Source organism: Grus americana, chromosome 4, assembly GCF_028858705.1.
Source record: "Grus americana isolate bGruAme1 chromosome 4, bGruAme1.mat, whole genome shotgun sequence".
NCBI classification, from domain to species: Eukaryota; Metazoa; Chordata; class Aves; order Gruiformes; family Gruidae; genus Grus; species Grus americana.
The window spans coordinates 6,139,438-6,283,004 of NC_072855.1; the positions used below are offsets into that span (position 1 = coordinate 6,139,438).

Sequence of the window (143,567 nt, forward strand, 5' to 3'; positions counted from 1 at the left end):
GAGGATTCTCTCTGGAGGGATTAGCCACGCTTGTGCTTTAACCCACTTTATTTTTTCCCTACAGCCTGTGATTTTGCAGTAACAGAGCAAATGGCTGAGAGCATCTGCTAGGAATTAGTTAGAAATTGGCTTACTGGGACTTGTGGTGTAAGTCCAGGTAGCAGAGATAAGGAGTGGGGAGGGAAAGGCGGGTGGTGGTGGTGTCCTCTCTCTTGCTCCTTTTCCGTACAATCCCCGTACTGCTTTCAGCAAACAAATTTTATATTATATTCTCTGCTTCTGAAACATCATCCAAACTTTTGTGGTATTGCTATTAGTATATTTCTTTTTTTTTTTTCCTGTGTTAGTAGTGCCAAATTAAAAATAAATAAGCACTCAAACACTTCTCCACTCTTCCCCAAGCAGTGCCATGACTCGATGTTTCTAAAGTGCCTGACATTTCTACGGTGCTTCACACACAGGGGGTCACTTTTCAGCTTGGCACCAATCGGGGTCGCAACACCAACATCAGAAGCACTTTAGGGGGACGTCCCCGAGGATGGACAATGAACCGGTACCTGCAGCCCCCCAGCCCCAGACTGACCCTTTCAGGTCCATCACAGCTTGGATTTCTCCAGGAAGGAAGATGCTGCTGAAGAACTGTGGCCATCTTCATCTAAATACAATTCTTCTTTTCCCCTTTGCTGTATGATCTGAAGCAAGTCTGGCTCCGTCACGTATCAGGGGCTTATCGAAGCTTACTCATTTTACTCAGTAAATTTTGCCAGAAATGCTTCAGCAACTCCAGGTCATAAAGAAAAGCTTGACATTTGATGGGCTTTTGTAGCAGTTCACTGGGCTGCAGCCGGAGCAGCCAGACACGTCCCACTGCCTTTCTCCCTCCTGGAGACCGGGCAGCCGAGCACAACGATCTGGTTTATTAAAAACACAGGTGTCAGACCTGGGGCTGCCCCACGGTGCTGGGAAGTGTTCATGTCTTTGAAACCTGCTCTTCCGGATGATCAGGTTGCCCTGCTGGTCAGGAGGAGTGGAGCAGATGTGAGGATGGGAGGGGTTCACTAAAGGAAAACAGCAATTTGGGGTAAATTCTGCTCTCAAGGACCCTGCATGGGGTTCTCCTGGTGCTGGAGCAGGATAACTCTATTTCCCTGGAGGCCAAGCTGGTTTTTAAGGCTTCAGGAGTGTGGCGTGCAGCTCAGCATGAGCTAAGTTGAAAGCTGATGCGATGCTGATGTCGAAAGGCCAGAGCTTCAGCGGTTGGGATCAGCACCTCCCCTTTGACCTCAGCAGCCCTGAAACACTTTGGTTCCTCTGTCTCTGCGCAATTAGACATGGAGCAGTTTTATCTTATTTTTTTTTATCCCTGTGGGGCTTAAGAAAGCCATACTTCTGAAAATCAGCATCAGAAAACAAGAGAGTGGTGAGGAGTGGGAGCCACCTCCCTCTGCACACCCAAAAAGCCCCCTCAAAGAAGAAGCTCTTAACCTAGTTAAATCTGGCATGACCTATAACAGATCCGTCTGGTCCTGTGTCCCCAGAGGTTGCAAGACACATGGAACAAGCTCCTTCACCACGCAAAGCAGCAGATCCAGCTACTTCCATCTTCTCTTGTTCCCTTGTGTTGGGTTTGCGTGGCAAGGTTTTGGTAGCGGGGGGGCTACAGGGGTGGCTTCTGTGAGAAGCTGCTAGAAGCTCCCCCTGTGTCTGATAGAGCCAATGCCAGCCGGCTCTAAGACGGGCCCGCCGCTGGCCAAGGCCAAGCCAATCAGCGCCTCTGTGATAACATATTTAAGAAGTAGAAAAACACTTAGAGAGAGAGCTTTTGCAGCCAGAGAGAGGGGTGAGAAGATGTAAGAAACTCTGCAGACACCAAGGTCAGTGCAGATGGAGGGGGAGGAGGCGCTCCAGGCGCCGGAGCAGAGATCCCCCTGCAGCCCGTGGTGAAGGCCATGGTGAAGCAGGCTGTCCCCCTGCAGCCCATGGAGGAAGGATGAGGGGGTGTAGAGATTCCACCTGCAGCCCGTGGAGGACCCCACGCCGGAGCAGGTGGAGGCACCTGAAGGAGGCTGTGGCCCGTGGGAAGCCCACGCTGGAGCAAGTTCCAGGCTGGACTGGTGGACCCGTGAAGAGGGGAGCCCACACCAGGGCAGGTTTGCTGGCAGGACTTGTGACCCTGTGGGAGAGACCCCACGCTGGAGCAGTTTGCTCCTGAAGGTCTGCACCCCGTGAGGGGGACTCCATGCTGGAGCAGGGGAACGATGAGAGGAGTCCTCCCCCTGAGGATGAAGAAGCGGCAGAAACACCGTGAGATGAACTGACCGTAACCCCCATTCCCCGTCCCCCTGTGCCGCTGAGGGGGGGGAAGGTTGAAGCCGGGAGTGAAGTTGAGCCCAGGAAGATGGGAGGGGTGGGGGGAGGTGTTTTAAGAGTTGATTTTATTTCTCATTCCTCTACTCTGTTTTGCTTGGTAATAAATTAGATGAATGCCCTCTCTAAGTTTGGTCTGTTTTGCTCGTGACAACAACTAGTGAGTGATCTCTCCCTGTCCTTATCTCGACCCACAAGCATTTCGTTATGCCTTTTCTCCCCTGTTTAGTGAATGAGGGGAATGAGAGAGCGGCTCTGGTGGGCACCTGGCCTTCAGCCAGGGTCAACCCACCACATCCCTCATCATTTTCATCATCTGCTATTTCATGGGGGTGTCACTAGGACAAACTCAGATGACCACTTGGCTGGGCTGTGTGGTGCCGGAGCAGGAACTGGTGGTTTTTATTAACGCTGGCTGATAAATCTCTGAGCAGTCTCATGGGGATATTCCTTTAGTTTCAGTGACGTTCACCTACCTCCCCTGGAGACAGATTTCCGGCATGAAAGCACAAAGCAAAGCTCAGTTGGAACTCTTATTTAATTCTGAATATAAGCTGAAGCCTTAAGAAATGCTGAGGTGACCAATTACACCTTTTTATTATCATTTATTGGATGCCATCAGATCGTTTGCAGTAGTCGGACAGGTCACCTACACAGTCTACAGCAGCTCCACAAATGCATCTGTTGAACTTTTTCCTACTAAAACTGGTTTTGTTTTCAGGCATTGTGGAATTGTGAAGAGTAGAAGTTCTGTCCACCAATTTTCTGGTGGCTTAACAATCCCAGACTAAAATATAAATATAGATTTATCCCCTAGCAGGATCTGTCTTGCACCTCAAGAAAAAAGTATTTTGCTCAAATTGGAGTTTTTGTGTGCTGAAGTCACCTTTGTCCTTGCAAAAATGACTGACAACATAAAAAGTAACCAACTTCTTTGTAAAGTGAAGATTTTTGTTTGAGGTTTTTCCTTTCGCTTAAATCTTGAAGACTCAGCAATTCCACTGTGCAGACCTCTGCAGCACCAAGTTAATGTTCTACTGAAATTCTTTGCTTCAGGATTAGTTGTTAAAATTGAATGTCTACAAAAAATGTAGACATATTGCTAAAGTAAATACACAGGAGGTAATCCTCGTTTCACATACTTGCGGTTACACTTTGGAGCAGCAGCGGTGAAGGCACTCCAGTTGCAGCACTTAAGACCTTGAGGTCTCTTTGAGATCCCTCTGGCTGTATGAAAAGCTGCAGACACATCTTCCTCTGTTATATCACACACACACACAAAATCAGCTTTCACTAAATACGCCTATTCACGCATTCTTAACATTGTTTAATATATATTTTTCTAGTCATCCCTAAAGCTGCCTTGGCACGGGTGAAAACCCACAGAATAAATGAAATTCAAATCTCTCTTTTAAAGCAGTTTCTTCTGTTCTCATATTTTGAGAAACCCTCCCAAGCCAGTTGCAGCAGAGCAATGGCTGGCTGACCATCCTCACTCCTCCATGGGAAGTATAGTCACCACATGCCTAAAATGATGAACTGTTTGTTTTTCTCTGCAGCCCCATCATAGAGGAAAAGTGCAGGTTGGTCACAAAGGCTTGTCCTTTTGATCATGGGGTGGTGTATTGGGTTTGTGTGGCCAGGTTTTGGTAGCGGCAGGGGGGGGTGCTACAGGGGTGGCTTCTGTGAGAAGCTGCCAGAAGCTTCCTGTGTCTGACAGAGCCAATGCCAGCCAGCTCCAAGATGGACCCGCCGCTGGCCAAGGCCGAGCCCATCAGCGATGGTGGCAGCGCCTCTGGGGTAGCAGAGTTAAGGAGGAAAAAAATTCCACTGAGATGAATTGCAGCCAGAGAGAGGAGTGAGAAAATGTGAGAGAACAACTCTGCAGACACCCAGGTCAGTGCAGAAGGAGGGGGAGGAGGTGCTCCAGGCACTGGAGCAGACCATGGTGAAGCAGGCTGTCCCCCTGCAGCCCATGGAGGAAGGATGAGGGGGTGTAGAGATTCCACCTGCAGCCCGTGGAGGACCCCATGCCGGAGCAGGTGGAGGCACCTGAAGGAGGCTGTGGCCCGTGGGAAGCCCACGCTGGAGCGGGCTCCTGGCAGGACCTGTGGCCCCATGGAGAGAGGAGCCCACACCAGAGCAGGTTTGCTGGCAGGACTTGTGACCCCGTGGGGGACCCCACGCTGGAGCAGTTCATGAAGAACTGGAGCCCACGGGAAGGACTCACGTTAGAGAAGGCCGTGGAGGACTGTCTCCCATGAGAGGGACCCCACAGTGGAGCAGGGGAGGAGTGTGAGGAGTCCTCCCGCTGAGGAGGAAGGAGCAGCAGAGACACCATGTGATGAACTGACCACAACCCCCATTCCCCATCCCCCTGTGCCACTGCGGGGAGGAGGGAGAGAAATGGGGAGTGAAGTTGAGGGGTGGGGGGAACGGGGTTTAAGATTTGGTTTTATTTCTTATTACTTGACTTGATTGGTAATAAATGAAACTAATTTTCCCGAGCTGAGTCTGTTTTGCCCATGACAGTAATTGCTGAGTGATCTCCCCGTCCTTATCTCGACCCACGAGCCTGTCGTTATATTTTCTGTCCCCTGTGCAGCTGAGGATGGACAGTGATGGAGCGGCTTTGGGGGTTGCCTGGTGTCCAGCCAGGGTCAGCCCACCACAGGTGGTCATATAGAGATATGGTTCCATTTGCGGTTTCTCTGTGCTGCAATAGCCACAAGCACCACCAGATGTCATGGCTGCTCCACTGTTGGACTTTTCTCCCAGGGCTGTTTGACCCAACAGCTTTGGCTGGAGAAGGGCTTTGCAGGTTTAACTGAAGAGCAAAAAACCAAGAACCATACAACTAAGCAAAACCAGGTTTTTGTCCTCAGGAAGTGCAAGATGCCTTAGGACAGATTTTTGCTGAGCAAACAATTCATGCGCATCTGCAATCTTCTGGTGTCAGGCACAAAAAGACTCCGCAGTTTGTTCAATCTGAAGGAAACTGTTAAACCTGTGGGACCTCCCTGACTGTCTGAAGCTACAGCAGAAAATCAGGAAGGAGAAGAGGTTTGAAGAGGAACACAAAACACTTTGCTGAAGGCAGGAAGGCAAAGTGACCACAAGGATATTATTTTCTCCTTTATCCTGATTATTTTAGTGTTGGAAGTAAGTTTTCTGTACTTTAGTTAGCACATGGCATTTGCATTGTAGCTGCGGTTATTGGTGCTTGCTGGTCCTGGAGCACCCACCACCTCCTACTGAAATAGTTAAGAAATAACAATAACATCAACTGAACATAATTTAGCCAAACTCGGGGCATTTTTATTGTCAAAGGCAGCTAATTATAGTGCCACACTGCTCCAGAGCTTGGCTGTATCTCTGGCCTGTTTCAGCAACTCGTGACGGAGAGGCAAATGGTTGCAAGGCAAAGGAGCGACCACGGTTCCTTTAGTCCATGTGAAGGTCGGGGGAAGAATATTCTTCCTCCCTTCCCAGGATATTCTTATTTCTGTCTCCTCTGGGGTCATCTGAAGGAACCTGTTCATCCTCCAGACTGAACACTGAGGTTACCACAAGAGGAAAATACACTTTCTTGGAGGGAGGTTCAAGCTAATTATCTCCCACAGGCTTTCGGAGAATTTTTCTTCCTCCTCTGAACAGGCTGTAGTCAGTGCACCAGCCTGTGTCATCATTATGCACATGAAGATAATAACAAAGCTGAAGATAATTAATTCATTTATTCACTCTGTCACGACCAGTAATTGCTCCTGTGGATTCCTTTTTCGCTCCAATGACAACACTTATTACAAACAAAACAAAAACTGAATTCCTGTGAAATTGCTATTAAAGCATTCCCTGAAGGTTAAAAAAAAAAAAAAAAGTCTGAAACCAATATAAAATAAAAAGAGAAAAAGAAGGCGCGAGTGATCGTCAGAACGACCGCTCCTTACAAAAAGCAGTGGCTGTGTTTGGGGAGGGTCTTCTCGCTGTGCTGAATTTGTACAATATACACCAGCCTTGCGCAGCTTCAACTTTCCATCGTGTCGCTTCACCGCAGCGACCGCCTGCTGTTTAGCGAGTTCGTTTCGACAGCCCGGGGCTGAGGAGCGTTAATTCCCGTTGCTGTTTCCATGCAGAGCAGGGAAGCTCCCACATATCCACCGGGATAACGCACAGGCATCTCTTTTCCAGCCCGTTGCTGATGAATTTTTGTGCGAACCAGAGGTGTACAGCTCAGACCCGCGCGGTGCCACGCTGGCACCCATGTAGACCTGCCATAAGCTTTCCGCATTGCTTCTCGCGCACCGTCCATCAGCATCCAGCCTAGTGCACACACCGGGATGGTCTTTCAGGTTCGACTCATCCATCTGCTGCTATTCTGCATCCGAGGCAAGGATTAAACCAAGAAAAAACCTGATTTAATTTCATCCCTAAATTGGAAATGAAATGGAAAAGTCCAGGAACTTTGTGTCCCACCACTTAAATTCTTCAGCTAAATTCATTCGTATCCCAAGTGGCCTTTTCTAAAAGCTGAGTGCATTTAACAGGAAATGGATTAAAAATCCCACCAAAATAAATGGCACTTTTACTTCAAATGAGCTTTGGATCAGACCTCCAGCAGGTAACAGAGGAATCCCACTGGAGCCTCTCCCACCCACGGCTCTCCCCCCTCTCTGCGAGATGTCCCGCCGCGGGACACGAGGACCACGCAGGTGCAGAGTGCTTTTCCTGAGCAAGGGGCATTTTTCGGCTCAGTGGCGTTTCCGCGTGGTTACCCCACTTCAGTAGGTACCGCAGAGGATTATTAGCTGTCTGCTCTCACCCTTCACTGAAACACCCAGAGACGTTTACTGTCCAACAGAAATATTTTCAATATGGAATTCAGTTGAAAATCGCGGGGATCATTCACAGGTTTAGAATTACAAGAGCCCAAGTCCCAAAGAAAGCCGCAGTGAAATGCTGCTCATCGTACATCTTCAGGAGATAAAATAGGATTTTAATTAGACATACTTCGTGCAGTAATACGAAAATTGCACCTTCTGCGATGATACACACAAAGACATTCAGAAGATAAGTTCTAAAATGGCCAGTTTCTCTGTTATTTACATCATACTTATGACCAAACAAATTAAGGAAATATTGTATAACGGAAGCTGGGGCTGTAATCTGATCTCAGATAGTCATCATCTTAAAAGTCTTAATTAGTCAAAGATGACAAGTAAATGATTACATGTGAAAAGGCACGCATGTAGCCACAGAGGAGACCTTGAACGCCTCACCTGGGCGTGCAGGAGGGGCAAAGCCACCAAGGTTCCTAGCTGCAGGGACAGAGCCGTGCGCTCCCTGGATACCCATCCAACACCTCTATCCCCACAAGCTGGAGCAACGCCCCTGTATTCCCCTTGTCTCTGGTTCCCCACGTCCATCTCCTGTGCGCTTGCCCGTTGCCTCCCAGGTCAGCCCGGAGTCCCCTGCTCGTCCACGCCAGCCTTCTGCCACATCGGCTCTGCGTCCTCCATGTTGGGGTGGACCGTGGGGGAAGAGGTGGACCACAGGGTAGAAGATGGACCACGGCTCTCCATTTCAGAGTGTAATGGGAACCCAGAGTGGCACGACGGTGTCTGAACTGCCTCATCCATCTCGAAGCTTGGCCAAGTGGTTCACACCCTGTTCGTCTACATTCACCTAATTTGCATGACTTGCCTGTCACGAAATTATTTATTACAGCAGCTTTAGTCAAATTCCTCTTCTGCGCTTTAAAGCAATTCTTTTTGTGTCTGTCTGACTTCAGACACAGACTAAAACCAACCGAGGCCAATAGGTCTGCTCATGCCTACACACTTTGCTAAATGAGCGTTTTAGTTACGCTCAGTGACACTTTCTTTTGAGATAATACCAAATCACAGCTCACCCAAACCTGGTGCCAACTGCCCTTCATGGCCGGAGGGCAAAGAAACTCACACCATAATTTATCCCAGGTAGGATATAGGGAAGGGAAGGGAAGGGAAGGGAAGGGAAGGGAAGGGAAGGGAAGGGAAGGGAAGGGAAGGGAAGGGAAGGGAAGGGAAGGGAAGGGAAGGGAAGGGAAGGGAAGGGAAGGGAAGGGAAGGGAAGGGAAGGGAAGGGAAGGGAAGGGAGGTTTTTTCCCCCACCTATCCTCAATATGTAGCTCAACTTTTCCTCAGTCAATCCAGCAATTCCTAGATGAAAACATGAATAGTCATAGCTACAGATATAGCCCATCTTCTCCATGTCAGCCTGGAGAAGCACCATGTGAGACCCAGGGAGGCTTCCTCCCTCCTGCGGACTGCCCAAACGGTGCCACTTGGACCAACCTGTCCTCAGGGCATGGAGGGATGGAGCTGTATCAGAGGTGCCCTAGGTGATCATCTTCAAAACGCCAAAGGTTCGTTGTGTATTTTGCCTCCACTGTGTGGACTGGCCTCCCCAAGCACTGCATATATTTGTCTGGGGAGTCCTTGCCCGTTTTCAGAAAAACAGAATGGTTTCAAACCATCTGTTTATCAACAGGGGTGACAACTATATTGCCAGGTGAAAACTGAGAGCCCTCGTCTCTTCTGTCTTCTTGGAACTGTTTCGCAAAAAACCAACCCCACGGCTGGTCAGGTGTGGTCATGACCCAGCAATGCTCTTCAGCAACCTGGCTGCTGGCATCCGAGTGCATCAAGTCAGACCTTCAGGGGTGGTGAAGGCGATGGCAGGACCGATACGGTGGCACAGGCTGGATGCAGGGAGTGACTGGCTGCCTGGCAAGCAGCCCCATCCGCAGCGCAGCCACGTTTCACCATCCATCTGATGGGAGGGAAAACAACATAAATTTGAGTGTTTGGCCCTCTGTCTTACTCCACAGAAATCAACTGTCGCGTTTCTGCCATGCTCTGGCTGATCCTGGGAAGCATCCCCTGCTCCTGCCCAGGTTCTGTGAGAGCTCCATATCCTCCCCTTGAGCACACCTGGGTGTAGAACAAACCCGGTAAATGTGTCACATGAGGGGTTTTCCTATGAATCACCTAGATTTTTAAAACCACATCTCACTCAAAATTTCAAAACATCTCCCTTCTCCAGCTTTGGATCCATCTGCAGCTAACACTGATTTCTTGTTCATTAGCTTCACCCGTCTCACTGGAGTTGTTCCTGCTTTGCGTGGAGGTGAGGAACTGTGGGTCATCACCCTCTGATCAGTATAAACCTTTTACTAGATCGTGCTTTCCTAGCAAGTAAACAGCAGCTTGGACTGACAAGAAGTACCCTGCGTATTTTCTGGAACAGATCTGAAAAAAATCTCTCTGCATCCTCCATTGAATATTCTGAGTTTGGGAAAATTTTGTATCCATCCTTTTCTCTTTGACCCATCTCTACTGAAATTGCATTTTCTGCTTGAAGTAACGCAATACTTCGCTAAAGCGTTGTCATGGTTTGCCGAAGGTGAGAGACTGGGAGGCAGGAGAGGATGTGGGTTGTATTTATCTGGGGTAGGCGCTGCCGGGAGGTGATGGGTCCTGCCTAAAATAGATGGGTAGGGCTCCACGTTTGCTCAAGCTAACTGCTCACGTAGCTTTTGAGTGGGAAGTTATGTGAGACAAATCCTATTACTGATGCGGTAAAACTAGGAATAAGTTGCTCCTGGTCCTGCTATAGCTGTCTGTTTGATCAGCAAAACGGGTGCCGAGATAGATCGATAGATGGATAAATGTATTATAGCAGACAATATTTGTCCGTGCTTGGCCAGCCACCTGGCTAAATAGCAATATTGATCCTGTAAATAATGACATCCCTAAAATATCTAACTTACTCCTCAAGCAGTAAACACAGGCCTTAGGGCATGAATTTCTCTGCTGAATTTTTCTTGGGAAAGGCAGCCATCCACCGCAGAGTAGCCATATAATGTGGGCTCTCTCTCACACTGATCATATCTTATATATTTCTCTTAAATTAGTCAAAGGAAGACTAAAAAGGTATCAGGTTTCTATTCTCTCTCATTTACTGAATATTCAGTTTGGAACTTCGAGTATTATTTGATGCAGAAATGTTCGAGTTCCTTTATAACCAAAATGTTCCCAAACTGGAAAACTGAAATAAGCTACAAGAACTCGCATTAAGCACATCGTGAGCACATCACTTTTATGAAGGCAAGTATGAGAGCTGTGTTAAAAACACGAAACATATAGAAATGGCATATGATCCTCCATGTGAAATGCTGCCTGCCTGGGAGCTTAGAAACATGTCCATCTGACTCCCAGGAAAGAAACATCATATCTTTGCTATCTTTTTTACAGGACCCAAAACTAATTTAGTCAAAAAACAGGAAAGGGAATAAATTTTCCAGGCAGGATAGGTTAAAAAATACCAAAGCCATGAAAAATGTTTTGATGCGATTTTGACTAACACATGTGGCAAAACATTGCTGGCATCTCCAGCTGTACAATCCTGCGAGCGGAGAAGATTTTTCTAATGATTCTTCTACAACTGAAGGTGTTCAATCTGCTAAAAGTTTCGTGCTGACTCGCTTCAAAAGCGATAAAAAGGGGACAGCCCTTGGCCAGCCTACCTGCTGCCGAGGCAACGGCGTCGCTCGGGCAGAGCGTCCGAGGAACTGGAAATGGAGGAACAGGCGCCTGTGGGCATTGGAGGTCCCAACACGTCAACCCAAGCTGTCCCATGAGCTGGTGTCCCTCCGGACACGGTGAAGGAGCCGGGCTGGGGAGCACACAGCTTCCTGCTCTCCCAGGAGAACCAGGATGGGGAAAAGCTGTGCTGGAATACACCCCCCGCCATACTACAAACCTACAGATTAAAAGTCAGGTTTTTTAACAGTCTTCAGCAATTTCTCCATCCTGGAGGAAAGGAGTGCTGCGGGGGGGTGGAGGAGGGAGGAGATCCTTCGTGGGGTCCCGGTTCTGTAGTTACCAGGGATGCACACGGAAAATGCTGCTGCAGGGGTTTCACACCGGAGTGTGAATTGCAGCAGTGGCTATCACAGAGAAACACGGTAATAAGGGGGATCTAGTTCCTCTGAAACGCTCATTTCTATCCAAGTTGAAAAACAAACTTTATTAGTAAAAAAGCCATCTCTCCAGCCCCACGTAAAACTGTCTGATCCCCTTCCACTTCTGATACCCAAGAGATATGGCTAAGCGAAGAAGGGATTAGTCAGTTTTATAACACAACATTCAAAACAAAATAATTTGTGAAGCATCTTTTGCCCTGACTGTACTGCTCTGCTTTCCCAGCCAGTACAAACGCCCAAATCCCATCTTGAGTTTCAAATATTCCAGCAAAGTAAAATTCAAGTGGATTCTCTGCAGATACCTACCGACATTACTCCTTCCTTAAAAGTATTTCTTAATCGATTAAGTAATAACTACAGAGACAATTCTCTATATTCCCAATTAATATTCCCCAATTTGTTTTCCAGTATAACCTTTTCTTCATTTAAAACCCAGATAGAAAGCTCACTGTTGATATTAATAACTCTAAAGGACCTGTAGGTGCTGTTCACTCCTTTAATCCATCCGTTGCCCTCCGATAGGAATGGGCTCCATCCCTGGCAGAATGACCAATGCCCTGTTCCAAACTTAGTACACGGAGCTGGACCTATCTGTGGCATCCAGATGTATGTGGCCAAAATCCTGGATCGGGGCAATGATTTTGTTGAAGATCCTGCCCTGGACTCCTAGGATGAGTCCCTGCATCCAAGGATACAATTGTAGGCTCGGCTGACCACAGCCATGCTTGTTTTCCTCCAGCTGCTGCTAGTCACCGTGCTGAAGGCACACTGGGCTGGCTTACGGAAGACTAACCCAAATACAAAACCCCATCCTTGGGGACCTTCTGCTCTTTATGGGGAACCTGGTGCCATTTTGACTTCACTGCCATGTATAGAGAAACACTGTTAAGTACGGGCTATACAACAGAAGCCACTGGAGAGGTTTGTGCCACCAGTTCCCTGGTGGATGTTTGTCCAGGTCATTGCAGGAGAGCACAGAAGGGGGAGGTAGTTCAGGGGTGATTCCTTCCAGCCCGGGTATCTCTCCCAAACCTTGGGAGATCTGTGGGACACATGGATCTCTGTGCAGTAATATCTCCTGCCCCACAGCGACTCCTTGACAAGCTTCCAAAGACCAGGTGAGGGAGCAATAGAGCTGCTGGGGAGTGTCCTGCCCAGGGGGGTCTGGGGAGGGGGCTTGAGTGATGGCGTGCTTGAAAAGGCTGTAGATAGATAGCCAGGGCTAGTCACATCAGCAAATCCTCAGCAAAAACATGCAGTGTAGACCTCAAAACCCTGCCCGGAGTCAACACGTGTGGCTTGAGCTCTCCAAGAAGGATGGAAGGAACTTCGTAAATGATAAACCACCACCACCACGGGAGCCTTCTGCACATACTGATCTGCAGAGAAGCCTGCAAGTAACCTGTCAAAAAGGTAAGTGGTGCTCTACAGCAAAGTGGCTGAATTTTCCCAAGATGCTCACACACAGTGGATCATGTCCTGAAGCCACGTGACCACCTCAGTAGAGAGGAACGGTCAATATCTGTTTGCTCTTCAATTCCACAAGATTTTGGTACATTAGTTACGAGCTGTTGGATTTGACTCTTCACTGATCTGGTCCAGCCCTCGCTAAACTATATATAAAAGTAAAGAAGAGAATAATAATCTCCCCTTTGAAAAACAACACTCATGTAAGGATTAGAGGAAGGCAAGACTGGCTTTTTTTTCCAGCAAGGAATTAAGATAGCAAGAAAAGCATCACAGTGTACCGGCTAGATTTACAGCGGGGTTTTTCAATTTCATTTGTCATTGCCAAATACATTACGTTGGGATTAAACTGCACAGGTTATTAAAAACTGATTACAAGACGACGGTGCACTGTGGCAGGCGAATAACTTACAAGTTACTGAAATTAAGGCTTTGAAAATGTTTTAAGGGAATTAATGTTTAATTAATGATTCTGATCTATAAGGCATTCCAGTAATAGCTTCAGTAAGAGATTACACAAACCTGTGAGACATTCGTAAGTGGAAAGGATACTTGATGTTAGGTTTGGGTTTTTTAATTAACCTTGCACTGGGAGACCGCCACGAGGGAATTTGGAGTTTGGTGTACAGTAAAAGAACTGTTCCAGTTAGCGGGCTCTTCACCTTCTGTGATTTTTTTTTTTTATGATCAAATTTATATGCACATATTTTTAACAATACAGCATGAGATGAAATTTGAATTTAGCAGGATTAAGAATATTCCTACTTCAACAGCCCAAGTGAACTTGGATATTAAGGCGCAGGGAGGTTTACAGACGGTTGGCTTAACGGTCGCTTTTTTTCTTCCACTGAATTTCATCTTTCTGCTACTGTCTGCCAGAAACACCATAAATCAGCAGCAGCATTTAACTTTCCAACACGACTGATGATTTATGTTAGGCAAGTTATCTTACACATAGACATTCCTGTGCAAAGTCTTTTCTTTTTTTCACTAAAAAAAGTATTTTATGTAATTCCTTATAGTCAAAGCCAAGTCACTGATCCTTCTCTGTTCTGCTCACTACATTTACCTCCATGATCTGACATTATTTAGGGTGTAATTTAGGGGGGTTAAAAGATGTTTGTGTCAGTAGCTGTAAAAATACAAACGGGAAAGTCTACTGACCTGAAAGCAATAAATATCTGGTATCAGTTTTCCTACAGAGATGATATTACAAAGGCTCTTCTACAGAAACATTTTCATTAGGGAATTTCATGGTAATTTATTGTGCCCTGTCAGGAGATAAATCCCACACAAGATTCAAGATATCTAAAACAGCGGATCTGCCAAGTTCTGTAATTATACAGGGGCTGTTTAACTCTTCCGATCCTGATGGGTTATGGGGATACGGGGATGACATAATTCCCATTAAAGTCACTGGAAGGGGAAATGAATAAACTTTAGAAGTTTAAGGTACAAAAAAATGGCAGTTTATAGGTCTTTAAGTTCACCTTCAAGCTGAAACGCATCACCTTTTTGCTGATGTACTGAGTAAAATAAAACTGCAAAGAAGTTCTGGAGGATTCACAAGGCTTGATAAATTTGAAGAATCACTTTGCAAGCGAGAACTACTTTCCTTTTCCTCCTCCCCTCCTGGTGCAGCTGGACCAAAGCCAGCGTCACGACACAATTTTTGGTTAAATCCGCCTGGTTACAAAATAGACCTGGCTTTATGTTTAAAAGATATTAATACTCGTTACAGCTTATTAATAATCATCACAGCTAATTTTTCTCGCTGGTTATAATCACTTTGGTTACGATTGTTTGGTTTAATACACAGAGCATACATCCTCTATGCTGCCTGCTTTAATATTTTCATCTCTTTTTATGTCACATTTCTCAGCATAATAATTATGTCAGATCATAAATCCCATCCTACAGCAACAATAATAAGAACCTGACAGACACTAATACTTGCTTTATAACGTAGAACAAGGTGATTCACTTTAACTAAACAATTTCTTTCTACTTAATTAATTCATCTTAATTATTTAACCTATTAATGAAAGGTTAATTAAATTGAATCTGAAGCACTCTCTTACTATATTTACATTGCTTATTTTTTTTGAATGGGATTAGTATTTCATTATCTCTCTCGCTCATTAATTTTAGTGCTGCTCTTGCTCTTTCTTGAAACATTTGTTTTCTCCAGGGCCGAGTTAACCCATAATTCAGCGCTAATGGTAAATCAGTTGTGCATTACCCGCTGCGCACGGTGCAAAAGGCGACGCCAGGGTTTGTGTGCCAGGATGGACTGCGTCGTTCCCCATGGATAGCCACAACCATCCTGCCTTGGATTTTAAAAAGACACCTCCTTCCACCTGCTTTTGATTTACTTTTTCCTTCTAAAAGTACGTCCCTGCTCTTCTTCCCAAGCTGCAAGGGAGCAGGGTGGGACAGAGGTGGCAGCCGCGTTTCAAAAGGCTCTCTTGAAGAGCACCTTGAAAAATAGATGTCCAAAGCAAATGCCACAGTAGAAACCAACCAAGGTGTTAAAATCAAATTCAACAAACTCGAGCCCAAGAGCTGTTGGGAGCAGCCCACCGGTGTGGCCACAGCTGAACTGCCCCTACCCGGGGAAGTCGTGGGCATCTGCAGTGCCCTTATCTGATGGTCTACCATGGCATGCTCACCTAGAAACCGTTCTCTCTCCAAAAAACATGCACAGTGATAATGGTGATAGTCTAGAAAAGCAAGGGTCAGGGACTAGAAATAACTCTGCTCCCTGTACACTTAATTTTCATCAAACGTGCTCACGGCTAGACAGCCAAGCGTCAGCGTAAACAGGCTGGGTGGGTAAACAGGCAGAGCCACCCCAGGAGGGGACAGACTCCCTGCACCACATCTAAATGCCCCCCACGTGTGCTGGCAGACGAAGATGTGGATGGTGACGACAGGTTGGGGAGGCTGGCAGCCCCCGAGGGAAGGGACCAGACCACTCTTAGGAGCTCCTTAACTCAAAAATCCTTCTACTGACTCTACAAATCGAGCTGGAGGAGTTTGCACAAGGGAAATCTGCACAAAGCCTCCAGAACTGGTTCAGACACTGAATTTTCTCCAGCACTTCAGAGATTTTAATTCCACCCCTAGTACAGTAAACTCTGTAACCCACAGCCCAAGACCCACCCCAAGTCCCACCCCGGCAGGAGCAGCTGTCACACAGCACCCACCAGTGCTACCTGCAGCCCGAGCACCCAGGGAAGCTCCAGAATCAGTCAGACCTGTCGCGCGTTCAGGCTCAGATTTAACAAGTCCTCACTAAGCACAAAGCTGAATGAGATCACATCTGGTCCAGTGCCAGAAAGTAATGGTGCAGTGATGGTTTTATTGGCTTTTTGAGAAGGAGCTGTTTGATTTCAGAGAGAGAGGAGAGTCAACAGCAACGTTCGCTCCTGCTAATCTCATTTCCAGAAGCATGCTGAGTGAGAAGGCGCTTGGGCGCAAAGCTTTGCTCGATTGCTCTGTTTATCTAGGATTACATTAGGAGCCCAAGACGCAGCTGAAAACAGCCCATAGCAAGAACTAGGGCTTTGCAATCGGCTTCTGCAGCATCAGGTTTGCGGGAAGAGATATTCCAGTGTTTCCAGCAAGTTGTTGGATGGATGGCAGCCAGTTTGCTCAGTACAGGTGCTTCAGAAGTAACGGAACAGACATGCAGGAAGGGGAACATTTAAAGATGGAAAAATAGCTCCTTTTTGTTAAAAAAAAAAAAAAAAAAAAAAGAAAAAAAAAAAAAGAGCTGTACTTAGATGCGCAGGTTTTAGACCTGCAAATTGAGAGATGCAAATTTAAGACAGTCTCGAGGCAAGTGCTGCAGCTAACAAGTGTTGATTAGATGACCTGGTTAATTTAAAACAATGTATTTACCTTAAGCAAAAAGAAATCAAATGCAGAAGGGTGAATTTGGCCCGGGTGAAGGGCCCTTGTAAGGGGGAAGCTACAGCAGAAGTTAGTCTGATGATGATCTGCCCCGTTGTCCACAAAATAGTTACTTTAAGGACCAAACTACCACTGACTCTGGTATAACAGCTCTTTATTTCAGTGTCTACAACACAAAGAGAGGGCTTGCATTTTGACATCAGAACCATGCAAAGCACCTGAACATCAAGAACAAGATATTGAACAAGTGTCTCTCTCCTGCTACATGTGGAAAATTTCGGCAGGAAGACTCAGTTTTCCTGTGCATTCTGCTCCATCCTTCCACAAATCAACCAGCTGCGAGGGGTGATAACTAACCTTCATTCCAAATCAAATAATTTGCCACTGAACAGTATTCCATGCTGCCCTAAGCTGCTCAAATACGCTTCTGCAAACTTCATCAAGGATCCCGTTCGCTCTCAGTTGACAAGGACGAAGTCCCAAACATTTCCAGCTACAGGAGCAGACTTTAATCCGAGGTACTGAATTAAAGGAGAGCAGAATTTGGCTCAAAAGAGGAACGTCTCCTCCATAGAGAGGCCCAGAAAAGGCCCTTAGTAATGTCCCAGACAGAGGGATGTAGAGACCACCCTCGGCTCAGAGAATTGTCATGTGCACAGAGGACAACTAGACATCCTGAACGATTAAAAAATAGTGGTATAGAAAAATAAAAGGCCTAAAATACCGAACCAAAAAGGTTCCAAATAAGGCATCAGCAGGTCCCGACTGGATGCGTTCCCATTACGTACGTCACCCTCCCAGCCGGGGTGGTTAGGAACGATGCATTAGGATTGTACTTCTGACCTCAATCACTAAGCACTACGAGCAACCAGAAGGGTTCAAGTTCTCTTCAAAAAAAAAAAAAAAAAAAAAAAGAAAAAAACAAACACCCAAACACAAAACCAAGGAGTATTATTTTTGGTAAATATTTCTTAGAAAATAAAATAAAAATGTTAAATCAATTTGTTTAAATGATTCTTTAAAAAAAGACAACATTCCTGTAAAGTAAAAATATATATATATATATAGAAATAGAATATTTTTTTGTTTGTTTTTAAAAAAAGACATTCAGTATCACATCAGCGGATTCTGATCAACTTCCCGTCCGTCTTCTGCGATAACCGCTGCTCGTTAAGGCAAAACGTCAGGTTGGCACCGTTACAACAGCTGAATTAAACTGGCCGAAGGCGAAGCAGAGCAGGCAGCGTGCCGGCATCAGCGAGGCCGCTTCTCCCGCACGCTGACTGAGCCGTCCTCCATGCCGAAGTAGACTACCTCTGCCATGTCGATGAAGAGTCCTGTCTCCACCACACCTAGGAAACAAGAGTTGACGTGCCAGTTAATGCCAGAGTCACCCCACTGCTTGAATCCTCTGCTCTGACCAGGTTTTTGTTCATTAAAAGGTGCCAATGCCTCCACCAGAGCTTTGGAGAGAGGTGTCCAACCTGGGTGGTGTTGAATCAGCCACACAGGGAGCCTCCAGGAAGTCTTCTCCATGCAGCCACTCCCAGAGGGAACTCTCCAGAGTGAGAAACAACTCCCAAAGCTCCCCCCAACATTCACACACCACCAGCCACCACCGTTACACTAACACAATCACGAGCGTGGCGTTTTCTGAAGACCCACGAGAGCGAGAGGAAGCTACACAGCCACAGGCTTACTCACTTTGCCTTTACACAAATCTAAAAAATGATCCTGTTAGAGAACACCTGAGTAACACTCGCTCAAGTGTCAGGACTCAGCAGATCTGACGAGTAGGTCTCTACAATCAGTAGCCTGTTTGCAAATACGCTTTTGGTTGCATTTAATTATGAGGCGCTCCTAGCTTCGCAGCTATCACTGAGCCACAGCCGGAGGCCAGAAAATTGGAAACAAATGGAGAACAAGGGCTACCACAAGCACAAGGTGGCCACAGCCCTGCTATCAGCACTGTGTTTGGGCTTTAACAGTTCTGCTCATCCACTTCTGGGTAGGGAAGATGTTGTTCTCCTCTTAGCAGGTCCATTTCTGAGCAGCAAATGGTGCGCAGACCATCTCCACACCAACACAATGGAACAGGTCCCATCATTTACCGTTCATATCTCAACCAGAAGAGGTGCAAGGAAGAAGTCCTTGCAGAGAGACTGGTTTGTTTGCAAACAGCATAACCGGCCGCTGTTTCTCTCTTGCACAGAAACAGCTCTAACGATACAGGCATTTGTACAGCCGTGGGCAGCAATCATGTTAGGATACAGAGTGCTGCACTGGGGACAGCCCAGACCAGCTGTGGCCACCAGTTCATTTAGATGGGGCACTGGTTCATTTAGATCTGCTCCTGCCAAAGGTCTGAACCTGCCATCTACTGCTGGCTGCGAGCAAGTGCCAGGTAATTACTCAGATTGCAAAAACACGGGGACAAGCCAAGGTAGAGGCAGCATCCTAGCAGTTTGCTCCTAGAGTAGGGAAAAAGAAAACAGGTATATTTTGAATAAATCAGCCTTATCAGCAGCATCAAAGGAAGCAAAGCCACTGAACAGAAGCAACTAGAAGTTACTGGCGACTCTTCACCCTGCCTACACCCGTGGCCTCTGCCTGCTCTCGCATTATAATCATGGTGCCAGGACAATATATTGCTGCTTTCTGGGGACGTCAAGGTTCCTGCAACAGGATCCCAACCTGTTCCTGCACGCTCTGACAACACATGGTCAGTGAAGGCAGTTGTGTTACAGACTTCAGGAGCAGGCAGGTATCGGGGATAAACTCAAACATAAAAGATACAACAATATGTATTCAAAAGCTGACCAGACTCGAGCATACTTTGCCAAGATAACCAGAAAGATACAGCCGAGCCAGACTTTTATCTACTGCCTCACTGAAGTTCAGACAAGGCCAGGGCCCCTGGGCAGACCCGGATCATCCAGGAGCAGCTCTGGCCTGGGCAGCAGGTCTCATGCAAGGCAGGAGTCCTTGCAGAGAGGCTGTTCTGTTTGCAGTGTGATTGGGCACTGCCTCTCTCTTGCACAGCAATAGCTATGATACACTGCGCTCTCACAGCAAGGTGAGCCCGTAGGACTGCACAATGGTGACGGGACACAGAGCTGTAAGCAGCTTCTGGAAAATACTGTAACCCAGTGCAAACCCCCCTTCCAGAGCCCACTAGTGTTTCCATTGAAACCCCCTCTGTACACAGGCACAAGGAGAGTAAGGAAGAGCACAGGATCAGTGTGCCTAATGGAAAACAGTGTCATAAGTCACCCGGCATCGCCCCAGGTTTTCACCACCATGTGGAAATGCCACTTGGGTACAGTTGTACTAATTCAGCTGATAGATCTCTCAAGTGGAAAGAAATGTATGGACCCATAAGAGGGCAGTAAACACACACATTTCCTCCAATCCAGGGGACAGCTCCCACAGTCAGGGTTATTTCGCACTGACCAAACCTTAGCTAGCTTTTGCTTTTTTTAAAAAATCACAGACATTACCTGGTATCATTTTTATAGCAGTATTGACTTCACTCCATTCATGAACCTTGTCAAATTTCCAGTCCAGGATGAAGTTCCCGTTGTCCGTCACCACAGGGCCCTGGGAATCAAACACATTTGTCAGCACTGTGAGCTCCTTGTCCACGGAGCCCAGCCAGGGACTGTCACAGCCTCTCACCGGGACCAGCCACCCCCGCTGCAACAGTTCAGAGAGTCATCATTCAAGTAAATCAGGGCAGTAAATCAGGGCAGTCCACAATAAGCCTGTAACTAAAACCATTGCCCAAGGCACCTGCTCATTCCTCATTCTCCTGCGTACTGATAATCACACAGAAGCTGGAAACAACAATGCAATTTCATCACTGCAGCAGGAGATCCTTTTCACAAGAGTAAAGCTACATTAATGTACTAAGAAGGCTATTACAAACAATTAAAGCCAAAATAAGACCCCTCTGCCCCAGTGATAACAGCGTGCTGCTGGATGCCATGGGGAGGTTTTGGAGTTGAAGAACTGCTGGCCTTCAGCGTCCCAGACGTGCCCAGCACACTCTCAAGCCCAAGAGAAGGAGCAATTTGGTCCTTTCAACAGAGCAGTGATAGCTGGGGCTGAGGACACAGTGTTTCAGCAGCGCTGAGCAGGATGCACAACCACGCGTGCCAGGAGGGACCAGCATCCCCTCAGGACACGGCTTGTGCTGGAGCAGCACCGACACACATTCCCTGAGCGAGGCTGGTCTCAACTTCACAGAGAACGACTGGTTTACTCTTCTTCGGCACCCAAATGCAGTCCCTACAACCTCATGGGATTAGAAACATTAAAAACAAGTATTCAGCCTTCAGGCATTAACTCCAGCCATTACTGCAGCCAGCCCTCCTTTTCCCTTGCCATGCCGTATGGGCTGGCGAAGCCCTGCTGCCCAAGTGAGGAGAGGACAGCGGCAGCGGAGACAACACAGCTTCAGCTGTAATTTAGTCTGGCTCCGCGTGGTACAGAGGAGCCTGGAATGGAGTGTGAGCTGCCCCCCAACACCCTCTCTGGCAGTGCAGACTGCCCTCCAGCCCCCCACCATCCCTGCAGAGCAGGGCTGATCATGGACACATACCGCTTTGCTAACAGCCATCCGCAGCTCCGCAGCACCTCCAAAGTTTTTGGTCAGGGCTCTGGTGACAGGGACATAAGCCATGGGGATGACTTCAATAGGAATTCCCTTCTTCCATTGCTCCCCGAGGCTCTCAGATTTTTTCCTGAGGATGCAGTTTGAGGTGACATTAGCATCAGAGGTTGCATTGCTAACACCATTAACATAACGCACTTATCACATTACCTCTTGCAAACCCCTCAGCTGTAAGGCCCCAGAGGGCACAGTGGTCAGTTCATATGTGCACACGTGTAGGAAGAACCCATTTAATGCATGAGTAATGCACTCGTAAGCCCTGATTTGGCATGTTTTGGACAAGCAGGACACAAGTTCGTTTTTCTACAGCCCCACAGCTGTATGTACAGAGGAGGAAATTTATTCCGTGATGACAACCACTGAGCTAAAAAAGCAGAGCAGCCATTTCCCCACAAGCTCTGCTGACTCCTAAGCAGGCCTGCTGAGCTGAAAATTAAGAAAAAAAGCTAAACTGAATTGCTGAAGCACTGGGAGTCAGGCTCATTTCCACCTCTTCCTGCTCCCCTGACCCACTGGAAGGACAATAATGGCCTAACACAGGATAATCTGAATCTTCCCACGGAACAAAGAAGTATAATGAATAGTAATATTGTACCTGTAATCAGCAATAACGATGAAGCATTTTGCATATCCTGCAACTATCTTCTCCTGTGTCAAGCAACCACTGCAAGTGGGGAAAAAAAAATAATATAAAAATCATCAAACAGACTACCACCCAGTGTGCCTGATGGCCCTAAAGTCCAGTCCCCTCCATCACGTTCTTGCTGGTTTTGGTGCTGCTGTTATCCCACATGAGGGCTCGTTCCCCTGCCCCATCACTTTATCCTCCCTGTCCCTCGCACACGCTCTCGGTCAGGAGCCATCTCCCACTGCAGGTGCATGCACGGCCCTGCGCAGGATCCCATGGGCCTCTCCAGCCCACCTCGGAGACATCCACAGCCAGAAAAGGATGCTCAGAGGCCACCCGCCACCAGCACCACGCACAGACAGACGGACAGCAAGGCTCACCCGCCACCTTTGATAAGGTTGAGATCAGAGTCCACTTCATCTGCTCCATCGATGGCAACGTCGAGCTGTAGGAAGAGGAGAAACTTGGTGTGGGAATCCCTCCCAAGCAGCATCCAGGCGCTGCTCTTGGCACAGCTCAGGCGGGTGTCAGGCCCCAAGCAGCAGCCACAAATGCCACCAGAGCAGGGACCACCTTGATGCCAGTCTGACCAAAGATGAGCATCTGATCAGCTACCCGAGGATACCAGCCCCAGCTAAACCACAGGCATGTGAGAGCAGGAGAAAGAAAAACAAAAACCAACTGCTGGCCTGCAAGGCACATCACATTTAGCCTTTAGTGTCATTTAAAGACCAGCATGCAAGCAGGGGGCTCCCAGGAAAAATCCCAGTGACAGTTCAGCAACACAAAATCCCTGTCTCGGGTCAGCAAGCCTCAGCCTAGAAGAGATGCCAAACACCTGGAGGAAACACAACTCAGCAGCCTACTTGCCATCTAAAGGGACAAGCACTAAGACAAGACTAAGGCTTGGGGAAAAAATACACTAAACTAGTTCTTGCTCACATTCTACAGTGTGGCTGGCTGAACTTTCATCCTCAGAGGAGGACAAAGGAGCCTGATACTTTATGAAGGACCAGGTTAGAGGAAGGTCACGTGAGGTCTCACTTCCATGTCCCACTTACCTCTGGATGTCGGTCCAAGTCACTTAACGTTAAGCCGTTCTGCAGGATCAGCTGACGGGCCTGTGCATCAAGAAGACAGCAAACACCATTTACCGGCGGCAGGAAAGGAAAACAGGCTCGTGGTGTCATTCCCCGGGCTGCAGCAAGGATGGAGAATCCCTGGGAGGGCTCCACCCTGAGCTGGCAGAAAGGCTGCAGCCAGCAGCAGGAACACATGACAAGGAGAAAATGATGCTTCCAGACCAGATTATTTTAATCAAAAGAAAACCCTGCTGCTGATTTGAACTAAAATGCTCAGATGGTGCAACAGGACTCCTGGGTTCAGGTATCTCTGTATTAAAAAGCGGGAGAACCCAGAAGCTTGGTGGGAATCACTTGTATCTAAGCTTTAGAGCAGTTATGGGATTTTTGAGTCCTGTGTTGTTTCAGCTTGGATATCATTCTCCCTCGCACCCATCCAGCCCCTCTGGTTTCCTTCGGCTGAAAAATGGGAGCAAGAAAATTAAATATTTACACCATAGGAATATGGACTAATAATAAAAATATTTTTTATATTTGAAAGAAACAAAACAAAAGCAAAGATGAAAAGCACAACTCATGGTAAAAGTGTGGGAAGCGTCCTAAAACAGCTGTTTGGTGGCTCCAATCTACTTTTACTGAAGTAGCTGTGGATTTCCCTCTAGTGGCAATATGACACAGAGCACCCGGAGTTACCCTCCACTTGGTCGGTCAGTTTAAATGGAAGTTCAATCTCAGAGAACCTTGAATTGGTTGAATTTTCTGTGTTATAAATCATCACATGAAGGAGACTTCCCTCCTTGCACGGACTCTGCTTGAGTCTAAACTGCCTACCACTCTGTAGCTAGTCCAAGAAGCCCCAGTGCGATAGCCTGGATCAACTTATTCCCCTGAATTTTACCCACTAACACTAACAAAGTACACCAGTCACGCGTATTGGCATCCCAGAAACATCAAGAAGAACTAGCAGGTGGTACTCCTGCCAATGAGATATGATTTGGATCATTAATCATGGCACTTCATAGCATGCAGTTTTAACACCCCTGGGCTGCGTGCTCTTGATCTGTGCACTAGGATTCCCCTAAGGACTCACAAAATTAAAAGAATAAAAATCAGTGGGTTTCCATTCATTACATGGTGTCCATGTAAAGAGGTATCAGGGATCTGGGAATTGAAAGCATTGAAAAACACTGTGCTGCACATGCAGGCCAGATCCTGAATAGGCTCAGAGTCAGAAGTGTGGAAACGAGGTGGCTCTCTTCAGGCTCTCTGCTTGCAAGGCGATGGGAGCAGACCAGCAGGAATCAAAAGCAGAGCTCCCACAACTGGGGGAGAAGCAGCAGTAACTGCGCAGCACCTGCCAAGAAACGGTCTCACTCTGTGCTCTCAGCATACAGCCGGGTGACAAGAAGGCAAAAGCCAAGGGACAGATACTTACCCCAGCTTTAGCTTTACTGAAAGTGATGGAATAACCCAACCTGACAACAGGGAAGGGAGGAGAATAAAAGCCCAGTGAAACCAATTCTTCCTTGCCAGTAACCTCAGGCAGCCATTTACACCTGTATGTGATGAAAGCAAGATGGTGTTTTGCTGATCTGGGAATGCTTCACACTGAATTGGTTGAGGTCTAAGAGACTACAAAAGATACGAAGCAGTCCCGTGTCCAGGGGATTTTGGCTGCTGCAGGTGTACAATCTATCTCTGGCCTTTAATAGCAACTTTTTTGTTTTACTGGTAAGAAACTCTGTAGTGCCACATGAACTACCCCAACATTTCAAGGCAGGGCAGGCTCCAGCTCACGTTCACAAGAACTTAATCATGATTTTCTGTAAAATCTAATGACTGAACTCCGGAGATTTCCTAGGTTCAAATGGGACACAGTATCTCAGGATGTGGATCATTTTAGACAGATCAAAGACAGACTCTCACCACAGTCTATGTATGCAACAGAAGTACTGATATAGGTTAAAAAAATAAATCTAGTTTCTATTTTTTGCTCTTTGCAGCAGTTTGTATTGTATCCCAGTGTGCCACTGGCTGTTGCGACAACTGGGAAAAAAGAAAGCCTGTTGTCCCACACTCACATCTAAAGAACATCTACAGGGTAAGAGGATGTTAAGTTTTCATAAGATTTTAGGATAATCCAGGGGGTCTCTATCCAACCTCCAGCTCAAAGCAGGGTCAGCTATTGGGTTGCTCAGGGCTTTACCTACTGGGGTCTCGAAAACCTCAAAAGACGGACTCTGCACAGCCCCTCTGGGCAGCCTGCCTCACTGCTCGATTGTTCTCACGGTGAAAAAGTAGTCACAAAAGTACAATCTCAAGGTCCACACCAGGACCAAGGAAAGGGCACATGCCCAATTCCCAGACCAGGGCATCACTACCCAGCCTCAAAAACCCTGCAGGTGGTCCCTGTCCCCACAGACTGGTGACATCACCTCTCCCTGCAAGGAGGGGACAAGGTGACAGCTGCTCCTCTGTTCCTGCCTCAGGGAATAGATGCAGAGAGAGCAAAGCCAGATGCCTGAAGGCACAGAAGCAGCTCAGAAGCTTCCCAAGCACCTCTGCGTTTCAACACCAAGCCACGTTCTCCCTCTCCCTGCAAACCTCTCAACAGCTAGCTTGGTATGAATCAATCCCTGCAAGAGTTGCACAGCAAAGGGAAGGTTAAGCTGATTTCTCTTCTGCAATTTCTTATAAAAGCCAGTTGATGCATTCCAGGTTCCTCCTGAAAACACATGAGCTTGCTATTATTGCTTGCAGTGTGATTTTTACAGCTTTCAGGGCTAAGTGTCTCCAATGAGTTTTACATTATGAGTCTGGTTCACCACTGTCAACAGCGTTTTTCTGTCAGCGGGATCCAGAGCAAGCCACGCACCAACACTCACATAACCAGTGTTACCATGCTGGTTCAAAACATACCTCCTAGCACTACAGCATCCCTGCTGCTTTGGTCAGGGTAACACAGCACCATCACCACCAGCTTCATGAGGTCCATCTGCAGGCTGCATCACAACTGCTTTCACCAGTGCTTCTGGTTAACTCACACCGCAGTGAGCCACTCCAGAGCGCGGCATGGTTGCCTCCCACAGCCAAAGGGAAGATCCCCTGCCTGAGTGTCCGGACTAGCAGAAAGCAAAGGAGGAAAGCGCTTACCTGAAAAGATGTAGGGATGCAGACAATTGTCAGGTTCTCCTGTCTAACCCGCTCAGCTGTAAGGAAAAAACAAAACAGAAGCCTCAGTTTGTTCATTGCAGAAGGAAAAAACACACCAACTTTCACTTTAAGAAATCTCAGTTCAGAGCAGCCCCTTTGAATCACTGCAATTACTTGCTTGGCTTGCAAATAACTCAGTCATGCTCAAAACACAAACAGGTGCCACCCAGCATAGGGTAAGGCTCAGTTTCTACAGTCAGAAATGTTTAAACACCCACCCTGTCTCAGCCCAAGACACCAGGAGCCATTAACCTTTGTGTCTCCAGCAGCAGAGGAGCATCGTCAGCAAATCATCACCTGGGAAATTAGCCCCACTCCCCTCTCTCACTCCATTAGACAGGTTTTGCTGCGCTCCTTGTAAACGGAAAGCTTCAGCAGCTGTCTGAAAGGTTTTCTGGCTTGTTGCCTTGGGGACATCACATTCATTTATTATAAAACATTTAAATATATGGCAAGGAAAGGACTAATAAAATACAGTATTCCATTAAATGGAAGGAAATATTTCCTCCCCCCAGGTTAACCTCAAATTACTAAAATCTATTACTAAGATATCATTATGGACAAAATGTTATTTTAGTAATTATAATACTTAGGCATGAGCCAACAGCCCAAGAGTCAGCAACAGCTCTCACACCAGAGTGAGCACACAGACTCCATGCTTCAAGGTAATGCTGCAGCTGGAAGGACTGAAGATGCAATACTTGAGGCTGTTAAAACCCACAGCCCAGTGCTAATGCATTCAGTAGACATGAAAAGTCAGACTTTGCAGCCTAGAACAGGCAAAGCACTTTAAATACTACACCCATTTATTTAGAGACTGATTCTGTCTTCAAGTCAGGAGTGGCTGCAATAGAGCCAAACCCAGAAAGCTGAACCACAGCTCCCAAACCAGCTCTGAGACAAATAAGTGTATTGCACAGTCAGCATGGGGTGAGATAGGTGCCAAGGGGCAGGCATGAACCATCTCTGCTATTTCTCCACGAAGCAAAGCACTGCGCTGTGCTCAGACCTCAGCCCCACTCACCCACGGTGGGCTGGGGGACAGCTCTGCCCAAGGGAGCTCAGGGTCACAGGGAGACTTCCCAGCCATGCAGACACCCAGGTGGGACACATTGAGCTCTGCTTCCGAACAAGAGTCCCCCCTCTGCATCTGAGCAATACCCCCAAGAACACCAGGGCTGATCCTACACTCCTGACCCACCATGGCACCCACGGCTGCTCTGGTTTGCATCCAAGAACAGCAAAGCAGGACGAGATACAGCATCTCCACAAGCAGATCTGCCCTAGGGCTGAGAGTGCCCTGCGAAGGAAACTTTAAACCTCTGGCCCTGTGTAATGAGGCATGAAGATAATTACGCTCACATGCACTTTGCAAAAATGCGTTTGCCTCACTTGAATGTTTTGCTGAAATTTTCTGAATCACACCTTAAGCAAACTTGCACCTGGGGCAAGCAGATAAACCTAGCTGTAGGGTATACGCAGCAGGATTTCACATTCCTCATTTTCATTACACTTCATCAGGCCCCTCAGTGTGAATAACGTAGATGTGAGCAAGCAGCATCAGCTGCATACAAATGGGTTAACGGAAGCAGAGCAGCTGCATGGCCCAAAGCCACAAAGCAAGTTGGGACGAGGCAGAGCTGGAATGAAACAGAGGGGTTTAGCTCCAGTTTGTGGTGGGTGCCAGTAAAGCACTTTCCCTGGCTGTATGGGGAGAACAGGTGGCAAATCATTGCCTCCTCAGGACTCTCTAGGCAATAAATTTGGAGCACAAGACCCAGTTTTAAACTTCAGCTTCAAGGAGGACAGCAGTCCATGAACAGACCCTCTATCTCAGCTCTAAGCCAGCATCCAGATGAGTTAAGCTGTTTTTCAAGTAGTTGGGACAGCTGGACACGGGAACTTTCTGCAGCGGGAGGGACAGGAAGGGGAGCATCCTACCTAATCGATGCACCGCGTGGACAATCGTAGAACCGCTTCCAATCCCAAGAACTTGATTGTTCTGCAAATCAAAGAGAGACAGAGGAGAGCTGTTACTGGGGCCTTGGCACAAGGGCTGTCCGCTTTTCCTAGTAGACTGGACGTTATAAAAACATGCAAAAGGATGCACGCCGACACACAACGTCTTAGCGTGCTGTGCTGCAGGCAAGGAAAGGAACACACTGCACTAGCGAGGGCATGACTACTATCTGCAGCTAAGGGATTTTAAGCAACCCATCCTCTCCTTAAAGGACATGTGCTTGCTGAATACCACCACGGCCTGACTCTCGGGGTGTTCAATGCACACTCGCTGCTGGTTGCTGGCATTCCATGCATGCTCTCCTGCTGGAAAGCTTGGCGTTTCAGACAATACCACAGAGGAAGCTGAAACAACCTCAAGATAACATCTCCCAAGGAAGCCGCACAGTAAAATCATGGGTTTGCTGCCAACGGCATTGTTAGTAAACAGTATGGATGCAACAGCAGCCAAAGCTAAGAGCACAGCAGCCGCTCCTAGAGTATAATAAAAACCACCCTCCAAAACACGGTATACAACTGCCTATATGAGAGTCCAGCAACACGCTTGAAAGATGGGTGAGCCTGGCAGCGTATGCTGAAGATGATCACGTTTTAACCACAGCTCAGCCCTGGCCTTTCTCTGCTCATGGTCTGGTTTAAGAAGGATCACTACTGTCTCATCCGTAACACAGACACTTCTAAAAGTTGCTGCAGGCTGAGGGTGGATGGGTGCAACTGTGTTATCCCCACAAGAGGATGCTCTGCGATGTAAATCTGTGTTTATTATCAGCTCAGTCTCCCGCTCACTGAGAGCTACCTGCAGCCACTTGCACACTTCCAATTTTCAATGTACTTTCCCTTCTTTGTGTGGGATCCAAAGCTTAAATTGACTTAAGGAGGCCCAATATCACTACAGAGACTTCAGATGAGAAAGACTTGAAGCCAGCCAGAGATGCAGGCACAGAGCTGTTGTGTGTTATCTCTTGGACATTAGACAGGTCTCGAGTTCTTTCTCCATGTACAGCAAATCCAGAGTTCAGAAGCTGTGGAAAAAGCCACACCTGCAGCATTTCAACTAGCTAAAATCTTACTGGCACGCAAGCTTGCCTGGAAAGGTGGAGCTCAAGGCAGGTCACACTCCCCTAGGATTAATCACTTCCCTTGCTTCCGCAGGTTAAAAGCTTAAAGAAAACAAAAGTTCTCCAAAACCCAGTGCATAACCAGAGACTCAGCTTATATCCCAGCTTCACTAACCACCGTGACTCTGCAAAACATGGGGAAAGCAACAGATCGCAGCTGCGCGCCTGCAATGTTGCCAGCAGAAACCCAATAGCTCCAGAGGTTTCTCAGTTTCACCTGCCCAGTAGGCAGAGCCAAGCGCAGCCAGCCAAGGGGCAAGCAAAGCTGCGCGGAGGCTGGCAGGACACGGGCTGTCCCGGTGTTCCCAAGAGACTTGTTTCAACCTGGGAAGAGGCAGTTTCTTCTCTTTGCCCTGTTTCTGTAGGGTGGGACAGCTTCTTGGAGCAGCTGGATGCCCTAAAGGGATGGGGAAAGCCTCAGCATCAGCCACTCCACTGTAAAGAAGCTGGAAGAGCTCACAAGGGTCCCAGCCCATGCTGGTGATAAACTTGAAGGCATTTATCAGTGATGAGGGGTGAAGCACCCTCCCTTAGGCTGTGACAAGACCTTGAGCTAAGTGGGTTTCCTAGAAAAACAGTTTAAGCCAGTCTAAACTGGTGCTGTCACAACCCCTGCCTTACCACGGCTCCCACCTCTCCCTCCTCAGCTCCAACCCCAGCCAGACCAGGGGCAAAACCAGCCAAAAACCATCCACTTTTAAAAACAGGGGCAGGGCGAATGTTCGTGAGAAGCAGAGCACACAGTCAGCATACAAGAGGCAGGTCCAGCTCACAGCACCATTTCAAGGCATTTACTAAAACCCCAGCAAATACAACCAAGGCACTGAGCCACAGCACAGCTGAGGACCCACGTATGGACTCCACAAGTGGAGTTAACAGCAACCACAGCATTTTCTCAGCTAACCCAAGAGCCTAGAGATGCTGCCCGATATTACAGAGGCTGACAAGGCAGTGCACATCAAGCAGCTGTTAGCAGCACCACACGGGCTGGCCGGTCCAACCTAAGTTTCCAACACCAGGATTTACGTGGGCAAAGAGCAGGAGATAAATACAGTGCAAAGCACAAAGTTTTCCTCCTATTAATGTTCAGCCCTCTGGGGCAGCAGGACCTATGGCTCTTGGCCATCTCTTCATTTCTAACAGAGACGCCAACAGGGCCCCTGCCTTCAGAGGTGTTGTATAAACGCAAAGCCAGCTCTGCCCAAGCAGCTTATGGCTCTAAAGTCCCAAGCCCTGTGCCAGCCCCACTCCTCTGAGCAGTCATGGCACTACAGCCTGCAGCTACTGAGGTTGGTCATCTCAGTGTCTGCTCCAGTACTGGGGAACTCTGCTCCTACAGCTGCCCGGGGACAAATGCTGTGGGTAAACACATCAATCTGACTTTAATTAAAAAAAGAAAAAAGTTCTCTGCTCCTAATCCCCCCACCCACTCTCAGGTTTACATCTGCCACAGGCTGCACGAGGAGCTGCTGTGCTGGCACAAACAGGGATGGGTGTGAAGGGGGATGCCAAGCAAGGAGCCTGATCTAGTACCAGCACCAAGCCCCCAGTGCCACGGATTTACGGCACAATTAAACAGGAGAGATTTGTCCAGCATAGCCAAACCCTGAAGTCAGTGGCATCTCCCACACATCCATGCCATGCAAGGAAGGGAGTCTGCAGCTTTGCTTTCGGCGATTACATTGCTCCCTCCATTAACAGTGATAGCTCTAACAGCTGGACACAAAACTATCCGTTACAAACAGCAGCTGCACCCTGACAGTGCAAACTGAAGGGGAGACAGGTTTTCTCTGATAGCTGAGACCATCTAACTCCTTCGCGGTGACTCTAACCTGCTTATCCACCATTGCTTCAAGCCAACTTGCACGGCAAGCATTGCAACGTTACCCCAGACACTACCTATTTTACTTAATCAGCATCGCTAGCCAGGCACTGAACTTTAATTAGCTGGGACATGGCCAGAAACATTATCCTAAGTTTGCCTGACCATCAAACAGCACAAAGGCCAGTTATTTCAGTAGGAAAAATCAAAAATTAAGAGTTTACCCCAAATCAAAGGCACACCCAGCTCGTGACAACCTGCAGCAGCAGTCGTGCCTCAGCTCCAGACCTTGCGACACAAAGTCCTTCCTCCCGCAACCCCCCACTGTGCAACTTTGGGACTTGCTTTGGGTAAGAAAGGGGATTTTTATGCAACTGCTAGTCCATCCCCCACACTCCCCTACAGCTGCCAAAAAAGTGAAGCAGTTATGGGACATCAGAAAAGCCATCAGCAACTGAACATCAAGATGCCAATCCAGCAGGGGGGAGCAGGAAGGAAAAAGGAACTTTTTTCCCCCTCTGACTACTAACATCTTCCTCCTTGGCAGCAACTCTACGCCTGTTTCATCACCACCGTTGCAAAAGGGCTTACACAGCAAACATTGTGATAAACCCCTGCATGACTTTAACTATTGATCTTCCAAGCGTTCACGATCAGGCTGTGCCAAACCTCAACCAGTCCTATTTGACCTTCAAGGGGCTGATTAAAGCCCTTTGCTGTGTTTCTCATCCTACAGAGGACAAGGCACGGCCCCCTGGTGAAGGGCTGTTGCTCCTTCCTTGGGTGCTCAGAAATAGGGTGCAGCAGCAGAGCACCCCGGACTTGAAGAAAGGAGCAGAGCACAGCGTTAGCCTGAACCCCACAGCAGCCCAGCCTACAGGAGAGTACACGATGAAAGTCTAGCGGTGCAAGACTCTACCCCAAACTCGGTGTGCAATGTGCTGAGCCGGGCAAGGCATGGAGCTGCTGCCTGGAAGGTGTGCGCTGGGAGAGCGCAGATATCAGAGAGGAAAAATAGCTTTCCCTCTTCTCTCCAGGCTAAAGGAGCACAGTCCAAAGCAAAGGAGGAAGAAGCTCGTCGCCCCCCGCCCCCCCCCCGCACCCCAGGGTCCCTCCTTGCACCCCAGGACCGTCCATGCTTTGGGGGGAGCGAGGGGTCCGTGCACCCCACAACCCGTCCGTGCATCCCGGCGCTCCTCTGTGCACTGGAGGGGTCCTCTGTGCAACCCCGGAGCCCGTCCGTGCACTGGGAGGCTCCGTGCCTGGGGAGTCCCTGCAGCTCATGGCCACTCCATGCACGTGGAGGGTTCCTGCACCCCACGACCGCTCCGTGCACGGGGAGGGTCCCTGCACCCCACGACCGCTCCGTGCACGGGGAGGGTCCCTGCACCCCACGACCGCTCCGTGCACCAGGCGCTCCTTGGCCCCGTGGCCGCTCCGCGTGCCGGGGGGTCCATGCCCCCCGTGCCCCGAGCAGGGCTGGGCTCCGAGCCGTCTCACCTGGACGTGCTTGTCCACCGCCGCGCAGGCGGCCAGCCTCTTGGCCTCCTCTGCCATGGTGCCGCCGAGCCGCCCGCGGGCGAAGGCGCGCCTCCCCGCCGCCGGCCCCGCTCTGACCCTCCCCGGCGGCCGGGCAGCCAGGGGCGTGCTGCGGAGCGGGCCGAGCCGGCCGGGGAGCCGCATGCCGCCGCGGCCCGCCCCCCGGGGGGCTCTCCCACACGGGCTGGAGGCCTGGGCCGAGCCGGCTCCCTTCCTCCTCCTCCTCCTCCGGGAAGCTGGGACTTGTAGTGCTGCGAGCCGCAAACTACAGCTCCCACAATGCACGACCGGGCACGGCACGGCATGGTACGGTACGGCACAGGGTGCCGGCTCCGCCCGCCGTGCCCACCCATCCCGCAACACCAAAGCAGTATGGTTTATGGATGCTGATACACGCACATATACCGATATATCGTTTTTGTCTGGGATGGAGGAGTTGAGGCTTTCCCGTGAAGTGTAAAGGAATGGGAAATGTTCCACCTGAAAGTGCTGAGGGAGCAGAGAAGGGAGCAGAGAGGGGGCCGGGGGGGGCCCTGCTCGGCGCCAGGCAATGCAGCAAGCTCAGGGGTGTTACCTGAAATCTGCCTGGGCTTCCAGACGTGTTAAGGAAGGGCCTTGGGCTTAAATTTTGTAGCACGGTCTTGCTCTACAGTTTCTCTGTGGTGGGGGTTAAGGACTGGGGAGCTGAGGCCTGCCCCAGCTGGGTCACAGGAGTCACAAGTAGGGACACAGACAAGAGAGAAGACGCTGGCTCTCAGACCCCATCAATACCAACGAGCACTCACTGGTCCTTATCCCACCCTGCAGGAGGGTCAGGATAAAACCTGATGGGGGGGGTTCTGTCAGGGAGCACACAGAGCCTTTTTTTTTCTCCATATTTTCCCCCCTCTATCCTGGGTTGGCATCTGCTGAAACTGTTTCTGAAAAATATTAAAGAGGCAGATCAACCTTCAAGTACCTCTGCACCAGCATTTTCAGTCCTGGGAGCCATGTTAAGACCATGCACAGGCACCTCAGTTTCTCTCCAGGCTGCAATCCCACCAAGGTGGATGAGAACTGCAGGTCTTTACCCCTTACTACTCACCCCAAGGTCAGGCCACAATGTGTAGAGAATAACTTTTTTTTTTTATTTGCACAACAGAAAAGACGCTGTTGCCTTTTTTTTTTTTTTAATTCTGTACATGACTGACTTGTTTTGTTGCCAACCTCTGTGATTCTGCTGTGATTTTTTTAAGGGCTAGAAACGTTTCTTTTTGTTTTCCCTGGGTCGGCATACCAGCCTTTGAACAATGGGGTGGTATTTGAACAAAGACTCTATTATCATTACCCAGGCTTATCTCAGTGTGGTAAGGCCTTACCTTTCTGTACAGAGCAGGTGACTTGCTATTAAGAGCAGCACGTGATTGCTATACAGTCGTTCCGTGTTTTCTGCTAGCTGGCAACGATCTTTCCTGCAAATTACACATATAAAATGTAAATACGCAGATCTAGTGGGATATGTATTTCAGAAAGAATCAGACCTAAGTACTGCATTCTTCCATGATACGTTAATGTTAAAACTGAAGGAGCAGCTGACTGGGTTTGGGGTTCCTACTGTCAGTATCCTAAATGTTTGACTGCTGCCTGAAACGAAAAACAGTCATGGGGAAGCCCGTCCTTACATGTGGGTATCTCTCAAATCCCACCAGTGTAGAGAGTATCAGCCCAGAAGTTAAGTACGGGGTGAAAAGCCTGTTTGTATCCTCACAGTAACGGCTGATGGCTTTGGCTTGAAACACATCTTGCAGCGCCTGTGCCTGGAGGAATGCAAACATTTCCACTTATGGTGTTTTCTGTTAGCAATTTATCTGAACCTGCCACTAAGTTACTATTTCGGCGAATGCAGGAAAATCTTTCATTTATGGTGTACTGAGCCTTGCCTATGCACAAAAACAAGGCATTGGACATTTTAGAAATGGATTTTCTTTAAGTTTCAGTGACAACCTGCTCTGTTTGCGAACAGCTCAAAGTCTTTTTGTACAAGCCTGTGTTTGCCCTGTCTCAAAGCGTCTCCAGGAGCCAGCTCTCATCCTTTCTCAGTACAGAGGGAGGTGTTTCATCCTGCTTTGTTTGAACAGACATTTTGCCCATCAGAGTGGTAACCGCAAGGTGTTAACTCTAGCAAAATGCAATGCTGATGAATGGACTAGCTTGGGCCATCGGGCTGGTAAGGGTGGCTGCATGATTCTGGGTGCCAAATGCTGCATCTGAGGCTGAAATTACATGTTAGGAAATTACACAGTAGCTGAGATAACAGCCTGCTGTTGACAAAAAGGGAAGATCCTGCTCTTTACTCCTTGCAGCCATCTCAACCTGGGTACAGAGTTTATGCTGGCTCTGGCACTCCTCTGACCCTGTGCTGATTTACCTTGTTACGCAGGCAAAAAACACAGTTTCTTTTTGCCAGGTGAGTGAAGTTGAACTGGCTCAGCCAAACAACATATAACAGGGCGGTTTTGTAACTGGCTTAAGCTGCTCTGGTCTAAGACAGTTCCGTCCCCAAAAAGGAGCGTTCCCACCCTATGGTCCATCACTTGCCAAGTTTTCCTGCTACTTCCACGTGTTGGCAGAGAGCTGTTTGTTTTCTGAAAGGTAAAGCAAGCACCAAAATCAAGGTCAATTTTGCTTGACCTTTCCTGAGGAAGGCAGCAAGATCAATCAGTTGGGAGCGGGAAGGCTGTAGGACCATCTTCTGTGGCACTCTTAGCCAAGCTTCAACCTGTTGCAAAAGGGCAGCTAACCTGAGTGACATCCTAGTGAAGGCACAACAGTCTCTAGGTGTCAGGTGTGTTTATCCAATTAACTGTATGTCTCTCTCATTTGATAAGGCATGAAACAGCTAAAAAACATGACCTATGAAGGTAAAACTTCACCAACATACCGGAGAAACCAAGTGGAAGACCGAGCATTTCTAACTCGTATTTCCAGATGAAGTCATTTTCTGGTTGGCAGTGGCTCTCCAAGCCTGTCATGCCCCAGCAATTACATTCTTACTACCTAATTTTTTATCCTGCCAACTCCAGTTCAGTGACATTTCTTCTGAATAACACTTACTTCACTGCTTGTCTCTGGTTTGATCTGTTGGATGAAGAATTGCTTGGGTTTATTCTGCTTGTGAAAAGACATCAGCAGGGGTGCTGGTATAATTTTGCAGGGGACTAGAATGGCCCTTGGTACAGGGCAGCCACGAGGTGGCACGATGGGCTTTCGCTGCTGCGGCTCGCTACTCCAAGAGCAAGTTATTCAAGAAAAGCAGGCAGATCTCTAGCAGAGTTACGTAAAACACCATTCCTGTTAACATCCATCCATCCTGCAAGAACAGGCTCTGATTTCCACACAAATATCTGGTCAGATTTAAAGTTACTGTCATATGATTGAAATAGATCTCTTATGTCAGTCAGTCAAAACAGAATGGAGAATGTGAGTCATGCTTTGCAAAAAGCAGGAAGTTTGGTTTTGTTGGCACAAATTTTTAATACAGAGAGAAAATTATACGGCTGTATTGCCGTGTTTGTCTTAAGCATTTGTGAATAGCATTGTCCATGCCTTAGAGAAATGTTTCCAAAAGAGAAAAGAGCTTTTAGACTACAGTTGTCATTCCTTATGCCTCAGTAGACTCAGGAGGAGTCTAGAGGAAAACATGGACTCTCCTGAAAACTGTTAGAGCCCCCCTAAAATAAAAGTCTGCAATTGGAAGACTGTTGATCTGAGAGAGGGAAGTGGAAAGAAATACAAGAAAATGAGGTAATACTCACGGGTGTGATAGGGACATTTGCACAAGGCTGTTATTGTTTTGCCGTCAGCGCAATAAACCTTCATGAACCAGCACAAAGGTAGAAGTGCAAATCTACTATTTGTGAAGTATTCCAATGCTCTGAAACTTGCTGGGTGGGGTCTGTGGTTACCATCTATCTGTCTCTAAGCCCCTTGAATAACTAGTGGGACAAGAGATACGTTACTGTAAAAAGAATGGCACAGAACTAGTTTTCCTGCACAGTCTGTAAATATAATGGAGTTTCAAATGTAAATATATTAGAGTTACCCTTCAGCGTCACTGCTCAAAACATTGCTATGCAAGAAGGAATAATTGAAATGGGAACAGGTGCAGGGGAGGGCAAGTGAGATGAATGAGGGAGCAGAGAGCCAAAAGTGTAAGGAAAGAATAAAAGCCTTTGGTTTACCTAGCAAAACAGAAGGAATTTGTTACTCTTTATAATCATATGAATAGGTAGACACTCAAGAGAGTTACCTAAATAAAGAAAATATTAATGCAAGACCATATGAGTACAATAATAAAATGTCATTTAAGTTACTAAAAATGACGTGAGCTGTTTGGCATGCAGCACAAGGTCAACTCTTCTGGACTTTGTTATAATGAAGTAAGTAAAAAAACCCAAAAACCTATGGATTGCATTTCAGTGGTTGCCTGGCGAGCAGTGTTCATGACCTGACTTTGCATGCATCTGGTGCTTTAAAAGAGCTGTATTTCCAACTCATCCAAAAATAAGAGTGCAAGCAGGAAGAAAAATTTAGGTAGAAGGCTAAAAATGGCAATTACAAGCTTTTCAAAGAGAGTTCACTGAGCAATCAGAGAGCCACAATTTCAAAATCAAGAGAGAAAATACATTGACAATTCCTAATTTATTAGTGGACTGGAGAGAGTGATTAAAATTGAAAAGTAAATAGCCAAAATGGGGAAAGCGGGAAATCAAAAAGTGTTGGTATAAATGAGAAGTTATGAGAAGCAGAGTAGTTATTGGAAGTGAAGCACATCAAAGGAAATCCATAGCTGGCAAGGCTAAATCCCAGAAAACCCTAGTAATGGTACAGGCCCATTACTAGATGGGCATGATTAAAATGTCAATAATGATGCAGAAGTGTTCATTGAACATTTATGATCTATGTTTGTAAAGAAGCAGGAAGATATGTGGGTGGATTACTCAACAGCGATGTGATAAATTTAAGTCCATTAGTAACCAATGAAGCTCGTCTTCTAGAGACAACTGTGGCCCAGTAGCTCTGAAACAGCTGGCTTGTCTGTTGATGTTCATCTTTAGTAAACCTTGATATACTAGGGCAATTCCAGAAAACTAAAAAAGTGCCAGGTTGGTATCTGTCTTCAGAAAGGACAGTGTATGATATGCAGTAAATGTAGATGTAAGAACAGTTCCTGGCTAAATACCAAAAAAAGTTGGTATGTGACTCAGATTAAAGAATTAGTAATGCCAGTCAGTGGTCTAATACAAATCTTATTTCATGCTTCAAGAAAACAACAAATAATTCAATTTTCTCTGAAAGGTGTAATAAACTCTTTAAAGGATTTTTTAGAACTGCACAGTATTTTAATGAAAAAACAGGGTAATAATGCATCAGTTAAGCATATATTAAACACTGGACGCATAGATTTTTATTTTTTTTTTAAACTGGTTATAAATCATTACTGAATAAAGCTACTTCTAATGGGATCCGTCCAGGATCATGTGTGATGTACTACACATGTAAGTAATCAATATTTTCATTAGTCATTTGGAAGTAAATACAAAATCACTCCTAATTCAATTTGCAGATGCCATCCACATGAGCAGAGTGGTACGATCAGGATGACAAGGGCTGTTCAAAACATGATGAACTGGGTCAGGATAAAGGGACTGCCTCGTACGACAGTCAAATGCAAAGCCACGTATCTCTAGTATGTACACATACACAGAGGAAGAAAAGCATCGTGCTGCGTGCTAATGCCCTAGTCAGCCTTTGCCCCTGTGCAAAGGGGAGGCACGCCTAGGGATATACCAGAGCCTTTTATACCCCTGGATAAACACAGCACCCTGATCTCCGTGTTCTGAAATTCAGTGCTGAAAAAAAATGGAAAAGGGGAGGGACAAAAAACTCTAATTTAAGGACTGGAGGAGAGGCCTTACGAAGAGAATTAAAGTTTGTAACTAATTTGTTTTGTTACAAAGATGATAAAGGTGTGGCTTGATAAACTACATACCTACTTCTACAGGGATGAATATTGACATAGAAAGGCTCGTGGTAACAGCCCAAGTGATGGAAGATCCGTTGCAGGCCATTGGCAGGCAGTTGGTGTGGGCAACAGCCAGCCTCGGCCATAGAACTGAACAAGCAGCCCCTCCTGTTCCCTGAGCAGAGGTAATTTTAACTGCTGGAAGGGGCAAAAAATGCCCCCTGAAAGGTGCAGGGGTGTTACCTGCCTGATAAAGGAAATCAAAGTCTTTCAATACATGGAGGAAACATGAGTTGAACGTACCACAGATGGCTTCTGAGGCTGTTTGGCCAGCACACTGGGGCAGCCGTTCTTGGGCCTACCAGTCACCATGTTGTCACATACATACCCACCCCCTCCGCTGGAGCTGGGGCAGCCGTTAATGGGGGAACGAGCTCCTCAGGGGAGCAGCTGACCCCACTGTATCTTTTCCTGAAGGACGCAGGGCACTCAGCAGGAGAGGGTGCCTGAGGAGACCGCCGGCCTGAGGAGGGGGATGGCCGCTACGGGCACCTCAGTGGAGCCTATACGTGCTGGTGTGGGTATGGTTGCACACAGACTTACCCTCACCTCAGCCGGCCGTTACCTCAGAGCGCCCGGGGCACACTGCGGGCCCCGCGCCCTTCCCGCCCGACGAGCCCATTCCGCCCCGGGGGGGAGGGCACTTTACCCGTGTACCTCCCCCACCCCGTCCCGTGCGCACCGTGGTACGCGCCGCTGGCCCCGCCCTGCCGACACGGAGGAACAGCCACGTCTCCAGCCCGGCGGAGGGCCGGCTGGGAAGGGGTGGGGCCACGCCGCCCGGCGCTCCAGTCAGCAGCACGTGTGGCGAGCCGGATCCGCCAATCCCAGAGCAGGTCGGTGAATCATGCGCTTTCGATTGGTCGAGGAAGCAGTGGAGGGAGGGGAGAGAGCGGCGTGACTCCAATTGGTCCGGCGGCTCTGTTGACAAACACCGCTCCTTCCCGCCCTCGTCGCCGGTCGCGCCAATCAAGAGGAAGCGGCGGGCGGAGTGGCGTGACGCCGATCCAATGGTCTCCCTCTCCGCCGCGAAGGGGCGGGCGGTGCTGTCAGGGGCGGCTGCGCGCGGAGTGCCGGTACGTGGCGAGCGGGCGGGGTGGGGCGGGGCGCCGCGGGGAGGGCTGCGGCGCGCGGCGGGCGCCCATTCTGTGGCGGCGGCGTTGGCAGCGGCGGCAGCGTTCATGTCCTAACGGCCGGTGGCGGCGGGCGAGGCGGGGCCCCTCCATGCGGGGGCCGCGGTACCGCAGCGCTCTGGCCGCCTTCACGTTACTGGTGGTGTTAGGGGTGGCGGCGGGCGGCCCGGAGCCGCCGCCGGGCGATGCCTCGGCTGTGGAGGCCGCTTTTGGGTTGGGGGCGGCCGCCGCTCCCGCCGCTCTGCCGGCCGGTTCCGCTGACGTGACGGTGGAGGACGATGAGGCCGGTGTGGCCCCCGCGGCGCCCGGCGAGCAGGAGCCTGAGGAGAGCGGAGAGGCCCGGACCGGCGGCAGGTGGGCGGGCGGGTCGGTGATTGGGGTGAGGGTCAGGGCCTGGGGCTGCTGAGGGGGGTCGGCTGTTCGGGTGGGGGGGTCAGTGCCCGGAGGTGCCGGGGAGGGGGTTAGCGCCCGGTTCGGGGGTGCTTGGCGGGGGCCGGTACCCGGGGCGGGGGTCAGTGCCTCGGGTGAGAGAGGGAGCAGCGCCCGGGGTCGGTGCCTGGGGCTGCGGGGAGGGGGCGGTGGGCGGGAAAGGAGCTACGCGGTGCCGGGGGTCGTGCGGGAGCGGGCTCGGGGTAGGGGGGAGCGCTGCAGGGGAACAGCGCCTGGGGGGTCAGTAGTTTGGGGAGAGCGGAGAAGGGAGGCAGGAGAGTTGGGCTGCGGGTTGTTATTAGAGGGGCCGGGGCGCTGGGAAGGGGGTGCGTGGAGAAACAAGCTAGTGCGTGGGGTTGAAGTGTAGGGACACGCAGGGAAGTATGTGAAGGCGGGAGGAGAGGCGAAGGGGTGGAAGAGATGAGTCCTGCGATGGGGCTGGAAGGAGCGCGGCAGCGATGGACGGGCTGTGGCAGTAAGGAAAGGGTACTTCAGGACCTGACCGTCGCTGAGGGTGTTTCAGGACTTCACCATTGCTGAGATACTCCTTCTTTTTGTGGTTGTTAGTAAGAAGAAGGGGTGCCTTAATTCTTAGACAAACAAGCTGCCGGATGTCATGCTATGTGACGTCTGACCTGTCTACTTACCCTGGCAACACCAAGTCTCGGTCCTTTCCTTGACCTGTTACTGGGTGGCAGTGCTGAAGGAGACGCAAAAGCCCTGCATCTGTACTATAAGCTCCTTCCAACACCTGCAACTCATAGTTGTTCAGAGCATCGTATCCCCTTCTGTCATCTTTTCTCTTTCTTTTAAAGAAAACACGGTTCTCCTGTTTACTTAATTGTCTGTTAAACGCAGGCAGTGGTGTAGGCTCGAAGGGAAGCCAAACATGCAAGACAAATTGCTGAACAAGTTTCAGAATATAACAAGGGGAAATAAAATACTTAATAACCGTGTGTGGTAAGAAGCTCTGGCAAAAAGAAGATTTTAATGAATGACTCAAGTGCAGAAATGTTACTGAGCTGTTTCCAGTCTGTTTCTGAATTGGCTGAGAAAGATGAGGTGATAAGCCGCAGCCAGAGTTTAAAGGAAGAAGAGCATGACTAAATGCCTACTATATTTGACAACTTGTTCAAAAACTGAAAAGCCCAAAGCTTTTTCTTAGTATACCCGAGCATTCACTTCGAGCAAGAAACTGGCTGATAACTTGGTTCCTGATTTCTTTGAGGAAAATCTATTCACTTATTAGCAACGGGATCATTCTTTTGTGTGTCAGGTTATCAAAATCTGACATAGTTTATGACAATTTTACTGTATTCCATTTTTAATAAGACCTTCATTTATTTAGCCCTGAAAATATTTTAAAAGGAATTTTCTGTTTGACTACTAGAGCTAAGTGAAATGCACTAAAGATGTTCACTTTAGTAATTTAAGCCTGAGATTAAATGTAGCTGTTCTCTAATTGATTAGTGCATAGGAATAGATTTGCTGTCATCAAATAAAAATAGAATGACTGCCTGCCCATAGTATTTGCCTGCATTTCTTTATTTTTTTAATCTATATTTGTGAGATCTTTACTCACCTCAGCTAATTGTTCTTCAGCAATAAAATATCAATTCAAGATATCAGGTTAGTATAATCTTAAAAAAAAAAACACAACACAACCCTCAACCAAAAATCCAAATCCCTATTGTTTTTGCTTTAGGCAAATGAATGTAATCATCTTGGGTTTGAGGATTTTTTAATTTTCTAGAAGAAAGCGTGAGGGTTAGTGAATTACCATGCTCTTTACATACAAACATGCAGGTTTTAAAATTGGAATAGCTGTTTAGAGTTCAAGTTTGACAAACAGATGTCTTTGCAATATCCCAAATGGCTTTTGAGGGTATTGGGATGTTGGGGTTTTTTAAAATGAAACAGGAACAATGGTAAATGCCATACCAAAATAAGTTCTGCTTTGTTTTTCTAACAAAACCAACTTATTTGAATAAATACAATACAAGGTTTTTGCACAGTGAAAGGGTGTGGATGAGCTAAATAAGTGTTCCTCCTCTATCTTGTTTACATGTTCTCTTGCAATCTTAGCCCCCTTTTTTTTTTTCCACTTGGTAGGTAAATCAGGTAGCTTCATTGCTATGAAGTAGAACAGAGCTGTGCTCAGGCCACCTGATCTCAGAAAATGGGCTGTGTTCATGATGGGACATTAACAATGGGTTTAAGAACCTGGACTGGGCTTTTGTCAATGTATCTGGAAGTTTGTGGTAGGTATTTTGCATAGTTTCAAGGAGGAACATTATAATTGCACTTCAATAATAAGATTATGTCTGTGAGCAAAAGAAGATAGGAAATGGTAAGAAAACATTTTCATTTAACCGTAGGGGCTGTTTGTAGATGGTCAGGGTGGGGGAAGTGTGTCCAGATGTGTTTTCATATTCACAAAGTGCAAATAAAATCTGACTCTATAGTATAAACTTAGTCTCTGCCAGCTGCCGTGACTACAGTTATCTTCATGTGTGCTATGTTGTGCTGGCTGCTTGCTTTAGTCCTTCTGCTGGCCATCTGTAAGGGCCCAGAAGGGATTTTGTTCTCCCTCACTTGGTTCATAATACATTCTGGAGCAGCAGTGCAAGGCAAGGTGAAGTAAGTAAGTGTCTTCATCGTTTTACTGATGTTTGTTTTTCAGGTGCCTGGTTGATGGATCTTGGGTTTTAAGTAACTGCCTAGTTTGGAGTGATTCCTTTCTGTATTTCTTTTGTTTTGGTCCAGGCTTGTGGCGACTATTGCAATTCTGGTTTTGTGTTGGTGGGTTTTTTTTCCCTTCTCTGGTATGTGCGTGATGTGATTCACTCTCTAGTACAGTCCATGATTTACTTTCAATAAATGTCTTGCCGTTTCAGGAATTTGCAGCCTTGATGCTGTTTGTCTCTATCGTCCTTGCTTCCTTGGCATTACAGTTGTGACTTTTGACCTTTTTACCTTTGAAGTTGGGTAACATTTTGTGTTTTGTGTGGGATGGTATGCAGAATCGAGGTCTAGTTTGGTAGTGTTCTTAGAAAACCTGTCTGTTGTTGGAAGCTGGCTTCTTTGGTCAAGGTAGTCCTTAAGCTTTACCCCAGTCAGGAGGTGGTGTTGATAAAGCTGGTGATAAGGTATCGTTTTGCAGAGAACAACAGAGTTTTTCAGGCTTACCCAAAATAGAAGTTAATGCAGTGTGGTGGTTTACCCTCGGCTGGATGCCAAGTGTCCACCAAGCCCCTCTATCACTCCCCTCCTCAGCAAGGCAGGGAGGGGAGAAAATAAGATGGAAAAACAACCCCAAACTTGTGGGTCAAGGTAAAGGCAGTTTAATGTAGCTAAAGCTGCGTGCGGAAGCAAAGCAAAAAGTAAAAGATTATTCTCTACTTCCCATCAGCAGGTGATGTCCAGCCACTTCCTGGGAAGTAGGGCTTCAGTATGCATACTCCTTACTCTGGAAGACAAACTTTGTAAAAAAAAAAAAAAAAAAAAAAAAAAAAACAAACAAACAAAAAAACCAAACAAATGCCCCTGCCCTGTTCCTCCCCCTATCTCTCAGTTTCTAATTGCTGAGCAGACGTCATATGGTATGGAATATCCCTTTGGTCAGTTTGGGTCAGCTGTCCTGGCTGTGTCCCCTCCCAAGATCTTGCCCACCCCCAGCCTGCTGCTGAGGGGGAAAAGAAATGTTGTAGAGACAGCCTTGATGTGTGCTGGCACTGCTCAGCAGTAGCCGAAACACTGGTGTGTTATCAACACCTTGCTAGCTACCAATACACAGCACAGCACCATGAGGGCTGCTGTGGGGAGAATTAACTCCATCTCGGCCAGACCCAATGCATGCAGGAATTTCTTCTCCTTGCAACTTGTTGATTAGGTGTCCCAAAGATGCATCCAGAATATCACTATTTCAGTTTAATGTAGTGGAGTTGCAGGTACAGTCCTAACTTCTTCAGCCAGCGAAGGCTTGGAAAGCGATGGCTGCAAGGACAGCTCTTTATTCTTGAATCATGGTTATGTTCTATTGGTGCTTGTAAGAATTTGCTGTAAGAATTGAGCACAGTACACTACAGTAAACTTATGATAGCACAGTGGGGTGACAAAAAGCAAGTTGCCTGCTTGTTTTTAAGCTCTGAAATAATTTCTTGAAGTAGTTGCCTAAATTGCTTTTACCAGAATGTGTTAATCTAGTGCTTGGTTGACTACCGAAAGATGGGAAGATCTCTTGTCACCACTTCATACTCTCAGTATGCAAAGCTGCAAGCAGTGGAATCTCACAGAGTGAGGGGAGAAACTTCAGAAAAGGAAGATCTGATAGTGAGAAAGTGTAACACCAGCATGGGTCTAGAGCACATGCAGACAAATTGCAGATCTTATACCAATTAGAATTCAAGTGACAGGATTTTAACTCACTGGAGTTGGTCAGAGATGGGGAGAACAGGTATTAAGAATTTAATTTACAGAAAAATAGACTAATGAAGGATTTTATTACAAGAGAAAGGATTTTTAGCAGTTTTTTTCCTAACACAGAGGATTATTGTTGAAGAGCAAGATGAAGATGGGAAAACCATAACTATTTAGTTCAAAATGAGTCACTCTAAAAAAGCAGAGAGAAATGCATGCTTTTTTGCACCTAGTTCCAGTTCTAAAGGTAGCCACAGCAAGATTTAGGTATAGCTGAGCTGGTCCTGTCCTGTGTCTCATCAAAGTGTTTGCTCAATAGGTGGAGTTTGTGAAACAAAGTCCATGATAGAGCTGGTGGCCAAGGGGACTAATAAAGAGTACCACTGCACCCAAAAGAAGTGAGGCTTTTTAGAGTATGTAGTAGCAGTTGTTTAAACAAGTTTCTCAAAGTGTGTGCTATTGGTACAAAGGTTCCCTCCGAAGGCATGATTTTTTTTCATCCTTTTCTAATCAGCTAAACTTAAAGCATAAGAGCAGTTACATCGTGGTTTGGATGACCGGAGGTCATGATGCAGGTACAGATTCCAAACCTGCCGTCTTGGGTGGCGAGGCTTGAATAATAAAACTCTTGGGGAAGGTTGGGGTTTGCATCTGGTGGGGAAAGATGATATGGAAAGGTAAGATACAAAGACATAAAACATTTGTTACTTGAGTGAGAAGTCAAGCGGGAAGAGTTAGATAAAGGAAAACAATGGCAGTAGATGGGAAGGAAACATTTCACAGTGTGATTTTTAGGATTTTTCTTCTCTACAGTGTTACTGCCAAAATTCCCTCCATTCTAGCTCCTCTTCTACCTTTTTTATAGCCTAGTTGTCAGCTGGATCAACATAAAATTTAAATGGATCCACTTGGAATAATATTTTTATGCAATGCTAGAGGGCTTCAGATAAATTATTTTACGATAAAGAAAGCAGATTCTCTTAAATGTGTGTCCAAGGCCTTTAGTGTGTGAACACTTGTTTATGGTACTTGAGAATAAATAGTCTCCTGCAATCCAGTTTATGATTAACCTGGTCTTGTTTTCTGTACAGTTGGAATAATGATATGTACTCAGCTTATAAAAAACCATGTATTCTACTGTTCAAATATTTGCATAATTGGTGTTTTTCTAACAGTTTTTTAAACTAAGCTTTTGGAGGAATGTGATGCTTGGCCACCTTCAGAAGTAGGAGCTGCTACATTATTTTTGGTACAAGTTAAAGATATATTTAATTTTCTGTTTATTAAAAATGTAGTGCTATAGTACAATATAAGGTCTGATAAAATGTGTGGGTTACTTTCACGTGTAAAACTGCAATGTTTTACATGACCTTTGTTGTAGGTGATGTAATAAGCCCCTCTCCTTGAACATGATCCTTTTTTAAGGATTTAAAGTTTTTCCCTCTTCAAAGAAAAACGATAGCCTGCATCATTTCCTCTCTAAACTTCAGCTTGCTGCACTGGTAACTTTTAAGTGAATACATTTGACTTCAGTTCTACACAGTAATTTAGTCTCTCTTATTGTTTAAAGTAATGATTCATATACATGTCTGTGTGTGCATTACATCCCCCCCTGCCCTTTCACCCCTGCCGAAAACCAGTTAATCTGCCCATCAGGTTTATTTGCACAGTTCCTTATTCTCACTGAAATCAATGTCTGTAAAGGTCCTTCTGGGTCACTAGATCCAGCCCCCCTCAGTGCAAGCAGTCTGTAAAGTGACGGAGCTCTGCTCCCACAGCCTTTGAAGGTTAGCGAGCCTGCTGCAAGCCCAAACTGCCAGCACATCCCAGCTTTTTCAGGTCACACTGAAACAATCTTGAAGCGGAAAAAAAGGCCCTTCAAAAATGCCTTGTCAGTGTTTTGTCTCTGATGTGTTGTTTAGGTTTTTTGTTTTGTTTTTTTGGGGGGCTTTTTTTTAATGCTTGAATTCTAGCCCAATCAGAAATGCTTATTCCAATTGTACTGCTGTGTAAGAAACAAGATTAAAATTGATGAGCTTCAGGCACTGTAGAAATCAACAGCTAGCCTGCCATTACCATGTATCCCCAGACAGAGAGGCTACTTAGAGCCTGAGCTGCATAAGGCACTTTGCTCACTTTGTTGTCTGCAGATATTGGAGATTGTTTCTAGTGTCCTGTGTCCCCCTTAGGTGAGACTTGTTTTATTCCAGGACTTGTCAAATCTCCAGGATTTTGATATTTCATCCAGAGGTATTGAAAACTTAGTTGCGACTTAATATTTCTTACGTACTGGTTTGCTGGGTTAATAGTTCCAGGTTTAGGTTGCTTTGAAATGTTGTATTAAAGATCAGTGTGGAAGGGACTGGAAAAAATAGGATCTATACTGCTTGTATAAATATCTCAAAAGAAGATGATCTCATTCAGTGTAGTAGTGGTAACACCTGCATATGGGAGCAAAAAGTCAACTCTCTTCCCCTGAAACTGAATTCTGCAAGTGTCTTACAGCAGCATGTAAATTAGTTCATGACATTCAGCCAGAGATTTCAGCTTTTCTACTCTCTCTTGTTGGTCTAGGTAGAGCTACTGTGTTAAATTGCTGTTTTGCAGAATATATAGACTTAATTTCAAAGTTGGAGTTACACTCTTATTAAATATGGAAAGCAGCTAATAGATAAACTCCATACTGCTGTAGTTTTGACTGTGAATGCTTCCAACTTGCAGATCTCTAGTAATTATCAGCACTTTGGATGGACGAATTGCTGCACTGGATCCAGAAAACAGTGGGCGAAAACAGTGGGATCTGGATGTGGGATCAGGTTCTCTTGTGTCATCCAGCCTCAGTAAACCAGAGGTAAGGCTTAATCTTTTTCCTGACTAAATCTTTAAAAACAGAATTTTCTGCAATAAAGTGAATGCAACTTCCTCCATATTTGATAGACGTTAAATAATGCAGCAAACTTAGTATGGATAAAGTTTGGTAGCTATTCTCAAACTTTTTTTTTGAGTGTTTACATCATGTTGCCATTTCAAACTAGAGTGTGTCAGCATTTTAGTCTTACGATTGATGTATGTGATAACTATCAAACCAGATGATGTAACTGAGTTTGGGAATTGTATGTAATTGCTGATTGAAAACAAGTTACTTGTAATTTGAAGCAAATGAAAGGATCATCTGCTTTGTATTACTAGAGTATGTTTTGGCAAGTACTAGCTTTTTTCCCCCCTCAAGAAAAGCAAAAGTCCTTGTGACTTCATAAATGAACAAAGGATTTTTTTTTTTATACTAGATAAGCAGGCTTCCTATGAAATAGAATGTGTTAACAATGAAATAGAGCACTGAAGGTCACTCTGAAGTACTGAGTAGTAAAGGGTTGTATCACTTCTTGCTGATGAACTGTGAGAAGGAAATCTAAAGAGTTACATTTCTTCTTTGGTGCTTTTTCCACCATCAGTTTGAAAAAACTTAGGCTACAAATTAGAAGGAAGTTTCTTGGCTTATTTTTTTTTTTTTCCTGCACTGAAGAAGTGAGATCCACAAGTCATTCTCCCAGAATTAGGAGGAATCAGTATACCAACTAAGAGGTGGTTTGTGGTGGTGACAAAGTGCATGGTCCGTCACTGTCGTGGATGGTTGGATTTGACGACCAGTCCTATATTGTGCTTTTGCATGATGAGCATTGGAGAATGAAAGTTGAATTCAAGGGTATTCAGACTGTAGAGCTTCTTGCTCGTGGTTCTTTGTTGCTGTCTGTTTACACGACCTCTGTTTCAGTATAAAGAAGTCTAAGGAAAGATTTGGTCTGTTGCTGTGGTAGTGTAAGTATGAGAGCTGGCAATAAGTATCTCAGATTGCAAAAGTAATGTGAATATTAACTTGTGTTCCTTTGTTTCTGAGAGAGAATTTTATTTATGGATGCAACTTTCTGAGACTTGTTTAGATATATTTTTGTGTTTAAGAAAAAACACTGTAGGGAAGAAGAACTTTCCCTCAAAAAATATGTTCTAGAGCAGAATTGAAAAGAATACAAAAACTGTAAAGAGCTCTGTAAAAAGGAAGGTGTCAGTCATAAACTGTGGTCCTTCATAAAAGTTTAAATACTCAAAATATTGGTCTGTTATCTGTTACTGCAAATAGTTTCTGAAGACCACAGTGAAAATAGAACCACTGGTTATAAAACACACATACAAAATCTGTGCAATCTAAACTTCATTTTTCACTACAAATTAAGACATTAGCCCAGGTTTTTAAAGATGTTGAGAATGCAAGCATTTAATATTATATAGATTTTGTCACTCAACTGGTCTGTTCAGAGTTTTGATCTTTTTCCAGTGTGGTATGACTGTAGCAACTAAATGTTAGACAACAAAAATTGTAGTTTGTTCATGCAATATTTAACTCCCTTTTGTGGCTACAAGTTAGTAGGTTGTGGGAGTCATAAAAATACACTTTTACAGATTGTTTATTATACATATATAGAAGTTTTCAGATGGGCTTTCAAATTGTTTCATTTCTACAACTGTGGCCAAAGATACTGATGGATTTTGGCAGATAAGATGCAGAGCCTATGAGAGAACTAATTTTGGAAGTAAAACTTCATTCTGGCCTTTTAGAAATTGTTAAGTGTTATGAATACAGGCCTTCTTAGATTTAGTGTCATGTAAACAAATGCTGTTAAGATAAAACAGAATTTAACAATAAACAAAAGTGATAAATACTCCAAATAACCTACACTTAAACATCTAAATGTTCATTTTAAATATGTAAATATTTAAATGTTTAATCTCCTGCCAGTATCAGCTGAAAGACTTCATGCAATGAATCTAGACACTACTTGAATGAGTAATTTGCTTCATTAAAATTGTTGGGACAATTCTGTTTTGGGTCAAAATATTAAATTCATTAAAGCCTCAGAGTCTATTATCTCCCTACTCTCCGGTATTTCCTCTCTGATTGGGGCATGTGGCATGTTAAATTTTACTTTCTCAAACTAACTACTGAGAGTTTTCCTTCCTCTTCCAACATTTTTGAGGTAAAAAAAGGTCTCTGCTTGCAACAACAATATTATCTTCATCATAAAACAGTATCATTATGTGAGCTGTTAACCTACATCATCTTGCATGAAGTGGCAGATAAGAAATTTTTTGCATTTCACTTGCAGTGTTAAAGATTTGTGTTCTTTCAGAGTGAGGAAAGCGTGTGCTGCTACATCTTAATTGTTTTGATGAAGTTTTTTTTTAAACTATCTTGGGCGAAAGTGCAGTGAACTGTAGTTCCAGGTCATGGTGCGAAAGCATCAGTTTAATTTCCATGTGCCTTTTAAGAAAATACATTAGATCTTCAAACTTTCAGTGTTTAATAGAACTGCGGCAACTTCCTTTGCCTAACTGTAAAATGTCAACTTGGCTGTCTGGAGCTCATGTGTTAATTAGGAAAGTGAGGTAGTAAAATTTCAAATGTTCCAGCAGCTCTGTCAAACACTTCAGATCTTGAAACTACTGCTTAAGACACTGACAAGTGAGATGTTCATCATTTGTCATGTGAACAGATCAATTAGAAAGGAAAGGCTGCTGAACTACTAATTGCGTGTCTGGGTAACTAAAACAGTAAAATTCATTCCGTGGCTCTAAGCTACAATATAAACAGTCATGGTCAGGTATGACTGCATTTCAGTCTTGTGAATAAGAATTTAAAAACTTTTGTTTCCCTATCCATTGTGTTAAAATGAAAAGCCCTTCTCTATACAAGCTGTATGTTTACAACTCCAAGATTTCTTGTTACTTGCATATAAAGATTGCTTGCTGAAGTTCAGGGTTAAGTCAGTCAATCTCATCTTTTCTAAGAGGAAGCATACTGTTAATGAAAACACTTTAATTTACTCTTTAAAATTTAGCTTTGTAATGAATACATTGTCTGTACTTAGACAAAGGGAATACTTTTGGAAGAATCAGCCTGTTAAAATGATGATGCTTAATTGTGGTGAAAACAGAACTATTTCTCAAGCAGTGGAAATGGTTCATAGCACATCATTATGAGGCTGTTGTCATTTACTAACAAGGGTGATGTGTCCTCTTACCTGCATAGCTTTATACTAAATTGCTTAATGGGCTTCTGTCTCTTTTATGAGTATCTATTTATATGAAAGAAAGGGAAGTGTGAACTTGCCTGTATATTAAAATGACTGGCCAGTAGTGGCTCGCATGACTGATGGGACAGGGGGAGGCTGGAGAAGAGGTGGAGACAGAAAAAAGCCTCCTGTGGGATGGATAAATGGTAGAGATACTCCTGTGAAAAAACTAGTAGTTGATGTTTGAGAAAGGGGAAAATAAGTGGGATACTTGATGGTGATGATGTGAGAGTAACAGCTTGAAAATACATTTGTGACAGTGACACGATTTTTCTCTGTGCTGTCAGGAATGCTGCGGGGAGTTCAGCTCTAGTCGTAGTAGTTTCAGTGCTCTAGGCAGGGGCTACACTGGGATGTATTCGATAAAAGTAACTGCATTGGGTCATCGTTTGGCTGTTACAGACTAATCCCTAAGTAAGCATCTTATTTCCTTATTTGAGAGATTGGGGATCATGGAACAAAATGAGTTTCAGTCCACAAGGCTGACATTTATAGCAGTCATACTAAACATACCACTGTATCCTGGAAAAATTAAATAACTGGATTATGTCCTGTCACAAAATCTGTCAACATCCTTATCCCTCTAAAGGCTCTCAGAATCTTTGAATTGCATTGTATATATATTAAATTCTTGCCATTTTTTCTTGTGATAGCCACGTAAAATAAACTTTTCTACAAACTTAGACATCTGAGTGATCTTTTTTTTGGACACAAGTGCCATATTTTTGTGGAATAGCCCAGTATTATATTTTTCCCCTCCAGAGAAATGTGGAGATGTCAGCTGCAAACTAATTGCATCGTAGGCAAAGTGAAGCCTTCGATATCTTTAGCAGATTGTTCCTTTTTTGCCCTTTGGAGAGGACTGCTTAGAGCTGTGAGTTGGGAAAGGATTTTGAAATCTCCAAACCTCCACTAGGGATGGGATTTAATGTACAGTATAAATGTATCTTCTTTCTTTCTTTTCTTTCCTCTTTTTTCTTCCCTTTATCAGCATCATAAACAGTTTCAAATTTTCAGTACTTTGATTCCCCAAAAGAAATACTAATTTCTGCTGTGGAGTGTCCAGGCACCTGGGAATCACTTTAAGGTACTTGCTGCCTGCACTTTCCTGCACATTGGATAAGGAAAACTCTGTACCCAGTCAAGCCAGAGAAGAGCCAAAAGCTGTCCTGGGTTGCTTTGGGAGCATGGGAAGAAATGCAGTTATTCTCATCCTTGGGCCTGTTACACTTTGGTGCAGAAGAAATTGCAAAACTTGCACTGAAGCAGATCAGGGCAAGACAAGAGGTCAAAACGCCCTCTGAGGGGCTTGAATTGGGATTTCTGGATTCTTTTATGTGCCCTTCCAGAGGTCAGGGGAGGGTAAATAATTTAATAGTCTCTTGTGCCATCAGTTTTAGGAAAGTCACACTCACCACTTAGGGCCCTGCAGCAGCATTTTATTAGCCTGAATAAAAATGAGGTTTTTGTTTGGTCCATGGCTTTCGACTTTAGTAATTTTTCAGTTAAGTCACTGCCTGTAAATATCATCCAAGGAAAAGCTGAGATACGTTTATTTTGAGCTTGGGTGGGGAATGCTTAAGACTGTCAAACTTGTTTGAAAACTTTCACTTAAAAGGTTATTATAGCAGCTGCTGAATACAGTGCTGAATATTACGAATTCCTATTAAACCTGTATAAAACTGTTGTGACTCTGCTAACAGTCACTGAACTAAACAAAAGGAGATTCATTTCAAACTACACAAACATTCTAGGAAAATGACTTTCTGTATTCTGCTTAAAAATGAATGGCTCTGACTAGTTCACTATTGTTAATCTTCACTTTTAATGTATTTGTGCATCTTAAAACATCTGGCATGGGACACATCAGCAACAGAAGCAATCTTTCCTGCTTAGCACTTGGCAGAGTCTTTCTGCTTGCAGGAGGAAATGCTGTGCAGTGGGGTCAGACTTCCACATACAGAGAATAACAAGTTGGTTCTCTTAAGCCTTTGAGTGTGCACAAAACTTTCTAAACCAAAGTTTTACTCAACTAAGTGAAGAATAAAATTTTAAAAATTTGTATTAATACCGTAAAATTACTTTCTAGCTGTAATATGTTGTGACCAGATGTAAAGCCCCAAATTGCCACTCTGTTCAAGCAGGCAGAGTGTAAATCAATGGACTTGTTATTGACGTGACTAATCTGGGGGAAACTGATTTTCTTGCAGGTAAAGTGGTATAATTTTAGCTGTCTGGAAGAGTATTCCAGTGGAGTTCCTTGTATCCTGTAGCTGATCATTATTTCTGTGTACTACTGAGACAGATGTAGGACCACCAGGTGCTTTGATAGCTGGAGGTATTCCTGTAGAGGAAGACCAGGGCATTATACCGTTCTCCATCCTACAGATTTTCTATAATAGAAATGGAATTAAAATGTACTAAGTGCACATGTACTAAATCCCCACACCTACAAGATGTGGGTATTGATAATGATTTTGTCGAAGGCTAGAGGTGACTAGTTTAAAACTGAGAGTAGTGTGTACTAAGAGATCCTGTGACAGGTTATGAGCTGCCACATCTCGATTCCTCTGCAGGGGAAGGAAATGTGATCCTATGCTGCCTGTGGGTAGAGAGAGAGAGAGAGAGAGATATTAGTGTCTTAAATGGTCCTGGAAAAGCTCATAATGAATAAGAAGTGAGTGTCCAGAATTGTACTTCAAAGGAAGATAAATTCTAATTGCAATTGAGGCAAAGAAGGCTTATTAGGGCTATCGAGGGGAATGGAGTCTGTGTTTTGCAAGAAGAGAATAGATGTGACTGCTCTTTAACTACATAGATGTATTATGATTCCTGATGGCACAAGTGGTTCTTTTCATTTCTGTTGCTGGAAATGTGCACGGTGTGCATGGCTGTAAAGAGGTGACAAGCTGGGGAAGCTTGCTGGAGAGATCTGTGGATTTCTGAGTACAGATCCTTGCTGCTTTCTTGGTGAAACTAAAAAAATATAATTTATAATTCTCCTGAAAATAAACTTCTAATAACGCTTAGTGGAGAAGAAGTGATTGGCAAAAGACTAATTGTTTTAAAATACATGGATAGCTGGAAGTTGTACTTTTCTAGGAAATACAACCAAACTTTTTAATATGAAGTGGTAAACCTGTGGAGGAGGGGAATTGCTGATGTGCACCTGAGCTGAGTTAGTGGTTAGTATGATGCAGCATCATGATTTTTGTCAAGGTGACAAGTAGGGCTATTGCTTAGACAAGTGGTCTTATGTATTTACTGAAATTTCACATCTTCAAAGACAGTCATCTTTGTTCAATGTTTAGTTGAATTAAAAAACCAAAAAACTTCTTACAACTGCAGCTTGGTGGCTTTCTTGCTGTCACTTGATGTAGGTAGCACTGATAAAGCTCTGATAAAGTGCTGACGTGTGTCCTCTTACTCGTGCTGTAAGGATGTTTGAGGGGATGACAACTTCTGTTAGGAGACATGTGGGAAGCTACAGAACAAGATCTTGTGGCTTGTGTGATGTCAGAGCTCTCAACCCCAGTCCTCACAAGTGATGCTCTGCCTTGAATAAAGCCAGGAAAGTTTTTCCGAGTCACTCTGGGCTAATGTTTATCACTAACTTTCATCTGTCACACTCACAGACGTGGTCAAAATGCAGCGCTGCAAATCTTGGAAAGGATGTTTACCATCAGCTTGCTGTCTCTGTTTAGTTATCTTTATAGTAGCTTGTAATTTAATTACATACGGTACACTGCACGTTTTGTATTGGCTGTTGAGCAGTTCTAGTGTTTACAGATGTTAAGTGGATCAACTCTAGTAATGCTTAGACAAATACCTGTTTCAGCGCAGGGAATGGATAACTTAGATATTTGTAGTTCAGCTGCCAAAAACACAACAAAGTGATTTACTCTGCCCTAAAGCCTTTTTGAACTTTCAGCCTGTATCTTTATCAGTAAAAGAAAGTGCCTATCTCATGTGCTAAGCATTTTAGACATTTTAGCAAATCATTCCTCTCTGGCAGCGCAGCTGCTGACATCTCATTTCCGAATTTCTTCTGGACTTTGTCCTCCATAGGCAGGTAACTATTAATCTCTGTCAGAGTCACTGCATATTTTGTGCTCTCTACTTTCTTTGCATCCTTGAAAGAGGAGGCTGTGCATTTGCCATGTTCTTCTCCTGTACTGGGCTCTCCTTTCCCATAGGAGTTGCCCTGTGACTTAATTTTTCAAGACACACAGACTCTGTCCTTATCTGAAAAAACAACGTGGCCAGGCCAGAGGAAGAAACACACAAAGTCAGGCAGAGATCAGCTTAAATCCTGGACCCCCAAAGTGACATGGGGAGAGTGGGCAAGAGCAGAAGCCCGTCTCTGAAGAGAAGCATTTTGTTTAGCTCCCAGGTGGTGCTATAGGAGCCCAGGTAGTCTGCAAAAGAGGTTGGGGTGGGGGGCATGGAGGTGGAGTGAAAACATGGTCTTAAAACATCCCAATACTGGAACAATACCATTTTTGACACGATGGCTAATAAGCTTCTGTATAGGGCCTGTTTCTGTAGAGGAAAGGTTTTGGGTAAATTTTATTTTCTTCACTAATCTTCTCCCTTATGTGCTATTAGCTTTAAGGAGCTCGGTGATGGGCTCAGTAGCAGCAGCAGCACTGATTTGTCTCAGAAAGGACTACTCTTAAGTTCCAGAAGACTGTTGCAGTCTTCTCTTTTATTAATAAAACTTGCCATGTTAAAGAGGGGGATGGAATAATGTCAAAATAAAGTCTTTCTTAAAGTACTGTGCATGGTTTTTTTATTATTAAGGAGAACAGTTTTTAAAAGTCTGTTACCATGGCAGCAGAGCAGGCTGGCATCTCTGTAGTCAAAACCCCAATTCTTGTTTGACTATGATTAAAGTAACGGCGGTATTTTAGTTTGCTAATCTTCAGAAGAAGGGTCTGTTTGACTGCACAGCAAACAGTATTGGGGACCTGATCTCTTTTGAAGCTGGGGCAGTCTAGTTAACGTGCTGTGGTTCCTCTGTTTTCTTGCATGGCTGCTCAAGGGAGAGCAGAGGACAGAGTAGGACTAATTCTTTTAATGGCAAACTCAAGCTGAACAGGATACTGTGCCCCTGATGCTGAAATATAATTCTCCAGCTACTGTGCTACTGTCATCTGTTGCTTTTTACACTGTTTGTGTAAAAGACAGTTTTGTAAGGACCCTGGTAGCTCACACCCGATCGGATTTTAAGATCTGAAGTGTAGAATCGTGACAGATACCAACTATAGTTGCTTATTAAAGCTGTTGAAAGGACATTGCAGGTGTTGCTTTGAGGAGAGAGGAAAAAAAAGTTTTCAAATGAGTTCTCTAGTACTCATCCAGGCACAGGATTACAGCATCACTTCATGCGCTTATCATGCACAAAACACAGGGCCATGAAAATTACATTTATGGCTTGGCCTGTCTTCTCTAATAAAATAGAAACTACCAGCTGGTGAAGTAAGGGGGATAGTGGAAGGAGAAGAAAGATCGTAATAGATAGAAACTTCTGTCATATGGATCTTAATGTGGGCAGGAGCAGGGGACCAGGTTTGGTCACTTGACAGATCCTGTGAACTGTTACTGAGCGAGCTGTATAGCCTGATGGTAAAACTATCCTGAGGTTTGAGAAACATCTACACTCAGGGTTGCTGTGCCGAGCTGGTGTGCCCTGTTGGTGTGTCACCCCAGCTGAGATGAAACCTATTTCCATGGCTTCTCTGGTGTGCTGCTCTGGCACAGGCTGGCTCTTACCTCTTCAGAGGAGGAAGGCCACAAAATCCTGCCTCCATAAACTGTTCCATAAAATACTGATTCATCAGCTGTCCAAGTGCAGACTTTGTCATGGTCCTGAAGACGGTTTGGGCACATAACGGAAGCAGGAGGTAATCAGGAACAGGTACGCAGTTTGTAAACAAGTGTAGTGTTGAGATCAGAAGTAATAGCATTCACAAGGAGGAAAGTTTTTTTTTTCTAGACAAAACAACCACCTGTCTGTTCATATTTCCTGCTTCAGCTTCCTCATTGCCCTTGAACATGTCTCAGAAAGTCATTTTGCTGATGTAAATCATGGACTCCCCTTTGCAGTCAATTTTCTTCTTCCTGGGCTGGTTAAACAGCTGGTGTGCTCTGAAGAATACTTAGCTCTCTTACCAGTGCTTTAGGCAGTGGAATAGCTTAACTTTACAGCTTTTGTTTTTCATAAGATTGTACTAGTGCCTGAGTCTTTGTTCTCTTCTTAGGGAAGCAGTGATGTTGTGGGCCTTGCAGAAGGTTTGAAGAAAAATAGAGTCCTTAGACTCTAGCTGGCCCTTTCATCCCAGTCTACTCCTGCTTGATTAGGTTTTGCCTGTTAGTAATAGTGTGCTCTCATCCTTGTAGTACCCCTGCTTCAGGATTTCTGCAGGTAGATGAAGGGAAAACAGATAAATCAACTTCCTGAAATCCGGGCTGAAGAGGAGAAATAACCTCTTATATTGGAAGGAAGTCATAAACCAGTGCATCTGTGCAGATACCTCCCTGTGTGCATACCAAAAAAGTGCAGATAAATGGGTTCCAGACCAACTAAGACCTTGCCCCATCTGTGCGTATATATATCTCACCTGAAAAATCTGTTAACATTTATAGTTGGGATACCTGAATTACTGTATGCCTATGATATTTTTTTAAAAAATGTGGAACATACTATGATTGCTTTCTCCTTCCCAGATTTGTTTGTGCAGATTCTTGTTTATACCCTGTAGAGTGAAGCTGCCATATGTGGCTTTTAATATGTTGCCTAGATTAATTTTAAAGGGGCTTAAAAGAGAGAGTTCTCACTGAGAAGTAGCTTTCTTAAGAACATGCCTGATGTTGGCTTTGATCCTGTTTGTTACAGCGATCCTATTGTAGAGATAATCATAGACGAAAAAAAATTGGTACTCTTATCATTTAAGATCATGTAGGTTAGTCTTAGTTAATTAGTAACTGGAATGAAGCTCTCACAGTTTATCCTAAGAGTAAGGCTTGAAAACCACAAGCTGAAGTGTTAGAAAAATATAAAGACATAACACTTCCTATTCTAAGGAAAATATTTTACCTGTGCTTAGTTATTTCCTTGGAGTTATTGGAAAGTCCAGCCCATCTGAAAAGGATAATATTGACTATTTTGGCACCAGACTTGTCTCAGATGTGCCTGCACGTGAGCAGGCTTGATTTTTCCTTCTTATGATAAAGAGTGTTAAGCATGGGAAATGAATGTCACACTTACTGTTAAACAGCTCATGGAAGCTTTAGTACTTCAGCTTGTTTTGATCTCTGTTTACACGATTTTTTTTTTACTTTCTTTTTTTTTCCCCCCTCCACTGCTGTAAATCAGCAGCTTTCTTCCTGCACCGATCAACCTGCCGTGGAACCTCGCGTGCTGTGCCCTCCTTTCCAGTAAAGAGTCTAGACAGCAAATTCCCTGGTAGCGTATGCCATTTCGGATCGTTATCCCTTTTTGCTTTTTTGTGAAGGCTTTTTAGAAACTGCATTACCTCACCCGTCGGCCTGGAGATTGAGCAGCCAGCGCCGCTGATAGGGCTGCGGCACCCCGCGCTGAGCCAATGGAGAACTTCAGCTTCAAACTCTTAATGAGCAAAAGAGCAGCGTTCTCATTTAGGGCTCAGTAGTTAATGTGGGGGGGTTTTTTAAGTGTTACTTCTGAAAGACAAGCCACTTAACAATTATGTGCCATATTGCTGACCAGTGAAGCTGAACAAATAGCTATTTACATTGACAGATCAGAGGAATGTGTAAGTGCATCGTGGTAACCTACATTTTCTGTGCCAAGAGATTTGCAGCTGACTGCCTGGGTGACTCACTCCTTGGATTAGGAGATGAGGTAATGCTTTTGAGATACAGGGTGATGTCATTCCTTTACCTGAGCTGCATGCCGATGCTAGTTGCTAGTACTTTCAAGGAAAGTCCCTTTGCTGCTTCTGATGTACTAGAGAATGAGCTGCATAACTGATAGGAGTTGTTATTATTAATGTCCTTCTGAAGCCTCTGGCTAAACCACTCTTTTGAAAGATGTCAGCACAAGTGGCCATAAATGCCTTTTGTTACGTGTATATGTGGGCACCTGCAAGTATGCACATTTGCACACCTGCCCCATTCTTCAAATAAATCCTTTTCAGTAAAAGACCACCTTTGTGGTAATCAGGTACAGTCCCTTGTCAGCACCATATCATGTAGTCCCATTTATACATAGATTCATCTTAAAAGAAGGTGATTTCTTTTTCTGCTCTCTACTGTATTTCTGTTGTGAAATACCACGTTTGCGATGGTTAGTAACCAACATGTCTAGCTTGCACTTACGGTCAGTTTAACCCCATCTGCTCGTACTCGGGCATTGTCCTTCAGTGCAATATCTCTTTCCACTGCCTGTGCTCACTTTCCTGATGTGTTCGCCAACAGCAGTTGTGTCTTTTCTCAGCCTTTCTTTCCCAATGTCACGCAGGACGTGCTGCTCCCATAGGTGCCCTCAAGGTTGGGAGCACAGGCAGGTGATCAGCAGAGCTGACTGAAACAGTCTCGTCTGTCCTCTGCAGCTTATGGAGACCGAGGTTTTAACAGATGAGCAGGCAGTGACCTACTGTCAGGGAATTTTTGAAGGCATACAAGCCATGACCTGATTTGACCTATATCTTGGGAGTATACAAGCGCGTGTTGCTGAGTGAGCTTCACGCATACTGGGAATTTGGGTGTGTGGTTCCCAGAAATGACCAACGTTTTGCCTCTTGTTTGCTAGCGGAAAATTTCCTACTCAGGCCCTGGAGCAAGAGCTTCAGGACAAGGGGAACGCTGAAGGTGACGTGTGTCACGCTGTCCCCGGAGCTTGTGGAGTTACCCACCGAGAGTCTCCCTTGCTCAGCAGCGATTCCTGGCCAGTTTGCAGCACTGCCTCCTCTCTTCACAAACTGATGGGATGGCCCGCAGTCCTTGCAGTACACCGCATTACAAAGCCATTGTGGTTGTGGCTTCCAGCAAGCGTTATCTGAAAGTCTGAACTTGAAAGTGGCTGTCTGACTGCCACTGGCACATGTCAAGTTTGACTAAGCTATATGAATTTAGCTGACTGATGGCCAGTACGATTTATTCAGGATCCAATTTGAAGTGAGTTAATGGCTGGGTTTGCCAGGCTTGGGCTCGTGTGCTGAAACAGTGGTACAGGAGCTGGTTTGGCTTTTGTATATTTGGAAAGCTTCTTACAAAAGCACCTTTGCTGTTCGTCCTTATTTATATGTGGAATATCTCATATTGATGGAGGTGAGTATGGGCCTTCAAACTACTTGCAGGTATCTGGACCACATGCAGGAAGAAACCTTACAGAGGATTTATTGATGTAAAGTAACAGCTGAACAGGCTAAAAGTTGTCATCAAAATTAATATGCATTTCTGAGAGAATATATTATAAAAACATTTTATGATATTACTCTTCTGTCCTGAATGTTTCAACAAGATACTCCAGCATGGTTACAGCTGCAACTTTGGCACTGGCATCTTTTGTTTTTAAAAAGGTATTTTCAAAAATCTGCATGCCTTTGTTCCTTTAGATCACAAGGCTGCTCTTGAATATGAATGTTTATGTAAACCTTGTTTGCTTTGTTTTTCCATTGATCAGGTGATTTCTACAAATGACCCCTCCCCACACAAATTTTTGCTTTTCTGTTGGTTTATTTCTGTAAACGTGTGTGTGTGTTTCTCCTCCCCGATGGTAGGCTGCGTGCAACATTTCTTGTGCATCACTGATCTCATGTAATGTCTCTTCCAGGATATTTGGCCTTTTTTGCCGTAATGTAAATAAATATCTGGGAGGGAAAGAACATACCTCATTTTGCTTTGTAAAGAACTTCACAGCTACTCTCAGGGGTTTATTTTTATCATCTCTTCAATTACACATTGTGCTCCTGAGAGGAGTTTTTATTTTAATTGTCAGTCATCATGAGGCTTTTCAAAGCCAGAAAGCATCGATGATGGATTCTTTAGGGATCTTAAATAGAGTTACCAGCATTGTCAGGTAACTCACCTGAATTTTCTCTTTGAATGAGATGTGTCAAACAGTGTAAGAAGAGGTATTAGTCATTACAAGATTTGTCTTTCCCTCCCTGTTTAGGTGAATCCCAACTTTGCTTAATGCTGTTTGCTCGCCTGTGACCCAGTTAAGAGAAATAAGAAGTCTCATGTTAGAGAGAATTTTAATCATGCAGATCCTCACAGTGGTTCCAGGAACAATAACCAGAAACCTTCTGCATCTTCTGTATGGCTTTGTAATACAGATCTGTGCCTTGGAGTCTGAGTGGGAATATCTTGTTTGAAATGACAAGTCTTTAAATCCTAATGTGTAAAGTATCTGAATTTAATGTAATTATGTTGTAGGATACTGCCCAAATGGACAGAGGTTCTGAAAAAACATTAAAATCTTCTATGTTAATCCTCAAAAGCTAAGATTATGTGGATTACAGTTTCTCACTGTTCTTGGTGGGCACAGCCACTGTGGCTCCACAGTATTAGTTATGGTCTATCATGCTGATAATGAGTTTCTTAATAAGTCCCTTAGTACTCATTGACAATGACTCATACTTCCGAACTAGGATCTCCTTGAAAATCTCAGTGTAATGGATGAAACGCCGTATCCTGGTGAAGATTTTTTTTTTTCCCCCCACTTGTGTGTTTAAGAAAAAGCCAGGCAAGTTTTAAAGGAACAGTACACTTAAACATAAGAAATTCTGGGGAGGAGGAGTTAGATTTAACTGTCTGGAAAGGCAAAGGTGAAATGTGAGCTCTTATCTCAATGATAATTGCGCTCTCTGCTTTAAAAGAGGATAAATATTCTGGCGTAGTCATTAATTGCAAAAGAGTTCACACAGAGCCTCAGCTTTTCTTCTAAAACCAATTTCAGTCTTCTGATCTAGAGAGAATGATTAATTCTGTGTTTAGGAGTGTACTAGCTCTGGGAAAAAACCAATGAAGTAGAACTTTACCTACAACGCCACTGTCTTGAAACTATCACAAATAGTCTGCAAAACTTGCACTTTAACTAGTGACTGTCTCTTCAAGAATGCTTCTGCCCATATCCTATTTTCTACAGTTTGGATGAATACTAATCTATCAACTGATGGAGCTTTAAAATGTTTTCCTTAAAGTGGAGAAGTGTCACACACTGAACTGTTTTTTAACTAAGAGTAGTGGAATACGGATTTGATTTGAATGCCTGAAAGTTTTCTGCCTTCAGTATAACTTTGAAAAATAAGACTCTGGGATACAAAACCATACAATAGGACACTGGAATGTAATGGACTGTACTCTCTTGTACAGCATTTCTGTTTCCATTTGTGATCTTTGTGTTTTGATAAAATTGTGGTTAAATGGTAGCTAACCTTCAATTCAATTATTTTAGGTATTTGGAAATAAGATGATAATCCCTTCCTTGGATGGGGACCTTTTCCAGTGGGATCGGGATCGAGAGAGCATGGAAGCAGTTCCTTTCACAGTTGAATCTCTTCTTGAGTCATCCTACAAATTTGGCGAGGACGTTGTCTTAGTTGGGGGAAAGTCTTTGACGACCTATGGGCTGAGCTCATACTCAGGGAAGGTAAGAGCCTGAACAAGATGCCTTGTGGATGTGCACTTCGAGCACTGTCTTGCAAATAGGTTGCTCTTGAGATACAAACTGCAGCACAGCTCAAATACACAACTGCACGGTGCAAAAGAGCAGAATCTGAGCTTCTTGGGCAACAAATGCAGCGGACTGGAGTTAGGCAAACAGCTGGTGCAGTTAGATGGTATGGCTGAGCCCCTCACTGCAATTTCCTCCTGCTCGTGAGCTCCTGCTGTATCCCCTGTGCTGGCTTTAACATTTGTCTCACCCTTTGCTAAGCTGATTCAACTTGCTAACCCAACAGAAAACTGTTCTTTTTTTGTTGGATTAGTTTTGTGCTGGGTTAGCTGTAGCCAGTTCAGCAAGGGGTCAGGGAGTGCCAGAGCCAGCACAAGGGAAGAGACCAGAGGTGAGTGAGCGGGGAAAAAGAGGGATGACCCCTTTTTACCAAGCTGGGGGAAGAGTTCAGCTTTATCATATAGCTCTGCTTGAAGTAGACTTTGCTGTTCAGCTTGGTGCATATCAAAGAAGGCTTTAGGTGACACACTTTTTTCACAACTAATTTCAGATTTTTCACAACGAATGAGGGATAGCTGGGTGAAAACAGGTAAAACATTCAACATATACAAAAGTTTAAGACTTATAGTTGTTGTCAGTGAGTTTACTATCTCTTAGAAGAAGTTCTTACGTATTAAAATCATATGCAAAAATTAAGTTGAAAACTGCTTGCTATCTAACAAGTTCAGAAGGTATTTGTCTTTGAAATCCATTGGTTAAAAGTTATATATTTTGAAAAAAACACAGAAGAAAAAAGGCTAGAAAAAGCACAGGAATTAATTGCATTATTCAGAGTCCTAGAATTGACATCCCCCTCCTTAATGTCAGATATCATTAAAATGCTTGTAGATACTTTGTGTAGTGAAAAGCAGACATTTGCTAAATCAGAAACGTTGGTGCATTTCAAAACAAGTTAAAAAAACAGATTTAGTTTAAAAATTTTGAAAATTCAATGTTTGTTTTGTACAAAATCAGGTGTTTTTTTTTTTTTTCTTTTTGACCTTACATTTTAATGTAGAATACTTCTATGGCATGATGTAGAGTGATCGCTAGTGATACAGTGCATAGACCCAAAACAAGAGTTCAAGAAATTATTTTGATTTCCTCATTGATAGCGGAGGGCACTGTACACCAACAGACTGCTCCTCCCCCAGTGTTCAGGAAGTGGAAATTTTGGGTTCTGCTTTGATTCGTGGCTTACGCTCACAGTAGCAAAGGTGCTTCGTACAGGAAATAGCTCCTGACTCTTCCTCATTACGTTTGGGCAGTCTGTTGTCTGTTTGGCAGTATAATGTCAGTTGAGACTTCCTGAAAGTGTGTTCAACTCCCTTTTCAAAATACAGTTGCCTGTATAATGCACATTCTATTTGGCACTGGGACTGTTGCAAAGTCTGTGTGACTGTGAGAGTTAAATAAGATCATCTTTCCCCTTTAATAGTTACAAGGCAAAGGGGGAAGGCTCTGCGCTATTTTATATAAAACAATAGTACTTCATTTGAAGTTAATAGAGTTATGCTGAGACAAATATGGCACGAAAGCAGAATTATGCTATGGGTCTTGTAGGAATGTTCTTTTGATGCCCATAGAAATAGTGGGGAAAGAGATTGCTAAGATTTCTTTCTGTTAGAAGTAGAAATACTTGCAAAATATAGTCAAAAAGTAGTCACAATAGCCCAAACTATAGACTTATGAGAATCTTTTGAAAATTCTAGTTCTGAAAAGCCCTTATCTCTTAAACCATGCTTTTCAACATCCCTCAAGTTGAACATCTAAAACCACAGAGCTCCAAATTGCCTGCGAGCCAAAAATGTGTTGTAAGGATCATTAGCATTGAACGTTTCTGTAGATTACATTTGTTTGTCTTGAAGCTCTTCAGAACTTCGAAGCACATGCGAGTCTCTTGCCTTGTCCTTTAGGTGAAGTACATCTGCTCAGCTATGGGCTGTCGCCGGTGGGATGATGATGAAACAGAACAGGAAGAGACACTTCTATTACATCGAACCCAGAAAACAGTCCGTGCTGTTGGACCACGCAGCGGCAATGAAAAGTGAGTGTATGAGTTGTTCAGAAACAATCCGATCGAGATAAGTTCTTAATACATAATGTTTTAAGGATTTGACCTTCTTTTTACTCTCATTAGACCAGGAATTGCAGAAGGGAGTTTAGATTGTTATCCAAAGGAATGCGCCAGACTGTTGGCTAGGATCTAACCTCTTTGTTCCTCACTGCTTTTGAAAAATGTCTTGAACTTCAGTTTTATAGATGATTAGACAAAAAAAGAAATGTGCACATATTTATTCCCTCTAAATCAAATGAAAATTACTTTCCTTACCCTTGCATGCCTCCAAAGAGTTTGTCATTGCTGTACTGCACAAGGCAAATGCCACTAATGTTTGTTCCAACTGTTGATTTTTGTACAAAAGGAGACAGTTTAAAAGTCATCTTATGACCTACTGATTCACTTCTAAGTTCTTCACCTGCTCACGGTAACTGTCACTGGTTGATTGGGTTTTTTTAATACTTGAGGACTTTAGTTTTCATTTTAAGTTGATATTTTTAAAATGACTTCAGTCTTATTTTTAAAAGTCCCATTCTTAAATATACTTTGTTAATTTCATAACGTAGGTGGTCTGTTCTTTACAAGCTGTAGAAACCAGTTCAGTCTGTGACTTTCCTAATGCTGTCACATTGAAGTTTTAATATATCAAGATTTCTATAAAAATACAGACATATATTCTACTTTAAAAAAAAAACAAACCCAAAATCCACTTCATAAAATACAGGTTTAAAAGGCTGGTTGCCATACATAGGTACAATAACTGCCCAACAATTTAGTGGAGAACTAGTCATTCCCTGTTCCCCTGCTCCCTCTTCTGTTTGCAGCAGGATTTGACAGGTTGTGCATCGGTAGTGTATCAGAGGGAACCTAATTAGAACTCTGATAGATTAGCAGATCAGATGTCTGAAAAGAGAAATCTTGGGTTCCATGGTTCTTGGAGACTGATATTGGCAGGGAGAGGTATGCCATAAAACCATGCTTTTTCCTTTGTACATCTCTTTCAAAAACATACTATGACATCTTGCGCACAAAAATCCTCCTGTCTTTGTAGTCAGAAACAGAGGTGCTTTCCTGGTGACACGGTATGGATGCTATGGAGTTTACAGGATAGATCCGGGGTTTTAATCTAGAAAAAGAAAAACTTTTAATAAATCACTGAATATACAAAATATGCCAAACTTTTACCATAAGGGTGTAAATATTTTAAGGAGACACTTTGGGCTCCTGGTGGTTGCCAGATTGGTCCTAAGAAAGGACCATACTGTTCAAACATACTGTTCAAGAAATATTTTGCCCCTTTTGCTGTTCAAGACACAAACTTGCTGTACTTTCCATCTGTATCTTCTCTACAGCATTGGGCTACATCATGGAAAAAATAAAAGAATTCTTTTTTCTCTTTCTGAAAATAAATTTCAGTTTCTGCCCTAATTTGTTGATTTACCAAAATTAAAGAGCTTTTGGCTATGCAAGACAACTCTGTGTTCCTTATACAGGTGTCTTTTTTTGCTGTTAACCTATGGGACATGAGCGGCCCTGGTTTCAAGAAGAAGCCATCAGAGAGATCCTGGGTTAGGTTGTGTGTGTGATTAAAACAAACAAAACAACAAAAAAAGCATTGTCCCTCCCTCAGCTTGAAAATCTTACAGTTCATACTAAATCCGTTTTATTAGTGAAGAGAAATATTTCTTGTGTAGAATGCTGCTTCCTGAATGTTTATACTTGTTGCTGTCATCAGCTACATAATGTTTTCCTACTAAACAGACCCAGCTGTACTACTTGCTGATTTTAATTGCCCTCTCCATATACTAAACTTTTAATGCCATTGGCCCTACTTCACCAGCTATTATCTCAACTCATCCTGTTGGACAAGATTTCTTGGTTTGTCTGGTTTGTATTCTGGATTAGCACTCCCCCTCCTGGTGCAGTTGTGTTCATCTGACAATCTGAGAGTTTACTGTGAAAATATGAGCCAAATATAGGTAATTCAGTTTAAGAATCTTCTAGATGGAGGATTTGGGATTTCCCTGGAATACATAAGTTGTTTCTACAAAGTTTTTCTCTTTTTCTTTAAGGTGGAATTTCAGCGTTGGTCACTTTGAGCTGCGCTATGTCCCAGATATTGAAACTAGAGCGGGATATATTGAAAGCAATTTTAAATCAAATATGAACAAAGAAGAAACAAAAATTATTTCAGATGTGGATGAGCAGGAAGCTATGATGAAAGATACAGTGATAAAGGTCTCAGTAGCTGACTGGAAGGTGATGGCTTTTAACAAACGAGGAGGACACCTGGAATGGGAATACCAGGTAGGGGAAAAGACAAAATATTAAATGTTACAAAAGTAGAAGTTTTGCAGCATCATAGATGATGTCTTTCATCTTGGGTTTCAGATGCTGTCTTTGTAAAGAAGCACATATCTGCTTGTAATATTTTTAACTGAAGTTCTGACTTTGAGCTGCTATATCTGTTACAAAAACTAAACCAAGGAATTTAAGCAGAGTGTTTAGCATTATTCTTATATAATATTCAGTTGATACAACATTAATTTTCCAGTTACCTCTCTCTCTTTCAGTTTTGCACTCCAATTGCTTCTGCATGGCTGGTTAAGGATGGCAAAGTAATTCCAATCAGTCTGTTTGATGACACAAGTTACACTGCGAACAATGAAGTATTGGAAGATGAAGAAGATCTTGTGGAAGCTGCCAGAGGGGCCACAGAATCCAGTGTCTATTTGGGTGAGACACAGACTGCAGCATTTTGTGTAGTAAACATTATTCTTTTCTCTGTTGAGGTTGTAGTAAAGCAGATCTTTCTGTACTGGTAGATTACAGTTAAGAGGAGCTGTAACATGTCCAGTCTGATATGCTGTGTAATGAAGGCTGTTAAATTTAACCCACATTGCTTTATAAAGCCCAAAAGTTAAGGTTTCACTAACGAATGTATCCCAAAAAGGCACTTTGACTTGATTTAAAGACTTTCAAAAGGTAGAGATGTGTTCTCATCTCTTCCTAGCCTGCCCTGGTCATCTTTGTTGTTGTCATTCAAAGTCAGAGTTCTGTGTACCCATCTTAGAAATTCTGACAGTTACAGAGGGTACAGTATACCTTTGGCTCTGGCAAAATTAATATCTGTGACTGTTTAGCATAAACAGTGACAGTTAAAAGATTGATTTTTTTTTTCCTCCTTTTTTCCCTTGTTCAAACCCAAAATGTTGCAAAACCATAAATCTTTTCCATTTTGATTCTGAAATGTTCACTGCTTTGTAGTTCAGTCCATTGGAGGTGATTGAAAGTCTTGAAACTTTTAAAGATAGGTTTATAGCTAACAAGGCAGTCTTACTGCTTGGTAAGCAATAAGCAGTATCTCCCTCCAGCCCGCTAATTCGTCACATTCATTTTTTTTCCTCTACGCTGATTACAGTAACTCGCCATGAAGAAATTTCAGTTAAGGTTTTATGTGACTGAGTTTTCATCCAGCTGTCAGAATTCATTTGATGTGGTTAGTGACAATTTGAAATACAGTGGCCCCAAGTACTCCTCCTTCTCAGCTGTCTGTCTCTGGGAGGTAAACGTGCTTTGGTTTTCTAAGACTTTGCCTTAACCTTTTTATGTAAGTCTTTACACCTCGTAGCTTTCCTGTTAGTGGTTACACGGATAAAGATAACACTAGGAAGAAGCTGGATGGTTCCAGCCTTCCTGGTAATGGCTGTTGAGGAGTAATCTGTACCAGTGTTAACAAGGGTAGGAAGCTTGAAAGAAGCCTTACCTATGCAAAGCCTGAGCTGCTTTATAGCTCTTGAAAATTATTGGCTTTTTTGTCTGTAGCCCCAGCTCTCCAACAGTGAAAATGAGATGTCCTGATCTCTTGCTTTTCTAGAACAGAGGGAACATATTACTTGATTTGATCCATCCTGGCAATCAGAGTCAGTATCTCAGATTCTCAGAATATAAAGAAATATGTTCAGAAATGTTTTTTAACCATGTATTTTAACTGTGCAATTTTATTCTGGGAGTGAAGAGAACTAAATCTTAAGACTAATGTGCTCTCTGTTTTATTACTTAGGTATGTACAGGGGCCAGTTGTATCTTCAATCATCAGTTAGAATTTCTGAGAAATTCCCAACGAACCCAAAGGCTCTGGAATCCAGGAATGATAATGCAATTATTCCTCTTCCCAAAATCAAATGGAAGCCTTTAATCCGTAAGTAACAATTCAGAGTTTCATTTAACATTTTAGCTCTGAAAAGACAGGACATCTTTCTGATTTCCAGTGTTTCAAACTGGTCTAATGTTTCCAGCTGTAAACCGGTTCAGGAACTATCTCTGTGCTTTGTTAATTGTTTATTTTTTTCTAATTAAATGTTTGTTGTCTGCTTTCTTTTACTATGGTTTTGACAGGGTCATTTTTAATAATGAAATGTTGGGTCTTCTAAATCAAATTGTTCAACAATAAGAGGAAGACCTTTTTTTGCAGTGATGAATATGAGTGAAATGACTTGTCCAAAACTAGGATTTTGGCAAGGGAGAGAGGTGTTAAGTAACTGTTACCTTAAAATACCCTTCTTAATGTTTCCTTGCATTAATTTTGGTTCTCATGTTCTGGTCCGAGAGACATTTTCTAAGACTATGCCATTGGAGTTCTCATTAAATCAATACAAGAACAGAATTCTTATAACAATTCAGCTTAGAAAAATGTGTCTCTTTCTATGCTTAGATTCTCCTTCCAGGACTCCAGTGTTGGTGGGGTCTGATGAGTTCGATAAGTGTCTCAGCAATGACAAGTATTCTCATGAAGAGTACAGTAATGGAGCACTTTCAGTTCTGCAGTATCCATATGGTAGGTAGAAGTTCCAAATAGCCCATTTATTTTCTGTGAAATTCAATAAATGGCCATTTGTTTGATCTTAAATAAGTGTATATTTTGAACATTTAATGAACTCGGAAATTATTGCCTAAACTCGGATTTCCACGTTATGGCGTATGTACAATTAGTGCCACACAAAGTACTTCAGAGTACCAGAAATTGCTACTGCAGAGGTATTGGGTGTGCTGCCATTGCCACTGATAGTTGGTCCGAGTGGAAAAAGCTTGTGAATTACTTTTTTTTCAGAATTTGCTAACAGTGCTAGAGACTCAGCCTGGTGGTACGAAGTTTTCCATATGGAAGGTATTCTGGTTTAAAGCTATCAGTGATCAGGCCTTCCAAAGCAGTAAACTTTGATGGGAGACCTAGTTGCCGTGGAGTCTGCAACCTTGATGAACTGAATTTGCTAATGTGCCATTTAAAATCATGGGACGTGCAAACAAAAATACCCTGCGTCTGTTGAGGAAACCTATTAATGAGACAACAAAATTGCTTTGTAGTTGCCTCCAAATAAACCTATGGCCTGTTTGTATCTTTTATACACAGATAATGGTTATTACCTACCATACTACAAGAGAGAGAGAAATAAACGTAGCACCCAGATCACCGTTAGGTTTTTTGATGACACGAATTACAAGAACATTCGCAAAAAAGATCCTGTTCTTTTGCTTCACTGGTGGAAAGAAATTGTTGGCACCATTATATTTTGCATTGTGGCCACAACTTTTATTGTACGCAAACTTTTCCATCCTCATCCTTACAGCAGAGTAAGTATATTTTTCTGAATCCTAAATACAGAAGGTATTATTCTAGCCTTTCCTTTTGGTTTTGAGTCTGCAATGAGTAGTATTAACAAGTTAATAACTAATGAGATAACAAAATCAAAAGCCTAAATTTATTATTTAATCTGTCTGTGAAGGCTGTCAGCTGCCATGTACAATTTATTTAACTGCTTCAGCAGTCAGATTAGACTGCTTCAACCACATCTGATGTCTTTGGAGATATTTATACTGAAATTATTTAATGCCATACCTAGGGGTACAAACTGTCCCAAGTACATGAGGAGTTGATTTTTTTTGTTTGTTTTTTGTTCTTGTTTTGGTAACCCTTGTTAGCTGCGGAAGGAATCTGAAACACAGTGTCAGACTGATAGTAAATATGAGCCCACTTGTGGAGATGTTAAAGACACCAGCTGGAGTGATGTCAAAAACTCTGGATATGTGTCAAGGTGAGCTCAGTTCAGCACAATATGTACAGGCTTTTAGTCAATGTGACAACTAATGCTATGGGGAAGAAAGAGTACATGTTCTTGTTCTTACCTACCCAAGTCCTAGTCCTCTGAATTTGCAGGATAGTCAGCAACTGACACAAAGAACCCTGTCACCCCATTACTGATGGGAGATTGCAGTTATGATTAGTCTGAGCAATCCCAGAAAGTCTACAGGATACCTGTGATCAGGAATGTTGCTCTCATATTTCCTGCTGATAAATGAAATGGAAGATTGATTCTTGAAGTTCTTAATCAGCCTTTACTCCCTCTGTTTCTGTGTTTATGGGTTAAAGGAGAGAAAGGCAATTGCAGATGTAAACAGATGATGTTTTAGGTACTCTGCAGAATATGCGGACCTTTGTTGCTGTTATGAAGGAGTTAGTTAAGACAGAAGGATGTATAGGGGCATGTCATGATACTCTGGAGAAAATGTGACCATTTCCTGTACATTTATAACTCACTGAAAGTAAGAACTGGAGTATTTAAAATGAGGAAGAATAAGAAAGGTAGTGAGATCTAAGAACAGTGATGTTTTGGAAGGGATGCTTAGAAGGACTAGTTGCAGAAATAGTTATTTGGGGTGGGGTTAAAGGCAAATCATCATTTAGAAAATATTTAGCCGTTACCACCTAGTTTGGGGTATAGAAACTTAGGTTAAATCCCCACGGTCCATGATCCAGTAAGCATGCAACCTGATATTCTGAAAAGCTTCTTCAGTTTGTCATGTGCATGCATAATGTGTCTTGCTGGGTTGTGATAGACACTGAATAAATGCATAATCAGCAACTGTACATTTCATAAATAGGTAACTGTCTGATTGCCTCAGGGGGTTAGCAGGGAAAAAAAGACAAGAAATGCTTCAGGTTGTTCAGTATATTTTGCCTGTACAGAAATATTTTACTCTTAATCATAAATGACTATATTTTTCTATCTTTACTAATGCATTCTTTTCTATCCTCTTTCCATTCTTCTGTCCCTTCCTCACACCCTTCTCCTCCCAGATACCTGACAGATTTTGAACCAATTCAGTGTCTGGGCCGTGGAGGTTTTGGAGTAGTTTTTGAAGCCAGAAATAAAGTGGACGACTGCAACTATGCTATCAAAAGGATCCGTTTACCTAACAGGTAATGAATGAGTTTGCTGAGATACAGAAGTAATGAATGAAAGGTGGGATCCCATCCTGCACTGAACCATCTGTTCCTGAACTGATTTCTCAGCTGTTACGTTATAGTGAATGACATACTTTTTAATGGGGGGTCTGACTTAGTTTTGGCATCAAGCATTTGGCATATGTAATCACAGCAGAAGGGTGACCTGCTTGGCTAAAAACTTGCATAGCAGGACCCTTGTGAGGATGCTGCAGCTACATGGGAACTCCTTTGATTTCCTTGATGAATAGAGCCTTTGATAACAGGACCAGTTATTTGTAGCACTGTTAATTTGCTTCTCTCCTTCCTCTCCTTACCTTTCCTACTCCACCTTCTCTTTCTTTTCTTTTTCTCTCACCAGCTTTTCTGACTCCATTTGTCCATTTGTTTCATTTTCTGGTCCCACAACCCCTACCTTTTCTTTCAGTCATAGGTGGTCAAGCCATGCTGCTGAATTACCCTACACAGAGCTTGCAGCAGTTCCTTTTAGTGGGAGATGGGAGACACTGCTTCTGGAAATCTCAAGTTAGAACAGCAACAGGCAGGCCAGTAGAGGGAGGGGGTAAAGCTATGAAATCTAGAATTACTATTTTTTTGAATGTGTTAAATAAGCGTGACTACTTAAGATTAAAGGTTTTGTTCAGAAATTTAAGGTAGCCTAAATTCTTCTTTTCCAAGCATATTCAAACCCATTAAATAAAACCTTCTGACTTCATATGATCCAGTTATGGTCTTATGAAAAGAGATTATTTATTTCAGTAAGACAGCAGGCTACCTGCTTTCCTGTCCATAGAACGGAGATAGTCTTTATGCAGTCTCCTGATGTTATGCCAGTTAAAGAAATACTAAGGTATTACTGTCTTTCTTCTTTTGTGTCAGTGTCTTCTACATCCCTGCAGAATATTGTTGTTTAGTGGTCTTTTTTCTATCCATGTCAACAGTTGAGAACAAGATGAGCCTTTTCTTCTCAGATTTGATGCCTATAATTATTTGAAAAGGGATGACTAAATACTTAGCTGTTATGAGCACATACTGCTCCCCCACACTTCTAACCTAAAGGAGTTACTCTGGGGAATTTAAGACGTATCTGTCTTTTTTGGTGTGAAGAGCAATACTACTGGCTTGGTTTATACTGGAGTAGCTTTGATTAAATTCCTTTGCAGAAGTTTCTATGGTATGCTGTTGCTTTATGTGACCGTGTCTCTGTTTTTCTTTTCCTCACACCAAATCCTAGGGACCTGGCTCGTGAAAAGGTGATGCGGGAAGTCAAGGCGTTAGCTAAACTGGAGCATCCAGGTATTGTTCGATATTTCAACGCGTGGCTGGAAGCTCCACCTGAGAGATGGCAGGAAAAGATGGATGAACAGTGGTTAAAAGATGAAAGGTAACTCGTGGCTTTTTTAACAGTTGAGGTTGTACATTTACAGAACTGGAGAATTGGTAGATGATCCAGGAAGATGGAGAGACTATGTAGGAAAGAGATAGTTATTAACTTAGCCCGTCAACTTCTCAGATGAACAAGGTACAAATATAACACATTTGTCCATAGCGTCTCTCAATTTTGGGGTCCTCTGTTATGTTAAAGTCCTTCTTTCAGCTTAGGAAACATCCTGTAGTTCTTAACTTCTGTAATTGAATCTATGGGTGGTTGGAAGGTTGGAGCATTGCTGCTGTGATTCAATTTTAAACATCTTTTTTTTTTTTTGGCATCTCTGTCCTCTTTGTTCCTTTCCGTTGCTTTCCTCCTCTTTGTTGTCTTGGTTTAGATAGATCTGATTCAGTACTCCAATGGTTCAATGAATTTATTTTAGCATAGATTTGTGAGGGATAATCAGTGGCGATTTATAAAGCTTGGTAGAAGTAGGTTAAAAATGGAAAGTTAGATAAAGGAGTTAGGGGATGTTGAGAGAAAGGAAAAAGTGGGTGTATGTTAGCATTTAAAGAATGAGTCCTAATACAAGACTATTTAGCAGTCTCATAATAGCATCTTAACGTGCCTAACAATTTTTAGAATACAGCGACCTTTATATTTCAGGCAACAAATTAATATTTCACAGCTGTAATTCTTCCAGTGCACTTTAAATAGTCATTGCAATGCATGTTCTAAAGGATTGAATTTTTTCAAGCTGAAGATGAGCCTGATTGCACATTGGGAATCCAGGCAGTAGAGCTTGCTAAATTTTCCTTTATCAACATTCTTTTCTCAATGAGAGACATTATCCTCGCTAAGAAAAATGGATGCTAAATTCTGGTTGTTAGTGATTCCCACACTTGGGTAGTTATTTACTGCTATGGTATGACGCTGTGTTCTCGGAGGTAGCAGTTGTTAAAACCTGGGCTTCTAAAAATGCATTTCTAGCGGAATGAAGCTCTGTAGTAGTGATCTCTCAATTTTGTTCTTCTAGCACTGATTGGCCACTCAGTTCTCCCAGTCCGATGGACGTCCCATCATTTAAGATCAGAACAGAGCCATTTTCTACAAAGGAGCACATCGAAGTTATTGCCACTTCCTCAGAGAGGGTAAGGTCTGTGGGAATACCCTGTGGTCAGTCCGATTCATCTGGAAGCCAGTTTTCTCCTCTGGAATTTTCTGCCACGGACAACAGGGACTTACACGAGTCAGAAGATCCACTATTAAACCTTCAGGACAGTGTCCTTACAGGCTGTGATGCAGAAGGCAGTACTATCAACAACAATGAGCAGGGTCACGCCTTGGAAATTTGTCCTCCAGCTGTTCCTATTGTACACTTGAGGGAAGGGACCTCCTCTTCTATTGTGTTTGAGGATTCTGGTTGCGGAAATGCTTCAAGTAAGGAAGACAAAATTGATGTTTCACGTGATGAAAGTCTTTCTGAGGAGAAGGCAAAAAGTACAAAGGAATCAGATAAGAAATCGGCTTCAGGAAGTCCCCTCTCTGTTTCTCCACCAAGGCCAACAAGTTTAAGCCTGGACCTTTCTAAAAATATTACAGAAAAAGTCAAGCCCACCTCTCCAAAGGTGTATCTTTACATCCAGATGCAGCTCTGCCGGAAAGAGAACCTTAAAGACTGGATGAGCAGAAGATGCATGATAGAGGAGAGGGAAAGGACAGAGTGTCTGCAGATATTTCTGCAGATAGCTGAAGCGGTTGACTTTCTGCATAGCAAAGGATTAATGCACAGGGATCTCAAGGTTTGTATTCATAGGTTACTGTAGAAAATGTTGGGGATTTTCTTAATCTATTGGCATGATCATCGCTGAATGCCTGAACTTTCCACATTCTGGTTGTAACTGGTTATCTCACTGGCTGCATCCCATAGGCAAAAGTTTTCTGATTTAGTACTGTAAGATTATCTTTGGAGCTATCATCTGTGCCCAAAGGATCATCCAGAAATCTCTGGTGCTGCAAAATTCCTGAAACACATGGACTGACTCAAATGACATCACAGGCTAGCTGTCCTCCTTTGCTTTACAAATTCAACTGTCAGCAATTCCAAATTTGACTGCTGCTAATACAGCAGTGCCAGGCTGTTTAGCTTAATGTCAAGTTCTGCTTTAAACTGACAGATCATGAGTGTGCGGATACAGGTAAAATTTTTTTGTATGTGGGAGTAATACGGCACTGGAGATAAATCCTGCTAAAATGATTGACTCTTATCCGTGATGTCAGCATGGGCATTACAAAAAGCTGAGTTAACAATAAAAGCTGAGTGTACAATAATCTGGAGGTGCAGTACGCCAGGAAGTAAACATTAATCATTCGTTATTGCAATTAAAGTCTTTCTTACAGCAAGACATCTTGTACCTGGCACAGATCTGCTGCATTTGTTTTACGGCATTTTTAGTTCAGGTTCTTTATACAGGGTTGTTCGTTGCTGAGCCGTGTGGCAAAGCAAGCTAATTTGGAACCTGTTCTACCGTTTCAAGTAAATTAGATAATTCTGGTATTTTCCTCCTTCTTTCTATAGTAATACTGCATAAAAGCAGCAGTGTTATTCCTGGTTAGAGAAAGTAAAAATTAAGTATTACTGCTCTAGGTTTGAAAGGTAAAATGTCCTGGAGTTGAATTCTGGGTCAATGCCAACTGTCATAGCGCAACTTTCTGAAGGATTCGTAATCTGTAACATCTGATAACATTCAGTCAGTTAAGACTGGGCAAGGTGGTTTTTACCTCTGGCGTTTAACGTAACTGAAGTCAGGAGTAACTTCTTGTAGCTTGTCTTTCATGTTGTTTCTGATCCTGTGTTAGTGCCTTATCTTGCTGGAACTTCTAGCACTGGAAGTGTCTTTATGTGTTACCAAATACCAGAATTTAACTGAAGAGCCCAGCTGAAATTAGTCTTATTATTATAAGCTCTGAGAAACTGATTGCTTTTGCCAAATGGTGGAGAGGCAGTTCCTGTTTCTCTTTGCTTAATTGAGGAGATGTTAGTACTTACCTCAGTGGAGTAAATACTGAAATGATGTAGCTTCTCAGATGGTAATAATTTGGTATCAGTAGAAACAAAAGGTAAAAATGCCATCTCATATGTGGCAATAAAAGGGATGCAAATTCAGCAATGCTGAAATGATATGTCAAAGTTAGAAAAACTCATGAACCCATCCAAGTATTTTCTTTCCCCATCAGCCTTAAGCAATTACCTTGAACCAGTTATCTGAAACATCTTGAGTGCTTGAGAAACTGACCAGAAAAGTAATTAAATCCCTCTACTGATATGTTGCTAGACATGTTAATTAATAACCTTTCTTAACAATACTGTCAGTTGTAACTCTATGCAGTCTTCACTGAGATCACTGTTGAGTAAAGCTTATGTAGATCTTCACTTAAAGCTATATTAGTCTTAATCAGCAGTTGTGTAGTGTTTTGGTGGAACATCTTAAAAATTTGATGTTGGCAGCAATTTGAACAAGATGTTTTATTTTGTTTAGTTGGTATAAACAACTTGGAAAGGCTCTCCCTGAACAAGTAACTTCCCACTTCAGAAAACTTCCCACGTGTGTATAGATGTTATTCTTGGATCCTGGAAGTTTATTGGTCTGTTACGTGTTAATTTGGTAAAAACAACAGCCAGTATATTTATTTTTTTTCTATAGTTTTCAGAAGCTCCTTGAAGCTGATCTCACCTAAGAGATTGGTCATGCAAGCCTAAGTTCATGCCAGCACTAATAAGCAAATAACCTGCAAAGCTGTTTTGCCTTTGCTAGAGGCAAAGCTAGCTGATAGCAGAGGCCAGTTCTTGCTCTCATTGGCACCAACAAAAACTCATTGACCTGTGAAAATAAGTTTGTATGCATGCATGCATATTAAAAGATTCAAGAAGATCTTTTAAATATTTAAATTAACAGTGCACATTGAGATACGTTAATTAGGTTCTTACGAATCAGAGATACCGTAATGACAGGATGGCAGGAATTTAGGTGGGCAAGTGAATAGGTCACAGTTCAAATTCTTTGGAAAAAAAAGTACAGAAACAGAAGTCTGTCAAGTGAATTTACTGTTATTCCCAGGATAAGCTGTCAATCATGCTTGACAGCTCAAGAGAAATTAGGAGTTTCATAGAACTGCAAGAACAGTAGTGATAGTGACAGGACAAGGGGGAATGGCCTTAAGCTGAAGGAGGGGAGATTTAGATGAGATATAAGGAAGAAATTCTTCCCTGTGAGGGTGCTGAGGCCCTGGAACAGGTTGCCCAGAGAAGCTGTGGCTGCCCCATCCCTGGCAGTGTTCAAGGCCAGGTTGGATGGGGCTTTGGGCAACCTGATCTAGTGGAGGGTGTCCCTGCCCATGGCAGGGGGGTTGGAACTAATGATCTTTGAGGTCCCTTCCAACCCAAACCATTCTGCGATTCTATGATAACAGTCTTAGATGCATTTTGTAGCATTAATTGAATTAAACAGGAGTCTTCCAGATGTGAGTAGCTTATTCATATCTATGAAAAAATGGAGATTCTCATTCTGATTGAAGAGTCTGGAGAGAAATTTCTTCTTCCAGATGGCAAGATAACTAAACTAGAGGGCAGTTGTATTCTTCTGATTTAAATCAAAACCCTGTGCATCTGCCTTAGACTTCCTCTTTCTGTATGTGGTCTTTATGGCTTATTTTTGCTAGCAGTTTGCAATAGCAGAGAGTCCATTCTCCTTAATTTGTAGAAACTATCTGCCAGTCCATTCAGAGACAATCTGTTTTCAGCCAGAGAAGTGCAAGAAATAAAACTTTCTCTTAAGAAGAGTTTTACTCTGTGAAGCAAGACAGATCTTGTTGACCTTTTGTGTGTTTGTTGGAGGAGGAGAGGAATGGAGATCAAGGCAATGGGATACAAATCCCTAGTGGAGACGCTTGTGCCTTCAGCATTAAAATTCTGTTATAAAGATTTTTGACAATATGGGTGTGCAGTCAGAGGGTAGGTGCCGTATAAATGCTTCAGAGAGAGCCTGGAGACTCTATGGGTTTACAGGGTAGTAGCTTTTGTGCACTAAATGAGCTGTGACTCCGAAGGGCATGACATTCATTACAGGAAAATATAGCGGGAGATAAGACGTGGCACAGACAGCAGTTTTAGAGGCAGGATGTGGGCACTGTGGAACTAAGAAGTTATATCTATTTTTGTAGTGCTTATCTCAAAGCTGTCCGTTGCTTAAAAAAACAAGAAGCCTTTTTTCTGTCTCGTTTCTCTCTTGCACAGAGTCGGTTTGTCTTTAACTGAGGGTGTTGGATGGACTTTGAAATAGGACAGCTTTGTAGTCCTTTAATCTTGTGGAAAAATATTGCCCTGTATCTGTCTGCCACCTCCTGTTCCAGGGTTTATGTCAACAAAGCGTCGACTGTGTTCTCCCAACCCTGAAGGTCCAAGAGCTTGCCCAGCACCACCTGCCTCTTTACTGCGCCGCAACCCTTTTCCCATACATAATCCTTCTGCTTCTTTCCCTTTGCAGAAACAGTCTGATCTGCCCCCCAAAATCTGTGTGTCTGACTTTATTTGTAACCAAGGTGGAGCGGTCATGTTTCAAAGAAATAACCATTTATTTGGCATGGGCTGTTCTATCAGCCAGAATGCAAACCTCTTAAGAAACTGTCCGAGATATGTACCATTAGCAAGGGGGCATCTCCGTTCCAGTCTCTTTTATCAGTAGATGAAGCCAAGGATGGTGTTACCTGGCAAACAAGCTAAAGAAGAGCTACGCCAGATCATCACCGTGGCTGCTGTTGCGAATTGCAAAGTTCTTAAGCTTCTATCAAAAATAAAATTTGAATTCTGTTATGCAAACAGCTATTCCAACAGTTAAACCTGCACAGTACCATCTAAAAGGCAGACCTTGATCCCAGGCTTCCACTGTATCTATAATTTAACATTAAGATGAGGTGCTATGTGCTGGGTAATAATAAGGTGAATGAGTTTAGCACTCGGAGATTAGAATAAAAAAGACTACTAGTCAGAACTCCAGCATCTGGTGTGAATTTGCCATGTGGTGGAGAGTTGGATAACTTATCTGTGTTGTTCCCAACAGCTGTTGACTTTTATGTGTATTACTCAGCAGACCTACATAGTGCTAGTAAACCTCTACTGGACAACAAGAAATGAGCAGTCTGAGTTTCAGGAAGGGAGACTAGTTAATAGCAGAAGTAATTCCTTTTTCCTGATTCATAGCTGGTTCTACCAACCTGTTTAATGAGCATTTTTAGGTTTGACAGCATGGCTTATCTGAACTAGAACAAAATGTTATATCTACTGAAACACAGAGACTTGTTTATTACTTACATATTTATTTTTTTTCACCTGTTTGTTTTCTTAGCCTTCCAATATATTTTTCACAATGGATGACATAGTAAAAGTTGGGGATTTTGGACTGGTAACTGCTATGGACCAAGACGAGGAGGAGGAATCAGTACTTACCCCAATGCCAGCTTACGCCAGGCACACAGGACAAGTAGGGACCAAACTCTACATGAGCCCAGAACAGGTTTGTGCTCTGCTCTAAAGCACTATCTGGCAGTGCCTGGAAGACACTTGAATTCTTGGGAGCTCAAAGATCAGGCACTCTTTCTAGTAAATTGTTGCAATCAATTTACTTAAATTCTTTCTCATCAAAGTAGAGTTTTGAGCTAAACTGAATTCCAAAATTAGTATTTTAATGTATATTTATTATAGCAAAACATAGTTAATGATTGTACTTAGATGCATTCATTTATCTTGCTTTTAATGTAGTAGAAAACTGTTTAATATACAAGTTAATTGAACAAGGACATACTATTGTGCATGAAGTTTAAGTTGAAACATTTTGCTTTGCAGTTGGGCTTGCAAAGAGGAGGTGATCAGGACCTTACCACCTCTGCTCATTTGAAGTTTGTCAATGCGCTGGTCCTGTAGTTTTCAGCTCTGCACAGGGCTAATCACTTCCATATGTTGATTTGAAAGAGAGTTGTTTCTGTTGTACATAATTACATACAGTGAGTAGCTTGATTGACCAAACTCTAATTTTGAATTTTCAGATCTGTGGGAACACCTATTCGCACAAAGTGGATATCTTTTCTTTGGGACTGATTCTCTTTGAGCTGCTTTACCCTTTCAGCACACAGATGGAGAGGGTCAGGGTATGTATGGTATTGGATTATCCTCAGTTTGATCATTTGTTTAAAATAGCTACTCGCTTGGTGGAACACTTGCAATAGGTTCTTCTCAGTTTTGAAAAAGCCTTGCAATTAAGAGCACAACTTCTTTATCGGCCTTGTACAGACCCTCTGAATCATTGAAAATAAATTGTAGTCGTCTTAATGTGTGCAGTTGAATTGAGGCCTTAATTTCTTTACAAAGCTCCTCTGTTGTCAAGCCAAGTAAGAGAAGCTATTGAACTAGGATATCCAAGAACTCAAGCAACAAATATAGCTTGTGGCTTTAAGCCTACCAGCTTGTTTTTCATTCAAGAATTGGAACCATGCAGTGCATTTTTATCATTTCTTCCTTCACCTGCATCTGCAGTGCTTTTTCACCCAAAGCACTTAGTGAAAAATTGCTGTTCCTTTTCCTATAGTAAGGCTTAGCTGTGAGTCTTACTCAGCCTCAAGCACAATCTTCCCGGTAACTGATGACCTTCAGGGCATCAAATGTGAATTTGGGAGATTTGATGGTGCATTGCAACTCTTCCTTGCTGTTAAAAGGCATGTGAGATCTATCTTGCTCAGGAACAAGTTCATAGAGAACAGGAGCTACAGCCAGAAAGGTTTTCCTCTTGTACATGGTGAGCAGCGACCTGTGCAGGAAAGAAAGAGTCGTTATAACCTTTATTTATCATTAATGCATGTTTCAGGGGTTAAATTCCCATGTGGAGATGAGTTGGTTTTTAGCAGAGACATAAGAAGCGGTTTAAACCATACCATGAATGCAGCTTGACTGAATGCTTCACCTATGCTGGTGTTGCATTCTCTTGCTTAAAATGCTCTGGCTTTTTATGGTACAAAAGAGCATAGTCTAGAGGAGGAATGATAGTGCTTAATTTGAACCCCTTGCACTGAAGCCAATTTCAGTTTCCCTAAGTAAAATCAATTTTACTGAGACACATACCCTATAAAGAGCTATCCTGATTCTCAGATCTCCTGCAGCAATAGTTAAGAGCTTTGCCCTTCCAGTTTCTGTCTTGAGTATAGAAGCAAAGCAAGGAATTGGAGTGAATCCTAAATTGCATCTAACTCTGATGTTTTACTTCAGAGGAGGGTAAAAAGAGTGCCCTAACTTCCCATGATTTTTACTGTCATTCCACTCTTCTTGATAAAATCAAGAAGAAACCCTCACCCCTTCATTGTCAAGTTCTGGAGTTCACCTACTTCAGTGGTGGTTTCAGAGTTGTTATGCTGAAGTTTTCAGCTGGCATCGGCCAAGCATTAGCACTGCTTGCTGAAGCAAAATGTGCTCTGTCTGACCAGGTAGCCCAGCAAATTCTAGGAATCTGTGAGAAAGGGCTGGAAAAGTCCCCAGAGGTGGAGCATGAGACTTGTCTCTGTCTCAAGCTGTTAGTCTGTGGCAGTGCAATTTATTTCCAAATTAAACATTTGAAAACAGATCACTAAATGCAGACTGAATTGGTAGAGAAGGAGAACAATCTTTTGAAGCATTTTATTGTCATAACACTCCGTTCTCTTGAACAGGAGTTTGACTGTTGCCCATCACTATTAACTGCTCAATTTATACTTTCAGTGGAGCAATAGTGAATTGAATTTTAACTTCAGAATTCTTATATTTTTTGCTCAAACTTTTGTAAAAGGAGATCCTTCCTAAAAGAAATCAAGTGCTAAATATTGCCCTTCTGCGTCAAAACCATGCTAAAGTGGGTCATGGGTTGCTGGCAAGTACAGAACTTAAATTCATAGCGTAGCCTGCTGCAAATAATTGTGTGGCCGAACATGGGGAAATGACTGTCAGTAGATGGAGCCAATGTGCTTGTTATGGAAGAAGCACTGAAAGAGACCAATACGCAACGTGAACTGCTTTCAAAACTGCTGATAAGTCTGCTCCTTAGTCCATAAACGTTAAATAAAGACTAGTGCTTATGTTAAGACAGAGACAGTCATTTCAAGTGTCTTAATACTGGTGTAGGTGATCTTGGGGATTATGGGTAGTGCACAGATTTGTTGACTTTGTTAAGCCAAAGTGAGAAAGGTACAAGCTTGTGCATCTGGCCAGTTCAAAACCGCAGAGATCAGAATTCTTGTACCATGATTCCTATTGCAGGCTGCATACCCGGGGAAGCAGCAACATGCCCATTTAAGTATGTTGTAATTTTTAACCACTAAAGCAAGACTTTAAACCAAGGTTGTTTTTTTCCATCAGGTTGATTTGTTTGCATAGTTTGCATATTTTTTGAAGAATAATAGAGTAATACTACTGAAGAGTGGTATCTTGGAAAAATTACATGTTTTTCTTAATATTTTTGCAGACCTTAAGCGATGTTAGAAATTTGAAGTTTCCACCATTGTTCACTCAGAAATATGCACAAGAGGTAAGTATATCTGATGCTATTAATTATAGCTTTTTCTTTAATAATCATAGCTTTTTTCCTTGGCTTTCCAATTTCTTTGCAGGTAAAAATGAAAAAAAAAAGTTTTTGTGTTATTAAGATGCATTTCTCTAGCCCTGTACTTTTCAAAGCTATAACATTATGATACTGTGGATGATACTTTTGTCACACAGTTTACCTCCAGTAACTACAATATTGTCTGACTTCCCTTTGTCACTTGCTGTCATTCATTTCATGTACATCCTGACACGATTTCTTGCCACAAATCCGTATTCACAAAGAGAAAGTGCAGAGTTCTAGACAGGTACAGGCAGACTTGCAGGCAGCACCATGGCTCTATGGGATCTTGCACCAGGAACTGGATCTCTCAAGTGGGAAACCCTCTGAGGAAATTGCACTGTGTTCTTATCAGTCAGATCCGTAGTGATACGGTTGCAGATGAAAGAGGAGGTGATGTACAAAACCTCTCCAATAAAAAGCTGAGATGCTTTCAGGCGTTCATGGTAGCTTCAGACCAGCAGCTAAAGGAGACTAGCCTTTGGCCTGGGGGAATGTGATGTGCTGTGCTCAGCTGGAGCAGGGCACTAATTCTGATTAAATTTGAGACATATTCAAGCTACCTGTATATTTACAGGAAAACCTCTAATTGGCCATAAAAAATCTCTGTATGGCTTAAAACATGGTGGCTTAAACATGAAGCTAAAAGTTACTCATAAATATTTCATGTGTTTTAATATTTTTTTTTAATTGGAAATGATGCAAAGGTTTTATAACTCTGTTGAATCTTGGGTCAGATTTGATTTGCCAAATTGATTGTAGTCCTTGAGTAAAGACAGTTTAACAGATGCACAGTGATACATTTTCAAATATTTAATGCATTTCTAGCTACTGTGCCAAAGCACTAATACCCAAATTACTCAGGAAGCAACTGGGGACATTTTCCACTTGTTCATACAGCCACAACTGAAGTCAGAACATACTAAATAAGAAAGAATTTATGAATTGGTTCATGTAACACGTGCGATGGTTTTTGTTTTTTTTTTTTTTTTTTTTTTTTTAGTACACCATGGTGAAGGACATGCTCTCTCCAAGTCCCACTGAAAGACCAGAGGCTGCAGCAATCATAGAAAATCCTGTATTTGAAGACCTGGAACTCCCACCAAAACCAGTGCTTAGGCAGAGGTCACGGACAATGAGTTTATCAGGAAATAAGCATTCCAGACAACCAAGCAAGTAACTATCCTCAGGATCACTTCTTCCACTCGGCAGGTTTTACAGGGATTGTTCAGCAGAAGGGTCGTATGATGCAGAATGTCTATCTTGGAAATAGTTTACTTAAACTTTTTTTGCCATGTTTAATGTGTAAGACGTGTTGGACAGATTTTCGTTTACTTTGACAGCCAACGAAAGCCAGTAACCACGCTTTTCACATTCCATTTTTCTTACCTTAACTCTCCTAGGCGGATGGGTCCAGCTACTGTGCTTACCAATGTTGTGCTCCATTATCAGTTTTTTGGGTTTGTTGGGTTGGTTTGAAGCTTGTAAATGTCAGCTTGCTGGGTAAGTGAGAGATCTGTAACATGTAAATAGAATTAAAATACTGTATTTTTATAGAGCAAATTACAGTCTCTAAGCCTAGTGAGTATCTATCTGGACCACTTGCTGTTTGGTGAAATGAAGATGATTTTGAAATGAACTATGACTCCATTTTTGTCCCTGGTGGGTAAACTGGGAATATGCACTATTTTTAAAGCAAAAAATTACCACAGCTGTACATACTGTCACTCTCCATAGTCAGTCATTAGAGGAAATCGTTTCATACTTCTGCACTATAGTAGATCTTAGGGAATGCATTTTATACAGATAAACCTCTAGAGAAGGAAAAGGAGCTTTTTGCCATTAAAAAAGGGGGTTTTATAGGCAGTGGTTGGAAGAGCCATAGTAAAAATTATGTACGAAAATGTTGTGATTCTGAAAATTTAAACCTAATGAAGTCATACGTGTCGTATGTAATCTTGTAGATTTGTACTTTTTAAAAAAATCAACTGATAGGCATTTGTGTAATCTGCTAATTTAACTGCCTAATGCCATGCTTTTATTTCTCATTGTAAATATGTTAATTTTTATTTATAAAATACAGAATCAATCCATTTGGGTTGGTGGTGTACAGAATGCACTTGCTATAATTGTTCAGTGCATTAATTATTGTGACTTCTTTCAAGTCTAAATGATTTAATAAACTTTTTTTATTTATAAAAAAGAAAAGAAAGTAGTAGTTGCTTCTGTTCAAAACCTGCATCAGTGCATGCTGCAGACGGCAGCCTTGTGCAGCTGGAACAGGAGGACGGGCACTGCATTTCTCTGACTTGCTTTGCTTTCCTGCCTCATACTTCCCCTGGTGCATCTGATGATGCAAAGATGCATCTGCTGCTTGGAAGTGAGATACTATCTGAAGAAAGAAGGGAACTGAGCTCTTCTAAACTGAGTGGATTATGGAAGCAATCTGTCAACTGTTAACAGAGAGGGAAGTCTTGAAGGGATAAGTCTTACGCTATTAGAACTGGTTTTGCATAAATGCATTTTCCTGTTTTATGGGCTTAAATTTCTGAAGTTGTAGGCTCTGAAATCAGTTTCTATAAAAGATGCTGGATTCAGATCCTTCTGGGAATCACTGTACTGTGCTGTGGCACAGACTAGCAATTAAACCAGCTGACACTCTGCAGCCTTACGATAAAGCAAAAGTGGATTACAAAGATTGTCTTCCTTGTGCTCTTGGATAACTCTCCTAGACACTGGCTTGTCCAGTTGATGCCAGAAGGCTACAGTGAATATTTGGTCAGAAATAGAACTTTATCGAGTTTAGGTGGGTTAAAACAGAAGACAGTTAAGTGTGTCCTCTTTCTTGGATTTCCCTGTTAGCTCAGCTGTAAATGCACGGTTAAATGCCCACGTTTAAGCCTCTCTTGCCTCCCTGCCAGTGCAGTGATTACAGGTGGAGCACAGGAGATTAAGGTATTTTTAACTTGCTGTCTATCTGTGCTGAATATAAGTAGCTGCCTATTCCAAGGGCCCTGCAGCATTTCGGTACCAAAAATGGCATACGTGTTCACACTAGGCATGTCTGTTTGTTCTGGGATGTTACGCTTACCCTCAAAGGCATGTACAAATCCTACCCTGCCACAAAGGCACCTGGCCATGCTTAGCTCTTAACTGCCTGTGTCGGTGAGTCCCTGCTTCTCCTAGTGCTGAATGCTGGAGGGTGTTGTCCCTGTCTTCGCTCCTTTTTGCTCCACGATTTGACTGAAAGTCTTTTCCCTAAGCAGAGAGGTTTTCCTCTGAACTCTCCATGCAAGCACTCATTTCCCTGCCTCGGGCAGCTCCGCTCGCTCTGCCACACCAGTGGGGGAAGAGGACACTTCTCTGTGCTATGAAATATCCCCCTGAGCTTCAACACCCCCATCAGCTCCAGGACTACTTTACCAGCTCTTCAGAACCAGGCTACGCAGAGGGATGTGCCTCCCATGTTCTTTTGCTTCTTTAAGACAGGTTTTAATTATACTACGCTTCCCTGTTCCATCTGTGTCCTTCTGCTGGATGATGTTCTTCACTCAGCTCAGACCAAATGGTCAACTGTGACTGAAAGACGGAAGGCCTTTGGTCTAATGTGCACTTGCTCTATGCTCACATCCTGGAAGGGAAAGCAGTGAAGGCAGGCTTTTCTCAGCTCTGTGCCGATGGCAGCAGCAGCTTTCCACCTTGTCTGTGAGATCCCAGTCTCTACATGACAGCCCTGGTGGCAGGAACATCCGATGGCTCGTTGACAAGTTTATTGGCCTTCTTTCAGATTATCAACATCTAGGAACCAACTATCAGACTATCTCAGTGTCCCTGTGGCCACAGAAATCTGTGCGTACCTTCCTGCCAACTGTTGTTTGCAGAGGGACACCTGAACATGGAGGCAAGGACAGCTGCCAGCTTACGGTCCTGCACAAAGGAGCTCTGGTCTGGGGCTGTGCAGCGCTGCAGTCCTAGCCTGTTCTTGCAGAGGGTGTTGCCTACCCTTCCACTCCCTCCCCCCATAGCTTTTGGGGCTGAAACATCATTCGTTGTCCTGTTTTATCAAAATGAACTGGGTGGCAGAAGCAAGAATCCTGCCTGTCCGCCTTTGTGCCCACTGGATCTAGATGCTTCCTCCAGAATGAGGGCAGGATTGTGTAGTTCTTCTTACTGCTTCTGCGTTGTTATTGGAGTTGTAGGAGCTGGGAGACCTAAAGCACTCTGAGACGTCATTTGACAAGAGTACCAGTGTTGCAACCCCAGGTCAGGGCTGTTTCTTCTACCAGGCTCTTGAGAGAGAACTTGCACAGTGTCCTCAGTAGCTGAGCTGCTCCAGGCAGTAGCTACTTGCTTTTTGCTACACCTCTGAGGACAGTCCTCTGCTACCTTTGAGCCGGCAGAGCAGAACACCTCAGGACTTTCACTAACCCCTCCTTTTTTATTTATTAACAAAGTGACATTCTTCACCCTTCTGAATCCCTCACTCCAGTAGTTTTAGAATGATATGTTAGCCTGGATGTCTTTCTGCTGTGTTTGCTCTGCTTCCCAGGCTGCAGAAGCCTTGCCTGTCCCAGGTGGGCGATTGAGCACTCGGAAAAAGCCCTTTTAGAAACCACCCTGGAAGCGTTTCACATCCGCAGAAGAGCAGTCTAAGAGCAGTGACTCTCCCATGTAAACCAGCATGAGACCCCACCAGAACCATCCTGGGGCAAGCGGTGGCTGTGGTCTGAGTGGTTACCAGTCCTCAGGTGACTGCTGCAGAAAAGCTGTGGTCCTGGGGGCTCAGGTCCCACTTTTACTGACTGTTAGATGCTGCAGAGATGGTCGGGAGCAGTCCTGCCTTTTCAGGGTAATCCTTCAGTGAGGTGTTCCATGGCCCGCCTGTGGGGAGTTGGTGCTGTTCGATGCTGTTTGAAGTCCAGACAAGCACTTGGCAGTGGTAAAAATCATCATTCCCATTTATCATCTTCTGGTTTTTATGGCTGTGTGGTCCAGCAATACTCTATAGCTATGCTCATAGCGTCAAGGTGTAGACATCACAAGTGCAAAACACTCAGGTAAGTAATAATTCCACCTCACGTGCAGTTTGGCTGGTGTCGGTCACACGTAGCCCCCTCTGAACTCCCCAGGCATTCGGTGCTATTGATGCTACAAGCATTTCAGCAAGTCTCACTCGTTTCCTGGGTTCTGATGCATCGGATATTCCCTTCCAGAATTAATAAGGGAACTCACAGCTAATTCACAGAAAGCCACTGAAGCAATGATCTTAGATGTTACAAACAGTAGCCACGCTGTCTGTGCACATAGAGCATTCCTCCTGCCCGTTCCTGCCTGCTGCTGAACCCACCCTATAGTGTTAAACACCAAGTCTGAAAGTGGAAAGCTCTGAACCTCTCAGCGTTTCAGGAGTGAGTTGAACCTTGAGCAACAGCCCAGACTGCGGAGAGCACAAGCTGCTGGACCACGTGCTGCCTTTGTAAAGACACGACCTCGGCTCTTCGAGCACATCCCTCCTAACTCCCATACACAGACCGGCACACGTGGAGTTATTAAACCTGGTCAAATTTGTAATGTAAGCTGCAAGATGAGTGCTACAGTGGCTTGATAAGAAAGAAATACTGTCCCACCTTAGGTTGTAGATCACCAGATGTACACAAAGACAAGTTCACATTATCATACTGATTTTTTTTTTCCCCCAGCATAAAGATTCAATTTGTCTTAGGAAATGCTCATTAAAAAATAATTACCCAGGAAGGAATTAGCTCCATTAGTTATAAGAAATTACCCCTAAAATATCAAAGGTCCTCATTTGTAAAACTGTGGAAGATGAAGGGATGCATCTTCATTGTATGCCCCAAGCTGTAACATTCCAGCCCCTCTTTCCCCTATTTTCCTACCCGTTATTTTCCATTAGGATGTGCTCTGGCACTTTCTGTACCACCACCTCCAGGAACTGATTCTGCATCCCTATTACTTGGGTTTGCCCTTCAGGGCACCATTGGGCCCTGGCACTGTAATGCTATATTCTAGGTCTGGAGCAGTCTTGGAAAATGTGGCTATGGAAACCATGTCTTCTCCAATGTCCACCTGAGACCTGTGCCTGCAAATGAGCAGCTTCTTCAGGGCCCGTTGGAAGTCCCGGTTCAGGAAAGCATAGAGCATTGGGTTGATGGTGGAATTGCAATACCCTAACCAAGTGATGATCTTGAAGGTGTCAACCAAGACTGTGCTGGTGGAGTCGGTGCCTCTGGCAGCAAGCCAAACGTTCAGGACAAAGTACGGCAGCCAGCACAGCACAAAGACTGAAATGATAATGCTAATGGTCCGCGTGGCCTTGTTCTCCAGCTGCAGATGGTTCTGCCGCTTGCTGTTGGGGTGGTAGTGAATCTCCAGGGTCTGAGACATGATACGAGTGGCCTTGAGCCGTGAAGCTCGGTAGATGAAGAAATACATGCTACACATGACCATGAAGGGAACAAAAAATGCCAGAGCAGAAGCCACGATGGCAAAAATCCAGTTGGTGACAAAGATGCATTCTCTGCCTGCATCGAAGTCCACCCCGGGGATCTCGTTCCAGCCTTGCATGACGGGAAGGAAAGAAATGAGGGAGGAGTATACCCAGACCATGCAGGTCATCATGATGCATCTGTGAAAGACACGAGAAGGGAAGAAAGGGTCTGAGTTATTTTGAGTTCAGAACATCCGGTACGATTCAATCCCCATGGTAACCTGTGTGGGAGACCACTGCTCAGCAGTCCCACAGGGCTTGGAGAAGTGGCCAAGCAGGAAAAAAGCTGGGGTAGAACAAGTCCATACGTGAGTATCTCTAACTGGGTAATTGGGTCTCTGGGTTACAGAATTGGGGTCGGTGTAAGGGATGCTCAGAGCCGGCTGAAAAAAAGAAGAGGAAAGGTTTTACAGAGGATTTTTGTAAATATTTAAAACAACACCTTGTAGATTTTTTCTATTTGGTTTCAGCTTTAATATCTGGCCACTATCTCATCCTCTGAGGAGCAGTAGGGTGGAGGTGATGGACACTAGATCCTCAGTACCACTGCAGTGCTTGCTCTGTGGCACCGCAGGCTGCACAGCCCCCTCCTCGTTTTGGCGACTGCCCGCGCTCCGCAAATCGTACACAGCAAGAGTCACAGCGGGAAAAACATCCCCGAAAGAGCCTGAACCCACCTTGTAATGCACCCTGCAACTGCAGCGTCCTCTCTGCCCACCCTCAGACAGCTTTCCCCACCCTGCAGTCCTCATTTCAACATTGCACATGAAACCTTGACAGGAGCTTGGAAATTTATCCTGTTTTCTATTTCTCCCATGAATATCATGAGTTTAAGAGGGGGAAGACTACTGCTACATGCATTCTTCTGGGTGTCATTTTCCCTAGCCCTTGTGGAAATTCCCATGAAACGCCTGCAAAGGGCAGAAGCTGTAGGCACAAGTCAGCCCACACCACCGGTTTCTACCCCATTTTGCAACCCATCCTTAACTCAGAACGCGTTTTTCCAGGAGCACCATCAAACCAGCTCTGCTGCATTCTCCTTTTCTCCTGCACCACATTTTCTGTGAAGTTTTCAACAGTGCAAAGATCCTTTTGCCACATCACTCTGCAGCAACTGTCAATAGCTCATTTGGTCCCCAGTCAATACAGGCCATGGCCAAGTACAAATTTGGAAGGACTCAAAGTGAGGAGCAACTCCACTCACCTGCCACGGGACATCCTTTTTGAATAGTGGTAGGGGGTCACCACGGAGCAGTATCTGTCCAGGCTAATGAAGCACAACGTGACGATGGATGCAGTGCAGAACATGACATCAAAGGAGATCCAGACTTTGCAGAACAGCTTCCCGAACAACCACATCCCCGTCACCTCGTAAATGATACTGCCAGAGAAAATGGGTAGAAACCAAAGCGAGAAGGACTGATTTCATGCCTTTCTTCAAGCCTCCACTGAGGCGATGCCGTATTTTAACACGGAGATACTAAAGGCGGGCGTGCAGTGTAGGGAGGCTCAGTCGGACAGCAGGGATTCATCCTCAAAATGCAACCCAAGGCAATAACCCACAGGTGGGGCACGGCTGAAGAAGACCAAACTTATGCTCCTTGCCTGCACTCTGTGACAAGCAGCTCCCTTGAGAGAGGTGCTTTGCCCCGCAGAGCTCCCCAAATTTACATACACATTTATTTATCACAGCTTTTCCAGTGCCTTATGCAGCACAGACTTTTATGAATTCTCCCCAATTCCTGGGGCATGGAAGATGCTCCCTCCTCCAGGAAACTCACTTTTCATCTGGTCTCAAGCTTCAAAACAAAAGGTTTTCAACTCTTGGGTAAACACCAATAAATTCTAGGAGGAAGCCTATGTGGCTTGTATGTTATGTAGCTCACATATGCCTCAGCGAGGTAAATACACCAGCAAAAAGCAGATATTATGCCAAAATTATTTGTAACAAAGTCAAGAGGGGCCTGTGAGAAGTGAGCAGCAAAGGAAGGAACATATGGCAGCTGTAGAAGGGTTGATGCATGTTTCTATAGCGTTCAGTTAGATGCCATTCGCTTCCCCTTTCTTTCAGCAGCTTTCTGCAGCTCCTGGGGTGCTGCTGCCATAACCATTGTGTGTGAATTTGATGTGAAAGGCTGAGTAACTGCCTAGTCCTGCAAAGCTTTAATTATCTGTGAAGTTCCCAGCTTGCTGGTCAAATACGGTGAAAGTCGGGCTGCTGCGGAGCGGTGCACGCAGGTGGGCTGTGCTGTCCGGCAAGGGCAGAGAGAGTCACCTTGATGTCAGAGGAGTTAGAAACCAACCTCTGTTCTGCATCTAATTAGCAACAACTCATTAGAATGACTTTATGAAGGTTCTTTTAGAGCACAGCTAATGTAAGTGGGTAGGTACAGTGCTGGCTGAAGGGCTCCAGCCCTCGGCAGCTTTTTGTTATGCAGGATGCTACGCAAAAAATCAAGCAAACGTTCATCTACAGCAGAACCTGTCCCTACACCGTGGTGGCCTCCGCATGGGCAGCATGGAGGGTCCCACTGCACACACATGGAAAGGTTTTGTGGCTCTTTTCTAGATGGGGAAATGAGACATAGAGAAGTTGAGGCATGAGTCTAGTAAAGGACTTGAATGTCTTGGCACCATTCCTCAGAAGTCCTCCTTATCTCCAGAGATGCTGCAAAGCCTGTGGTATGAGCACCATGGCCTTCCAGAAGTAGACCGTGCTGCTGTCATGAACATCCCTGACACGGATCCCAGCGGAGCAGGTACCTAGCTCTCATCAGCACGCATCTGGTGGGATGCACCTGACCTTGCAGATGTTCTAACAGCACAGGGTAGTGGATACCTGTTCCCTTTTCTCTGATGTAAAAAGTCTCTGCAGCTTGGAAATGATGCTGGTTAAAAGGAATAATAAAGGCCCAAAGAAATGCGCAGTATGAGCAGAAGTGAAGTCACCTCTGTGTTTCACTTATGCTTGCAAATGAAAAGAGTAGCTGGAAATACTCAGCCTGGAAATGGCTGGGCTGGCTGGAGTACCCAGACAACAAGCTAAGCACAGCTGAGCCGCTCCTGCAAACAAGCCAAACCAGGAACAAAACAGCAGTCTTACTCTTATGAAATTAAGACACCAGGCAACAACCTTGTTTTTGCTTTCTATCACATTTCCTGAGCCAAACTGGCTCCTAAGATAATTTCTTTCCTTCTCTTTGGCATGTGCTAACATTCCGACTGAGGAGCAAACTGCAATTCAAAAGAGCAACATAGATACGAAGCCGAGACGTAGGAAAGATGTGGACCAAGAGCCGCTCCATCAGCAGGGCTGAACAACGCCCAATGGAGATGGCAGGGTCTGTTCCTCACCATGTGGCCCACCAAAAGCCGGAAAGGCTTCACACCAGGTGATGCCAGGGCACTCAGGAGGGGCACAAAGCATCAGTCATGCTCTGCTCTTTGCTCCCCTCCGTAGATTTTGTTGCTAAACAAGATATCACTCTCCTAGGTGGGCCATTTTCTCCCTGGCTGCATAGCAAAGCCTTTGGTTTTCATGGAAATCCTTCCCCCTTTGTAATGCCCTCTACTATCCTTTGATAGGACAAGGGGTAATGGTTTGACACTGAAAGAGGGGAGATTCGGACCAGATATAAGGAAGAAATTTTTTACATTGATGGTGGCGAAATGTTGGCACAGGTTCCCCAGAGAGGTGGTAGATGCCCCATCCCTGGAAACATTCAGGGTCAGGCTGGTCGGGGCTCTGAGCAACCTGGTCTAGTTGAAGATGTCCCTGCTCATTGCAGGGGGGTTGGACGAGATGACCTTTAGAGGTCCCTTCCAACCCAAACTGTTCTGTGGTTCTGATTCTATGATCCTTCCCCTCCACTCATATTCTTCACAGCTGTGGTCCCCTCCTCATCCCTGTTGGGCCCTTCTTCTCCTTTCTTGTTGGGCATGAGAAACCGCAGACAGAATTCCCAATGAAACATATTTTTCAGCTGTTTCTTCTTGTTCCTTCCATGCTTTCCTGGGAGCCTAAAGGTAGGAATCATTCAATTCCCTTCCCCTTTGCGTTCCTAACGGAGCAAAACCTGATGCCAAATTCCCTCGTTCCCCTTGATGAGGAAGAGATCTGCCTCCAGTTATGGGGGATGCCATCAGTCTTACAGGGGGAAATTACAGCTGCCGCGACACCCACCTTGCTCTTTGCTACCGCTCCCTCCCGTCACCCCCATCGCAAATACCACGTCAGGAGGCAGAAGTTATGAGGATGCTGAGTAACTGGAAATTTGAACTGGCGATTCAGGGAACAAGATCAGCCAACCTGGAGACCCTTCCAACCCCTGTCTGGCAAAGAGCCACTTCCACAACCCCGTCTTTCTCCAACATGGAGCAAAAAACGCAATACAAATCTCCTGGTTAAGTCACTACCCTCATTCCTGCCGACTTTAATAGAGTAGGAGAGGTTAGATCATCGTCAAGCCCCTCAGGTGGGTATTTGTAGCACCAGGTAGAGGGGAGAAACAGGTGAATACAGATGGATGATTTCAGAACCTGAACTTAAAAAGTCACCAAGCTTAGAATTGAAATTGGCAGTAAGATTTTTTTAAAGGGCACCATTAACTGCTTTTTTTTTTTTTTTTTTTCCACCTGACACTATAACTCAGTTTGTAATTGCTTGTTGGGAAAACGTCTTTCGGTGCCAAATTCAAAAGCGTAGGCAGCCCTGTGAGAACGAAAGCACAAAATGTGAAAAGAGTTCAGCTTCTTCATATTGCTCCAAGAACACTAAATGGGGTGCATCCCCCCCCAAGCTTTACACCAACCTACGGCCATTTTACAGCACAAGGCAGCCAGAGCCTACAAGTAAACTGATTTCTGCATGTGCTTTATTATGTTTTAGCCAGGCAGTGAAGCTCCCCTAAATATAAACCTCATGCAGGGAGAATGGCCCTCTGAAGTGCCTCTTCCTCCATTAAATATAGGGTGAGCCTAAGTTACCCTATTTATGCTAAAATAAAATAATCCTTACATTTAGACAGAGAGAGGGGAGATGGTCTTTGTCCCCATAACAACTTTGCTGGTTATCGATGTGCAACGCAGTCAGGCGATAGGGGCAAAACAATTCCCCCATCTGCTATCCTGCTGCAGACCACAGTTCTCCTGGCCTGTTTATGCAGGCAAAAGATTTATTTCGCCAGGTCACCGGCCTTCCCCACAAACTCCACCGGTATGTTGTCTGAACCAGCAGGAACAAACAAAATTCTGTGTTTCACCAAGAATATGAAGAATAACATCTCTGCAATAGCCTTTCAAGTTCAGTAATATGAAATCATCCGTTTTCTTACGCTAGTAAGGAACATTTTTGCTTCTCCCTCCCACTCCCAGAAAATAAAAGATAAGGGTAAAGAAGTGTAAAATGGAAAGCTTAGAATTTAACTCCACTGATTTCAATAGTCAGTCTTGACTAAGAAAAATGGGGGAAAAACACGCTCTGTGATTGGCTGTCCATTTGAAAAGTTAGCAGGATCAATGCAGTCATTACGCTCTATGCTGACACGCCTCATCTCGCATTCCCCAAACACACAGAGCGTGCAAAATCATCTAGCAACCGTGCTGGCCCCGCGTGCAACACAGAGCTGGTCCTGGAAGAGGGGACTCATCTCACTGGAGCCACCTGAAGAGCTGCATATCTAGCTCACACCAGCAGCCAGGGTCCCTCTATAGCCTACAAGAAAAACACCCGTGGGAATTCTCTTCCGTTCGTTATAAGGGGGCTCATTAAAAGGGGTAGGGAAACTGAGGCACAGAAACACATATAACCACCGACCCACAGTTAAACTCTTTGGAGAGCCCAGCCCGAAGCACAGCACAGGAACTTCTAGCCAGCCCTGCTCGAACAGCGGCCGCCGTGCTAGGAGAAGTGACATGGCATGCACGCACCGCCATCTGATCTCACCTTACGAGCACTTCTTACCTAAAGGGCATGACCAGACACGCCACAAGGAAATCTGCCATGGCCAAGGACATGATAAACATATAGGTGACGGTGCGCAGCCTCTTCTCCACCACCGGGCAGATGAAGACTATTGTATTTCCCAGGAGTGTGATCAGGTCAATGAGGGTTAGTATCAGCCCGATGACCACCTCCTGGAGCCCGATCCCTGTCCAGTTGCCATCTCCTTTCATAAAGGAGGAGGCAGCGGAGGAGAAATTAGAAAGCCAAGTTTCATTTTTGTCCATCAGCATCTTCCCACTGTTAAACTCTGAAAGAGAGGAAAGGGGAAAAAAAAAAAAAAAGGACTTTAATACATGACTTGTATGTCTATGAAAGGAAGTATAGAAATACTGTTTATGCTTCATTTACTTCAAGAAAAATCCACACACCCTGCTGTGTCTGTGCCATCACTGTCCCGTGGTTATCAGTCCATTAGAAGTGTCTGAAACCCTGAGGGTGAGGGTAAATACGCAGCACTGGCTGAAGTCCTTCATGGCAATTAAAAGCTCTCCTGTGGATGAAAATGCATCAGGTGAAGCGTGATTAAAAAAAAAAAAAAGTACTGAGAGCAGAGAGAGGACAAATAAGCAACCAAAATCCAAAATTAAAGCAGCTCTGCTAAATCCCACTGAACAGCATACTATGTCCACAAAATATGGACAACATATGATCTTTAAGGTCCCTTCCAACCCAAACCTTTCTATGATCTTATCATTCTATATTCTCATTATCATCTTTGCCGCCCACGGAGTGGGTGATACTGCTTGCCCAGGCTGGCTGCTTTCGTAACGCCACTGTTCAGTACATGCTCTGCCCTGGGTTGTCCTGGTGCTTTTTCAGGCTCTGAAGTTAAAAGCTTTTTACTACCGTGGTGAGCAGCTCCATCCTACAGTCTGAATGGCCACGCAGAGCTGCCAGCAACCGCAGGGAGCTTAATGCAAGTAAACAAGTAATTGAGGCATCTGAGGTGCAGAGTCATGTCCCTTCTGTGCCCAGCTGGGAGAGGATGCTCCCAACTCCGTAGCGGGGGACTTTAAAGTCGAGGAAGTTCACGTGCTTGTGTCCACAGCTCAGTTCCCAGACTTTGACCGAGTGGTGGCACAGGTGCCTGGGAAGGTGGGATTGGTGCACTGCAAAACTTCCAGCAGTTCGACGTTCACTGGTGTGGTTAATGGGAACACAGAGGCAAAACTTGCAGGGAAAAGAGAATTATACAAATACTTCCAGACATCAAATTTTTACATTTGAACACCACTGCTTCTCCTGTGACTGGGCTGTGCTTCCACAATACCCTCAGGTCAATCCCACATCCCCAGGGCATCCCTACTAGACACAGTGTGAGAATGGGTCAGGATACATGTCCATGTACTCCAACATGCCGTGCCTCACCATGGCCAAGCGTCACCTTAGGAGGATTATAAGAACAAAGTGGCATGTAGCAAAATTTCCTCAATGTCTGTTTTTCCTTCCAGCAGCCTATGATCCAGAATTACCTCTAAAGATGGTTTCAAGGACTTCTAAGTCATGAAGTTGCCCTGCTTCCCCTTTGGCTCATGCAAACTTTTAGCATCCATGACCTTCTATAGCAATGACTTCCACAGCTCAGCTATGCACCATGCAAAGAAACACCTCTTTTCGCTTGTTTTGAGCCTGTTACCAGCTAGTTTCGTTGGATGTCCTCTGGTCCTTGTATTGGAAAAGGCATGACGCAAGCAATCCCCATCCACTCTCTCAGTGCCACTGGTGGGCTCTTTAATCTCTGTCACATCCCCCAGCTCCCTCATCATCTCTTGGTCAGGCTGAGGAGCCTTCACCAACTTGCTCGTTCCTCCTACAGAAGCAATTGAGGACTCCTGGCCATCCTTCCTGCTCTTCTGAGCCTCTGAGAAGGACCAAAACTACAAACAATTCCCAAGAGGTAAATGCACTGTGGATTTATATATCGGCATAACGATGTTCTCTGTTTTGTCCTGCTTCCCTTTCATAACAATCCCTAACGTGGTTTGCTGCTTTTGATTGGCACTTAGCACCGAGCTGACCTTTCCACAGAACCGCCTATCGCCATCCAAAGATCTCATTCCTGAGCAGTAATGGTCAGCTCAGAGCTCGCTGCTTTACACAGGAAAACAGGATGAAATGAGGAAATTAGGTTCTCTCCATCTCCCCCAAACCCCATCACTTCACAGTTGAATTTCTTCTTCTATTTTAATGCTCAATGAGCCTCATAAAAGCTTTTCTGCAATTCTTTAAGCCAGGCCTTACCCTTCATGCCCTGACTGAACTTTGTTTCACCTGCAAATATCACCACTTCACAATTCACAATTTTTCCAGTTAGAGATTTATTGAACCCCACACTTCCCAGCCCCTATCCCTGTAAAGAGCGTCGCTGACATCTCTTCCACGTGGCAACTCACCATCCACTTCCCCCTGCACTTCAGCTTGCAGACAAGTATTTATTCACACAAGGAACTTCCTTCAACTCTGGACTATTAATTTTCCCTAAAAGCCCCTGCCATGAGGGACCATATTGAAAACCTTTCAGAAATCCAAGCAGTCTACACCAGCTAGGTGCTTCTCATCCACATACTTGCTGTCTTCTTCCAAGCACTCTCATATGATTGTGAGGCTGGGGGGCTTTTTGTAAAAGCAATGCTGATTTTTTCCTTGGATGTAATTGTGTATTGCATCCACCCATTCAACCTTCAAAATTCTCAGCTCCCTCCCCTGACTTCTACTTACTTGCTGGATTTAATGGTTTCCTTTCTTTCAAGTTAAAAAATAAAAATAAAAAGTAAAAATCAAGAAATAACTAAAGCTGTCTAGAAGAAATTAGGAAGGAAAGCTCCTCCTCTGCCCCTCCTCACCAAGCTGGGACTTGCTGAGTGAGCCCTGAAGCTCTCCTGCTCCAGTGCTGACAACAAGCAGCTTTGTTGGACATCAAGCTCTGCGGCAGACCCCCGAGCAGGTGCTGCTCAAAGTCTACAGGGTGTTTTAAGTACATCTGTCTTAATGAAAATGTTCCTTGGACAACATTTCCTGATAACACCCCATAAAAGCGAAATTCAAAACCCTGTCTCCAGCTCTCACGTTATTGACAGGAAAGAGGATAATCCGTGCCATTCTTTCCAACAACCTGTGGACCTCCGGTCACGAGTCAATGTCGCAAACATTGGGTTTCGTTCACGCAGCTTTAAAGGTGCAGGAAAGCGATACTCGGTCTGGGAGAAATGTCTCCGACAGATGGATCAAACCCCTTATTTACCAGCAGCAAAGGGGACATACTTGCTGGAAACATCACCTTTGACAACCAGGATATACTCCCATCATTACTCCCAAAACTTGATTTATTGGTAGTCTCAGAACGCTAATCCGAGATACGTGCACGTGCTGGGGATATCCTTCAAAGGGATGGCAAAATAGCGACAAAGCTTGCGACATCACTTTCCTGAAAGTGAAAATCTTAGCAAACAAGAACGGTGTGGAGTACCCTTTACCCATTATCCCCCACAGGGGACACCCTTAAACACCAAACTTCTTATATATGCTGTGAATGACATGGATCAATATACCTGTAAAACTAACCTTTGGGGTTAGCATGGGGATGCTCCAATGGAAAATTTTATTCTTACTTAACATTGGAATATCATGTGGTCTGAGGTGTGGATTGGGTATCCCTTCTTTGTATCCATTCTGTGTTTTGAATTTTACAATACCTTCCCAGCGGTCACATAGAGAAGCAGGAAAGAATCCCAAGACACGCCCCAAATGAGTGATTAATGGAGTTAAATTCCCAACTATTATATGATGGGCAAATAGCTGTGTTAAAGTTTGAAAATATTTTTACCCTTTATGTAACCTTAAAACGGCACCAATTTGCCCTAGAAAATATTACCTGGCAGATACATCTTTTCAGTAACTGGACATGGTATGCCTTTGGAGAGTTAAATTTACAGGCCCAACAGGTATCGATGATGACCCTTCAGAATTGTCTAGCCCTGGGTATGATATCGCTTAAAGAACAAGGAGTTTGTGGGAAGTCCACCAATAGAGGATGTTGTATCACCATACACAACGCTACTACCTCAGTAGAGGAGGGTCAAACAAAACCGAAGGAGATAACAGAGCAGATGGCGGAACTTTTTCAATCCATGCAACCAGAAGACTGGTTTGATGGTGAGACCCTGAACTCTTGGTTACAATCCATCCTACAATCCATGGGACTCGTGGGATGGGGGGCATGGTTAATGAAAATGGGACTAACATTAGCTGTCGGTTTCCTATTTTTAATGATTGGCATAGCTGTTGTTCACCAAATGATCACCCGTGCCATCTCCTCCTTCTCTTCTCTCCTTTCCCCCTCTGTTCACTATGTAAGAATGACCACTCTAGACGATGACCTCCAGGAAGAAGTCAAGACGTTTCTTTGAGCCACGGGGTGGTGTGGAGCTCCAGTAACGAGTGAATGTCGCAAACATCCATCTTAACACAAGCAAGGACAAACGAGTGGAGCCTGCGGAGGCAAGATGGCCTCCGTGTGAGCAGACAGGGACTGTCTGTCTCCTGAGCATTCGTGCCCAGGAGGGGTCATCGCTCAGTCGTCCCCAAAGAGACGGGGACTGCGAGACCCCCAGGAGCCCCACAACGCACCGACTCATTTCTAGAACATTCCTGAGCACACACTCCGCGTGCTCAGTGGTGACAGACCGCCCACCTGTGGGGCAGGCACATCGGGTTACAAAAAGGGGAAGCATAAGTTTTTGGCGCACGCCCGCCATGTGAGGATTACAACTACAAGCAGAGAACATCGCTGGATCCAAAGGTGATGATATCTCTTTTCTTTTCCTCCCTTTCTTTCTCTCTGTCCCTCTCTCTGTTCCTCTCCACCATTCTCTTTGTCTCTAACTTCGTTTTCGGCACATTAGGGTAATATCGTTACAAGTTTTGCTAAGCCGTTATCTCTCATGGTTCCGCTGAGTTTTCAGAATTGTTATAACTTTTGCCAAGCACTTCCACTGAGTTTTAAGTAAAGTTGTGATTTGTTTGAACCTCTTGAGTAATTGTCATTACTCCTGACTACCGCGCAGAGAATTAAAAAGTTATCCTTACCCTCACCCACCAAGTGGGATGGGACACAACCCCACTGAGGATGCCACCAAACGGGATGAGCTCCTTCGGAACAGTTTGATTTCAATGCAACCTCATTTCCTGGCAGAAAAATTGTTCAGCCCATTCTCCCCTTTACGAGGTCCGCACAGACGGCACAGTGACTGCCGGCTGGCAAAATCATATGGTGACAGCGCACGGCTGCACAGCCGGCCAAGTTACAGAACCTGCCACCGCAAGGTCCATTACATGGTCAACATCCATCTTCTAGATCATCTGGTCATCTGCCACCTCCCATACCTGCTGAGAGTGTCCTCACACCTCTGGAGCCCCTGCAAAATCTAGAAACACTCCTCTGATTTCCATCTCAAGTTGACCCCTAGCCAGTTTTAGCACATGAGTATCATCCAGTCAGCCCTATGTTCTCCTGGAAGAGCATGCAGCATTAAGATAGGCTCCCAAGGCATGAATAGCAAAACTTAGACTTAATTAATGTCAATCTTTTCTCCTTTTTTCCTTTGGCCTCATAGATGAGATTGTCTGGGGTTTTTAGATGTAACACTGAAACAAGAAGGTTTAGAAGTCATACCTTCCATCTGCAAACAATGACTGTGCTCACATGGTTGTTAAGTATGTATCGGTGTTAGCCTAACTCTAACTAAAGCAGATCATTACTTACACAACGTTGCTCTGGTACTGATCTGTGAACACACACCACGCTCAAACTTCAAGCAGGACACAGCTATTACAGTTCATCTTTGCAAGCTCTTTATTCTACTCCAGTGTCACCTTAGCCCCTGGCCTGGGTTAAAAGTCCTTTTCAAGTGAAAAACTAACAGCAGGTTGCTTAATGCAGGATACGTCTAGGAGCATGACACAATGATGCACAAATACAGGAGACAAATGTGTCCACACTCACAAAACGTTAGAGAGACAGTTTCTTGCATCATACTATTTGTTGGTCAACACAAGGACAGACTGCGGGGCTGGAAGTGAGACTCTCCTCATTTGACATCCGCAATTTCTCCAACAACAAATATTCAGCAGCAAGAAGGGATGATGGGTGCTTGAAACTTCAGGTTTGGGTTCAGGGTGCAGACAGCAGGGTCCTGCTGCTCCTGGCTCCTTTTCAAGGATCCCCAGGCAGATCCTGGAAGCCCATCTGCAGTCAGTGTCACAGCCAAGCACCCAAGCTTATGTCTCTCATCCTTTTTGCCTCTGAGTGGGCAGCCAGCAACTTCTCTCTTGCTAAGAATTGCTGCTCCTGAACCACCTGGAGAATTGTTAATACAGGAAAGCGGGGGATGATACAATCTTCACATCTCTCTGGAAATCTTTGGGACAAAACGGGCTGTGCCGTCCTTCCAAGGGACGTATTTTCACAATGTATTCTTCTACAAGCTGCAGCAGCTCATGTGGTTATGCTGCTGGTACAGCACAGTGTCTGTCTTTAACATCAGTTTTTCAGCCTTTCCTGTAAGGAGTCCTCTTAAATCTATGGGATAAATGCTCAGCTGTACCGTGATGTCGGATCATCCCAGGTTTCCTGGGGATCTCAGATGCCTTAGGGTTCGCGTTGTTCTTATTTGGACATTACAGTTTTGCTTCCCTTCAAAAACTGGTGGACTAGATTCTGTTCTGAGTCTGCCTGAGCGAAGCAACTCTATCATTTCAGTGGTTTTCCTTTAATATACAGAAAGTTTGACCTAATTTATTCAGCAAGCAAATCCCAACTAAAAGGTTAATTTCATCACTAAATGGTATCTTTTGATGGCAGGGGAGCTAAAAATAGCTCTGTAATCTCAAGGCCGACTGCACTTTAAAATCTTAGAGGAATTATGAAAAATTGGAAATATATTTGCTGCCAGACTCTGCTCCTCTGCTAAACCAAGTACAAATCAACGTGCAACTGTACCTGCCCCAGAACCTCAAAACACACTTCCCTCCTCCCCTCTGCCCCAAGGTGAGACTGCATCGCTCAGGAATTTGTTGAACAGTGCATTGCTCTGCAAGGCTGGTGTGCAGTGATAAAGGAGCAGGAACATCCCTGGGCATGCTTCCACCTGTAAAACATGCATTCAAGGAGGCCACGCAGCAAGAGAGCCTTTGCACTGACTTTCCTTTTCTCTCTCTCTTCCTCCATCCAACTTTCCCATCTGAAGGGCAGCATTTCTCAGGGCACGAATGGTTTCCTTCTACCTCCAAATCAGTGCAGAACAACTCCTACAACCTCTCTGACAGCTAACCAGCCCCGGCTGTGAAAACCCAGCAAAACACACGATCCTTACCTTCGAAACTGACTGTTGAACGCAACCAGATGGCTCAAAGCAGCTCAGCAGTACCGCTGAGCCCGGCGCGCGGTGCTTTTCCCAGCAGCAGGGTACAAGGGACTCACACCAGCTCGCAGGGCTCCCAGATCCCATCCCACGGAGCAGATCCCAGCCTGGCTGTGCACGGCTGACGGTTTCTGCCCCAGCGCAAGACATCCAAGCCGCGCCTGTGAGACAGCACAGCGATTTGCCCTTTGAGATCTCCCCCGTAGCAGAAGTGCATGCTCTTCCACAGCAAAAGCAAGTCTACTGCAACCACCTCTCCGAGGAGCGAGGAGAGACTGAAGCGCAATCGCAGCAGTAAAACTCAAGGCAAAGTTAAACCCACGCTGCAAACACAGGGGTGCCCATTGGTGTTAGGGGAGCAACTGAGCCGGGGTGTCAAACCCCAACACTGGGGGGTGGGATGGGGTGGGGGTGGGGAGCAAAAACCCCAGCCCCTGGGCTGCAAAACGCCACCGCCTAGGGTGCAAAACCCCAGTCCTGGGGTGCCAAATCCCACCCACCGCGGGGCAAAATCCCCAATCCCGGGCAGCAAAACCCCAACGATGCTGCAGGGCACCAGCCCGGAGCAGGGGGAAACTGCCCGGGGAGGGGCTGGGGGGTCCCGCCCGGGAAGGGGGTCTGCCTCGGAGGGGAGGAAGGCGCGGGGAGGGGGGGGGCTCAGCTCTGGGGGGAGTCAGTGTTTGGGGGGATGTCCTTCAGGGGGCGGGGGGGGTACAGGACCTACCTGGGGGGAGCCTGCTGGAGAAGGGGGTCCCACCCGGCGCGGCGAGCAGCGGCAGCCCTGCCCGCGGGCAGCCCAGCCCGGGAGAGGGGATCGCAGGAGCTGCCCGGGGATGGGAAGGGGGATGCCGGCGGCGGCACTTACCGGCAGCGGGGCGCCGTGCAGCCCGCCTCTCACGGGGGCCGGCCACCGGGGGAGCCGCCCGCTCCTCCGCCCCGCTCCGCTCGTTCGCCCTGCTCCCGGCCGGGAGGCGATTCATCCCTCCGGGCGCCGTGGTTCCCCGTGGAAACGGTGCTCTTTTTATTATTTTTTTTTTTTTCGGCGTTTAAACCAGTGCTTCCTGGCACACGGCAGCTGCAGGAGCACGGCAACCGCACAATAGGATAAAAATTAACCGGAAAAAAAAAAAAAAAAAAGGCGTGCAATCGGACTGGCTTCCCTGTTGCTAAAAGCGAAGGGGTGCTTTGTTCATAAACTGAAGCAAAATGCTAAAAAATCCCAGACTTTAAGAGGAATCTGTTAGCGCTAGCGATGGTGAGATGTTACCTGCCCAGCCCCTCTTTGCCTTGCCGAGGACGCGGAGTCGGGCTCGGTGGGATGGGATGGTAGCTGTTGGGTTTCGGAGTCGGGCTGGCCAGGTTGGAAACTGGGCACTGGGTTGTTCAGGCATGTGCCTGGGGGATAGCTGGCTAAATCGGTAGCTTGGAAAGGAGAGGTCCTCCTCCCAGCTGCAGGTCTGGGCTTGGAGAGACTGGCACCTCCCGGACTACTCGGGGAGCTGACTCAGCTCAATGGTCTGGCAGAAAATTAACTCGGCTAGAAAAGGTATAAAAGCCTGGTTCTTTGAGAGTTCAGGAGAGTCACACAAAGCTGGAAGTGTGTAAACCTCGTCCATAGCTCGGGTTCTAAAACAACCCCCTGTATCACATCCAAATGCATCAAATCTTCACACTTGGTTGCTGTAACCAAAAAGTCCCTCTCCTTTCCTACTTGTTTTTCAAAGACAATTGCTAAGGTTTTGGACTGTGGCCCATCACCAAAAATGCCCTTGGAGAATTTTCTCAATGAGTCTGGAGAGGAAACCTCTTGAGCAGGGTTGGTGGACAGTAAAGAAACCCAGATTTACTGTCCTCTCCCTGGAATAGCTCAGCTCTTGGCTGGTCACTGGCCTTTCGGGTTTCAAACTTGTGTTTGACATTTCTGATCAAACTGTGATGGATGAACATGTTTGGAACATTTTGTGCTGCATTTATTGCTTCAGAAATAGCATATTACCCTTTGAAAATAATAAGATCTATTTTAAATGATGCTTTTCCATTGCAGGAATGGAAAGAAGGAAAGGAAGGAAGGGGGGAAGGGAGAGAGGAAGGGAGAGAGGAAGGGAGGGAGGGAGGGAGGAAGGACAAAAGGAAGGAAGGAAGGAAGGAAGGAAGGAAGGAAGGAAGGAAGGAAGGAAGGAAGGAAGGAAGGAAAAAAGAAAAGAAAAGAAAAGAAAAGAAAAGAAAAGAAAAGAAAAGAAAAGAAAAGAAAAGAAAAGAAAAGAAAAGAAAAGAAAAGAAAAGAAAAGAAAAGAAAAGAAAAGAAAAGAAAAGAAAAGAAAAGAAAAGAAAAGAAAAGAAAAGAAGAAGGGAGGGAGGGAGGGAGGGAGGGAGGGAGGGAGGGAGGGAGGGAGGAAGGAAGGAAGGAAGGAAGGAAGGAAGGAAGGAAGGAAGGAAGGAAGGAAAAAAAGAAAAGGAAGGAAGAATTTGTATCACAACCAAATACAATCTCATTTCTGTATTTTCCTTTAATAAGGATAAAATATTTTCTGTAAAGGTGGAGAAATAAGTAATGCATGGACCAAAGTATTTTGTGAATCTAGATTAAATTCATTACTTTAGTCAACATAAACTTCAGTGTATTTCTAAAAAGTGAGTTTTCACAATTTCTATGTAAAATACTTTAATATTATTGTGTTTAAAATTATCTTCTAATTTACATTTCATTTTGTAAAAAAGTTTTTATAAAACTTGAAATTTAGGCAAAATATTTTATTTTGCATCAAAAAGAATAATTTTGAAACTTGAAGAAAAGATTTTGCCAACCCTCTTTGCAGGCTGAGCTCTTGAAGTCGCTTTCTGACCTCCTTCTTCACACCGTTAGTGCCACTGAACCAAACAGCAGAACCTGACCAGGGAAGATAAACAAAGGAGAAGTTATAATAAAATAATGTAGGGATTGAGGCTTTTATTAAAAAGCTCATACCAGACTCTGTCGTTTCTCCAGTGCTGACAACCAAACATCAACAAATAGAATGAAATTACATATATATATAATGTAAAATTATAAATTATTATATATATTATGTTACATACAATACATAATTTATAATATATCTCTATATTATGTAATTATATATCATATAAATATATATAAATATAGAAATTTTATAATACAGAAAGTAGGCCTGAGGAGAAGGACTTGGGAGTGTTGGTTAATGAGAAGCTCAACATGAGCCAGCAGTGTGCGCTTGCAGCCCAGAAAGCCAACCATGTCCTGGGCTGCATCACCAGCAGCATGACCAGCAGGTCGAGGGAGGTGATTCTGCCCCTCTGCTCCGCTCTCATAAGAGACCACCTGCAGTACTGCGTCCAGCTCTGGGGGCCCTGGTACAGGAGAGACATGGAGCCGTTGGAGCGAGTCCAGAGGAGGCCATGAAGATGATCGGAGGGCTGGAGCACCTCTGCTATGAGGACAGGCTGAGAGAGTTGGGGTTGTTCAGCCTGGAGAAGAGAAGGGTCTGGGAGACCTTATAGTAGCCTTCCAGTACCTAAAAGGGCCTACAGGAAAAGCTGGAGAGGGACTGTTTACAAGGGCATGGAGTGACAGGACAAGGGGTAATGGCCTTAAGCTGAAGGAGGGGAGATTTAGATGAGATATTGGGAAGAAATTCTTCCCTGTGAGGGTGTTGAGGCACTGGAACAGGTTGCCCGGAGAAGCTGCGGCTGCCCCATCCCTGGAAGTGTTCAAGGCCAGGTTGGATGGGGCTTTGGGCAACCTGGGCTAGTGGAGGGTGTCCCTGCCCATGGCAGGGGGGTGGAACTAGATGGGCTCTGAGGTCCCTTCCAAGCCAAACTGTTCTATGATTCAACATAATATGTGTTATATATAATGCATATATATTAAATTTTATAATATATGCAATATGTATTGTATCTACTACGTTATACATTTATAAGTATATATTTTATACAATAATACATATTCATATGCATAATATATATAAACACAGAAACAAGAAAAACCTTGTAATTTTAACTAACCTCTAGTCTACCTTTCTTTTTAAAGAACCTTCCTATAGCGCGCTTTTTCTCCTCCTCCATTTCCCTTGCCAAAAAACCCCCAAAGAACTCGCCTCTGTCCCTAAATTAGCGGTAATTGCTCATTACGGCGGGCGGGAGGTGGCGGTGTGCAGCTGCCGCTGTCCGTGGTACCCAAGGGCCGCGCTGCCGCTCCCGGCGCTCAGGGGATGGTTCTGCCCCCCTCAGGCATCAGGATTTTCCTCTCCCTGTGGCTTTCTTTGTCTTCATGTAATCTATGAAGCCTGTCAGACTCGAATAATAGAGTTTTTACAGAGTAGACAGTAATAATAAAGGCCTGAAGTTCTTCGAGCATGATAGCACCGATCCCCCCAAAATGACAAAGATGATAGATAATGGCAAGAAGAAGAAGAAAGTGGTTTGGACAAAGTGCTGCAAATGCTGTGTCAACCACTCGTATTAATGTCATCTGTGATCGATATCACCTCTCAGCAAGTCACAAACCATCAAAAAACATGCCATGATTTAATATTTATCAGAATTTCTAGGGTATTGTCAAGCAGGAATTTCTAGGATAGTGTCTCATGGGTTGCTGGGGTGTTGTTTTCACATTCTATGCAATGCTGTCTGAAAAAGAGGAGTGAGTAAAAACATAATTAAATTGACTTTCTGATCTTGGCAACAAGAAGACCAATAGGAAATGTACATTCCAGAGTCTTTTGCTTATCAAAAGCAGCTTGATCTCAGAAAATTCTGTTTAAGGCCAGGTTGGATAAGGTTTTGGGCAACCTGGTCTAGTGAGGGTGTCCCTGCCTATGAAAGGGGGGGTTGGAACTAGATGATCTTTGAGGTCTCTTCCAACCCAAACCATTATGATTCTATAATAAATCCGAACAGTAGTAGAACTGTGTTCATGCAGTCACCAAGATACAGGCAAAGGCAGAATGCAACAAATCTCCTTAGTTTGCCAAATAAGAGGGTACAGAGTGTGTGATACTCAGGAATGCTTTGAGGGAGGCTTCATTTACACTTGGCACCCACTTGGAAAACATTGTTAAAACCCCTGGGAAGCGAGAAGGATCTTAGAAGAATGTGTTATGTTGCCAAGTGGAAGGATACAAGGAAATGCTTTGCTTGGTGGGTTTTAGACATTAAGGCTTCGGCAGTGGGCATCCTGCCATGGCATACGATAACCCCGTCACAGAAGGAGATTTGCCAAACGCACAGAGAATAGCGAATAAAAAAGGCCTGTAAATCACATGGCAATGGGTAAATAGGCCCGTAGGAGTGGCAGGCTTGGTTTTGTGTTTTCTCTTCCTTTGTCTTTTGAGGGGCAGCCTGACTTGATGGTACTGCCCCTTGTTCAGCACCTTTCTTAGGGCAGCTGCATGAGAAGTAGAAGGAAGAAACGAGCATTTGCTTTCCTGTCTGTCTTGATTAGCCAGGTGTGAAACTGTACAAACAGTTGACTCTACTGTTAAATAACTCTTTAATAACTCTGCTGATTAACAGGGTTTCTGAACAGAAGCTACCAAAGACGCTTGCTAACTGTTGCTTTTCTAGAAGCACTATGGATCAGAGGCAGCTGCCTCTGAGATGAACTTTCCGTCAGGTTGCATTGGCATGCTACACTTGATTTCTGTATAAATGGTGTTAGTCATCAGCTCAGGAAACACAGTTCCTTTCACATGCGATACCTGCTGTGCTCCTTGATTGTGCTTTTTTAATATCTTATATGCTGTGGTGCCTGAGACATTTCTTGTACTTGAATTCTATCTGAGAATTTCCCTTTCAGTTTTCCCTCATCAGACCCCATATATTTATATTTTCTCTTTCAGGTGGGATTTGTAATCCTTCTACCTTGATATATTCATTCCTAAAATGAACACCAAGGGGTTACTCCTAGTGCCTGCTGCAGGCATTTAGCTCAGCTGCTCTATGCTGCTTCCACTTGCCCCTCTGACCCCAAAATTGGTCTCACTTTTCTCCAATGGCCTCCTCCAATGTAGGGGATATACAATCCTAATTCTTCCTGACTCAATTGTATCTAATTTATATTCTAGAAGTAAATAATACAGATACTCCCACTAGCCTTCCACATTTGGCTTCCAGTAATGTTTCTGTTGATCCACTTCTAACCCTGCAAACACCTCCATGTCTTTGTGCATGCCCTAGCTGAACTGTAGCCTGTGACATTCTGTTGAAAAATCAGGATCCTCCTGGTTTTCAAGGAAACTAGAAATCCCAAAAGCATTCCTACTGAAATCCATGGACATTACTGGAGCCTGGGATTATCACAGCACCCATTAATTCAAGGCAGGAAGATGGATATATAGTTATGGAATTATAGAAAGAATAAAAGAAAAGCAATCCTCAAAATTTAAACTGGCTCAAGGCAGCAAGTGTTTGTAAGCATCAGGAGGTTTTTATGGAATTGCTCAATGGTTTTTGGTCTTATGGGGCATTTTTTGGTCATTGCATAAATCCCACTTGGAGAGGAAGAAGAGTAACTGTGATTTCAAGACTTCCAAAACCAAACTCTAACATGTGGTAGAAGTCTCCCATCCTAGTGCTGATCCACCCCAGTCCTTCTTGGTGTTGAGCATGGAAATGTAATCTCTGACAAAGAGCAGGATAAGACAGCTGCAATAGAGATCAGGGCAAAGAAGAGGGCAGTTTTGTGGGGGAACTCCTGAAGGATAGCCTGTGTGACTCATGTTGAGAGGACAGTGTATACTTGGTAGCTGCTTGTTCATGAAAATGAGTTTCAAAATCCCTATTCTGTTATTCTATATGGGTTTTGCATTGGCACAAACAAGCAAAGTGTGGTTTCCAGAAGGACCTGTGGTTGGTCTCCCCATGCTTCTGCTCACAGCCCCTCAACTGCAAGGCTGTAAGTACTGAACAAATTTAATTAATATATGAAGTTAATGTGTCCAAATTCTGCTCTATTATGGATTTTCCCTTGAGCTACAGAAGAGTTTAAGGCTTGTAAGCTGCAAAAGCATGTTCAGAAACAGAAACGGCACAGCACTGCCCACAGCTTGCGATGGTGACAGTTCCTGAACGCTCTCCTACTTCAACATTTGAATTGTTTGTTGTGGCTTCATTTCAGCTCAGCCATGCACAGATTTTACTCCACAAGGAGTGAGCAGCTTCAGCTGAATCGTCATCACACCATGAGGAGACCTTGGGCATTTTATCCCATCTGATGCTGCCAGATCACAGTCCTTTCACACTGACTGATAATCCAACAGCCATAGTTATGCCTGAGATATCCTATAATTCAAATAGAGGTATCTAAGGTTGGCAGGAAAATATCCCTGAGTTTACATGAAATCAATCATGGTTTTTACAGTAGGACCAGCTATTACATATCAGGAGACTTTCTGGGAACTTTGGTTAGCTTACATTGAAGTGTGCATGCATCTGCTATATATTCTAATGAATTTGCTTGCTCACATCTCTGAAGTGGCTTGTTTATCTCTTTGTAGCTGCTGGGCAGATGCCTTGTATTTATGTGGGAGATTTCTCCAGAAATTTGACGGTACTTCTAAGCAAAATGGGTTTGCCTGTAAAAGGGCATGTCCTAGTTATCAGATGGTCAGGTTTTCAACGTGGGCACGCTCCTTTCCCTTGTTTACACCACTGCACTTTCACCTGAGGATCGCTGTGTTTTGCAAACAAAAGCCCATTGTCAAGAAGGAGCCTTGGTATTTTTACCCTTATGTTAATGAGGAATAAACTGAAACCCAGTGAGTAAGACCGACATTCCCTAAAGTGCTCTCTAATTATGGGCACCTCTGTTCCTAGAGCGTCCAGATTGGGATACCTTGGCTGGATTTGCAACGGGGTTGTGTAACTAAGTCTTGTGTGTGCTTTGAGTTCTCAAAGACCTTTAGAAAATTCAACCCCAGGAGGTAAGAAGATGCTCAAACTGAGTCATCAGAAATGAGTGGACAATTTTGTAAGCCTCCGTCGCTTGCCAAAAACTGCATAATGACTCAACATCATAGTCTGAAACAAAACCTCTGAGTTCTGTGCATTAACTATTAGACCATGTCTGATGTGAGGGAAGGAGAAAAATATAAATCTAGTCAGAAATCCCACTGAGTAGGCACTAGAGATCTGTTACAGGGACCACCAAGGGGAGTTGCAAAGGATTTCATTGACCTTGGAAGAAAATACAACCGATGGGCACAGTGATACACGAACAGTGTCCTGAGAGAGAGGAGAGCACTGAAGGCCCACAGACAAAACCACCGGATGGAAAAGGACAGTATATCCTACACACTGTATCAGGATGCAGTACCTACTTGAATAGCTGCGGTATTTTCACTTGTCTCCAACACTTCTGTTTCATGGCTCTATTATGTATTTCTAGCAACAGTGCTGAAATTATTTTATAAGTTGTTGGGGAAAAAAGCCATCTAAGAAACTTATCATTGAAACCACTTGTCAGGCTGTAAAAAAGTTGCCAAATAAAATTTTCTTTTCCCTTTTTATTGTTTTTCTGCCAAGCTGGACAGGGGCTGTTTTCTCTTGTGCTGCAAAATCTAATTATATACGTACATAAAAAAATAGACAGCACTAACCATTTGTCTCGCATGACTCACCACTGTCTTTCCAAATGTCATAAATGCTGGCAAGCAAACTACAACCACGAAACACATTAGTGTCTCACAAGGCTGCTTGGCTTGATTACAGGCTGGCAAGGATTAGGCTGAGTAATTGGGAGAAGATGGGAGAAAGATTTCACTGGACATCTGGGATTATTGTGTGCTGGAAACATTGCAGAAGATAAACCACTGAAAGACAATCTAGTGCCTTCAATGGCAATCCCCACTGCAGGGCATTACGGTTTGTACAGCCCGGAAGACATGAAGAAACAGAGCATTGTCCAAGTGGAAGAGGAGACACCCACGTTTGGCAACACCTAAGAACAACAATGTCTTGAACACAGACATTCCCTGGGAATGGCTTTCTTCTTCTGCACCCTGTTACTGCAGCAGCCACGGAAACCAAAGCCCAGACCTGCTCCTACCGAGCCTCTGCTATCGTAACTTGAACTCCTCGCCCCGGATAGACCTCAGGAAGCGTGCTGAAAGGGAACACAGGCTACACTTGTATCACAAACACGAGATGAGTGCTCTTCTAGGGTTGCCCTGCCTTAATCAGGCAGTCCAGTTCTAACCCAGGAATTCAAATTTAGCCTTGCATCTAAAATAAAGGGCTGTGAAAACCATAACTTGGGCCTCCTGTTTTAAAATAAAAAGCAGACCCCTCTCTGGATTACATCTTCATGGCCACCTCCTGTGCAGGAGTGAGGCTGATGCCTGAAAGCCCTGCTCTGGACCAGGTGGTGGGGAGGAGGGTTTCCAGTACGCCATGGTGAGACCCCGGACATCCTCACCAGGGTGCACCTTCTCACATGGCTGCAGACAGTGCTGCACAGTAAATGCGTTTTACTTCCTCGCAGACCTCATCGGAAGATCAGGGTCCCGCTGGGTAGTACAGCACAGCTTCTCCTCTGCCCTGGGACTACACGTGTTGGGCAAACCAGAGCCAAAGTGCAGTGCATTGGGCTGAGTAGAATGCAGGGCCAAAAGAGTAAGTCTCAGTCTCAGAGCATCAGACGTGATGAATCTGCTATAGATAAGCTTTAATAAATCAATCAATCAAAGTTACTTCTGAAACCCTGGAGAACTTTGAAGAAACTCATCCCTTCACAGCAAGGTGGGCAGCATATTTCTGAAACACAGGGTTTCTTAAATATTCTTCCTCAACTTTCATGGCACTGATTTGCTGGCATAGATCCTAGTGCCAGGACCTGTCTTTTCCAACAAGAGCCATTCTCATTTCAATTTTACAATCCCACTTGACAATACATCCCCTCACTGTTTAATTTCCCATCCCCGGAGCGCAGCGCTCGGTCTCATTCACATGCACAGCATTTCCCCGCGCGGTTCGAGCCAAGGCTGGCTGCTGAGCTGTGAAATGTGTGCGCTTCCACTCCGACGGCTCCTTCCGACGTGCCTGGAGCAAAGACTTTATCTCGCTGGGTGATGTCAGGATGGTGGTGCCTGATCTTCGGAGAAGATTCACAGTAGAAAATTACAAAACAGGAAGAAATACTCAGGCAGACAGGGAAATTGTGGAAAGTAAAAGCACTAGGCATGATGCTTTTTTGGCTCTGGACTGCTTAAATCTCAGACCATCCTATGCTGCGTTGAGATATTGTGGTCTCCTCTACAAACAGCTGCATTATATTTTTGTCATTGGGCAAATACAACTGTGGTTTATTTTTAGCTTTAATTGAATATCTCCTTTCAAATCTTATCACTGCCCACCCACATCAAGTGGAATGGACATAAATACAAATATAATGTAGACTACCTTATGCTGAAAAGCACAGCAACAGCAAATTAATAATCTTTTTTCCAAGGCATTTCATCTTGAATCCAGGAGAGACTTGTTCACTGATGTGATTCATAGCGGAAGAATAAAATATTGTCTAGCAAGGTTGACATTTCACATTTTAATATGGATTTTCACCCCAGGATCTCAAAATGTTTACAAACCTTAAACCTGATCTAAACACATTTTTTTTTTCAGCAAATATATATATATATTTTTTTTAATTAAGAACATGAATTTCCCACCACACACCCCCCTCCCCCTCCCCCCAAGTACCTCTCAATAAAATCACAATTACGGTTACAAAATACTTTGGAGCTGTACAACTTAATTCCCTTGCCGATACAGAAATTTCTTTACTAACTTCAGTAACTTGGTGACCCTAAATCCATAGAGCATTCATATATAAAAAAAAAGATACCATCACTTGTTTTCCTAAGCTCAACTAATGCTGTAATATGCCTTGCAGCTCCACGGGTGGAAAGCTGAACAGAGCAGTCAAAGCCTTGCTGTTCAACTGGAAAGTGTGGGATAATTGCCCAGGGTGTTGCTGACAATACACACCTGATCTGAATATCTATGGAAGCGTTTGTAGAAATCAGGATGTGTCTAAACTAGTAGGATGAGAAACATGCTGCTTCACTGTGGTGGGAAATCAAACTCTGGCAATGGTGTTTTGCTCCAAAGGTAAGTAAGCCCTGAGGAGATTAAAGGAACATGTGTTGGAAATTAGATGCTATACTCCAAGGATTGGCTTTGTACGAAGTGTGAATCTTACTTGGTCATAAAAATCTGGATGGCAAGAGAAGGGCTGGAATATAAATGCAAGGTCAGTGAAGGAAGATTATAAAAAAAATGAAACTGTTTGGGAGCCAGCAAGAATCATTGCATGTGTCGGTAGGTTGACAAGGGCACGTGTGCAGTGAGGCAGCAGCTCCTGGCACCTCTGCTGGGGTTGCCCAGCTGTGCCCAGCTGTGCCCTCTGCACTGCACAATTGCATCTGCTGGGTCTCAGAAGGAGCGGGAGAGAGGGAAACTTCATTTCATAGATTATGATACAAAAGAAGATGAACAGAGGATAATACATCTTCTCTGCTAAGCAGATGAACTGCTATCAGCTGGAATACACGACTTTTTAGGAGCAGGACAAAAATCCATCTCATCAAAACCCTATCCTTTCCAGGAACAAATATAAAGAAAGTGGGGAAGGGAATGAAAAACCTTACAACATCACTGATGAGGACAACAGAAATTGGGGGTGGACAGGACATTGCCCTGCCAGTGAACTGTCCCCCCAGCAGATCTCTATAGCAGCTCTTTACTTTCTCGTATTTGCTGGGGTTTTTTCCCCTTTCCCCGATCTTCCAGCTCAGTAATTTTCTCCTAGGCATTCACATAAAGCAATGCACCAGGTGCTGTCTCTGTGTAGATCTATAACACAAATTACTTTATCTAGCCAATAACTTATGAACAAAGTCCAAAAATGATTTCTGTTGATGACTCTGTCAGACTGAGTCCTAACAACTCCCAAAGACCTCCTTTCACAATAATAATCTACCTGCTTTCCGCTGCCTGCTCTGGAATACTAAAACATAGATTTACCTACTTTTTGGTTATTTGCTTTTTCATGGCTGGCTCTGGGTCTGGCAATCTGCTCTTAATAGAGTTTGGAAATCTTTAATTCTGCTGAATGCCTTTGTTGTCTCAATGAGAGAACATCCACTTTTCTCCCATTTCTGTTTTATGTGCTTTTGGTGTTTGAGCTTCTATCACTGATGTATCAAAGACAGAGTATATGAAGATATGATATAGATACGTATGTGTCTGCTAAGAAAACTCTGTTCTTAATAACATAGGGGGCTGTGTTATATTTTTTTCAGTCAAAGGACTGCTCTCAGGAGAAATCAGGATTCAACGTTATAGAGCCAAAGTTACAATTTCTATAATAAAAGGAGAAATATTCTTCCTCTTCCACTTTCTTCCATGAATTTTATTCCCATCCTTTGGAGAGCAGAGTGCTGGAGTAAAAGTCTGTATGATTTAGTGTCTGTATGGTCTCTGTGGTTGCACTACACTCAAATCCTGTTGTCTGCACACAACAGAAAACTTCCCACCTTCTTGGCCACAAGAGCACATCGCTGGCTCACGTCCAACTTGGTGTCCACCAGGACCTCCAGATTCCTATCTGCCAAGCTGCTTTCCATCTGGGTGGCCTCCAGCATGTGCATGGGGTTGTACCTCCCCAGGTGAAGGACTTTGCACTTCTCCTCGTTGAACTAAATTATTGCTATTCGTACCCAAAAGTCAGCTCTTGCCTCCTCTCTGTGCATCCTAGCCATGCTGTGTGTGATTTTGAAAGGTTGTAAGTGCAGACTTGCCTTATTTATGATTTCCCAGACAGCATCAGTCTAGAGATAAGTATCTAGGTGTTTACCCAAAGCCATGACGTGGGCTCCTCTAAGCACACACAGGAGGATTTTACATTTCTAAGCAAGTTTTCCTGGTAGAAAGTCCCTGGGACAAGAGTCTGTGACCTCTTTATGCTTTGGCTGCTTTTTTTAATACTTGGTACTTAAACACTTCACGTCTGCCAAAGCTGCACTTTAACTCTTTGTCAATATATCCGCTCCATGTCCAATGAAGCTGCTCGATCAGGCTCTAAAGTCTCTTTTACTGCTCCAAGGAGGCATTTTCCTGAAGGCTTTGCCCACTTTCGCAGCAGAGGCACTGCGGGAGCGATGCCCGTGCTGGGTTGCACAGGATCAGCGCCCCATGTTTCTGTCCCCACCTCTTGCTGGTTTGTCAGAGGACTGCCTGTGTGAACACACTAATAATTATTTTAGTAAAAATTATCTGCTAGATACAGACTTATCATCTGCTACATCTAAGATGATCTGGGTAATTTTGACTGAAATGCCTAGAAATTTCGCACAAATAGCTCAGTTGGAGAGGGAGGAAAAGCAGGCATGAAGGGTGCTGAGTAACCCTCTTCTATCTCTGAAGGTGATTAAAGAGGTACCCCCTTTTAATCCAACCAGACAATGCAAAAGACAGGCACAATATTCCTTCATGCAAGCCAGGCTATGTTGGTTTATTTGACACTCACACTAGATAAATATGATTTATGCTAGATAAATATAGGTTGGATTCAAACAGTTGGTATCCAGACTATTTACGTTAGCAGTTTTACTGAATCAGTTCTAATCAAGTTAGATAAGTAACATCTGAATATAGAAAAGGAACCAGATATAAACATGAACACAGGTTATAAGCTGTTCTGACACCTTTTCTTTTCTTTGCAAAACTACCCTTTTCTGATTATTGTGATGTACCCGTCACTCACCCCTTAGATTAAGGTGACAGCATCCATAGCCACAAAGCCAGCATTTCCCAAGGCACATCCACAAAAGCAGATTAAGGACAGAGCGAGCTTCAGGCTCGCCAGGACGTTGGTGGGAGGCACTGTCGTGTTTGAGTCTAACTGCTCACACCGCCTGAAGCAAAGCTTTACCCTCTGCCCCGTATCCCTCAGGCTGTGCAACTCTCTCCTTTCAAAGTCAGGAGAGCCAACCCAAAGCAATCACAGCTGCGCTCTGAGGGCCCTTCCCTCCTCTCACCAGGCTGAACACCATCATGCCTGAACTTTAGCAAGAGCAGTATAAGCAGAGCTTAGATTGGAAGAGGACCTGGGAGGTTGCTTTATCTCAGCTTCCTCAAGATCATTAAAAATTCTCCATAGCTGAAAAAAAGAGTTCACAGGGTGATGTTTGCCTGAGTCCCTGGTACTTCTGAAGCTCTGAGCTGCCCAGCTCTGTCTCTATAGTGTAGGTTTAGTTCTCGTACATTTGCGTTGTACATCTGCATCTTTTTGCTGCCTCTGTCCTCGCCGCAGCAAACCCAGAAGCGGGATGCAGTCCAGCATAAGGCAATTTCAGACTTTCCCAGCTCTCTTCTATTTGAAAGTGAGTTAAACAGGACTTTTCACTTCATATCTGGACAACATGCAGACCTGAGGTACTCTTCATGCATTACCAGCTCATTCCAAGAACCTCTCTAAGCTCTGAAGAATATGTATCCAGCTGTCACAGTGGGGAACTTGCTTGGTCTTGTCTCAAAATCAATAGAAAAACAATCCCTTTGCAGAGAAGTAAAGGTTGACAACACCAAAAATGCATGCTGTGCTCTGATTTCCCATCTGCATGGTCCACTCAGCTGGGACATATGCGTACATAGGCAGGGCCATATTGTAGCACAGAGGTATGAATTCAAATCAGAAGAGATCTGTGGTTCCTCCGTCCCTGGTGGGATGTGGATTCATCCGGAGCGGGAATTTATTTCTTCTTATTTTTCCAGATGTTCTTCTAAATAACCTTTTGAGATCAGTGGCTAACTCAGGAGCTAAAGTACATGCCAAAATGTCTGAGGAGCAGAAGAATCTCTCCTGGCCCCTCCATTCAGTCAGGAGGGCTAGCTGGCTGGGCAGGTGCAGGAGGACAACCCAGTGCAGGGGCTGAGGAAACCTTCCCATCCCACCATCCAGCAGGAGAGCAGTTCACCCAGCACTGCTGGCAAAGCATCTCCAGGAGCCTTTGGGCAATCTGACATGAAGGACCTGGAAGTGGCTGCGTTTTGCAGAAACTCATGGTCAATAATCAGTGCTCACCCACTAAAACCGTGGCTGAGGTAGAGTCCTTCGGCTCTGACGGCCGAACCCCACACTGTACCAGGAATGAAATGAGGAAAATGTCGTGAGCTGAAGCTATCACTGCAGACAGCGAAGACTTCCCCAAGCCATGTAACCAGTGGTGGGAGGCTGCCAGCTTCAGCTCTGAAGCCTCTAAGCGATCGACAGGTCCACAAAGCATCACAGGGAGGAGCTGAACACTTCTCATGTAAGAAGCTGAATTTAAAGCATTTGAAATTCTCTGCTACATTCATGCAGAGCGATAAGTACCTCCCTGAGGCTTGGGGATGAGTCTACAGAGGAAGACAACAGGTGACTTGGGTTTCTGACATGCTAAAACCAGACCCTACATGAGGCAGAGCTCTGGAATTTTGGCTCCAGGTGACTATCGGGCAGGGTCTCTGCCCCTCTCCCTGGGGCACCTTCCCAAGGGTGGCCGTCCCTGTGGTCTGGCCTCTGCTGGGTGGTCTCCAAATGTCTGAGGTTTGTGTGGAAAACCCAGCAGAGATTTAGCTACATGTTAAATCCCTGAACACAGAATTCTGCATTTCCCCAAGCTTCATCCTGGGAAACTGGTCCCTTTGATGGGTCATCAGATCTTAGGCTGTCAGACAGTTTTTCTAGATTATTGCAGAATACTAAGAGGAATATCAAGATGACATTTCTGATAATAGGGGTTTTTCTTTTTTTGTATGTAGTTCATATTGCACAGAGCATTAACAAAGAGTATCATGTGCTGTTCCTTTTTTAATGAAAACACAAGATGTCCTCAAAGGCTGCTCTAATTAGAGCAGTTCAAGTACTTTCCAGTGGGGTGACTGCTTGGGAAATGCTATTCCAGTAAAAAGAAGAAAAGATATTACAGAAATACAGACCCTCCCCAGAAAATAGAATATAGAAAAAAATGTTGGGGAACAGAAGACAAAACAGAGCTTCTGGCAAAATAAAAACCCCCTGAAATAGTCCAGGGTCCCCCCAGACTGCCCAGCTCAGCCCGCTGCCCTTCTGGCTGTTTGACAGGTCTTGGTGTTATATCGTGTCATGTTAAAGCCTTTATTTTCGGTAAAACAAAATACTATTTTTCTGACTAGTGCTTGTTATAATGGCCTCAAGGGAGCTTTAAATGTTCATTTACTTTACCAGAGTTCAGAAATGCATAGCTCAAGCCAATTAGGTTTTTAATTAAACATGTATTAGGAGGCGAATCTTGCATATGAAATTTCTCCATATATATTTTTTAAGAGGCATGGCAATCAGTAAAGTTTGGCAACCCCTGCATGAGAACAAGTTAAAGCCCAAGAACACTTTTAACCTTTCCTTGTGAATTGCATGACTCACAAAATTGAAGATCTCAGAGTAGAGCCCTGCAACTCTATTTCTTTTTCCCGATGTGTTGATTTATATATTGATCGTATTCCCCAGGTTCCTTTGATAGAAAGGCTGTCATTTAAAAAAATAAGCAGCGTTTCATTTGTGGGCACTGTGCTTCTGTGGATTGCAAAGCCAATATATGCAATTGTGCAGCTAGGCTGTTAAGGCAAGAGCGTGTTCAGTAATTGATCTGCGTCAGCATCCTCCGCCACTTGAATGATAATACATGTTTTAAACAGACTGGTCTTAAAAACTAGAATGAAACTGGCAAAAAAAAAATGCCTGAAGAGATCCAAAAAAGAAAGATATGATAAATGAAAATGTTATAGAGTCTCCTCTGTGCAATGTCTAGAGAGGGTATTTAGGCATTTGGTGTCCAGAAGAGGTGGCTGATGAGGTTGATCTAACAAAAGGCTTGAGTCTGCTTATTTTTCTCTGCTTACCCAAAACACATGAAATCCCATACCGATGGGACAGCAGGGTACAGAAAACATTTCTGTTAGCAGAATGTGGCTGAAACCCAGTCTTTCAAGTTTGATAGAGGGGAAAGGGAAACTTATTTCTGAATCTTCATAAACTGGATTGCATGTAGGCTGCTGATGTATTTAGTTAGAAAATGAAAAATTCCATGGAAATTCAAAAATCTTTTTGGTTTGTTTGAAAAATAAATCATGCACAGTGAAAAACAACCAGCTGTAAAGTGAAGACAGGAATCTTTTATAAGGATAAGTTAATGTCAGGTGAAATAGCTTTTCTGTAAGACTAAATCTATATGAAAGCAATAAAGGAAAAATCCAATGCTCATATCTTTTGAAAGAAGAAAAATATCCATCTTTGAAATTTTTTCTAAACTCCTTAGGTGGAGGTACCTAGCAGCACCTCTTCACTGGCTTGTGGTGTAACATAAAATAATGAACATATGTTACCGCAGCAATGTGAAAATTCATTGCAGTGGCAGAAGTTGGTCATCAGGTAGGTGCAGCTTTCAGAGCCACAATTTGGACTTGTGTACCTAAATCCCTTTACGGAATAGTCATTGATCTCTAAGTCACTAGGACACTTTGGGAAGCGACCCACATTCAGAAAACACATTTTCAATGTTGCAAAAACAACCAAAAAAAAGATAAAAAGTTTTATTTTCCTTTTTGCCTGCAGGAATCTTTCAGCAAATGCATCAGGCAGTGCCTGCCAAGCGTGGTCAGCTGGGATGTCAGCTGGGGATGAACAAATATGTGGGAAGAATCTGCCGGAGTCTGCAGGGCTCCTGTAGGCACTCGGAGATCTGTTCACAAAAACAACACATATCTCCGCAGCAGGACTGACCTACAGTTTTCTGAGCCCCCCACATGGTATGTGCACTCTGCCTGTGGCATACATTACAGTGCCGTATATATCACATCCAGTCGTCAGCCTTACAAGCGATGGCCAAGGCGCTCACTGCAGCTTGGAAATACATGGATGAAAACAAGCCATGAGTCTGAACGCGGATGCATGAAGGATTTAAACCTACTTAACAGTGCTCTTGCTTGTCCTGAAGATGTTCTTGAGATTCCTGCTACAGGCCAAATGCCCCAGTGAGATCTATGGCCATACCGATGTTCAAACTCTGCCCCATGAGACTCCAGCTGGTGATCTGCTCCTGCCTTGCCAAATTGTATGACCACTACGGTATGGTCACTGGAATTCAAAACCCTACAGTGGTGAAACACACCTGTGTTGGAAGTCATCAGTGGTCCACACTTGGGAGCAAGATCTTCTGCTGTAAAAAAAAAGGGTCTGAGGTTGAAGGTCAGAAAAAGGCTGAGGATAATATTGTCTGAACTGCGCTGAAGTTCCCAGCTCAGTGTTAGACCAAACCAATTCTCTTGTTATCCACCGCCACATGGCAACGAAACAAACCAAAACCCTGGGAGTTTAATATTTTATTCACAACATGAAAAGCTGACGCTTCATCTTGTCCTTGGCACAATAAATAGACTGACTGACGCAAGTCAGTCTACTTTATAATTGCAAAATGCCCACTGACCCGTAACAGGCTTCAGCAGTGATGGGTGCTGTGTTTCTGGTCACAGAACAGGAGGAAAAATGCAGATTTCATGAGTTGTCAGTGGAGATTTATATTCAGCTGGTTAATATCCCTGAGCTTTCTTCACAAGAAAAGTGATTTCAGTCGTCACTGCATGTTGCGCTGTGTGCCCAAGCCTGGCAATGCAATTAGCGCTAACCTGGAGGTGAAGGGCATGCAGGGACCACCGCGATGCTTCTGGCAGTAATGAGCATCACCACTTGCTATTTGTGATCTGGCAGTTAAATACGCTTCCTTCCCATGCTGCGTCAGATATGTGACCATCCGTTTTCAGATTCCTGCAATCTTTGCTGCCAGAAAAACTAAATGATGATGGCACTTGATGCAGGCCAGAAGAGATGAATGTTTATCATTGTTGTATATCTCTTAATAAAAATCTATAGACTATCACAAGATGAGCAGAGGTTGGCCCACAGTAAGTGGTACTGTTTGGAGGACGCTGTGCAGCCAGAAAATATCCAGGTATGGCGTTAAAAGCTTGAACTGAACTCCCAAAGCTGATAATTACTGGAGCTTGCCTGGATGCTTAGCAAGCGGATAAAAGACTTGCATTAATGAAAAGTCCGTGATAGATAAATGGCAGATGGCAACTGGGGGCAGGAGGCAAGGTACGATGCACAAAGGACTGATTAAGAGGAGCTGTAACTTGGACACTTTGGATGCCAGACATCTGGAGTGTGGGGTGCACATGCTATTTTTCCTGCAAATACAGTATTTTGCTTATAATTGGGTTGAGACACACATACACATATGTTGAGACATACATACACACAAGTGTATACAGAAGCAGTGCTAAATCAAAAATTGTCAAGACCAAACCCTGGCCACAAGGCTGAGCAGCCAGAACTGGCTTTCATCCACACTGATTAAGGCTAATCCTCTATAGCAGGTTTGTCTTGCGGAGCCGTAGAGTAAGCGGCCAATTCAGTTATGTGGACCATGGTGGTCCAGTGTTTCAGCTGATTTCCCTGGCCTTCTCGTTTAGCAGCATAGATCTGCCCTCAGGATTCCTTTTAACTCCATTATACCTGGTTTGTTTAAATATGGAAAGATCAATAAAACAGTTTTCAGTGCCATCCCCCAGATTGGACTAATAATTATTCATATTGGTCAAGGTTTTGGGTGAACAAGGGGCAGAGGAGTGGGTTCCTGCCATCTCCAAGGGGAAAAAAAAAAAACAAAAAAACCCCAGTGCAGGAATAGGGAAACATCTATTACAGGATGTGCAGTAACCATGGAAAACGTGAATCCAGGAGCAGCTTTATGAGGGGATGACTCAGGCGTTGGTCATCCCCAGAAGTGTGGTCAAAACAGTCAGGAACACAGTGATAGGAAGGCACCTGCATTGCAGAGCTGAGGTGACTCAGGGGAAGATTTTCATCTCCAGCCTCTGGGATTTCTGTCCTGCCGTGCAAGCGCTGTCTCCAGGAGCATCCCCAATCCATCCAGTCCTTCCTTCCCCAGCAGCTGCAGGCCTGAGAATCCGGGACTCACACTCAGGCACTTTCCCCCCTCCTTCGGAGGGCGAAATTTTGGGGGAAGGGACGGTCCCCTTCAATGCAGCATTTATTCAGAATGAAAAACCTTTTCAGCCACAAAGTCATTTAAAAATTCAGATGTGTTTCACCAGAAACCATGTGCTAGCATGGTTAGGATGATGCTGACTACAGGGACTTTGTCCCGGGAAAGGTAAGTGATCAGATTAGGTGAAAAATGAATGGAAAAAGACCATTATAATTTTCCAAAAGACCAAGTATTGTCTTTTCCTAAGTTCCTCTGCTTTCCTGCCCTCTTCCTTAAAAGCTAGAAAGGTATCAGTGAAAGGAGAAGGCCTGATTCCAGCTCAAAGACCAGTCTCAAACTTCTTTTAACCTGTAGCAATTTGGTCCCCAAACCACAAACCACCCCATCCCTTGCACATACACCCCACTCCCAACCAGTACCGGCTGGTCCCCACACCCCGCCATCACTACCCAGAGATCTCCAAGTTGTTCTCCATCCCACAGATCTACACCACCACCCTCTTCTCCTAAGTCCTCTAGCCCTTTCTTGGTCAACAGAGGGACTCCATATGCTCTTCCTATAATCTCCCCCTTTCATGTATTTCTCTCCAGAGAGGACTGGAGTTAGGTAACTTCCAGGGATCACAGAAATGCTGCTTTGACATTTTTCCTGCAAGCACAGTATTGTACCTATGACTGCATTGAGAAAGCTGTATGTAAAGCCAAAGCATCAGAGCTGGCATTTTTCAGACTGGCTGCACAGCTCTCTTTGTTTGGAATAAAAACCACTTACGTTGTATTAGGTGAAAAATGGTGCAATGCAACATGACTTCCTACCATTCCCTGGATGTGTATTGGCTGGGTTTCAAGGCAGCACTCTGCAGGCACAAATACTCTGATGTAACTAAGAGTTTCATCACCAGCATCTGACTCAAGCACATGTAGCACCATAACGAGTCCTCCATCATCCTCCCACACATAAAAGGTCCTTGAAACGTCAGGGTCCCTGGGACAGGCAGCATGCTTGCTGCTCCAGTGACCCCACAGGGACCTTCATGCCCTGTAATGAGCCCCTCATCCTCTTCCAAGCTCAAGGTCTTGCCCTTGTATGAGGTGTCCAAGTCTATGCACCCCTCGGCCATTGCCATCTGCCCCAGCCCTGGGTGCTGCATGGAATCAGAGGGCATCTTATTCCTCGGGTACATCGACTGCTGCTCAACTATTTTTCCTTTCTTTCACCAATTCTTCATTTCTTTGCTAGGCTTCAAGCAGTTTCTTCCAGTTCTCAAAGCTATACTTCTCCAACAGCCTCATGGGGTGGCTTATAGGTCCAGGGGCTCTGTTTTAAGCCAGCGTCTCTATTTTTAAGGACTCTGCTGTTAGCCCATCTTTTATGCCCCATCACACCTGGTACCCAGCACCAGTTCATGCAGCGTGACCATGTAAACAAGCCTAACTCAGCACCAGTGTCTTGCAAAGCTAGTGTAAGGCACAGTTAGCATAAACCCTGTAGGCTGGTGTTAGTAGCAGCAATATTGGTTTCATTGGTTTTATCTCAGGAGCTGTGACTGCTGCAGGCACCAGGGCAGGGAAGGGCGATGGGGAAGGTGAGCACTTTTCAGCCGTGGAACTGCAAGCAAAGGCTCCTCTTGCTAAGTTTTTTTCAAGTGCTATAAAGTCTGAGCTTCTCAAAATAAGTGGAAGTCTTTCCAGGGAATCCAATAGCATTTGGATGCAGCTTTCAGGGTATGCGAGCCCACCTGTCCCTGCAAGAATGCACAAGGGTGATCATGCCACAGTGAGAAATACAAGCCGCTTTTGGGAGACTCCCTGTCACATGTGATGCAACGTGGCTGATCTGGCCCTCCAGGTAAATTAGTTTTTCACTAGGAGGTGTCACAGCTGAATTGAAGAGGGTGAGGTAATCACCATAGCAAATCTCAGCCTGTATCTGCTCTTCTACATAACACTCCAGACAGCTTGATTGAAATAAAATACTTCAGTGCTTGTTTTCACTTCTCGTATTTATTTATGTCTTTTATATGCACATTCCTTGGGTAAATACAGTGAAATCTCATACTGTGAACTGAGATTGAAAGCATGAGCAGTTGGCATAGCCAGGCTGGAAGACTCTCACGTGTTGATTACAGCAAGAGGTTTCTGATGTGATCGTTTGCCCTGCTGACCTATTTAATTACTTGGCTCATTACCAGCATGCCAGCCAGGAGCCATGTGTCATCTGTGGGAATATTATCCCCAGACATGGAGCCTATGGAAAAATAAAATCTATTTCTTTTTCCTGTTGCTTTGGCATCTCATTTTACTGTTGAGTAACACATACAGCTGTAAGTTTCCAGCTAGCCATGGAAGGATGAGAACTGAATTTGCAAATATTATAGCACATTTCAATTTGACAATGTTAAAAAAAAAAAGGAAATGTTTGATACAGGCTTAGTTCAGTGTAAGACTGGTTCCTCCTTAGGAGGATAGGCCTGGCTGTATGGCACCACCGTTCGCTGGGAGCACGGCAATGCTTAGGTCTTGCGAAGGCCGTATGATCCCAGTGTACCTGAGATGTGTCCTCTGCACCAGGCATGATCTGCAAGGTAACAGGAGGGCTCAGGCCACCCAAAAGACAATTTCTCAAGGTCCAGTGACTGAGCAGCTAAAGAGGAAGGTAAAACACGGGGGTCAGCTGAGCCCTCAGTTGAAAAATTTCATATTGATCTCACTAAAGGAGAACTGAAAAATACAGGCTCCAGCCCTCTGATCATCCTCGTGGCCTCCTCTGGACTCTCTCCAACAGCTCCATGTCTCTCCTGTACTGGGGCCCCCAGAGCTGGACACAGTACTGCAGGTGGGGTCTCACAAGAGCGGAGTAGAGGGGCAGGATCACCTCCCTCGACCTGCTGGTCACACCTCTTTTGATGCAGCCCAGGACACGGTTGGCTTTCTGGGCTGCAAGCGCACATTGCTGGGTCACGTTTTGCATCATTCACTCTTGCTCCTTCAGCCCCCTCTGAAGAAGGGCATTTCACACCTTCTCCGTGAACCTCTACACTATAAAACATTACATGAAGAACCTGTTCCAACAAAACTCTTACACACATACCAGCTTTAAGCATGTGGTTAGTTGTCTTACAATTAAGAGATCAGGGATGCTGCACTGGCAGAGTCCCCTAATACACTTCTCCACGGTGACCCATGGGAATTCTGCTTTTCAGCCCATGGAAGCCATGTGACTACTGATGTGCTCAAAGTTGTTTTAATTAATTTAATTAATTGCCAAACAGTGTAGTGGGACTATTTACAAAGTTTAACATTAAGCACATACTGAATGATTTATTGCATAATTGACAGGTTGTGTGGTGGCCACGGGAAGAATTTTCTTTGAAACGCGAGGAAAAGTTGATTGTTTGGTGATGGGGCTGAGGATCAGCCTTTGAATGTCCTTACCTTCTTGCTTTACCTATTAAATTGTCTTTATCTCAACCCATGAGTTTTCTCACTTTTATTCTTCCAATTCTCTTCCCCATCCCACTGAGGGGGAGTAAGTGAGTGGCTGCGTGGGGCTCAGCTGCCGGCCGGGGTTTAACCACAACAACAAAGTAAGTTCAGCATTCAGTCTGTTCTTCCATGCTAGGAAATATAAAAGACAAAACTAAAGATGGAAAATGCTACTTGACAATTCATGGTGATGATGAGGGATGAATCCAGAGCATCCTTTTCCCATCATGCACCCATCTCCGTCATGTATCCTAAGAAAGACATTTATTTAGCAGGATGAGGCAGCGTGGTCTCTTGATGCCACACTCGCACACCCAGTATCTAAAGGACTGCACAGCGAGTGTTCAGACCACACGTTGCACGTCTGAAATGACAATTTCCCCTTCCACCCAGGAGATGGCACTAAGGCACTCACAAAAAGCATCACTTCAGCCTTACCAAAAACCTATTTTCCCTGAAGTTGTGTGTTGGGAAGAAAACTTGCAAAATTTGCATTCACTGGGTTGTGCATCTTGGCATGGGACCGAGTGTCCTAAGAGGGAACACATTTCTGACTGCTGTGTGGATGCCATCGCTTGGATTTGAAGTGGATTGTCCTTCTCATGGCTCCAGTGTGTTTCCCACCAGAGAACTGGTGGATAGATCAGTCTCCATCCAGGGACATTCCTCTGTTTCAGACACAGGGCAGCACCAAATGCTTTGGAGAAATATGCCCAGGGTCAACCATAGCAATAACAGGGCAACCTGCTCCTGGAAAACATCTCCTGATCTCCACCAGCCACCATGTGACTCATGTCCAGCTTGTTTCTCTGTGCGGGATTTTTTTCCCCTAGAACTCTGTTACTAGTGTAAAACCTGATGTTCTCCATACAAACATCTCATCCCTTTTTGAATCCCGTTGAGCTCACAGCTGGTGTTATCTGGTGCCATGAGCCCAGGCGGGTAATTCAGGGCTGTGCAGAAAAAGGAACGAAAACAGACAGTGTTGAGGTAATGCCAACACTACCTAGAGCTTCTCACCTCTTTCTGACCCCAGCGCTCTTCAATTTTAAGCCTGTGTCACTCACATGAAGAGGCTCCATCCACCGAAAAATGGGAGCATCATTGGAGGCACCAGGGAAATAGGGAAGGCGACTCTGTGGCTGCTCCCTTCTGTCATCCGGTTATATTTGCACGGAGTTTGAACGTCCCCTGTTACAACACAGCTGTGACTCCCTGGAGCGGTGTGAGAGGTTGCTGAAGCTACACGTTGCACTGTGCCGCCCACTGCCCACCCTTTTGTGTGCTCGAACGGGCCTGGGGTCATCTCCATTTCCATAGCAGGGAGTTGGAAGGAAAAAGAAAAAATCATTAACAGAAATCACTGCCAACATCAGGCAGACCGATATTGGGAAGGGGCAATGAGGGCTGGGAAAACAAAGGTATGATAGAAAATCAATGTAATTCTGGGAAGAGAAATGGCAGGAGATGGGGATGCAACAGGCTGGACCCCGGGTGCAGGGGCTGAAACACGCGAGTGCAGGTTTCAAAAGCCCCGTCTCTAAGCCTGGTCTCCAAAGCTCAAAAGCACCTAAATAAGCATACTGCCAGAATACGCAGGAAGGACATTTATCTTCAATATCAGCAGCTTCCTTCCTTCTCCCTGGCACACAGTTAAGGACCACATTAGCAAATCCAGCATCCGTCTGCCTGATTGAATATCCTCATTAGTGTTCCTGACAGGGTGTATCACAGCCATATATTCTGATTCAGCCATTTGTTTCCACTGTGGTTGCCCGTTTTGATTAGCATTTAGCAACATACTTTTCCTAGTGAAGATGACTTGAAATTACCTTGTACGTGTGCCCTAAGCTTTTGTCCAGACACAAGCCCTGCCAGCGTAACAAACTGTTGCAGCAGAGCAATGTTGAAATCAGCTTGAGGAGTCTGCCTCCAGCACGGGGAGGGAGGATAATGACGTTTTATCATAATAGAAAACTATCAGTGAGGCCGTGGAGTTAATTATAAGTAGTGCAAAAGTACACGTCCCATTAAGAACACCTCTATTCTCATGGTCTTCTTCCCCAAGGAAATCAAATGTCTGGGTCTCCTTAGGAACCTCTGATGTAAGTGAGTGTTATTTTAAGTTAAAGGCAGCTTCATTGTTTCTGCCCTCCAAATTCTGCAGCCACTAGTCCGCTCTACTTAGCTACAGTGGAAACACCCTACGGCCCCCCCCAACACCACATGGGCTGTGATCAGTAATGTCCCATGCCAGAGCAGGGAGAGCGGGCAGCTTTGCAGAAATATTGGACCCTTGTACCTCCCTGTACCATCTGCTCGGAGCTTGGCCTTGACAGGCATCGTGTTGCTAAATCCCCCAATGCTTATCCTCCTGCAGGGAAACACAGCCATGCACGCGGCTTTCCTAAGGTCTGCAGCAAGTTAATGGCAACATTTGCCATGGGTAAGCGGTGATGGGCTGAAACACCTGCGGAATTTAAGGAAGCGAGAGAGGTGATTCCCTTTGACGATAAACTCCGTGGGAAGCACACTCCAGTGTGCTTCTGTGTATATATAGTCCCTGTCACCATCAAGGTATGCTTTATATTACTGTAATAGAAGTCATTTGTTGTCATTATTATTATCTTCTGATATTTTAGCAGTATCTGATTCTCTTGCTTATTGCTCAATACCGTAAAGTTGCCTCATTAAAAGCAATACATTTAAGGTGCTAGGGAGAGAGTTCTCTACGCCGTCTACTCCAGGCTGATTTTGGCATCAGTTCAGAAGACTCACAGTCATATCACTAAAGCCACAGAGCTCAGCAGAAAGACTGTGATGGGCACGGTCCCGCCTGGGGCCACCAGCCCTTCCCAGCTCTCGGATCTTTGGCTCTGCATTGCCATCTTCAGGCTGGGAGCAGCCTTGCTCCTTCCAGAAATCCTAGAAATCTCCCAAACAGACACAGCAAACTCAAATTCTGGCTTATCCAGCATTAGTTGAAATTGGTGGCCAAACCCTGGAAAAAAGTGTTAAATACAAAGGAGGGGAAGGAGCTCTGCAAGGCTGGTACTCAGCTGCCCTGGGTAACACGGGTATTTCCCTCCTCGTGAGTGTGCAAGGCTTTAGAGAGTAAATTAATACAAGCAATGCTGTTTAACACACAATACTTCTTGCTGCGAGACAGAGTTTATTGACAAGTTTTCTTTATAGTACGTAAACTGAAACTACCTGAGTGATTTTAGCTCTGTAGCCTGCACTGTCCCCAAAAAAAGCCTTTTCCTGACAGTGTTAGAAGCTCAGGTTCTTGGGAGATTTCAATGATAATATGTGTTTAAAAAAGTCTTTGCCAAACATTTCATATGTGATAGACATGGTGGTGGGTTTGGAAGAGAGGAGGTTTCCGGGTTTTCAGGGTCTCTGATGGATAATATCACACAGACAGTTTGAAGGGCCAAGGACCTGTAATCACAGAACAGCAAGGGTAACACATCCTAAAATAAATCAGAAAATCATGGAATAATGTAGGTGTCCTGGCCCAGCAGGGCCAGCTTAGATGAGGTTGCTCAGACCTTGTCTTGTCAGCTTGTGAACATCTCCCTGCAATTCCCCCACCCCTCTGGTCTCCAAACACTTGTTGACCACCCTCATGGTGAAAAATGTTCTCCCAATACAATCTGGTTGGAAAATCACTTTCTAGGAGCCCAGAAAATTATAGAATCATAGAATTGTTTGGGTTGTAAGGGACCTTTGAAGGTCATCTAGGGATGACAAGGGTGACAAATGCAACAAGCAGTGACAAATGCTGCTACTCAGAAGAATATTACAGCAGTAAAGCTCTTACCATTTCATCTCAGGTCTTGTGATAGTTTGTACCAGGTCTCGCAGCTGTTTATACTTTTTCCCACTGCCTCAACCCCTGAAATCCCACCATTACTCCCAGCTCTCAGTGCAAAAATGGTTAATCCCGGTACTTACCACGGCACCTGTAGCACCAGTCACTGGGCTGTGTCCATTGCAATCCCCTTCTCAGAGGACAGCCCAGAGCACAGCTCCGCAGCAGGGGTTTGAGATGACCAGTTCAGCCTCCGCAAGAAAACGCTGTAGTTGTCCTTGTACTCGGATACCCAGCGGTTCCTGCAGAGAACATGGAGAAGGGGATAAGAAGACCTCCATCCTCTGCTTTGCCCACCACGACAGGGGACCTGCCTTCCCTTCTGCAGTGGTTGACCACCCATCTGGGAAACTGCGTAGAGCAAATGAAAGCACATGGCGATGGCACGGGGGAGAGGAGGAACAGCCTGTCTCCATCAGGAGCGGCGCAGATGCTGCGACACACATGGCTGTCACTGGGACCAATCTCCCACCTAGATCAACCATTACACAGGCTCTGTCTCCAGCCCACACATAACTCCAGGATCGTAGATCAAAATCGAGACTTCAACGCAGAGCTGAAATATATGTGTGTGTTAGGAGGAGGTGGGGGGGGGATGAGGCAGCGGGGTGGAATTGCCTTTCCGGTGAGAAATGAGAGCTCGGGAGCAGTTTATGCCTGTTTGTTCATAGTGTGCGGATGAGTCACGTTGCAAACAGTTCCTGCCCCGTCTGATTTGAGAGAGCCCTTTCCCAGGGGAAGCCCAAGCATGGAAGTGTTGAGATGTGCCTCCCTCCCCGGCTCCACAGGGACCTTGGCATCTTCTTTCCACGGGGACAAGGCTATCCCAGGAGAAGTTTCCCCGCTCCTATTAACCCCACTGCAAAACTTTTCAAGAAAAGGTTGAGCAGGCCTTGAGAAGGGATTTGGCCCCGAGGGAATTCATTTGAGCTCATTGCATAACACAGTAGCAGAGAAATATGCTTGAGAAACACCTTCCAATCTCAAACAGCTCCAAAACCTCCCCGCCCTACTCTTACCCTGTCCCCACTCCCACCAGCCGCCCTCTCCACCCAGCCCACCTCTCCCTTACTGGTTTAAGTGCTCATCTTCAGGGAAAATGTGAGAAAGGCTCTTATTTGCTCTACAGTGTCCACTGTGGGCTCCTGGCCAGAGCTGGAAATCCATGTTGTAGGTACTTCTCCAGTCAAGGTCAAAGCACTCTAGTGAAAGAGAGTCCAAATAATGGAAAGACTTTTTTGGGTCTCTGTCTCCTGTGTCCCACAGTCTGAGTGTTCCCCTTCTCCTGAGCTCCATCAGCTGCTTATGCTTTCAGCGCTCCTGTTGGAGCTATGATGATTGAAGGGTTAGCCAAGGGAAAATCTCTTTCATCATGCCAGAGCAATGTGTCTCTGCTTTATTTGGTTAGGGACTAAATCAGGGAAGAGATCCAGGGTCTGCTTAACCCCCAAGTGAGGACCGTCACATCCATTGTGCTATCTTCCCCAAATATCCCCTCTGAAGAGGTGCTGTCTCCTACCCTGCTCTCTAGAGATGCCCCATCTGTATGTTAAAGCCTGTGTGTGTCCTTCTGCCTGCGGAGAAATGTGCTGCCACCTCTCGCAACAAAGCAGGGAGGATGCACAAAGAAGAGCTGCTGATTGCAGATGTTTCAGATTTTCTGTGTATTTTAAAAATGCCACGTTCCTGTAATGAGTCATTAGTAAAGTATTTTTGTTGTTTTCACTGAGGCTGAGGTTACAGGTATTTCACAGGTGCATGACCATGTCAGGCCATTAATGCAACCCGAGCGGTCGCAGCAGCAGTTCCCGTGCTGCGACGTTATTTCCAGGGAAGCCACATCAAGCTGCACTACATGGGGTGGTCCATATGGAAACTGGGATGAAACGTTATTTACAACGCTCCAACCTCTTCTGGAAGATAATTGTTTCACTCTGCCCTGCTTCTTCCCACTGATGGGCAGATGGTTATGGGGACTCTGTGGACCTTTCCCGCATCATTCACCTTCCCTTCATCTTCCTCAGTCTCTTCCTGCATTAAATTAAAAAACCCAAAGCCAGGCTGAAGGCCACAAGTCACCTGCACAAGACATCTACCACAGCCTCCATCCACTGACCTTCCATCAAAACAGACGAGTCCATGATCATGCTCCTGTTTTGCTGAGCATCACGCTGCCTTGCCCGGCACATCTCCAGGGTGAACTGTCTGTAGGTGGCCCAGCCCGGGGCCAGCTTCTGCCTGCACAGCAACATCCCTGAGAGATGGGAGAAGAAGAGGGTGCATTAGTTGGGAAGCACCATTAATTACTCACCCAAATCCTACCCTTGGGTGGGAGCAAGCAAACAACAACAGCAAGTCGGAGCCTCAGCTGGCATAAATCAGGGGAGACCCATTCTCTTCAGCAGAGCTTTGCAGAGGTGCATCAATTTTACATCGATTTGGTTCATGAAGCCAGTAGGGGAAGGATTTATGGTGATGTGAAGCAAGCGGAAGGAGCCATGCTGTCTCCATGTTGCCATAGCGCTGAAAGGAGCTGAGACCCTCTGCAGGAGGTTCGTGTAGGAAAGGGAAAGACTTTGCGGGAGATACTGGGCTATGAAGGGGCAGAGCAGGAAGGGAAAAGCCCACAGTAGTTTTGTCATTAACACAAGACAGCTTCAGATGGGCTTGCCAAGGAGATGCTTGAAGCCCTCAGATGTTAAGTGGAATCTAAATGGACCGTCCAAGCGGACATCTGTCCAGGTGGAGACATGTCCGTCTGAGCTGCTTGTCCAGACTCTCCTTCTAGGGAGTAGAGAGAGAGAAAACCTGCCAGGGCTTGCTTCAGCTCATCCTCAAGGTGGCATTTAAGCTACAGAAGATGACTGTGTCTTTTCTCCCCAGTGATCACAAAAGGATCAAGACACATACGTCCCACGCTTAGAGAGGTGAGCTCAGGGAATGGAGAGGACATCCTTGCTCATGTTCTCCTGTTTGATCCTGGAGCATTGCTGCGCAATGCTGCTCTCCTCTCTCTCATGCAGGAGCTCAGAGGAAGATCTTTGCTGCTTTGGAAAGTTTCAGCATGATTGGGTGATGTTTGGTGACCACTAATTTTGTTTTCCTGACTTCCATCACCATTTTAATCCATGCAAGCCAGCTGTTAAATGGCGTGGCTGAGGGCTGGCTACCAGCCCCTTTGCTGCAGACAGGTATCCCTAGCAGAAGGGCACTAAGGGCTGCTGGCTTGAACCACCAAAGTCCATCATGCTCAACCACAGAGTCCTTTTGCCTCCCTGCACTTCTGTTCACGACCTACAACATGGGGTTAACTGCATCTCCCTCTACCACAAAGGAGCTGTGAAGACAAAACCCTTAGAGACTTTCAGATGCCTTGCTAGCAGGGGTTCTTCATGCACCGAGCGTGGCTCTGTGGATGTTTCTAAGACTCCAGCTCACTACGTCTGCGCTTCGAGCTGGCCTGGGAGCTGCATATTTGTGGTCCCACGCTGCTAATCCTCGCCAGGCTCAGCGCAGCACCGACGCTTCGTCGGGATGCTGCCATCCTCACGTGTCCAGCCAGCACGGACCGCGGGCAGGGGGTGCTCAGCTGGCAAAGGCCCAGGCAGACAGCCCCTCGGGTAGCTGGATACGGCCAGTCAGCTGCTCGCGAGCGGCCGGCACCGGCGCGGGGGGTTACCCGGGGGGTTACCTGCTGTTCCAGCAGTCTGAGCAGCGGCTGGAAGATGCTGGCAATAAGACAGCTTGTTCTCTGGCTCAGCGAGAGCCCGCAGCCTGCCTGATTTCTCTGCCTGCGTTGCTGCCAGTTCGGTGGCAGGGTAGTACTTTGGTAGGCAGCTTTCTGCAACAGGAAGGGCTGAAGTAAAGTGCTTTCTCTGCTGCAAGGCTTTGGGGCCAGAGGTGCTGCCTTCTGGCTTCCTCCCTCCTGCACCATCAGCACAACTGCTGGCTTTGATGCTCAGTGCTGGGATGAGTTCTCTCCTCTCTCTGACAACGCTGTCGCTGTAGGTCATCGCCCGCTCCTCCCGGGGTATGGCAAACTCCTTGGCTTTTAGCTGGGAGTCTGCAATCTGCAGCTTCTGCAGAAAAAAGTCCCATGTGAATGGAGAGGCAGCGAGCGGGAAGGACAGTTGCTAAAGCATCATCAAGCAATGCTCCCTGCCCACAGCAAACCCTGAGCACCCCTGGGGATACGATGGCCACAAAGCAGCTCTGTAGCTGTCATTAAAAATGCACAGACCATCATGGCTTCCTCTTTCTGCCCATCTTATGGCTTGGGACTCTGCTGGGCCCCAGGTGGACAGTAGGATACAGGAAGCGACCCCAGCACAAGCAGCGGTTTGATGGTGGGAGAGGGAATGGCTCCAGGGTTCATGTCCAGCAAAGGCTAATGGGGCTGCTGGCATGGCTGCTCGGGGGGGCTGCTGGCTCCAGCATTTCCAGCTGCATGCTGCAGCTCCATCACAAGCCAGTTGCTCCTTTCTAGGGGCTCAGCCAGACACTGTCCTGCTGTGAGCTCTGCCAGGCTGCTGGGGCCAGCAAGGACCATCCTCATGGGGTTTGTCCATTGTCATTTTGGATCTCCATGGATTTCTGTTTGTCCTCAACCTCCAAGGTCCTCAGGGCTCTCCCCAAGGTGGCTTCTCCATTTCCATGCTAACAGTAGGGCAGGTGGAAGCTGCAGACCTACGGGAACCACATGTGTTTGGGGATTTCCCCCACCGAGGATGGCCAGAGCTCCTCATGAGGCATCTCCAGAGGGACAGGAGCTTCCAGGAGCCCATGGTGGGGATGGCTCACCAGCCACTGCTTTCTGCCTTAACCCAAGGAGCTCCCCACCTTCCCCTTGGGAGCAGCTTCAAAATTTCACAGATAAAAACACCACGGTGGTTTTATCCTCTTAAAAAAAAAAAGAAACGAAACCCAAATCCTAGCAGGGCTAAGAGGGAAACCTGGGCCTCCAGAGTAGCTCATCAGCATGCTACCCAGTGGGACAGCTTTCCATGGGAGTTAATAAAGAGTCAGAGGGAGCTGCAACCCAAGGAAAGCAGACATATCTCAGGTGCTCCCTCCCTTCTTATCTCCCAGACTACATCAGAACCCCCACAGGAAGCGTGCAGCCTTCCAAAAATAAAATTAAAAGAAAAAAAAAAAGAAAAAAAGAAAAAAAAGAAAAAAGAAAAAAGAAAAAAAGAAAAAAGAAAAAAGAAAGGAAAGCTGAAAAGAAGAAGAAATTGAGATGCATGGCTTGGAAACTGTGCTCCAGCAGGCAGGGGTTAAACCCTGCCCTCCCAGCCAGGATCTCTGCTCCTGGAAGCGGAGCAGCCACCTAAGGCTGGGGCTGCCCGGGAAGCGCTCGCCAGGCCCGCAGAACAGCGGGAGCCCCGAGCAGGACCGGTAATGAAGGCTGCTGGCAGCGGGAGCGCTCCCTGGGGCAGGAGAGGAGAGGAGAGGAGAGGTGAGGAGAGGAGAGGGCTCCTCTGGCTGCTGCCCAGGCGAGGATGGCAGCGGTGGCCGCAGACAGCCCCTCTGCCCCAGCGGGCACCTTCGCACAATGATTTCTCTGTTGTCGTCCCCTCCTTTTCCTCCCCAGCCTGAACATTAATTTTTTTCCCCCTCTCTCGTGAGCGTATGAGCCCAAAGCACTTTAGCAACCGAACATGCCCCCCGCCACTTCTCCGCAGTGGCCCAGTGCAAACTGCAGCTGTCCCCACCGGGCTGCCACAAGCAATTAAACCAGGGCAGGCGGAGCGAGGCAAATCAGATTAAATAGCTCAGGGGGTCGCTCACACTGCAAGGAGATTAGGAAAAAAAACCTCAGCTTTCCCGCAGAAGTCTCCTCAAGCCCGTGTCAGGGCAAGGAGACATCTCCATCCCAAATGCAATCCCCCTCTTCAAGGCGGTACTGGGATGGGTCTAATCCTGACACACTCCATCAGCCCCACAGGGAGACCATACGAGTCCAAGGCTTAGGCGCCTGTTCAGCAAGCAGTCGTTAGTGCCCTGACTTAATGAGTGTAATTAGCATCGCCCGCCCCAAACAGCTTTACCAGAGGGCACGAGGGGGATTTCCCACAGAAGGGATGGAGACACAAGCCAAGGGCATTTCATGTGATGTGACCTGCTGGTGGGTCACAGCGGTGGGGACCAAAGCAGACCTTGCCAGTGCCGGTGCAGATGGCACCCACGTCTCCTGCCCCCTTGGCACCAACCCCTGTGGCCATGAGAGGGGAACTCGCACCACAGGCTAAAGAGCCAAGCAAAGAAAAGCCCATGGTACCTGCACATCCTCCTCGTTGGGTGGCTCATATTCCTCGCACCATCGGTAGTCTCTCTTGTACAAACTCCTGTACATGCCCGGTGACACAGGCAGCTGAAATGAGAGGAGCAAACACAAAGAGCTGCTAGGAGTTGGGGGAACCCTTCAAAAGCAGTGATACAAACCCAGAATGGTCCCTCGTAGCTCAGGAGAGAATGAGCTGCTCTTCTGGGTGCAGCCTCTGTCCCCTGGGGCACCTGGAGCCAGTCCAACAGGGGCAACCCCTTGCTCAGTCAAGTCCCAAGCAGGGTGGCCAGGGACGTCCTACACTCTTTTGGCAATGGTCTCTGGGGCTTTCGTAGTCCCAGGGTGTCCCTTGCAACAAACACCTTCTCCTGCCTTTCACAAACGTCTGACTGCTCAGACGCCCCCGGGCAGAGCACTAACATGAAGCTGCCGAAATACTTTGATCAGCTGCTGAGGTCCAGTGGCACTCAGGTTAAATCAGCATCTCCTATTTCAGTAATATTTCCCACATGCTTATCACATATTTAAAGGTAAGTGCTGGCTAATGTCAATACTCATTCTGCAAAGCGATTGGGGAAATTATGGAGGAAAACTCTGCCAAGGGATTTTAAGCCCGAACACCAAAAATCATCGCAGTGCAAACAGATGGAGATGGGAAGAGGATTTTAGCGAAGCAGCACTATGTGCGTGTCTTGTTTCCTGTGCTCCTCCCTCGGCATCCACCACGGGCACTGCTGGAGCCAGGAAATCAGGTGAGATGAGCCTTCAGGCTGACCCAGGAGAGCTGTTTTTATGCTAAAACATTAAATGTGCTAACTTGTCAATGCATGGCAGAGGGCTGGGGGAAATGAGCTCTTCCTTGTGTGGTAAGTGAAGGTGTTACTGCGATCTCCGCTGCCACATGCACATGTCCACTATGCAGGGGTGGCTTGGCCAGCCAAGGCACAGGTCTGTGCGTCCATGGCTCATGTGATAAAAAGGAACCATCAGCTGCACCTTAGGGAGGGCTCCTTGTGCCTTGCCAACAATGTCACCCATTATGGGCAAGAATATATTTTACATTCTCATTCGTTTTTTCTAGCATTTCACTCTTTTCCCCCCTCTGAGCTTCCCAGACCAGTGGCTGCCTTTGGCCAGGACCCAGAAAAACATTGTCACCATCTCCTGTTATCCTCCCAGCCTGGCAGACACTGCAAACCCATTACTCAAACACCGGTGAGCGTGAGAGCCCCGTGTGTACTTTACCTTCGAGTGTGCTGTTTTCCTCTTTGTGTCCACCATGGTGAACCAGGAACCTGGACCAGAAGTCAGTTACCAACCAGAAAACCAGATCCTCTCCCCCACATCGCCCCGAGGGATAAGGGATCTAGAGACCTGGAGTTGAGTATTGGCAGGAGCAAGGGGATTCAGCTGGGGCTCTAGGACTCCTATGCACCCCAAACTGGTGGTTAGAGTATGACTGACTTCATCCAACTTCAGAAATGCAAAATGTACCCGTCCTGCCCAGCAATCAGTACGGATGGAGCCGGACACCTCGGGGGATGCAGCTTGGTGGGACACAGCAGGGAAGAGATGGTGGCACTCAACGATCCACCAGCCCCAGAGCCAGACAGAGGATGAATGTGGGTGTTCCCTCCTGGGATAGGGTACGTGGGCAATGGGATCTGCCAGTGTTTGTGTGGCCACAGTGTTTCCAGGAACAAGGGAAACCTCTGCCCCTTTGTGAGACACCCGCACTCCAGAACCCTGGAGGCCTTGGTGGGCAGGAGGCCCCCCGAAGGTGTGGGGTGAGGGCTTCTTGCAGGAGAAGCCATCCTACAGTCATAGCTGGGGAGCTGCTACCTGCAGCAGCAGGTTTCTCCAGGTACCTGGAGAAATGAGAGGAAAGGACCCGTTGTGGGCACATTGTGGGGAGCGGAAGAAAACAGCATCCTCACCTCACTGCATGGAGGGGTGGGAAACATTGCAGCAGTAAGGCAAGCAGGGATCTCCGCTTGGTCTTGGAGAGTGGACAAGTACACCTGAACTGTCCCATGCAGACATTGCGGTTCTCTTCCTCTGATGACCTGCAACATAAGACAGCAGGGGATGGTCAGATTTAGTCTTCTGTCCCACAAATGACCAGGAACACCAGCCCAGATCCACAAAGCAGTATTTACTCTTTAAAAAATGTCAAGCATTAACCAGGTTTGGATCCATCTCATCCAAGACTAATCTCACCTAATTTTAGATGTCTACAAAGTGGATGCGTCCCTCTGAGCTGATCCTTCCTGGCTCTCTGGCTCATTTATCCCAATTCATGTGACCAACCTAGATACATATGTCAGGATGAAATAAACTGCTCTCTCAGAAAGCCTGGGTTTGGTCAGGTGAATCTCATCCAAGAGTTCAATTTCTGTAGCTGCACATGAACCTGGTTATCAGTTCAGAAACAAGATTCTCTGGAACTACAGTGATGATAATAGTAGTAAATGCCAGTGATGATGCAGGAGTCAGAAAGATGACATCTCGGCTCCAGGACCCTGGGCTGATTTTCCTGAGGAGCAATGAGAACAAAACTTCTCGTTTGGATCAGTCAGATGATTTCCACGGGAGAGGATGTGGAGACGGGTCCGTGGGAGCTTATTTCTGAGGGGTTTCTGATTCTGGGACAGAAATTTCCTTTTTGTTCCGTGCTGGATACAGAGGAGAGTCGGTCACAGACCTGGGTTCACAGGCACCATTGGAATGAGCTGAATTTCTAGAGTTATTTCTCTTTGCACCCTTTTACGCACCAGCGTACAACTGGAGTCTGAGGATGCTAATCTGGCAAGGGTCGTGTGCTGCCAGCAGCTCAGCACTGGAGTCAGGCAGAAGGAGAAGCCCTTCGTCCCCACAGTATTTTATGTAAATTAATATTAGAATAAACAATGCAACAAGGAAAGAAATTATTTTCAGAAATGTGAAACTCTCATGTTCTCCTGTGCTTATATTAAAGGGATTACACTCCATTTCCTTCTTAATACAGCTAATGCTCTATGGGAAGCCCTCAGGCCAGGGATTAAAGTACTTATTCAATTAATTAGGAACAAACTTCTGCCTTAAAGTCAAACACACAAATAGCAGTAAGCCCTTGAGAGTGTCTTCCTTCCAGGGCAGGGAAAATGGATTCTATTTCTGATGTAAACAAAACCAAGTCTGCACTCTAGAATTATCAGCAATAACACAAATTAAGAAGATTTACTTTTGAAATATCATAATTCTGTAAAGCAGCACAGTAAAGGAGGGACAGTCCTGTCATCTTGAGCTCAGTATCTGAACCCACATCTGTTACGGTGGAGCAGAATCAGGTCCTGCAAGACTAACATAAATGAGAGACAATTTTAGGATGTAACATTGGTAACTAGTTCCAAGCTGCAGGCACAGCAGCGTTTGGATATATTTGAAGTTAGGGGTGAAATCCTGGCCCTGCTAAACTCAAAAAACAAAATGCTTATTCAGTAGGATCCGAATTTCACCTAAGGTGCCTGATTCATTACTGAGATAGGAGACAATTTCCAAAACCTGGCTCCAAATCCTAATCTCCCTTGATGATGGCTTGATCCTTCCGTCTTCTCGCAGGCGCAGCTCACATGAAATTAAAAGGCATTTTGCCAGGATAGTTCATGCAGGAGCAGCCCACTATTGCTGTTCAGCTTCCCATTTCTTCTTCCCAAATACCAAATGATGGGGCTGATAATTGCCAACATAATCCCAATTAGAAGTGGGTAGGAACTAAACTCCCAACTCTCACCTTCCTTTACCTCCAAGAGAGCTTATCTGCCTCCTCATTGCTAATTTAGATACAGAGAAAAAGTAAACAAGCCACATGCCTTTTTTTTAAGTGTTTTTATACATATGGACTTTATTTTAAACTTTCTTCACAGACACCTGTGGGCTGCTGTGCGATTATCTCTCCTGAGATACCAATTCCCTGCAACGGTCCCAGATTTCTCTTGAGCCCCCCGATACAAGAAAACTCTGCAGAAGGATGCTCCTACATGTCAGATCCCTCCCCTGGCATCCCCGCACACAGTGCTCGGCACGGGCTGCACGTAAGAAGCACCAGGAGGGAAATATCCAACCAGAGTGAACGGAAATATTGTGCTGGCTTCACATAAGCTGTAATCGCCCCTTCCCTACAGCATCAACCGCTGCATGACCATTCAAACTCTGCTGGGCTACACAAAGCAGCGCCGGGCACTTCAGTGTTACCTGTGAATCTCAGCCACGGGGTTGCTTTGTCAGCATTTTGTTGACCAGGCAGCTTTTCCTGTGCCTTTTCCTCCCCACCTTCCCCGCCAACTAAATACTTTCTTATGTTTTTCTAAAGCTTCCCTGCCCTAGGAGCAGTTCACTGAGGAGGGCTCACTGTACCCTGCATGGCTGCTGCCAGTGCAGCTGTCTGCACATCACTCAGACAGAAGTTGATGTTGAAGACCAGCACTGTGCTATAAACACTCGCGGAAGAAAATTGCTCTTAAATAATTGGTATATTTTCACAATATTCCAGGGAGGCGACAGCTGAGATTCCCAGGGTCAGGAGCCTAAACCACATACCTGAATGGAAGTGCCCCTGTTTCTCAAGGCAATGATCACCCCAAACATCCAGGGAGGTTTTCAGAGGGTGCTGGTGCTTTTGACCTCTCCATATCATGCTATGTGCATGGATACAGGGAAATTACAACAAGCCAGGCAGGACTGGATTGTCAAAGGCAGACAATTATGTGTTTTAACAGTACCTTGGAAGAATTTTCCAATGGGCCTAAATGCATGATAGCTGAGTTCGGGACCTTTAAAATCAGATGGGAAAAGTTTAAATTAAAGTCAAGGACCTTAATCATAATGCAAAGCAATGATATTGGTGTACCTGATCCGTGCAGCTCCTTCCTGGCATCCTGCTGGACATTCCCTGTGCTTAGAGGTACCTATGCACCTCCGGAAAGTCGATCTCATAGCCTTAGTAAGACTGCAGTAGCACATGGAACGTGACACAGAGATGAATTTCACCTCAATTTGGCCCTAACTTCCCCTACTTGCTGCTTTTTTTCTCCTTGTGAAATGGCAACGGTGCTATTTAAGCTCGTATTGCTCTTGTGCAAGGTACTGTGCGCTGGGTACCAGGCAGGGTTCAGGTGAACCATCTCAGCTATTAACAATTCAATGCCAGAAAACATGGCCAAGGAGGACATACCTCTCTGTCAAGCCGGCTCTTGACAAGTGCTCTTTGGGCTAGGAATAAGATTCATGGCCCCCATGAGGATGTTGAAAGAGGGAAGCGATCGGTAAGCAGGACCCCCATCGTGTGAAAGAGGCAGGGCGTAATCTGTGAATCTCCATTCACATTATCACCACGAGGAGACAAAGCGCAAAGGGGAGACTCTTCTTCAAGGGATGAGTGTTGACAGCCCATTCTGTCAGCACGAGGTCAGTCATCCATTTGGGTCTAAAAACATGAACTTCCGTGGCAGTGCAGCAGTCCAGCACGGTTTCCCATGGAGTTATTTATTCCATGCTTCTCTCTGGTTTTCTTGATAAATTGTTGGGGCATTTATGGCACCTTGTGGTCAGAAATAAGCAGCCTAAATCTGAGGTACCTGTAGCTCTCTTCCACCACCTAAAGCAGTTACAGGATTGAGCCCTCAAAGTCAAACCCCTTATGGCACAGACGCTCCTCTCTGCAGAAGACAAGGGCAGCTGGTGAACTCAACGGCGGTGTCCCAAATCTTTGGGCAATTCTGCTGTAGCCTCCTAAAACAATCAGCTGTTTGCTCACAGTTCCCCAAAAAAGCATCCATCAGCAGAGGAAGGCTGAAATCTCATCACTGTCTATGCAATGTGTCCTGTGATACAAATCAATGCATATTTATGCACCTGTGTAAGGCAAATACATATAGGTATTGTTGGAGAACCTAAATTTGCTCACTAATGCCGTTGTTTAAATAGCCCTTTAACCACATCACTTTTCTCCTCGTTAGGTTAAGTCGCTGGAGGTGAAAAAGCCCTTCCAAAATGGTTTTCACTCACTCACTCAGTCCAAAGTAAACATGCCTCTGGGACCATTATGTGTATCAGATATCCGAGGCTTTGTTAAGAGCTTGCCTCTTAGATAAATTCTGCTTCTCTTTCTCCTTGGAAGGAGAAGGTTAAAATTAGAGATAGGCTCACACGAGTACGGCAGAACAGCACCATGCATTACAGACATGTCGGAATAATAGGCAAAATTCAGAGCAGAGCACACAAGTGGCCTAAGTCTCGGGGAGGCTCTTGATCTAACATAACCCTGGTTACAATATGACATTGGCTTGACTTGTGCCTGTCACTTGCAATCACATCTGTCGCAGATCTCACGGTGGCCTAGAGCCTGACGTTTTCACCTGCAGTCAGAGGAGCCACCATATAGAGCCCACAATACCAACCATGAGTCCTTGCTAGCAATAAATATAGGGGGATTGTCATGGAAAATCCTCAAGCCATATCCCCCCACGCCTAGAGGAGCTATTGGGTTTGCCTTCTTAAAGGTAAGTTTGGCAGGATAACGACCGCTCCAAGTCAGCTCATCTAGACCTTATCCACAACTGACTACAGCGAAGAGGAGCCTTTCCATTGACTGCACCAAGGCTTGGACTGGGTCTGCAACCGGGAGACTTTCCCACTGCAGCCATTAGCTGTTCAGCTGATCTAAACTTGTCGGGGAGAATAAAGCAACCACCTGCTTCCAGTGACAGGACAAGTAAAGTG

The 143,567-nt window shown here is 44.9% G+C and overlaps 3 protein-coding genes across 3 annotated transcripts; 1 reads left to right on the forward strand and 2 right to left on the reverse strand.

Annotated features, from left to right (window-relative positions):
• Positions 1 to 16,914: 16,914 nt before the first annotated feature.
• On the reverse strand, positions 16,915 to 33,107 carry RPIA (ribose 5-phosphate isomerase A). The gene is made up of 9 exons (XM_054825158.1): positions 32,835 to 33,107; positions 28,317 to 28,377; positions 26,316 to 26,371; positions 23,142 to 23,201; positions 22,461 to 22,525; positions 22,048 to 22,116; positions 21,381 to 21,522; positions 20,278 to 20,377; positions 16,915 to 18,129 (listed from the first exon to the last, which is right to left on the reverse strand). The coding sequence occupies exons 1-9, from the start codon at positions 33,015 to 33,017 to the stop codon at positions 18,032 to 18,034; spliced, it is 834 nt and encodes a 277-aa protein (XP_054681133.1). The 5' UTR covers positions 33,018 to 33,107; the 3' UTR covers positions 16,915 to 18,031.
• A 6,937-nt stretch (positions 33,108 to 40,044) lies between these two features.
• On the forward strand, positions 40,045 to 85,340 carry EIF2AK3 (eukaryotic translation initiation factor 2 alpha kinase 3). The gene is made up of 17 exons (XM_054824584.1): positions 40,045 to 40,424; positions 47,640 to 47,769; positions 62,487 to 62,681; positions 64,661 to 64,791; positions 66,876 to 67,110; positions 67,377 to 67,539; positions 68,867 to 69,004; positions 69,518 to 69,640; positions 70,214 to 70,434; positions 70,783 to 70,895; positions 71,939 to 72,061; positions 73,320 to 73,469; positions 74,491 to 75,256; positions 79,856 to 80,023; positions 80,553 to 80,654; positions 82,991 to 83,053; positions 84,132 to 85,340. The coding sequence occupies exons 1-17, from the start codon at positions 40,162 to 40,164 to the stop codon at positions 84,306 to 84,308; spliced, it is 3,261 nt and encodes a 1,086-aa protein (XP_054680559.1). The 5' UTR covers positions 40,045 to 40,161; the 3' UTR covers positions 84,309 to 85,340.
• A 3,570-nt stretch (positions 85,341 to 88,910) lies between these two features.
• LOC129206128 (octopamine receptor-like) lies at positions 88,911 to 103,912 on the reverse strand. Its single transcript, XM_054824842.1, has 6 exons — positions 103,783 to 103,912; positions 103,011 to 103,219; positions 96,009 to 96,130; positions 95,599 to 95,887; positions 90,841 to 91,017; positions 88,911 to 89,774 (listed from the first exon to the last, which is right to left on the reverse strand). The coding sequence occupies exons 3-6, from the start codon at positions 96,025 to 96,027 to the stop codon at positions 89,099 to 89,101; spliced, it is 1,161 nt and encodes a 386-aa protein (XP_054680817.1). The 5' UTR covers positions 96,028 to 96,130; positions 103,011 to 103,219; positions 103,783 to 103,912; the 3' UTR covers positions 88,911 to 89,098.
• Between the last annotated feature and the right edge of the window lie 39,655 nt (positions 103,913 to 143,567).

Coding starts and splice junctions, on each gene's coding strand:
- RPIA (XM_054825158.1), bottom strand. CDS start 33,017: ATGCGGCTCCCCGGCCGGCTCGGCCCGCTCCGCAGCACGCCCCTGGCT. Junction 22,117..22,460: donor AACCTTATCAAAGGTGGCGG/GTGAGCCTTGCT, acceptor CCCCACTTGCAG/TGGTTGCTTGACACAGGAGA. Junction 20,378..21,380: donor GGATGGCTGTTAGCAAAGCG/GTATGTGTCCAT, acceptor TTTGATTCCCAG/GGCCCTGTGGTGACGGACAA.
- EIF2AK3 (XM_054824584.1), top strand. CDS start 40,162: ATGCGGGGGCCGCGGTACCGCAGCGCTCTGGCCGCCTTCACGTTACTG. Junction 64,792..66,875: donor CCACGCAGCGGCAATGAAAA/GTGAGTGTATGA, acceptor TTTTTCTTTAAG/GTGGAATTTCAGCGTTGGTC. Junction 83,054..84,131: donor CTCAGAAATATGCACAAGAG/GTAAGTATATCT, acceptor TTTTTTTTTTAG/TACACCATGGTGAAGGACAT.
- LOC129206128 (XM_054824842.1), bottom strand. Junction 91,018..95,598: donor TGTCTGGTCATGCCCTTTAG/GTAAGAAGTGCT, acceptor TTTCTCTGGCAG/TATCATTTACGAGGTGACGG. Junction 89,775..90,840: donor AAAAGGATGTCCCGTGGCAG/GTGAGTGGAGTT, acceptor TGTCTTTCACAG/ATGCATCATGATGACCTGCA.